The 144179-nt window shown below is 48.9% G+C and overlaps 1 protein-coding gene across 1 annotated transcript; it reads right to left on the reverse strand.

Annotated features, from left to right (window-relative positions):
• Nucleotides 1-3858: 3858 nt before the first annotated feature.
• Nucleotides 3859-109689, reverse strand: LOC141152924 (piRNA biogenesis protein EXD1-like). The gene is made up of 11 exons (XM_073637564.1): nt 109548-109689; nt 107323-107391; nt 104914-104968; nt 100196-100311; nt 91845-91903; nt 55742-55828; nt 52610-52714; nt 43184-43264; nt 37703-37846; nt 15449-15640; nt 3859-4004 (listed from the first exon to the last, which is right to left on the reverse strand). The coding sequence occupies exons 1-11, from the start codon at nt 109678-109680 to the stop codon at nt 3879-3881; spliced, it is 1167 nt and encodes a 388-aa protein (XP_073493665.1). The 5' UTR covers nt 109681-109689; the 3' UTR covers nt 3859-3878.
• Between the last annotated feature and the right edge of the window lie 34490 nt (nt 109690-144179).

The following is a 144179-nucleotide window of genomic DNA, read 5'->3' on the forward strand; positions in this document are numbered from 1 at the left end:
CTGACTTACGTTCTGATCATGTTGTGAGTCCATCCATGGAGTCCATGTATTCAAAAAAGTTTCTAGAGAGTCCGTTTTGGTAGCATCAATTCTTTCATATAGCATTATTTTATTTATTCTATCTTTAACCATATTTATTGACAAAGCTGTAGATTTCCATTGTGATGCTATATGAATTCTGGCTGTCATGGTAATAAAATGTATTAGACGAAAAGTTTTATTGGAAATTCCACTGGCTTGTCTCCGAGTAACATGACAGTAGGGCTACATTTAATGGACTTTCCCGAGACCCTCGAGACTAGAGCCTTAACCTGCATCCACCAGATATGTTTCATGTCTCCCAATATATTGCACCCTCTAAAGCAGGGGTCTCAAACACGCGGCCCTCCGGCTGCTTCTTGCGGCCCGCAGGCACAGACCTCGTAAGTATCGCGGCTCTCTCCAGCAGCCGCCATCAGCGCTTCAGTTCAGTGTAGTGCCGGGCAGAGACCGGCTCTCTGCACAGCAATACCAGTGTCACCCGCCGGCCTATCAGAGGCCAGCAGCTGACATCTGCGTCCCAACGCAGCGGTGTATGACGTCACTGCCATGCGCAGATGTCAGCTGCTGGCCTCTGATTGGCCGGTGGCTGACACTGGTATTGCTGTGCAGAGAGCCAGTCTCTGCGCGGCAATACACTGCATTACAGCGCTGATGTCGGCGGCTGCTGGAGAGAGCCGCGATTGTTACGGGGTCTGTGCCTGCGGGCCACAGGATAAGAAAGGATGCCGAGGGAACGGAGGACAGGTGAGAATCTTTTTTTTTTTCCCTCTGTCGTGTGATACAGCACAGGAGACCAGTGCTCAGTATGGGGGGGGGGGGGGGGGGCACTGTGCGCAGTATCAGGGGGACGGGGACCCTGAGCGCAGTATGGGGGGACGGGGACCCTGAGCGCAGTATGGGGGGACGGGGACCCTGAGCGCAGTATGGGGGGACGGGGACCCTGAGCGCAGTATGGTGAGGGAGGGGGACCCTCAGCACAGTATGGGGGGACGGGGACCCTGAGCACAATATGGGGGGGGGGGGGGGCGGGGACCCTGAGCGCTGTATGGGGGGGATGGGACCCTGAGCGCAGTATAGGGGGACGGGGACCCTGTGCACAGTATGGGGGGGGGGGACATGTCTGCAACATGGGGACCTGGATGGGGGACATGTCTGCAACATAAGGACCAGGATGGGGGACCATGTCTGCAATATGAAGACCATGTCTGCAATATGGGCGACCTGGATGGGGGACCATGTCTGCAATATGGGGGACCATGTCTGCAATATGGGGGACCTGGAGGGGAGACCATGTCTGCAATATGGGGGACCTGGAGGGGAGACCATGTCTGCAATATGGGGGACCTGGAGGGGAGACCATGTCTGCAATATGGGGGACCTGGAGGGGAGACCATGTCTGCAAGATGAGGACCAGTTCAAAAGGTGTATAGAAAATAAAATGGTATCACTAAAAATGTCACTTTGTCATGCAAATAATGCGGCCCCCCAAATAAAAATATTTTTCCGTGTGCGGCCCATATGCCCAGCTGAATTTGAGACCCCTGCTCTACACAGTACTTTAGAACGCTCTGTCCCTGTCCATGACATCATCCCTCACAGTAGAAGCTCCACTCCAATCACAGACCTGCTGGCAGGATGCAAAAAGAGAGAGGACGCCATAACAGAGAGGACGCCATAACAGAGAGGACGCCATAACAGAGAGGACGCCATAACAGAGAGGACGCCATAACAGAGAGGACGCCATAACAGAGAGGACGCCATAACAGAGAGGACGCCATAACAGAGAGGACGCCATAACAGAGAGGACGCCATAACAGAGAGGACGCCATAACAGAGAGGACGCCATAACAGAGAGGACGCAATAACAGAGAGGACGCAATAACAGAGAGGACGCAATAACAGAGAGGACGCCATAACAGAGAGGACGCCATAACAGAGAGGACGCAATAACAGAGAGGACGCCATAACAGAGAGGACGCCATAACAGAGAGGACGCCATAACAGAGAGGACGCCATAACAGAGAGGACGCCATAACAGAGAGGACGCCATAACAGAGAGGACGCCATAACAGAGAGGACGCCATAACAGAGAGGACGCCATAACAGAGAGGACGCCATAACAGAGAGGACGCAATAACAGAGAGGACGCAATAACAGAGAGGACGCCATAACAGAGAGGACGCCATAACAGAGAGGACGCCATAACAGAGAGGACGCCATAACAGAGAGGACGCCATAACAGAGAGGACGCAATAACAGAGAGGACGCCATAACAGAGAGGACGCCATAACAGAGAGGACGCAATAACAGAGAGGACGCAATAACAGAGAGGACGCCATAACAGAGAGGACGCCATAACAGAGAGGACGCAATAACAGAGAGGACGCAATAACAGAGAGGACGCAATAACAGAGAGGACGCAATAACAGAGAGGACGCAATAACAGAGAGGACGCAATAACAGAGAGGACGCCATAACAGAGAGGACGCCATAACAGAGAGGACGCCATAACAGAGAGGACGCCATAACAGAGAGGACGCCATAACAGAGAGGACGCCATAACAGAGAGGACGCCATAACAGAGAGGACGCCATAACAGAGAGGATGCAATAACAGAGAGGACGCCATAACAGAGAGGACGCAATAACAGAGAGGACGCCATAACAGAGAGGACGCCATAACAGAGAGGACGCCATAACAGAGAGGACGCCATAACAGAGAGGACGCAATAACAGAGAGGATGCAATAACAGAGGATTTGTTCCTGAGAAGCCAGGAGCTGGAACTACTTGAGCATGGTTCCAACCGAAGGCTAAATTGAGCCTGGAGAGTGATCTGAGGAGGTGATATGTGCAAAACGGGGCAGATGTAAAAATAGGTTATACTAGCAAAAATAAATGGAATATATAAAACCACATTGTGATACTGAGAAAAAGCATTTAAAGTGAGTCTGTCACCCCCTAAAGCCAGTTTAAACTAATCAGATGATCATGTAAGTGACCATGCCTCGATAATAATCATGCCTGATGCCTCATACCTGATTAGTTTATGTTAATTATCTAGAAAATTATCTTTAATACATCTGGAAATTTGGGTGCTCGGTGCACCTTTTGTATGGCCAAAACTTTCAGTGCAGTGTTCTTCCGGCCCTCCTCCTCCTCCTCCTCCTCCTCCTCCTCTGCTGATTGACAGCACTATCTGAACTGAAAACTCAGTCGTGCTTGTATATACTAACCTTGGGGCTGCAATCTCTTTCTTTGGGATCAGTATTCTTGGACCCAAACACACTAGATTGTGGTACCTTTTACTCTTGTCCTTGGTTTAAGGTACCAGCGCGTTCCCATGGGGAGTGGGCACAATCCATATGACTGTACAGTGGCTTTATACGAGCGGCGTATTCTCCATCATACAGCATGTAATACAGTATATACCTCAATTCTTTTTTTCAGAATTTCACATGCAAAACAAAAGGGGAGACACACACCGAGGTTAAAAAAGAGCTCCATTGGGTAACATACTATAGGTGACCTGTCTGATCATTTCCATTCTCACTAATTCATACAAGTAAATGTATAATTACCAGAAAATAAAAGAATTATCAAATTGTGGTAGACTACACATTCTTATGCAAATAAAAAAAGACAGGCAGAACTTACTTATTTTTGTGAATTTATTGTAATCAACCAACATCTGAACCATTACAAGTAGTGAGGTTGTGTCTACTGAACATTAACAAAGAACAAGCAAATTGCAACAGGCGTGGAAACGTATGAAGCAGATGCATCTTGGGGAACATGTGGGACCCCCGCCTCAAAATAGTTCCATGAATGTCGGACTTTACATTTCTTCCCTTATCAGGTGTCCTTGGGAAGTAACTTGATATAATCTCAAGGCCTTTTCTCTTCTCCTTTGCTGCAGTACACAAATCTGCTGAAGTTCTCTGGGAATCTGGCAGGAGGCGGCCTGCGGAGGAACACAACAAGAACAGATCTTAGGAGAGCTCAAGGTGGTCATGAGAAGAACCAAGGACACGCTCTCTGAATTCCATTATTTTATGCATCTCGACATAAACATCTGGTTTTCTGAAGTTCTTAAAATTAGGTATATAAAACCCCTGATGAACATCACAACAAATGATTAACATATATGACCAAAATGCAGTGCGTGAAAAATTAAGTACACCCCATGAATCAACACCTTCAGCATCAGCAACATGAAGTAATAGTTTTCTGTCTGTCACATCATTCTGGAGGAACGTGCCTACAGGATATACCGTGCCGGCCATGACAGTACTGCTAAACCCAGCCAGCGGACAGCCTTCATACAAATGAGCTGCAATATCAGACATGGCCATAGAACAAAGTTAATCCAGTATAGGTCTTGAAATGTGGACGATAGGATTCACATAGGAAACAGCAATAATTCGGCTGGGAAGTAAATGATAGTGAGGCAAATGAGAAAGTGTCAGTGAGCTCATTCTGACGGTCCAATGGGGGAGTTTCTACCTCTATTTTCTGTCTTTTTAGCACCTCAGCTGATTTAGGATTACAGACCACATCAAAGTTGAACATGCAGAGCAACAAAAGTCTGTAAAAGCCAAACAGTGCAACATGCAAAGGTGCCACTGGCGAGAGGTAAAAGTGTGATGTGAGCATGCCCTCAGCTGTAGACGGAGGACGTGATTTTACCACAAAATACAGAACCCAGGAAGACTTACTGGTTGTAACGGGTCTGGGAGGCGGAACCTCTGAGCAACTTATACAAGGGGGCGGTCCTTGTAAGGAAGCGGGTGGCGACCAGGGAAGACAGGCAGGTAGTCACAGCAGGTGACCGGGGCAGTCTCTGGGTGAACGGGCAGGAGGTCACGGCAAGTGACCGGGACAGTCTCTGGGTGAACGGGCAGGAGATCACGGCAAGTGACCGGGGCAGTCTCTGGGTGAACGGGCAGGAGATCACGGCAAGTGACCGGGACAGTCTCTGGGTAAAGGGTAGGTACGACCTGTGACGGCTGAGCCTCCAGGTAGGCTAGCAGGCAGATGGCAGATGTGTGCTCCCAGGTGAGCAGGCGAGAGTCTCTGGATAAGCAGGTGGTCACAGCACGTGACGGCGGAGCCTCCAGGTAGGCTAGCAGACAGGTAGCAGATGAGCGCTCCAGGTGAGCGGGCAAGAGTCTCTGGACTAGCAGGTGGTCACAGCACGTGACGGCGGAACCTCCAGGTAGGCTAGCAGGCGGGTAGCAGGTGGGCGCTCCCAGGTGAGCGGGCAAGCTGGTCCATAGACAGACTGACAGGTGTCGGAAGGCAGACCGTCGGACCTCAGGCTAGCAAGCAGGTAAGTGGATAACAGGCAGGAATCAGACAGCAATCTGGCAGGAAACTGGCAGGTAACTGGAAACGGGACCTGAGGGCTGAAGCAGAGTAGTGAACAGTGCAACAACATTGCTCGGGTACCTCCATTTTGGAGGAGGTGCCTTATATATGGTGAAGTCCTCCGGCCATTGGCCGGGGACTCCTTAGGACGGCGCGCGCGGCCCCTTTAAGAGGGGGGGAGCGCGCGCGCCCTAAGCACCGTGGCCGGGAAGGAGCGCGCGCTGCCAGCAGAGCGGGAGGAGGACGCCGGGCTCGGAGCGGAGAGGTGAGGGGGAACAGCGTCCCTGCCTAGCAGAGGGCAGGGACGCCGACGCTACAGTACCCCCCCTTTAGGCCCCACCTTTTTTAGGCCAGACAGAAATTTAGCAAGGATGAGAGGGGCATGGATGTTCTCCCGGGGCTCCCACGTTCTCTCTTCAGGACCAAACCCCCTCCAATCTACTAGAAAAAAGGTCTTTCCTCTTACCCTTTTTGTGGCCAGAATGTTCTCTACCTCAAACTCGTTTTCAGCGGAAACCGGAGCAGGAGGCGTACCTGTAGACTTGGAAAAAGAGTTAAGTACCACGGGTTTGAGGAGAGATACATGGAAGGAGTTAGGGATCCGCAAGTTGGCCGAGAGTTTCAATTTATAGGCCACCGGGTTGATCTGACTGATGACCTCCAGAGGACCGATGAACCGAGGCCCTAACTTATAGGAAGGAATCTTGAGCCGGACATACTTGGACGAGAGCCAGACCTTATCCCCTGGACGGAATTGAGGAGGATCCAGACGTTTTTTGTCAGCATGTCTTTTCATACGCTCGGACGACTTAAGGAGTGCGGACCGGGTACTCTCCCACAAGGAGGAAAATTTGTTAACAAGAGATTCCGCAGCCGGATTATCCACTGAGGTGGAGACGGGAAATGGGATCCGAGGATGCTGACCGAAGACTACAAAAAACGGGGATTTGGAGGAAGATTCGCTCTCGTGATTGTTGTAAGAGAATTCGGCCCATGGCAGGAGATCCACCCAGTCAGAATGGTGGGCATTAACGAAGTGCCGGAGGTAACTGGTCAGGATCTGATTGATCCGCTCCACTTGACCATTAGACTGTGGGTGGTAAGCGGAGGAGAAGTCCAGGGTGACGTCTAGCAATTTACAAGTGGCTCTCCAGAAACGTGAGGTGAACTGTACCCCACGATCCGACACGATGTGGAGGGGCAGGCCATGAAGACGGAAGATGTGGCGGATAAAGTCTTTAGCCAGCTCGGGTGCAGACGGGAGGCCTGGCAGGGGAATAAAGTGAGCCATCTTGGAAAAGCGGTCAGCGACCACCCAAATGACCGTACAACCGGCAGAGACGGGGAGATCAGTTATGAAGTCCATAGCAATATGCTGCCAGGGGGCAGCAGGCACAGGAAGCGGAAGGAGGCGACCGGCTGGCAGGTGTCTCGGGACTTTGTTGCGGGCGCAGGACACACAGGCAGAAACAAAGTCTATTACGTCCTTGTGCAGGGTAGGCCACCAGTAGTGCCGGGTAATAAGCTGGAGGGTCTTTTTCTGACCGGCGTGGCCAGCTAGTTTAGACGAATGGCCCCAGTGTAGGATCTTCTCCCGATCAGGTACTGAAACGAACGTCTTACCGGGAGGGAGACGATTTAGACTCACGGGAGCCACTTGCATTACTCTGGCGGGATCGATGATATGTTTGGGTTCTTCCTCGAGATCGGACACCAGAAAGGATCGGGACAAGGCGTCTGCTTTGATGTTTTTGTCAGCCGGGCGAAAATGAAGAACAAAATCAAAGCGAGCAAAAAACAAGGACCACCGGGCTTGGCGTGGGTTAAGTCTCTGGGCATGCTGGAGGTAAGCCAAGTTCTTGTGGTCAGTCTAGATTATTACCGGGTGAAGAGCCCCCTCGAGTAGGTAACGCCACTCCTCCAATGCCAGCTTGATGGCCAATAACTCTCGGTCTCCTATGGAATAGTTGCGCTCAGAAGAGGAGAAGAGTTTGGAGAAGAAGCCACAAGTTACCATTCTCCCGGAAGACGATTTTTGGGTAAGTACCGCTCCGGCTCCAGAGGAGGAGGCGTCAACTTCCAGGAAGAACTGCTTGTTGCCGTCCGGGCGATGCAGCACCGGGGCGGAAGAAAAGGCCTGTTTTAAGGAAAGAAAGGCCTCCTCTGCTTCGGGCGGCCACTCTCTGGGATTAGTGCCCTTACGGGTGAGCGCGGAAATTGGGGCAGTCCGGGAAGAGAAGTGCGGTATGAAGAGGCGGTAGTAGTTGGCGAAGCCCAGGAACCGCTGAATAGCCTTCAACCCCTCCGGTCGAGGCCATTTCTCGATGGCAGACAGTTTCTCTGGATCCATTCGGAGGCCGGTCTGAGAAATAATGTAGCCCAAAAACGGAAGCGAGGTCTGCTCAAAGAGGCACTTCTCATATTTAGCGAAGAGGTGATTCTGCCCGAGCCTGAGCAGGACCTGACGAACATCCCTCCGGTGAGTCTGAAGATCCGGAGAGAAGACCAAGATGTCGTCCAGGTACACCACTACGCAGGAGTAGAGAAGGTCCCGGAAGATGTCATTGACCAACTCTTGAAAGACGGCAGGAGCATTACAGAGACCAAAGGGCATTACCAGATATTCATAGTGGCCGTCCCGGGTGTTGAATGCAGTCTTCCATTCATCCCCCTGACGGATACGGACCAGGTTGTACGCCCCACAGAGAGCGGAAGGGGGTACTTATTCTTCACCGTGATCTGGTTAAGGCCTCTATAGTCTATACAGGGACGAAAAAGAAGCCTGCTCCCGCCGGGGAGGTAGATTTCCGGATGAATCCCAGGGCCAGATTCTCCTCAATATATTCGGACATCGACCGGGTCTCAGCAGCGGACAATGGGTAAATACGCCCACGAGGAGGAGTAGTACCGGGTAACAGGTCGATAGGACAGTCGTATGGTCTATGAGGGGGTAATGTCTCTGCCTCCTTTTTATTAAAGACATCAGCAAATGACCAATAAGGAATCGGAAGTCCAGGTAGATTAGTTGGGGTAGGAGAAGGACGGACGGGATGAACGGGAACCAAACAAGTCTTATGGCAGTCCTGTCCCCAACGAAGGACTTCTCCGGTCTTCCAGTCAAGCACGGGTGCATGTCTCTGGAGCCAAGGTAGGCCTAGTAAGAGGGCGTGAGAGAGTCCAGGCAGAACATGAAAAGAGATGCTCTCAGAATGCAGCATTCCCACCTGCAGAGTAATGGATTCGGTGATGAGTTGGATGGGACGTGGTAAGAGGCCCCCATCCACGGCAGCGACAGATAAGGGTACAGCCAGAGGTTTGGTGGGAATGCGGTGTTTTTCTACCAGGGACTGTGAAATAAGATTCCCGGCTGCTCCAGAGTCAAGTTGGGCTAGTTCGAAAAAACGGTTCTCCCCGCAGATAATTGAGACTGACAGCAGCAGAGATGGAGAGGATTTATTCTTGTCTAGGTCGACCTCTCTGAGCGAACCTAGACACAGGCGTTTCCCGACCTCTCCGGGCAGGTACGGATCCGGTGCTCCTTGCTGCCACAGTAGAAGCAGCTCCCCTCAGCACGGCGTAAGTCCTGACGGGTTTTGACCATCTTGGTCTGGTCGACCTGCATAGGCTCAGGAGAGTGTACCTGGGGAGAAACGGAGGGAGTGACGGGTTTCTGGAAGGTAGGAGCTAGACGTGGAAACCTCCTCTCACGGGTGACCTCTTTGGCACGCTCCTGGAACCGTAGGTCAATCCGGGTGGCAAGAGTTATTAAGTCATCGAGAGTGGTAGGAATGTCCCGACCGGCGAGTTCATCTTTAATACGGCCGGACAGACCCTCCCAGAAGACAGACACCAGAGCGTCGTTATCCCAGGCCAGCTCCGAGGCAAGGGTACGGAACCGTATGGCATATTGGCCCACGGTGAGACTTCCCTGACGGAGGCGTAGCAGAGACGATGCGGATGAGGTCTTCAGTCCGGGTTCGTCGAAGACTTTCCGGAAAGCCGTGAGAAAGGCAGGCAAGTCGGACACCAGGGGGTCTCCTCTCTCCCATAGAGGATTTAGCCAAGCCAGTGCCTCCCCCGTGAGATGGGACATGATGAAGGCTACTTTGGCCCGGTCGGAGTTAAACTGGTGGGACAGGAGTTCAAAGTGCAGGGTGCACTGGTTTATGAAGCCCCGAGCCAGAGCGGAGTCGCCTCCGAAGCGAGGAGGTGCAGAAAGCCGGGGTCCGGAGCAGGATACCATGGTATTGGTGGGCAGCGGAGCTGCCGGGTTGCGAGTCAAGACACTAGCGGTGGTTGCTGGTGGAGCAGTCAAAGTGTCCAGGCGAGAATTGACATTCCGCAGGTGACTGAGGATGGACTCCTGTTGGGACCTCTGACGGGACAGTTCATGACAAAGGTCCGAGAGCGAGGGAGCTTGGGTGCCACCGGGTTCCATGGCCCGAGCAAACTGTAACGGGTCTGGGAGGCGGAACCTCTGAGCAACTTCTACAAGGGGGCGGTCCTTGTAAGGAAGCGGGTGGCGACCACGGAAGACAGGCAGGTAGTCACAGCAGGTGACCGGGACAGTCTCTGGGTAAACGGGCAGGAGGTCACGGCAAGTGACCGGGGCAGTCTCTGGGTGAACGGGCAGGAGATCACGGCAAGTGACCGGGACAGTCTCTGGGTAAAGGGTAGGTACGACCTGTGACGGCTGAGCCTCCAGGTAGGCTAGCAGGCAGATGGCAGATGTGTGCTCCCAGGTGAGCAGGCGAGAGTCTCTGGATAAGCAGGTGGTCACAGCATGTGACGGCGGAGCCTCCAGGTAGGCTAACAGGCAGGTAGCAGATGAGCGCTCCCAGGTGAGCGGGCAAGAGTCTCTGGACTGGCAGGTGGTCACAGCACGTGACGGCGGAGCCTCCAGGTAGGCTAGCAGACAGGTAGCAGATGAGCGCTCCCAGGTGAGCGGGCAAGAGTCTCTGGACTGGCAGGTGGTCACAGCACGTGACGGCGGAACCTCCAGGTAGGCTAGCAGGCGGGTAGCAGGTGGGCGGGCAAGCTGGTCCATAGACAGACTGACAGGTGTCGGAAGGCAGACCGTCGGACCTCAGGCTAGCAAGCAGGTAAGCGGATAACAGGCAGGAATCAGACAGCAATCTGGCAGGAAACTGGCAGGTAACTGGAAACGGGACCTGAGGGCTGAAGCAGAGTAGTGAACAGTGCAACAACATTGCTCGGGCACCTCCATTTTGGAGGAGGTGCCTTATATATGGTGAAGTCCTCCGGCCATTGGCCGGGGACTCCTTAGGACGGCGCGCGCGGCCCCTTTAAGAGGGGGGGAGCGCGCGCGCGCCCTAAGCACCGTGGCCGGGAAGGAGCGCGCGCTGCCAGCAGAGCGGGAGGAGGACGCCGGGCTCGGAGAGGAGAGGTGAGGGGAACAGCGTCCCTGCCTAGCAGAGGGCAGGGACGCCGACGCTACACTGGTCCTCTTCGTTAGTGGATTTTGTTGTGTGGCACCCCAGGGGTCTGGTTGCCACAGTAATAGAAATATTATGTCTGAGAGCAAGTGGGAGGTTTCTCTGGTCAGGAGCCCTTAAGCATGCAACACCGCCCGCCCAGACCTGGGAGGGGAGGAATCTGCCCTTAAAAACTGGGTCTGGGGCGGGATTAGGGAGTGAAATCCCAGACAGAGACGCAGTCTCGTCTGGAGAGCAGACACAGGGAAAGGAAGACCTAGGAGCTCTGTAGGAGCAGCAGCGAGTGCCAGGGGCTGGAAGCCCTGGCTGAAGACAATAAGACCGGACATGGAGTCCGAGGCTGTGGGGACATCCAGGTCCAGCAGCAGAATCCAACCGGCAGGGGATTCCAGGTCCTCTGGCCATAGAAGCCCGGAGGCACGGTCACAAGCAAGGGACCAGCACCGCCATCGTGGAGCGGAGGCTAACAGAAGGCCCCAAGTCACCGGCCATACGGGTGAGCACCACACGGTATACTCAGGGACGTGGGCTACTTCTACCCGCAAACAGCAAGGTAGCCAGGAAGAGTGCAGATAGATGGGGAGGCCTACAACTCCACCTGGCCAGGGGAAGATCCTGCTTGCTCACAGACTGACCAGGCCTCTACTGCTAACCAGTACTCCCGGGAGGGTCTGCGTTATAACATCAGTAAAGACCCTGAACTGCACTGCACGGACTCGGAGTTATTCCTGCTGCGCTCGTGCACCATCACGCCCATCATCCACACTAACTGCCCTGAGGCTATACTTCTCCAGTGGGGAGTCATCCCATTCTTAGCTGCATACACACAACACCGGCCTCAGCGGTCTGCCTTGCAGCGGCGGTCCCCACTGACCGCAATCCACGGGTGGCGTAGTCGGACAATTAATCTAAAACTCTTATAGTACTACTAAGACTGCCACGGACCGGGTCGCCGCCACACGGAGACTTCAACCTCCAGCATCCCACAAAAGGCCCGGTTCCGGGTTCCCCACGCGGCCCAGGGGGCGAGTCAGTTGCACTGATTGCCATCTTCACAGAAGTTTTGAGCTACAGTTCAAGGGTAAAATCCTATATTTGCTGTTCGTTAATCTGAAAGCAAGTCTCTTGTTGTGAAGCCTCCAACGTGGCAATATACTGGAGGAAATGACAGGATAGTCTGTTAGGAGAGGTGGGTGTGAGTTGTAAGAGAAAGGTTGGGGCAATTGCTTTACCTGAATTAGTGGCAAGGGCGGGAAACCTCATATATAATAGCCTGAGAGCCTGGCAGTAGCTTAAAAGGCAGGACTGCCCCTAATACTGCAGAGGCTCCCGATCAGGTTTGCCCCCAATACTGCAGAGGCTCCCGATCAGGACTGCCCCTAATACCACAGAGGCTCCCGGGTCAGGCCTACCACTAATACTGCAGAGGCTCCCGATCAGGACTGGCCTTATTACTGCAGAGGCTCCCGATCAGGACTGCCCCCAATACTGCAGAGGCTCCCGATCAGGACTGCCCCCAATACTGCAGAGGCTCCCGATCAGGACTGCCCCCAATACTGCAGAGGCTCCCGATCAGGACTGCCCCCAATACTGCAGAGGCTCCCGATAAGGACTGCCCCTAATACTGCAGAGGCTCCCGATCAGGACTGCCACTATTACTGCAGAAGCTCCCGATCAGGACTGCCCCCAATACCGCAGAGGCTCCCAATCAGGACTGCTCCCAATACCGCAGAGGCTCCCGATCAGGACTGCCCCCAATACCGCAGAGGCTCCCGATCAGGACTGCTCCCAATACCGCAGAGGCTCCCGATCAGGACTGCCCCCAATACCGCAGAGGCTCCCGATCAGGACTGCCCCTAATACCGCAGAGGCTCCCGATCAGGACTGCCCCTAATACCGCAGAGGCTCCCGATCAGGACTGCCCCTAATACCGCAGAGGCTCCCGATCAGGACTGCCCCTATTACTGCAGAGGCTCCCGATCAGGACTGCCCCTAATACTGCAGAGGCTCCCGGGTCAGGACTGTCCCTAATACTGCAGAGGCTCCCGATCAGGACTGTCCCTAATACTGCAGAGGCTCCCGGGTCAGGATTGCCCCTAATTCTGCAGAGGCTCCCGGGTCAGGACTGTCCCTAATACTGCAGAGGCTCCTGGGTCAGGACTGTCACTAATACTGCAGAGGCTCCCGGGTCAGGACTGTCCCTAATACTGCAGAGGCTCCTGGGTCAGGACTACCACTAATACTGCAGAGGCTCCTGGGTCAGGACTGTCACTAATTCTGCAGAGGCTCCTGGGTCAGGACTGTCACTAATTCTGCAGAGGCTCCTGGGTCAGGACTGACACTAATACAGCAGAGGCTCTTGGGTCAGGACTGACACTAATACTGCAGAGGCTCTTGGGTCAGGACTGACACTAATACTGCAGAGGCTCCTGGGTCAGGACTACCACTAATACTGCAGAGGCTCCTGGGTCAGGACTGTCACTAATTCTGCAGAGGCTCCTGGGTCAGGACTGTCACTAATTCTGCAGAGGCTCCTGGGTCAGGACTGACACTAATACAGCAGAGGCTCTTGGGTCAGGACTGACACTAATACTGCAGAGTGGTCCAAATTAAATAAAAAAGTGGTCTATAGGGCGCTTTTTTTTTTTTTAGGGCTAAAAAATAAATTTAATTAGCCCTTTCCACAACGCGTTTCGATAGTAAACTATCTTCCTCAGGTTTTTCACCTCTAGTGTTCATTCGTTCAGCGCCCTATAGACCGCTTTTTTATTTAATTTGGACCACTTTCAATCCCCCTTTGGGGGTTAGCGGCAGGAGCAGCTTCTAGTTAATCATTCTTAAATCCCCCCACTATAAAATTCCCCTTTGGCTGCTCAACTCAGGACCTGCGGTTGGGGGCTGCACTCTCCTAGCTTTCAGGACCTGTGGTGATGCACATCTGATCCTGAGTCATGTGATCTGTGGGCGGACATGTGGCCTGCAATTTTGAAACCTAGAAGCGGTGAGCACGAGCGGCGGTCTGCAGCACATGGCACGTGGTGTGCCAAGCTACCTGTACCTTGCGGTGGGACGTGCCTGCTCCTCACATTTTCACACTAACACCGGAGTTGTGCAGGGGTGCACAACTCCAACAGGTGAGTGGCCTTTTGGCTATTTCCGTCACATCTACCTGTCAGGTCCTTCACATAGCGCGCTTTTTCTCCCTTTCTCTTCCACTAATACTGCAGAGGCTCCCGGGTCAGGACTGTCACTAATACTGCAGAGGCTCCCGGGTCAGGACTGTCACTAATACTGCAGAGGCTCCCGGGTCAGGACTGCCATCGATAAAGCAGAGGCTCCCGGGTCAGGACTGCCATCGATAAAGCAGAGGCTCCCGATCAGGACTGCCACAAATACCGCAGAGGCTCACAGTCAGGACTGCCATCGATACCACAGAGGCTCCCGGGTCAGGACTGTCACTAATACTGCAGAGGCTCCCGGGTCAGGACTGCCATCGATAAAGCAGAGGCTCCCGATCAGGACTGCCACAAATACCGCAGAGGCTCACAGTCAGGACTGCCACAAATACCGCAGAGGCTCACAGTCAGGACTGCCATCGATACCACAGAGGCTCCCGGGTCAGGACTGCCACTAATACTGCAGAGGCTCACAGTCAGGACTGCCACAAATACCGCAGAGGCTCACAGTCAGGACTGCCATCGGTACCACAGAGGCTCCCGGGTCAGGACTGCCACTAATACTGCAGAGGCTCACAGTCAGGACTGCCACAAATACCGCAGAGGCTCACAGTCAGGACTGCCATCGGTACCGCAGCGGCTCACAGTAAGGCAGCTGAACTTCTTGGGTCATGATATGGAGGAGAGCACTGAAGGACCAGGCTCTGGATAATGGCCTTGGCTTGGTGGAATAAGCAGGGAGTCCTGCAGCAAAAGAAACAAAACTATACCCAGAGGATGGGTACACTGGATCTGAAGATGGGAGACCAGTGGGGTACAGCCTCCTGTACTTTCCCTTTTTGATGCAGCCACAGATGCCTTTAGTTGCTGACCATCAATTGTATGGGGCTAAAGAGTTAGGTCAATTAATTAATTGTAATTAATAGAAATCATTTTGTAGATTTATATGTATGTTAATAAAACATTATTACAAAAGAATACAGGAGAAAGTCACCTGTTGGAGGAAACCTTTTTCCCCTGCAGGTCTACAGTCCCCTCATGTCTATGCGCTGGCTGGAGCCATGATCAGGCATGGTGATGATCCAGCCAAACACCGAGATCATCATCATGATTGATCATGACCTGATAAGAAACATGACTGGTCCATTCAATATAGGTACATAGAGACTGGTGAGGGTCATGGACCAGCGGCAATCTAGAGGCAGGGATCTGGAGTGGAGCAGGAGCTGTAAATTAGGCCATAAGCAGGCAAAAGCCTCCATTACTCATGTCAGACACAATACTTAGGTAAATGTAGAATTATATCATCACTCCAAATAACCTATGAAACAGAAAACATTAAGACTTTGAATTACTAATAATATCATTACCAGCTGCCATAAAACGAGTGTTAAAGTGTTCAGTACCTCTGTAGTAAGGAACATATCAGATGCTTTGTGGCAATATCCAGTAAGATAACTATCGACCAGCAGCGTATAGTCAGACAGCATGGCGTCCAGCATGGCGGAGCGCAGGGCCAGCAGGTGCACCACTTCCAGGGACAGCAGCTTCAGGGCAGCCGTTTGCAATGGACGATCACTCCAAATATTTGGGTTGTCCTGCATAGAGATATTTTCCATTCCAAAAAAAATAAAAATATGTCATTTAAGGAATTTTCACTAATGTAACATCTATTTTCCTCAATTAGACACACAGAATTGGGGGTCTGACGGCCAGGATTTGTATCAATTTCTAAAATAATGGAGTCTACACTTTATTTTCTGAAAATTCTTTGACATTCAAAAAGGTAAAGAAACAGAGTAACAATCGTATAAAGGTTCAACAAGTCCCAAGTAAGGACTGAAGAGAAAAAACGGATAGAGGAGAAGGGTATTATGGTATGATACCAAGGAACATAGGGACCAAAATACATAATTGTGCCCCGCTATCTTACATAATGGAGAGTGAGGATGAAGACGCGTTTAGTAGTTGTATGTTAGTTATTTTTTCATAGGAGTTTAGAGCCGGATGTGTAGGTGTACAAGTCATAGCACAGAAGTAGATAGTCCAACATTCAATCTCCAAACAGTTTTTCTTAAAACAGTAGTATTTAATAAAGCCATGTTAAGGAAAAGTACGTTTACACAATTAAGCAACAGGAAAACTGTTATGATCTCCAACAAGAACTAAGTAAAGATAGGGGAAAGCTGGCCCTACAGTAAGACTAAACTGAATCCCTACGATGTAGCGGGCTGCCTGTTACTAGTGAACAGACCCGCCTTCGTCCTCGGCTAGTCTGAACAAAGACCTATAGAATTAAGGGAGGGGTCCCTAAAAGAACTAAGGACTGGGACAAAAATGGGACACCTCCTAAACAGAAAATGTTGTAGAACACAAAAGACAAACGGACAAAAAGTACTAGAGGTCCCAGAGGACCAAGAACAGACAGAGAAAGGCACCGAAGCACCAGGCTAGCAAAACAGTCAAACAACACTGAAGTCCAGCACAGCCAAAAGGGCGGAGCTGGAATATAAAGGCAGATGGTCACGTGACCGCAAAACAGAAGATAGAAAAAACAAACAGGAGGGTTCTAACAGTACCCCCTCTTTTATGAGGATCCTCCGGATCCTCCAGGCTCAGGCCTACCCGGAAACCCCCTGTGGAAAGCTTTAACAAGCCTAGGAGCAGAGACATCATCCGTCCTTACCCAGGAGTTGTATTCGGGACCGAAACCCTTCCAGGAGACAAGATACTGTAATCTCCCTCTATGCCATCTAGAATTCAAGATACGAGAAATTTCATATTCGCCGTCTTCCACCACAGGAGGAACTGTGACAGTGGCGTCCCTATCAGATACGTCAGCCTTTTTCAACAAGGAAACATGAAACACAGGATTAATCTTCCAGGAAGTAGGGACATCCAACCTAACAGCAGACGGGTTAACAACCTGAAGCCCTTTAAATGGACCCACAAACTTAGGACCCAGTTTATTAGAGGGAATCCTCAACCGCAGGTTCTTCGAGGACAACCAAACCATGTCACCCACAGTAAATAAAACGTCTTTACGTTTCCTGTCAAAATACTTCTTGGACTTTGTTAGCCTCTTGAAGGTTACAACGTACATTAGTCCAAACGCTCTCCAAATCACCGGAAAAATTCTCCTCCTCCGGCACCGCCGACCCCAATTTGGAAAACGAACCAAAAGACGGATGTCTCAGAGTACAACAAAAAAAAGGAGAACACCCAGCAGAGGAGGATGTACGATTGTTAAGAGCAAATTCTGCGAGAGGCAGAAACTCCGACCACACCTCTTGATTGTCCGTCACAAAACAACGCAAAAACTGTTCAACATCCTGGTTCTTTCTTTCAGTCTATCCATTAGACTCAGGATGATAACCAGACGAAAATGACAAATGGACTCCCAACCTGTCACAAAAAGCACGCCAAAAGCGAGCCACAAACTGAGGTCCTCTATCAGAAACAATATCCGTGGGAACGCCATGGAGCTTGACAATCTCCTTAACAAACGCCTTAGCGAGTGTCTTGGCGCAGGGCAACTTAATGAATGGAACCAAATGACACATCTTACTAAAATGGTCCACGACCACCCAGATGACACTAAGACCCTCGGACACCGGAAGATCAGTAATAAAATCCATTGTGAGATGCGTCCAAGGCGCACTAGGAACCTCCAGAGGGCAAAGCAACCCCGCAGCAGGAGTATGTGAAGCCTTTGACCTAGCACACACAGTACACTGAAGCACCCACTTGATGACTTCCTTCTGCCATCCAGGCCACCAAAAACTGCGACTGATCAGTCTCTTAGTCTCCGAAATTTCCTGGATGACCTGTCAACCGAGACTCATGACACTCCACAAACAAATCTCTCCTAAAGGCTCTAGGCACGAACAACCTCCCATGGGGAGTGTTAGATGGAGCATCATCTTGAGCTTTCAGAATCTCATTCTACAAAACGGAGTCCAAAGCCGCCACCACCACTCCTTTCTGTAAAATGCTCTCCTCCTCCTCGGCACCGACCGTAGGAGAGAAGCTGCGAGATAAAGCATCGGCTTTAACATTCTTAGTACCAGCTATATAGGTAACAGAAAAATGAAACCAAGAAAAAAAAAGTGCCCACCTAGCTTGACGGGCATTCAAGCGCTTGGCAGCATCCAGATAGATCATAAGAATTTGATCTGTGAAAACCTGAATAGGAAATCTAGCGCCTTCCAAAAAATGACGCCAATGTTCAAACGTGAGTTTAATAGCCAGCAACTCCCAATTTCCAACATCATAATTCAGTTGGGTTTCCGAATTTTTTTTTCGAAAAGAAGGCACAAGGATGTACTCCACCCTTGTTCTCCTGAGACAAAACTGCTCCGACCCCCACCGATGAAGCATCGACCTCGAACAAAAAAGGCTTGGTCTCATCAGGCTGCATAAGGATAGGGGCAGAACTGAACCTCTCTTTGAGATACTCAAACGCTTCAATGTCCTCAGTAGTCCACTGGGCCGTATTCGCACCTTTCCTTGTGAGATTGGTTAGAGGTTTAACAATTACAGAAAAATTCTTAATGAATTTCCTGTAATAATTGTCAAAACCCAAAAATCTCTGTATAGATTTCAAACCAATAGGCCTAGGCCATTCCTGCACAGCCTGAACCTTCACAGGGTCCATCTCAAAGCCCTCGCTGGAGACAATGTAGCCCAAAAAATAGGAATTATTCCTACCGTTAATTACGTTTCCAGGAGTCCATCATAACGGCACGACAGGAGTTAAGTCCTCTGTTCCTCTAGGGACAGGAAACACATGAGAGGTTAAAAGCCCCCACCCCCCCCCCCCCCATCACACCCTCAGTGTTAGTACTAATCACCAAACCAGGATGGATGCAACTCTATTATATACATATACCAATGTTACATTCACATTAGTGTCAAGAGCAGGGGCGGGAAATATAGTGCCGTTATGATGGACTCCTGGAAACGTAATTAACGGTGGGAATAATTCCTATTTTACCAGTACGTCCATCATAACGGCACGACAGGAGACATACCAAATCAAAAGAAATGGAACATTTAGGGCGGAACTACTGGCTGAAGGACTTTACGGCCACAGGCTAATTGCTGACTGGACAATACATCCAATTTATAATGTTTACTAAATGTGGATATATTGGACCAGGATGCTGCCTGGCAAATTTGGCCCACTGACGCTCCAGATTTCTCCGCCCAAGAAGCGGAGATTGCCCTAGTGGAATGAGCTTTAAGGGAAATTGGTGGATCCTTCCCCTCAGAATCATACGCGAGGGCGATAGTCCTTGTCAACCACCTTGCTAGAGTCGGCTTAGAAGCTTTCTTGCCCTTATTCACACCCGAGAATTGCAGAAAAAGGTTTGAGTCTCTCCTCCAGGGGGCTGTGATTTCTATATACCGAATAATTGCCCTCCTGACGTCCAAGGTATGGAAGGATTTTTCCTTTCCATTTTTGGGAGACTGGCAGAAAGACGGCAGTATTATCTCTTGATTCAGGTTCGAACTGGACACCACCTTAGGGTGAAAGGAGGGATCCAGTTTAAGAACCAATCTGTCCTCCAGAATCTTAAGGTATGGGTCCAGAACTGAGAGGGCCTGGATCTCGCCTACCCGTTTCGCTGTAGTAACTGCCACAAGAAAGGCTGATTTCATAGAAAGCAGGTCTACTGATGTTTCTTCTAGGGGTTCAAAGGGAGACTTACAAAAAGCCCTCAACACCAGGTTCAGATCCCACGGCGGTACTAGACTCCTTATCGTGGGTTTTAAACGAGAAGTTGCTTTTATGAACCTTGATATCCATGGGTGGTCTATTAAGGAGTAGTCCAAAAAAGCACTTAGGGCCGAGATATGAACTTTTAACGTATTTGGCCTCAGACCCTTATCAAACCCCTCTTGGAGGAAATCCAGTATCGTTGGAATATTGGGGTGAGATGAATTTCCCACAGACTGATCTGCAAAGCTACAGAACTGTTTCCAAATCCTAGAATAGGTGGTTGACATTACTGGTTTCCTACAGGCTTGTAGAGTTGTAATTACTAAATGGGAAAGGCCCTTAGAGGCTAGGATCCGCCTCTCAGGTTCCATGCTGTCAATTGGAGGAATTGGATGTTCGGATGTAACAAGGGACCCTGCAATAGAAGATCTCTCCTGGCTGGGAGTCTGAATGGGAGATCCACCGCCATCCGGTGTAGCAGAGGGAACCAGCTCTTTTTGGGCCAGTAGGGCGCTATCAGAATAAGAGCTCCCCTCTCCTGTTGGATTTTCCTTAGTACTCTTGAGATGAGAGGGACTGGAGGAAAGGCGTACATCAGTTTTGTTCCCCATGATTGAGAAAGGGCATCTATTCCTTCTGGGCTGTCGGCTGGGTCCAAGGAAAAAAAGCGCTGCAGCTTCCTGTTTTTTCTTGTTGCGAACAGGTCTATGAACGGGGTGCCCCATCGTTGAATGATTTGATGAAACACATCCGGATTCAGCTCCCAATCTGAGGGACCAACTCTTGCTCGGCTGAGAAAGTCTGCTACCACATTTTCGGACCCCCTTAGATGAATAGCCGATATTGAAAGAACATTTCTCTCCGCCCAGTAGAAAATTCTTGCCGCCAAGGATTGTAACCATTTCCCTCTTGGACCTCCTTGTCGACGAAGAAAAGCGATTGTGGTGCTGTTGTCTGAGAAAATTTTTACGTGATTTCCTCTGAGCAAATGCTGACATCTTTGAAGAGTCTCCCAGACAGCCTTTAGCTCCCTGAAGTTTGACGACCTGTGTTGTATCTCTTTGGGCCAGATCCCTTGTAGATATCTGTTTCCTATGCTTGCTCCCCAGCCTTTTTGGCTGGCATCCGTATGGATTTGGATTGTAGGAAGAAGGATCCAGTCTACTGCATTTTCTAAGTTTGAAGGGTCTGTCCACCAGGAAAGGGAGTTTTTCAGCTCTCTTGACAGTCTCATTTTCTTGTCTAACCCCGATGGTCGTCTGTTCCAAACTGACAGGATCGACTTCTGTAACGGCCTTGAACGGGCCTGTGCCCATTTCACGCTCGGAATGCATGAGGTCATCAGTCCTAAGATCCGCATGGCGTATCTGATTGAGGTGGTCTTCCGTTTCTCGAAGTTGTAAATTTCCAGCTTTATTTTTTCTCTTTTCTCCTGGGGCAAGAAGGACTTTTGAAGACTGGAATCTAAGAGTACCCCTAGAAATACTTTTGTAGTACTTGGATGGAGGCTTGATTTTTCCCAATTGATGTTCCACCCCAAATATTCCAGGGTTTCGATCGTATGCTCTTGTTGACTGAGAAGAAGAGACTCTGACTCTGCCACCAACAATATATCGTCCAGGTAAGGGATGATTATAATCCCCTGTGTTCTTAAGAAGGCCGCTACTTCTGTCATAACCTTTGTGAATATTCGGGGGGCCGAGGACAGACCGAAGGGTAGGCAAGTGAATTGAAAGTGGTGTACTGTGTCCTCCTGCTCTAGAGCAAACCTTAGGTATTGCTGGTGACTTGGGTGAATTGGAACATGGTAATATGCATCCTTGAGATCTAGGGTGCACATTACTGATCCCTTCTCTATCAATGGAATGCTGGTTTTTATAGTTTCCATTTTGAACCTTTTGTATTCCACCCACTGGTTTAAGGGCTTGAGGTTTATAACAGTACGGCGTTTGCCCGAGGGTTTTAACACTGAGAAGAGGGAGGAATAATGGCCTAAACCCTGCTCTGAAGGGGGGACCTGTTTCACCACGTGTAGGGATTGAAGGACTAATATATCCTGCCATAGACTTTTGAGATCTACGGGGGAGCGAGGACGAGTGATTTGGAAACGACGAGGGGGAGCATGGGAGAAGTCTATTTTGAAACCTTCCCCTAAGGAACGTAGGATCCATTGATTTTTTGTAATGGACGCCTGTCACGGGTGTGTCGCCACGAAGATCGTCACGATTAGACAGCCTGACTTCTCGCAGCTGAGTTTTTGGTGTTTTGTGTTTTTCGGCAGTGAGGGAGTTAACTCTCTCTCTCTGTGCTAGACGAGGTCCAGCCTCGCCCAGCTGCAATCAATGCTGCTGTAGTGGGACTCCTTCAAATGCCTGCCGGTCTGTTAGGGAAGTGTCGGTGAAAGCATTTCATACAGACAAACAGAGCGGATCGTGGTATTTTGGAGTTCTGAGCTAAGTGTATTTGGTGTGGTTTTTCCCTTCCTCGCTTTATCATTTATCTCCTTTCCCGTTGGTGTTCCCTCTGTAGTAGTGGTGTAGTTTTTGTATGCAAGGTGGTTTTTGGTTTGACCCTTGTACTGGCTCGTTCGTCTTAGTACTGAGTGTTGGCATATTATTTCCTGTCCCCTATTGTTGTGATCGGGGCCCTTCTCAGGACTAGATTACAGAGGTGCAGGGATCCTCAGGAGGTAGGGGTTACGCTGGCGGCCTGGACCTCTGTACCTTTAACAGTACCTCCAGGAAGAGGGATTAGTCAGGGCCCCAGCTTAGGCCCCTGACCTCCTGTACGCAGAGTCAGTGTGACATTTTCACCGACCCACTAAGATTCTCTCCAGCTACCATGGATCCAGTAGCCAGTCTAGCTCGGCATTGCAGAGTTTGTCCATGGAGCTGGCGGACGTTAGGTCCAAGGTTTTATATCCCCAGGAGCAAGCCGGACCAGAACCTAAAGTAGCTCTCCCTGACAGGTTCACTGGGGGGCGGGACAAGTTTTTTGTTTTCCGGGAGGCATGCAAGTTGTACTTTCGGCTGCGGCCTCGGTCGTCGGGGAGTGAAGAACAAAGGGTGGGAATTGTCATCTCGCTCCTACAAGGGGACCCACAATCTTGGGCGTTCTCTCTTCACCCAGGCTCCCCGGCTCTCCAGTCAGTGGATAGGTTTTTTGCAGCTCTGGGTCTCGTATATGATGACCCGGATCGGATCTCCCTTGCTGAATCTAAGTTACGTAGGATCCAGCAGGGAGATCGTCCGGCGGAGGAATTCTGTTCGGAGTTCCGTAGGTGGGCCACGGACACCCAGTGGAATGACCCGGCTCTTAGGAGCCAGTTTTGTCAAGGTTTATCTGACAAATTAAAGGATGAGTTGGCTCAGTATGACCCTCCCGCGTCACTGGAAGCCGCTATGGCCCTTGCTATTCGCATTGACAGACGGCTTCGGGAGAGGTGCGGGGCAACTCCGCCCCCTGTGATGACTCCACCTTCTACAAGGGTTCCTTATATGGAGGGTCCCCTGGTCAGTCCAGAGGAGCCTATGCAATTAGGAGGGACATCATTTCGGGGGAGGGGACCGGTGGTGCGCCTGAAGACAGGAAGGTGTTTCTTCTGCAGGAGAAAGGGACATTTTATTGGGGGCTGTCCATCCCGTCCCTTGCAGAGTGAAGAGTCGTCGGAAAACTGTTGATCCCAGGTTGTGTGGTGGACGGCAATCTGGGAGTAGGTATTTCGTCCCTAGGTTCATCTCAGTTTCTCGCACCGGCGGAGGTGGTGGTGGGTACGAGAACTGAGAGGATATCTGTTCTTCTGGATAGTGGGGCCGGGGCTAATCTGGTGGACGCTCGGTTTGCCCGGGTTCAAGGTATGCGATTGAGTGAGTTGGCTAAACCCATCCCCATATTCTCGATCGATGCCAGGCCCCTCGGTCAGGGAAGTTTTTTGCAAGCTGTGCATAACGTAAAACTTCAAGTGGGGGCGATACATAAAGAACTGTTGTCTTGCTACGTGTTGGAGGGTCTTCCCACTCCTATAGTGTTGGGCCTTCCTTGGTTAACTAAGCATAACCCGGTTATTAATTGGCAATCTAGAGAGATAAGCCAATGGAGTAAATTCTGTAATAAAAACTGCATGAATACGGTCATCGGTGCAGTTACTCCTGGGTCTTACCTCCATTTATTGGCAGACTTTGAGGATGTATTCTCGGAGAAAGGGTGTCAGGAACTACCTCCTCATCGCGAGTATGACTGTTCTGTAAAACTGCTCCCTGAGACCAAGTTACCTAAAGCTAGGTTGTATAACCTTTCTGGTCCTGAGAGGCAGGCCATGAAGGATTATATTTCTGAAAGTCTGGCTAAGGGGCATATTAGACCTTCATCTTCACCGGTGGCCGCGGGGTTCTTCTTTGTGAAGAAGAAAGATGGAGGCCTACGCCCTTGCCTGGATTTCCGTGAACTTAATCGGATTACGGTCCGAGATCCGTATCCGCTCCCACTTATTCCCGATCTCTTTAATCAGATCGTGGGCGCCAAATGGTTCTCTAAGTTGGATCTCAGGGGGGCGTACAATCTGATTAGGATGAAGGAGGGGGATGAGTGGAAGACGGCGTTTAACACTCCGGAGGGGCATTATGAGAACCTTGTCATGCCATTCGGTCTGACTAATGCCCCGGCGGTGTTCCAACACTTTGTTAATGACATTTTTCGCCGCTTGGTGGGACAGTTTGTTGTCATATATCTGGATGAGATCTTAATTTACTCGCCGGATCTGGTGTCTCATCAGGAGCACGTTAGGCAGGTGTTACAGATCTTGCGGGATAATAAACTGTATGCCAAATGGGAAAAGTGTGTGTTCGCCGTACAGGAACTCCAGTTTTTAGGCTTCCTGGTTTCAGCGTCCGGTTTTCGTATGGACCCTGGGAAAGTGCGGGCAGTTCTTGAGTGGGATCTGCCAGAGAATCTTAAGGCACTACAACGTTTCCTGGGGTTTGCTAATTATTACCGGAAGTTCATTCGTAATTTCTCGTCCATGGTTAAATCTCTCACAGACATGACAAAAAAGGGGACGGATTTTTCTAGGTGGTCTGACAAGGCTTGTCAAGCTTTCTCCTCCTTGAAAAAATGTTTTGCCTCGGCACCCATACTCATTCAACCTGATGCGTCACAGTCATTCATTGTAGAGGTAGACGCTTCCGAGGTAGGGGTGGGAGCAGTATTGTCACAAGGTTCGTCCCCTGGTAAGTGGCATCCGTGCGCCTTTTTCTCTAAAAAATTGTCGCCCGCTGAGAGGAATTACGATGTCGGCAATAGGGAACTCTTGGCCATTAAGTTAGCTTTTGAGGAGTGGCGCCATTTTTTTTAGAGGGGGCAGTCCATCCGGTCACCGTCATCACCGATCACAAGAACCTGCTATATCTGGAGTCCGCAAAACGTCTGAATCCCAGACAAGCTAGGTGGTCATTGTTTTTTACCAGGTTTAATTTTGTCGTTACATAACGTCCTGGGTCAAAAAATGTAAAGGCGGATGCCTTATCTCGTAGTTTCCCTGGGGCCGGGAATACGGACGACCCGGTTCCTATCCTTCAGGAGGGGGTGGTGGTTTCGGCAGTATGCTCTGAGCTTGAGGAGGAGGTATTGGAGGCTCAGGGGGACGCCCCTGTTGGACCTCCAGGGAGACTGTTTGTTCCAGATCAGTTGCGACAAAAGGTGATCGAGGCACACCATAATTCAGTTTTTGCAGGACACACGGGGAGTAAAGCAACGGTGGATCTCCTCTCGCATCGGTTTTGGTGGCCTAACTTACATAGGGAGGTGGTAACTTTTGTCGCGTCCTGTGGGGTTTGTGCGTGCTCTAAGACCTCACATACCCGTCCGTCTGGGGCCCTCTTACCTTTGAAGATCCCGGAGCGTCCTTGGACTAATCTGTCTATGGACTTTATTACAGACCTCCCGCAGTCTTCGTGTAAAACGGTCATACTCGTTGTAGTGGACAGGTTCAGCAAGATGGCACATTTTATCGCTCTTCCTAGTCTTCCTAATGCTAAAACTCTTGCGCAGGTGTTCATTGGGGAGATTGTGAGGCTTCACGGGGTACCCTTCGATGTGGTGTCAGATCGGGGGTCTCAGTTTGTGTCCAAATTCTGGAAGGCATATTGTACACGGCGGGGGATGCATTTATCGTTCTCATCGGCTTTTCATCCTCAGACCAATGGTCAGACGGAACGTATGAACCAGAGCTTGGAAACATATCTCCGGTGTTTTGTGTCAGAGAATCAGGAGGACTGGGCTTCTTTCTTACCTCTGGCAGAGTTTGCTCTTAATAATAGGCGGAGCGAGTCCACTGGTAAGTCCCCGTTTTTTGGGGCATATGGTTTTCACCCCCAGTTATGTACTTTCAGTAGGGGGGGGCTCTTCGGGGGTTCCTGAGGAGGAACGATTTTCCTCATCACTCGCTTCAGTATGGAGAGGGGTGCTGAAGAATCTGAATACTATGGGGAACCGATACAAACGTATGGCTGATAGGAGGAGAGTGTCTGGTCCGGACCTTAGTGTGAACGATCGGGTATGGTTGTCTACCAGGAATATAAAACTTAAGGTTCCCTCCTGGAAACTGGGTCCCAGGTTCATCGGGCCGTACAGGATCAGTTCTATAATTAATCCGGTGGCATTCCGTCTTGACCTCCCCCCTACGTATAAAATTCACAACGTGTTCCACAGATCGTTGCTTAAGAGGTATGTGGCGCCGGTGATACCGTCACCTTTACCTCCCCCTCCAGTGGTGGTTAATGGTAACTTGGAGTTCCAGGTATCGAAGGTCATCGATTCACGCTTTAATCGCCGGTCCCTTCAGTACCTGGTTCATTGGAAGGGGTATGGTCCTGAGGAGAGGATGTGGGTTCCTGTGTCGGATATTAACGCAGACCGATTAGTTCGGGCCTTCCACACGACTCACCCGAATAAACCTGGCCCTGAGGGTCCGGAGGCCCCTCGTAGAAGGGGGGGTACTGTCACGGGTGTGTCGCCACGAAGATAGTCACGATTACACAGCCTGACTTCTCGCAGCTGAGTTTTTGGTGTTTTTCGGCAGTGAGGTAGTTAACTCTCTCTCTCTGTGCTAGACGAGGTCCAGGCTCGCCCAGCTGCAATCAATGCTGCTGTAGTGGGACTCCTTCAAATGCCTGCCGGTCTGTTAGGGAAGTGTCGGTGAAAGCATTTCATACAGACAAACAGAGCGGATCGTGGTATTTTGGAGTTCTGAGCTAAGTGTATTTGGTGTGGTTTTTCCCTTCCTCGCTTTATCATTTATCTCCTTTCCCGTTGGTGTTCCCTCTGTAGTAGTGGTGTAGTTTTTGTATGCAAGGTGGTTTTTGGTTTGACCCTTGTACTGGCTCGTTCGTCTTAGTACTGAGTGTTGGCATATTATTTCCTGTCCCCTATTGTTGTGATCGGGGTCCTTCTCAGGACTAGATTACTGAGGTGCAGGGATCCTCAGGAGGTAGGGGTTACGCTGCCGGCCTGGACCTCTGTACCTTTAACAGTACCTCCAGAAAGAGGGATTAGTCAGGGCCCCAGCTTAGGGTCAGCTTAGGCCCCTGACCTCCTGTACGCAGAGTCAGTGTGACAACGCCCACTTGTCCTGAAAGAAAAGAAGCCTGCCCCCTACTCCAATGGCATCATGGTCTAGCTGGGGCTCCAAAGGCGACCTGATCTGCTCTGTCTTTTCCTCCCTTCCTGTAAGACCATCTCCCCGTCTTACCCCTGTAATCACGTTTAGGGGATCGACGGGGTCCACGAAAGGGCCAGTATCTTTTAACCCTATCCTCGGGAAATCCTTTTTTCTTGTCGGATGCTCTTTCTAGGATCTCGTCCAACACTGGACCAAAGACCCGAGCACCCGAAAAGGGAATTGAGCACAGTTTATTCTTTGAGCCGCTATCCCCCGACCACGTTTTTAGCCATATTGCCCGTCTAGCGGTATTAGATAGTACACTACATCTAGCTGCGAATCTAACCGATTCGGCCGAGGCATCAGCCATGAATTGCGTTGCCAGCTTTAACATGGGAAGAGAGTCTGATAGCATCTCTACAGGGGAGTCCGACCTAATTTGATCTGACAGCTCGTCTAACCAAAGGCACATGGATCTTGCCACTGAAGTGGCAGCGGTATTTGATTTAATTATGGCTGCTGAGGCCGCACAACTCCTCTTGAGCATGCTCTATGCCTTCCTATCCATTGCATCCTTGAGGCAAGACGAATCCTCAAAGGGGATGGATGTTTTCTTAGCCACTTTCGCTATTGGGACATCTACTTTAGGGATTTCCTCCCAAAGTTTGATGTCCTCCGGATTGAAAGGAAGACGGGATTTAAAGTCTCTTGGCACAATGAGTCTTTTCTCCACTTCTTCCCATTCCTCCATAATCATTGATTTGAAATGCTCATTTACAGGGAACACTCCATTTCTCTGAGTTCTCAGACCTGCGAACATTTCATCTTGTCTGGAATGGGAGACCTGAGTGTCCTCCAAGTTCATAGTATGCCTGACGGACTTTAATAGTTCATCCGTATGTTTCGTAGAGAAGACATATTTCTTTCTCTCTTGTGAGGGTAACAGAGAAGCGATCCTCATCCTCGTCTACACTGTGCTCTGATGCGGAGTCTGAATATTCTCCTTCCTCAGACACCTCTTCCATCTCCCACCTAGGTCTTTTCTGGCGAGGAGAGGGTTGAACTATTTGGGGTGACGGCTGTGTACGGGAAGGCATGAGGCTCGAGACTGTACTCTGGACCTCCTCACGGATCATAGATCTTATATCCGTCAAAAAGGAAGTTTTTTCTTCCTTTAGGACCTCAGCTATACATTTTTTACACAGCCGCTTTTTATATGAGTCCTGAAGCTTCGTGTTACAGTCTACACATCGTCTTGATTTTTTGGAAGAAGATCCAGACCTCTGGGTTCCCCTCTCCTAATCCATAACAAAATATAAAAAGACACCGGAGATTTACTATAAAAACCTGTCCTAGAATATTCAGATTTTATCCAGAGAAGGGCCTAAGGCTGTACTCACACTACCCAGGGACTCTGAAGGGGCTTCTGACCGTGAAGGATTAGCTTCCATGGTGTCAGTGTGTGTGTGGCTGAGGTGTACCCTTTTATAGGGTCTTACCTGATCCAGGTGGTAGCCACGCCCCCAACGATAATCGCTATTCTTAATGCCCTGGAGGCTCACCACCGCCTCCGGGCAACTGTGCGTTCTGGGCGCCGGAAGCCCCTCTTCTCCGTGCCGGAAGGAGAAGCCCATGTGGCGTGCGTTCCACCCTGGAAAGCATGTCGGCCAAAGCGGATATCCGCTCTTCTGACTCCGCCTCCCGGCCGGAAGTCTCTCATCGCGCTCGGCGTGCGCTCCACCCTGGAACGCACGCCGGCCCCAAAGCGGATGTTCGCACTGATAACTCCGCCTTCCGTCCGGAAACCATACACCGTGCTCCTCCGTGGAGCGCACGCCAGCCTTTCAGAGCAACGCCGGTGGGATAGTGCAACATTCAGAGCCCCCTGTCCGGAGGATACAGCAGCAAGCGGCGGTTTTCTGGCTGAGGGACCCCGCAGAGGGGTATCAGCATGGAGCCTCTGGACCGAAGGAAGGGGAGAGTTCTCAGACCCCCCCAATCCCCCTGGCTCTCAGGTAACTTCTATCTTCGGAGAACCTCCCCATAGCGTCCTGTCCTGCTAGGGACAGGAAAAACACTGAGGGTGTGATGGGGGGGGGCTTTTAACCTCTCATGTGTTTCCTGTCCCTAGAGGAACAGAGGACTTAACTCCTGTCGTGCTGTTATGATGGACGTACTGGTAAAACTAATTTTCTGCACAGCGAACTCACATTTCTCCAGCTTAGAAAAAGAGTGAATTATCACCCAATAACTGCAAAACTTCACGTACACTCTGCCAATGGGACTCCAGATCTGGTGAATAATTCAAAATGTCATCCAAATACACAACCACATTCTTACCAATCAAAGGTCTCAGGAGGTCATTAATAAGGTTCTGAAAAAATGCAGGTGCATTGGTAAGACCAAAAGGCATCACCAGATTCTCAAAATGACCTACCGGAGTGTTAAAAGCAGTTTTCCATTCATCACCCTCCTTCACTCGTAACAAATTGTATGCCCCACGGAGATCAATTTTGGAGAACCACTTGGCCCCCACTAACTGGTTAAACAAGTCAGGAATTAACGGCAATGGGTAGGAATTGCGTATGGTAATCTTATTAATTTCACGAAAATCCAGACATGGACGTAAACTGCCGTTCTTTTCTTTAACAAAGAAGAATCCAACGGCCACAGGCGACTTAGAAGGTCTACATTGACCAGCAGCCAGGCTAGTCTGTATGTACTCCTCCAAGGCCTTTCTTTCAGGGATAGTCAGATTAACCCCTTAATAACATCTGACGTACTAATACGCGTCTGTGCCCTGGGACTTAAGAGCCAGACCCGTATTAGTACATCATGGCGATCGCGCCCGCACAGCCTGTGTCAGCTGATTATCACAGCTGACACCCGATACTATGTGCAGGGAGCGGTCCTGCACCGCTCCCAGCACATTAACCCCTGCGATGCTGCGATCGAAGTCGATCGCAGCATTGCGGGGGCAAGGGGAGGTGATCGCAGATACTCACCTCCTCTTCCGGCTTCCAGCGCTGTCTGCAAAGGCTTCCCGGGTGTTGCCATGACGACCTGATGTCGTCATGAAAACATCCGGGTCACCAGACAGCAGGAAGATTGTTTGGACATGCGCAGTGCATCTCCAAACAATCTTCTCCCTGTCCGGCGCTGACAGCCTGCATAGCACAGGGATGGTGCTGCATTCCTGTGCCATGCCGGCGATCAGAGAAAAAAAAGTGAAAGTCCCAGAGTGGGACAAAGTAATAAACTATATGAGCTTCCAGAAAGTGAAAAAAAAAAAATTGCAAAAATATTTAAAAAAAATAAAAAAAATAATCCACCAAAAATAAAAATATAATGTACCCATCAATAAATATTATTATAAAAAAAAACAAAAAAAAAACAATAAAAGTACACATATTTGGTATCGCCGCGTCCGGAACAACCTGACCTATAAAACTGTCCCACTAGTTAACCCCTTCAGTGAACACGGTAAAAAAAAAAAAAAAAAAACGAAGCAAAAAACAATGCTTTAATCACCATACCGCCAAACAAAAAATGGAATAACACGCGATCATAAAAGACAAATATAAATAAAAATGGTACCGCTGAAAACGTCATCTCATCCCGCAAAAAACAAGCCGCCATACAGCTCCATCATCCGAAAAATAAAAAAGATATACCTCTCAGAATAAAGCGATGCTAAAAAATATTTTTTTCTATAAAATTTCTATTATTATGTAAAAGTGCAAAACATAGAAAAACGATATAAATGTGGCACCGCTGTAAACGTACTGACCCGAAGAATAAAGCTGCCTTATCAATTTTACCACACGCGGAACAGAATAAAAAAAAAAATAAAAAAAAACAATTCCTGAATTGTTGGTTTTTGTTTATTCTGCCTCCCAAAAATCGGAATAGAAAGCGATCAAAAAATGTCACGTGCCTGAAAATGGCACCAATAACAACGTCAAGTCATCCCGCAAAAAACGAGCCGTCACATGACTGTCTGCCAAAATCTGGAAAAATTATAGCTCTCAAAATATGGCGATGCAAAAACTAGATTTTACAAACAATGCGTCTTTTAGTGTGTGACAGCTGTCAGTCATAAAAACCCCATATGATTCTGGTATTGCTGTAATCACACCGACCCGAAGAATAAATTAGTCTAATCACTTATACCGCACAAGGAACGGCGTCAAAAATAAACTCTTGGGTTAGGATTGGGCTAGGGTTAGGGCTGGGTTTGGGGCTAGGGTTGTGCTGGGGTTAGGGTTGTGCTGGGGTTAGGGTTGTGCTGGGGTTAGGGTTGTGCTGGGGTTAGGGTTGTGCTGGGGTTAGGGTTGTGCTGGGGTTAGGGCTGGGGTTAGGGCTGGGGTTAAGGCTGGGGTTAAGGCTGGGGTTAGGGCTGGGGTTAAGGCTGGGGTTAGGGCTGGGGTTAGGGCTGGGGTTAGGGCTGGGGTTAGGGCTGGGTTGGGATTTTTTTCAAAAGAAAAAAAGATGACGATATGGCGACTAGTGTTGAGCGCAAGTGCTCGCTACTTGAGTTTGCATCGGGTGCTCTGGTATGCATTGAGTATCGTGGGTATTTGAGTGACATGCTCGAGTCTCTGCCCCATATGCTTCGTGGCCAAAAAAAACTTTACGGGGATTGCCTGCCATGCACGAGCGATCCCCGCATGTTTTTTTTTGGGTGTCTAATAACCGTGAAACATGCGGAGCAGGGACTCGAGCACACGCTGTACATGGTGCATACCTGAGTACCCGATGCAAACTCAAGTAGCGAGCACTTGCGCTTAAGACTAATGACAACTTATTCAATATGATGACCTAATGTAAACAAATTCTGTGTCGTACCTCTGGGTTCAAAATGTTCACTATACACCTTAATAAAATCCTTGGGGGGTATAGTTTCCAAAATAGGGTCACTTGTGGGGGAGCTCCACTGTTTAGGCACATCACGGGCTCTCCAAAACGCGACATGGTGTCCGCTAACAAATTGTCGGCTCAAATTGTTAGCGGACACCATGTTGCGTTTGGAGAGCCCCTGTGTGCCCAATCATTAGAGCTCCCCCACAAGTGACCCCATTTTGGAAACTAGACCCCCCAAGGCACCTATCTAGATGCATAGTGAGCACTTGGAACCCCTAGGTGCTTCACAAATTGATTCATAAAAATGAAAAAGTGAAAAAAAAAACACTTTTTCATTTTTACGAATCAATTTGTGAAGCACCTGGGGGTTCCAAGTGCTCACTATGCATCTAGATAGGTGCCTTGGGGGGTCTAGTTTCCAAAATGGGGTCACTTGTGGGGGAGCTCCAATGTTTGGGCACACAGGGGCTCTCCAAACACAACATGGCGTCCGCTAATTATTCAAGCAAATTTTACAATCAAAAAGTCAAATGGCGCTCCTTCCCTTCCGAGCCCTGCCGTGCGCCCAAACAGTGTTCTTTCCCCAAATATTGGGTATCTGCGTGCCCATGGGAAATTGCACAACAAATTTTGGGGTCCATTTTTTCTTGTTACACCTGTGAAAATAAAAAAAATTGGGTCTAAAGTAACATTTTTGTGAAAAAAGTTAAATGTTCATTTTTTTCTTCCACATTCAAAAAATTCCTGTGAAGCACCTGAAGGGTTAATAAAGTTCTTGAATGTGGTTTTGAGCACCTTCAGGGGTGCGGTTTTTAGAATGGTGTCACTTTTGGGTATTTTCTGTCATAAAGACCTCTCAAAGTGACTTCAAATGTGATGTGGTCCCTAAAAAAAATGGTTTTGTAAATTTTGTTGGAAAAATGAGAAATCACTTGCCAACTTTTAACCCTTATAGCTCCCTAACAAAAAAAAATTTTGGTTCCAAAATTGTGCTGATGTAAAGTAGACATGTGGGAAATGTTATTTATTAACTCTTTTGTGTGACATATCTCTCTGATTTAAGGGCATAAAAATTCAAATTTTGAAAATTGCAAAATTTTCGCCAAATTTCCATTTTTTCACAAATAAACGCAAGTGATATCGAAGAAATTTTACCACAATCATGAAGTACAATATGTCACGAAAAAAACAGTTTCAGAATCAGGAGGATCCGTTGAAGCGTTCCAGAGTAATTACCTCATAAAGTGACAGTGGTCAGAATTGTAAAAATTGGCCTGGTCATTAACGTGCAAACCACCCTCGGGGGTTAAGGGGTTAAACAAGCGACTTTTGGGAAGAGTAGCTCCAGGAACAAACTCAATGGCGCAATCATAATCCCTATGAGGAGGTAAAACTTGCGACTCCTCCTTCGAAAAAAACCTCCAATAATCTGGAATAGGTAAAGGTAATTCCCCTTTTTCCACAGCCGCAATGCGACCATTACAACATTTATCATAGCACTTCGGACTCCAAGACTTAATCACATTAGTAGACCAGTCCAATAAAGGATTGTGCAGTTTTAACCAAGGCAATCCTAGAACAACTGGAGAGGGCAAATTATCCAAAACAACCAAGTCCAAAATTTCTTGGTGAACTCCATTGATAGTGAGGGGAAATGCAGCAGTCTTGTGAGTAATACATTTCAAAGGAGTGTTATCAATTGCAACCACAGAAATAGGTGATGACAAAGGTTTGGATTTCAATTTAAGGTTTTCCAAAAACCCTTTATCAATCACATTAAGTGTTGAACCACAATCCACAAATACCTGAAATTCAATCAAATCTCCCTGCAGAGTAGTACTCCCAGAAAGAAATACTCCTGCAGAGCGTGAACAAGCTATACGGGCGTCACTGACCTTTTTTTCTTCTTTACTTAAACGACGCTCACAATACTTAATCAAATGGTCAGCTTTACCACAATAAAGACACAATCCCTCGGCGAATCTCCGCTCTTTTTCCTGAGAGCGGAGTGACATCCCCCCAACCTCCATCGGTTCCCCACCGTCAGGGCAGATTTTCTGGGGACTAGGACCTGACATTACAGGAGTCTTTACCTCATTGAGCCTGCACCTCAGTCTCCTGTCTATAAGAACAGCTAACTGCATAGCTTCCTGCAGTCTCAGGTGCAGGGAATGCAATTAGCAAATCCTTAACCCTTTCACTCAGACCAGCAAGAAATAAACATCTCAGCGCCGAATCATTCCACTTAACTTCTGAAGTCCATCTGCTGAAGTGTGTGCAATAATTTTCAACATCATCAGACCCCTGATTCAAACGTCTAAGTTCTGATTCAGCAGATGAGATTCAATCAGGATCGTCATATAATAGCCCCATAGCAGAAAAAAATTCTTCAACAGACCTTAAACACGGATCATTAGGCTGGAGAGAAAAGGCCCACCCCTGTGGTTCATTGCGCAAAAGTGACATAAAACCAATGCGCTGTGATTCATTCCCCGAGGATCTTGGTCTCAAACTAAAATATAACAAACAAGCATTTTTAAAGGAAAAAAAATCTTGCCGTTTACCATAAAAAACATAAGGCAGTCCTACCTTGGGTTCAACAAAATGCGCTCCAGGACAGCTACTCACGTGTTGCAGAAGCTCGGCCACCTCCAGAGACAATCCCTGCAGGCGTTGAGCCAAATCCTGGATGGAAACCATACTGATCCCCGAATTTCTTTCCTTTTAGGTTTTTTTTGGGGCTGGACTTACTGTTATGATCTGCAACAAGAACTAAGGAAAGATAGGGGAAATCTGTCCCTATAGTAAGACTAAGCTGAATCCCTACGATGTAGCGGGCTGCCTGTTCCTAATGAACAGACCCGCCTTGGTCCTCGGCTAGTCTGAACGAAGACCTATAGAATTAAGGGAGGGGTCTCTAAAAGAACTAAGGACTGGGACAAAAATGGACACCTCCTAAACAGAAATTGTTGTAGAACACAAAAGACAAACTGACAAAAAGTACTAGAGGTCCCAGAGGACCAAGCAAACTGACAGAAATAGGCACCGAAGCACCAGGCTAGCAAAACAGTCAAACAACACTGAAGTCCAGCAAAGCCAGAAGGGCAGAGCTGGAATATAAAGGCAGATGGTCACGTGACCGCAAAACACAATATAGAAAAAACTAACAGGAGGGTTCTAACAAAAATCTGATAAAAAATAGCACTGTACTACGAGTTTCGAAAGGTTTTAACACCTGGTTAGCACATGCTGGTTTGAAACGCGTAGGATGACCTGTTTTATACACATATAAAGTACTAGTGCTTTAAGAACAATTCTTTTTGGAGATTGATTTGCTTTTGTGACATTACAGAGCACTAATCTGATTCCAATCCGGGATTCTTGTCTTTGTACCACTCGTGGAATAATATGTGAAGGTGTGTACGAGGTGAGCTGAACAAACAGTTTTTGGGTCGAATAAAAGTCCATAATGTTAGGTGGTAATGGGGAGAAAGGATGGGGTAGAGAAGAACGAAGCTGGGGGAGCAAGTATCTCTGGAACCAACATCACGGTCATTTAAAATAGAGAAGGGGTTAATCGGAGGTGGTTGTGACAGAGAGGATTTTGATCAAGGAAACCATGTTTGGATGAAGCAAAGGGGACTATGATTTTCTCAGCTTAAGTAGTTAAAAAGTCTATACCTCTGATGGTATGGCGGGGGCATTAGTGCCTATGGCATGGGCAGCTTATACATCACTATCGGTGCTGAGAATCATCTAGAGGTTTTAGAACAACATATGCTCCTGTCCAACATCTATTTCAGACAAGGCCTTGCATATTCCAGCAAGACAATGCTAAACCCCATACTGCATCCATCACAACAGCATGACTTCACTGAAGAGGTTGGATAATGAACCGGCCGCCTGCAGTCCAGATCTTTTACCAATGGAAAACATTTGTTGCATTATGAAATGAAAAATCTGGCAAAAACTCAGAACTGTGGAACAGTGAGAATCCTACATCAGACAAGAATGGGGCAACATTCCCCTCTCACATCTCCAGCAATTGTCTCCTCACTTCCCAGACAGTTGTAAAGAGACGAGTGGATGCTACATGATGGTGGACATGGCCTGGACCCAACTATTTTGAGATGTGTTGCAGTTATCAATTTCTAAATGAGATATTAATATGTATTATATATAAAACATGAAAATCTGTTGTATGTGCTTCATGCACCACCACTCTATCCCAAATTTGGCACTTCGTAAGGTTTTACACAAGGTTTCAGCTCACTAGGACCTAGAGTTCTCGATATAAAAGAATACAGAAGCAACCGGGTTCCAGCTCACTAGAACCTACTGTTCTCCACATATGTAAAGGAATAGAAAAGCAAATATTAATTGAAATCTTGGGGACTGTTCGGAAAACCACTAGAAAGAAAACAAAAAGTGAAGATGACAAGTTAGTTATGTCGGCTTCATACTAGTAATAAACTCTTTAACCACACACACAAGTGTTACACAAAATAGACCTGTGTGAAGTCTGGCAATTCCACCAATGCAGAGTTAGATGACCTCCTGCATATCCTGAGATTGTTCCCATGCCTGAGGTGACTGGTCTCCGGCTGTATTTTGGGAAACTCTGGCAACCGGTCTGAGAGTTTTGCAGACTCTGCTCAATTGCTTTAAAAATAGTTGGCATAACAAGCAGTCCTGTATAAGTGAGAGCGGGGCGAGGTCGCTGCCAGACGAACAATCTGCCAGCCGAACAATCTGCCAAACCATTTAAAGGGAACCTGTCATGTCTTATCTGCTATGTAACACATGTGCAGTGAAGCTGGACACGCGCGGCTCCCCGCGCTGGAAGCTTTACTGTCATACTGCGCAAGCGCCACATAACTTCAAAGCTTGCCGGGAGCAAGATTCAAATACATGGACGGCGCCAGCACTGACTGACTGCAGCGCCCGCCCATGACTGAATAGGAGGATCACACCCCTATGACTGAATGAGCAGGTAGGATATAAGTGTATAAAATGTTATACACTCATTATATTTGCACCAATTTTAATGAAAAAAGCGTGTTAGTGATGCACATTGCATCACTAACAACGCTATGGGGGCAGTTTACATAGCAGATAAGACATGACAGGTTCCCTATAATGCGCAGTACCTGGAAAATCCCTTCATAAAATAAGTAGACCCTCAGAAAAATGAATGTAGTGATGGAGCAGCAGCCCAATTACAGTCACGGATTGCCTTCAAGGCCCACTTGGCATAATGTCACACAAGCCCCGGGAGACCCAGTGCTGACATTGATGGCATATTATACAGGGTTAGGTTCTTCTCAGATATGAAGACATGGAGAAACACAATAACATTCTGGTCACAAACGTAGATATTAATATTACAAATTGTGGCTTCTTTTTAGACTCACTAACCTTCATTATTGTTTGCTTGTACTTTAAGAAAGAAACTTTTGAGGGTGACAAGTTGAGATATCGAGTCAAACATTCTTTAGATGTACTTGTGCGATTGGGAAGAAAGCCGCCCGTTTCCATTGAGAAAAGGTAGACGTCGGCTACCTAAAAAAATCATAATCGATAGATTCAGTATGGGATTTCAGTGCCGTCCTAATAAAATAAGAGGACTAAGATTGTATTAATAAAAAAATCATTTTCTAAAGTATAGACAGTGACAAGTGGTTGGGGACTGCTCCGTCCTCCAAGATTCCCTCCATATACATTCTAGCCTGCTGGAAATATATCTCACCCAGGAAAGGTAGCGGAGGGATATGGAATCTGGATATCCCAAGCCGTTGTTTTCCTCATGTTTCACTCATTTTGCATCTGTTTTTGCCGGATCACCATAGACTTGAAAGAGGGAAAGTAGATTGGAGCGGATGCAGTGGAAGTGACTGTTGTAGTCATATTAGATGGTCTTACATGAGCAGAATCATTTTTCCTTTCTTCTTTTCTGAGAAAAATCAGAAACTAACACCCTTGTCTGAACACTAGGTGTTCGTGATCCTAGCAACATACATTTTTGGTGCTGGTCAGCGACCGGCAGAGGCAGCTACATTTCGTGAATTCAGCCACCTGATCTGTCAACTCAAGGTGAGCGAGAGTAAAGGAACTGGAAAAAGAAAGACCTTCCATTTCTTTTTTTTAATTACTGTTGTGTTGGCATTTGTGAACACAACCAGTAGAAGATAAAGAATAAGGCTATGCTCACACATGCTTTTTTCAGCGTTTTTTTTCTGCAGCAGAACTGCAGCAAAACCTGATCTCTTGCCAGTACGTTGTTCAGGATTTTTCTTGCTTTTTTGCTTGTTTTTTAGTGCATTTTTTTCACTATTCTTTTGTCTCTTTTATGCATGTACATAGAGTTCAGTGAAAGAAAATCTCATTCTGGTATAGCAGTGGGGCAGGTGAATTGTTCAGGAATAGTTTACCTAAGACACTGACAGTGCATTGAGTTTGTAGGACACTATTTACTTTCACACTATGGTCTGCCATTGAGTTGCTCAGAGATTGTTCAATTTCACACCTCCCTGGGCCACAGGTATTTTTCAATCTCAAACCTAATTCAGCAATTACTTCCAATGGGTAAAAAACGCTGAAAGAAGTGACGTGCTCTATTTTGCAAAAACAAAACTAAATATCTTCATTAAGTACCTTTAAAATCAAGGGCAATACAAAGACACAATCAAAGAAAGAGCACAGACGAAGGGACAAAATTATCCACTAAATAATGAAGGGGGAGGGAGAAGACCCTAAACTCATCCCTACCTGCCCGCAGAGGCTGGCACCTTAATAAAACAATGTGGTGCCCCCTTCACTGTATCCCTACGTCACCCTAATAAGTAACTACTCTGATCCCAAACATACACGAATTAACAACACCCCATTAGTGTAAAAAGTGGATAAATTCAATAGTCACAGACATGTATCAGAGAATACTTTGTCAGCAGGCGCAGGAATATAATTATATAGTATATACCCAGGATACAGAAAGGGGAGGATAATTCACATGAATAATATCTATGCTAAGGTGATCAAAGTGCAAAGTAAATACATGCCAAAAATATATCTCAGTATGTCACACAAATGACTTGCAAGAAAGGTCAAAGTGTCTGCAGATAATAACAATATTAATGTACACATAATGGATAGCTTGTCACGTCAAGATAAATCCCACCAGGGGAATACCTAGCTTAATGGTTTCCCTATACATCCATCATCCCTAACCCCAACGCGTTTCACCCCCCTCCTCTTCAATGCTCTGTTGAAATGAATGATCACTTGTGCTATATACAGAAATGCTACAGCATCGCGGCATATAGTGAAAATCACAATCTCCTCTGAGTTTCAGTGGAGCCCCATAATGACAAGCACGGGGGTCTTCAACAGACAGGGCGCGCTGATGGGTGCATGGAATGACGCGCCCTCATACCGGCGTGTATTAAATGCCGCTGTCAGTGTTTGACAGCAGGATTTAACAGGTTAACAATTCTTAGAGGCAGATGCTGGTTGTAACACACAGCCATTACCTGCACGGCTCTCCCCGTGAGCCCGCTGCATACACCCGCTTACAATTTGCACTGTACAGGTCTGTCACCCCAGAAACACTATTTTAGCTGTTGCCTTTGATGTGCATAAAAAGTAGTTTAATATGGAAATAAAGGTGTTCGGTGCAGCCTTGGCATGCCCAAGCACTCAGATCACCATTGTGCCCTTGTATTACCATACACTGCCACTCCTGTATAGGTTGATTGACACGCCAGTCAGTGTAGCGAGCATTCGCTGTAGAGGGCTGCGCTCTCCTCCAGTAACACTGTGTGCGCTCATGCCATTCTTCTTCAGATAACGCTGCCTCTAACCAAGTGGGTGCTTTCAATCAGCATACATGGCGGCCAAGAGGAGGAATGGTGAACCGCATGCTTGGCCCTCTGAAGGGTGCACTGAACACCCTGATGGGCATATCGGACAAACTACTTTTTAAACACATCAAAGGGATTATTTATTACACCAAAAAGTACGATTTTTACATGATTTGTTTTTATAGGAGCTAAATCCCCTTTTTCACCATGTGGTCAGTTTAAATAGTGTTTCTGGGGTGACAGACTCCTTTTATACAGGACGTGTTAATAGGTTAAAAGTGGTCAGTTTTGTCCTTTTTTGATTCCTGTTGCTCCCTGGAGAATTTGGCTTTTTCTTAAATCCGCCATACAGTTCCACAGATATGGGCCTCTATATTTGGTCCTAATTCTTAGGGTTTTTACGAAGGGAGTGCCACTAACAGGGAAATGACACGACCCCAGAGGATCCCGTGAGCCCCGCCCCCAGAAAATCCCGTGAGCCGCGCCCACAGACAATCCCGCGAGCCGCGCCCAAAGACAATCCCGTGAGCCGCGCCCAGAGAACCCCGTGAGCCGCGCCCACAGACAACGCCGTGAGCCGCGCCCACAGAGAACCCCGTGAGCCGCGCCCACAGACAACGCCGTGAGCCGCGCCCACAGACAACGCCGTGAGCCGCGCCCACAGACAACGCCGTGAGCCGCGCCCACAGACAACGCCGTGAGCCGCGCCCACAGACAACGCCGTGAGCCGCGCCCACAGACAACCCCGTGAGCCGCGCCCACAGACAACCCCGTGAGCCGCGCCCACAGACAACCCCGTGAGCCGCGCCCAGACAATCCCGTGAGACGCGCCCACAGAGAACCCCGTGAGAAGCGCCCACAGAGAACCCCGTGAGAAGCGCCCACAGAGAACCCCAGTGAGCCGCGCCCACAGAGGACGCAGTGAGCCGCGCCCACAGACAATCCCGTGAGCCGCGCCCACAGACAATCCCGTGAGCCGCGCCCACAGAGGACGCAGTGAGCCGCGCCCACAGACAATCCCGTGAGCCGCGCCCACAGACAATCCCGTGAGCCGCGCCCACAGACAATCCCGTGAGCCGCGCCCACAGACAATCCCGTGAGCCGCGCCCACAGACAACCCCGTGAGCCGCGCCCACAGACAACCCCGTGAGCCGCGCCCACAGACAACCCCGTGAGCCGCGCCCACAGACAACCCCGTGAGCCGCGCCCACAGACAACCCCGTGAGCCGCGCCCACAGACAACCCCGTGAGCCGCGCCCACAGACAACCCCGTGAGCCGCGCCCACAGACAACCCCGTGAGCCGCGCCCACAGACAACCCCGTGAGCCGCGCCCACAGACAACCCCGTGAGCCGCGCCCACAGACAACCCCGTGAGCCGCGCCCACAGACAACCCCGTGAGCCGCGCCCACAGACAACCCCGTGAGCCGCGCCCACAGACAACCCCGTGAGCCGCGCCCACAGACAATCCCTATAGGATGCGCCCACAGACAATCCCGTGAGACGCGCCCACAGACAATCCCGTGAGACGCGCCCACAGACAATCCCGTGAGAAGCGCCCACAGAGAACCCCGTGAGAAGCGCCCACAGAGAACCCCGTGAGAAGCGCCCACAGAGAACCCCGTGAGAAGCGCCCACAGAGAACCCCGTGAGCCACGCCCACAGAGGACGCAGTGAGACGCGCCCACAGACAATCCCGTGAGCCGCGCCCACAGACAATCCCGTGAGCCGCGCCCACAGACAATCCCGTGAGCCGCGCCCACAGACAATCCCGTGAGCCGCGCCCACAGACAATCCCGTGAGCTGCGCCCACAGACAATCCCGTGAGCCGCGCCCACAGACAATCCCGTGAGCCGCGCCCACAGACAATCCCGTGAGCCGCGCCCACAGACAATCCCGTGAGCCGCGCCCACAGACAATCCCGTGAGACGCGCCCACAGACAATCCCGTGAGACGCGCCCTTTGGGAAAAAATAGCACTTAATAAAAAGGCCCATATCTCTGAAGCTGTATGGCGGATTAAAAAACAAACAAAAATATGAATACTCAGGGGAGCAGTGGGAGTAAAATAAAAGCAAAAACTGCCCACTTTTCACCTGGTGACAGCTTCTATTTAGACATACATTTTTAAACTTCCCTATTTTAATATTTTTTTTATTATTATGTACAGGTGCATCTCACAAAATTAGAATATCATCAAAAAGTTAATTTCAGTTCTTCAATACAAAAAGTGAAACTCCCATATTATATAGAGTCATTACACATAGAGGGATCTATTATATAGAGTCATTACACACACAGTGATCTATTATATAGAGTCATTACACACAGAGTGATCTATTATATAGAGTCATTACACACAGAGGGATCTATTATATAGAGTCATTACACACAGAGTGATCTATTTCACGTGTTTATTTCTGTTAATGTTGATGATTATGGCTTACAGCCAATGACAACACAAAAGTCATTATCTCAGTAAACTGTAAGCCATAATCCTCAACATTAACAGAAATAAACACTTGAAATAGATCACTCTGTGTGTAATGACTCTATACAATAGATCACTCTGTGTGTAATGACTCTATATAATAGATCCCTCTGTGTGTAATGACTCTATATAATAGATCACTCTGTGTGTAATGACTCTATATAATAGATCACTCTGTGTGTAATGACTCTATACAATAGATCACTCTGTGTGTAATGACTCTATATAATAGATCCCTCTGTGTGTAATGACTCTATATAATAGATCACTCTGTGTGTAATGACTCTATATAATAGATCACTCTGTGTGTAATGACTCTATATAATAGATCCCTCTGTGTGTAATGACTCTATACAATAGATCACTCTGTGTGTAATGACTCTATATAATAAAGGAGTTTCACTTTTTGTATTGAAGGACTGAAATAAATTAACTTTTTGATGATATTCTAATTTTGTGAGAAGCACCTGTAATTATAGTCATGGGAATACTACATATCCTTATTTATTATATTTATGCATTTCGCTTGTGCATTAGTATTAAAATCATACCTGTGTGTCAAAGACATTGGCGAGTACCACACTGTATTTATGGAACAAAAAATTCCCCAGCCAGCGGCAGTCATGAACAACCTAAAAACAAGAAACTATTTTTTTAATCTTCATTTGAAAAAATATTACAGAAATGATTTTTATTTGCAAGCAATCAATTCCGTTAACAGACAGAAGGTGACTATCAGCCAGGTAATTAGATAACATTATTGGGGATTTGAGTCAGATAAAGGGATATCCCAATAGAGGTCTGACATGTGGTGGTCCCACCATAAAATACAAAAATGACGTTGTCATACATACCATAAAGGCAATACATCAAGCTGCAAATACAAATCACATTTTTGGATGTATAAAAAGGAAAGCTAAAAACAAGTGATATCAATGTAATATTACTCCCTTTTTACCCCATCCTGATGGCGGACACTAGTATGTACGTCTCGTCCTCATAAATGGAGCGGGCTCAGGAGCTGAACACGCACCACATCCGACAAATGTTACTGTATCAGCAGTGACCAGAGCTAGCTCAGATTGCTGCTGTTTAACCATTTCAATTCTGCAGTCCATCCATCACTGAAAGCGGCACTTAAATGACGTGATTGCCAGAGCGTGCAACCTTTCTTCCATCAGCTCCCCGTGGTGTGAACGTGGGGTGCTGATTGTTTGTCATGCCCTGCTGAAGTCCCCCATGGCTACCATCTTGGTCCTCCTGTGAACCCTAGCCATATGAGAACATAATTTTGTTATAAAATAATAAAATAAATTGACCCATACAGCAAACAACATAAAGAGAAAAAATATATAAAAAAATTATTCAATAGCTAAACTTCCCTCAAAAATGCAATGAAAAGTGTTCCGAGTGTCATAAGCACCCAAGAATGGCATCACTCAGTAATCAAGCCCTCAAACGTTCCCACTGACAAAAAAGGTCTCAGAAAAAAAAAAATAATAATTCAGAATTTAATCAGCACTTCAAACTGTTTTTATTTGCAGAAATTTCTGCAACAACAATTCGCTTTTGTTGCAACTATAAAAACCTGAAATATTTAAAGAGGTTTTTCAGATACAAGTTTTTCATCCTGATATGCTTTCAACAAGTTAAAATAATAAAACTCATGTTACTCACATTCCCCAGGTCCAACACTGCCGTACGGCACTGCAGCCCATCGGCAAAGACTGGCGCAACAGTGGTGAGGCAGCTCAGGACCTGTGTAGGACGAGTAACGCCTGAGCTTATTATATTGGTGGAAACCGATGAAGATGAAAAACTCCTTTATTCTACATGTCAAACGTGGATTAACCTCTTCCCAACATATGACATAACAGTTTGCATTATGTCGGATTCTTAACTTTCATGCAGGCTCAGGAGATGAGCCTGGATCCTTCCTGGCAGAAGCTGGCTGTGTTATACAGTCAGCACCTGCCTCTAATAGCAGCAAATGGAGTTGCTTCGGTTAACCCCTCAAGAGGGAACCTGTCAGGTCCAAAAATACATTAACCTTCATGTTGACCCTATATCTGCAGGTTAACAGCAGGTGCCTGGCCACAGTACTGAATTTCCAGCATCCAGGAGAAAATGAACTTTACTTCAACAAATGCCTGCGGCTTTCAGTCATGTAGGTTTGCCCGGTGCACTGTCCGTCTGATATGCTCAAACTGGTGGAAGGTCCTTCTAAACTTAAACTAAAACTGTGCACACGTGGAAAGGAAATGGCAATATCCTACACGGTCATAGTATATATACAGTGGTGTGAAAAAGTGTTTGCCCCCTTCTTGATTTCATATTCTTTTGCATCTTTGTCACACTTACATGTTTCAGATCACAAAACAAATTTAAAATATTAGACAAAGATAACACAAAACGCAGTTTATAAATTAAGGTTTTTATTATTAAGGGAAAAAGAAATACAAACCTGTATGAAAAAGTAATTGCCCCTGTGGCAAAGTCACTGGTAAAGTGGTGGAGGGGAGATATGTTTCCCTGAGGCTATGGGCGTCAGTGAATTGAAACCATTATGTTTCCTCCAGCATGTTATGTGCAAGGAGGAGTTAAGTCTCCATTTCCAAAGGGCGTGTTTTTATGAGAACAACCACAGAGTGGGTGGGAGGTTGTTCTCCATATCTCCTCCCCAGGGTGTGGTCTGGGGAGGTTTAAATACTGGCCAGCTGAGGCATTCAGGGTTCAATGTCTGGAGAAGTAAGCTCCAGAAGGGAGCTTGTGTTTGGACCATGTGGAGTTGCTGAACTCTCAGCAGGTGAATCCCAGCTACTCCAAGGACTGTGTTCTATGTGTTACCATTTTTGCTTTGTTTTCCTGTTTTGCCCAGTGGGCTGTGTTTATTTTTATGGACTAAAGGTTGGTTTATGCAGCATTACAATAAATCAACCAAAGATTTAAAGAGACTGCGTACCTGTGTCTACCTCCGTGTGCAGCTGAGTGATCGATCTACCACACTCCCTAAACCTAATGCCCAATCAAGCGTTTGTGATAACTGCCAATGAGTCTTTAACAACGCTCTGGAGGAATTTTGGCTACTCTTCTTTGCAAAATTGTTGTAATTCAGCCACATTGGAGGGTTTCCGTGCATGATCCGCCTTTTTAAGGTCATGCCACATCATTTCAATCGGATTAAGGTCAGAACTTTGACTAGGCCACTCCAAAGTCTTCATTTTGTTTTTCTTAAGCCGTTCAGAGGTGAACTTGCTGGTGTGTTTTGGCTCATTGTCCTGCTGTATAGCCCAAGTGCGCTTCAGCTTGAGGTCACGAACAAATAGTTGGACATTCTCCTTCGGGATTTATTGGTAGACAGCAGAATTCATGGTTCCATTTACCACAGCAAGCCTTCCAGGTCCCGAAGCAGCAAAACAGCTTTAGACTATCACACTACCAACTTAATATTTTACTGTTGGTATGATGTTTCTTTTCTGAAATGCTGTGTTACTTATATGCCAGATGTAATTGGACATACACCTTCCAAAAAGTTCAACTTTTGTCTTGTCAGTCCACAGAGTATTCAGCTAAAAGTCTTGGAGATCATTAAGATGTTTTCTGGTGAAACGGAGACGAGCCTTTATGTTCTTTTCGCTCATGCAGTGGTTTTCATCTTGGAACTCTGCCATGCATGCCATTTTTGCCCAGTCTCTTTCTTATGGAGGAGTCATGAACACTGACCTCAACTAAAGCAAGTGAGACCTGCAGTTGTTTGGATGTTGTGGAGTCTTTTGTGACCTCTTGGATGAGTTGTCTCTGAGCTCTTGGGGTAATTTTGGTCGGCTGGCCACTCCTGGGAAGGTTCACCACTGTTCGATGTTTTCTCCATTTGTGGATAATGGCTCTCACTGTGGTTTGCTGGAGTCCCAAAGCTTTAGAAATGGCTTTATAACCTTTTCCAGACTCCTAGATCTCAATCAATCACTTTGTGTCTTATTTGTTCCTGAATTTCTTAGGATTGCAGCATGATGTCTAGCTTTTGAGGATCTTTTGGTCTACTTCACTTTGTCAGGCAGGTCCTATTTTAAGTGGTTTCTTGATTGAGAAAAGGCATGGCAGTAATCAGGCCTGTGTGTGGCTAGGGAAATTGAATTCAGCTTCCCAAAGATGTGATAAATTAACGGTGGTTTATGTTTTAAGTGGGGGGAGGGGGGAGAATCAATCACTATTTCACACAGGGCCCTGTAGGTTTGGATTTCTTTTTCCCTTAATAATAAAGACCTTCATTTGAAAACTGAATTTTGTGCTACTTGTGTTATTTTGGTATAATATTTAAATTTGTTTTATGATCTGAAACATTTAAGTAACAAACATGTAAAAGAATAAGAAATCAGGAAGGGGCAAACACTTTCTCACACCATTGTATAACATAATAACTATTATTGATTTGCAGAGTTGATCATAAAAGCCCCAAAATTATTGACACAGAATGCTGATGTGGCTCATAAAATGGCATTAGATGATGCACTGGATTCAAATAAACAGAGCAAAAAACTTAGAAGTATGGCAAGGACAAAATCTACTTTAGCACTCATATAGCTAAGATATCAAAACACATGTATACGTATACATACACTAATACCATCCACCTGAGGCAATTCAATAAACAGATAAATATTCCCATATATACAATATACACTGCTCAAAAAAATAAAGGGAGCACTCAAATAACACATCCTAGATCTGAATGAATGAAATATTCTCATTGAATACTTTGTTCTGTACAAAGTTGAATGTGCTGACAACAAAATCACACAAAAATCATCAATGGAAATCAAATTTATTAACCAATGGAGGCCTGGATTTGGAGTCACCCCCAAAATTAAAGTGGAAAAACACACTACAGGCTGATCCAACTTTGATGTAATGTCCTTAAAACAAGTCAATATGAGGCTGAGTATTGTGTGTGGCCTCCACGTGCCTGTATGACCTCCCTACAACGCCTGGGAATGCTCCTGATGAGGCTGAGTATTGTGTGTGGCCTCCACGTGCCTGTATGACCTCCCTACAATGCCTGGGCATGCTCCTGATGAGGCTCAGTATTGTGTGTGGCCTCCACGTGCCTGTATGACCTCCCTACAACGCCTGGGAATGCTCCTGATGAGGCTCAGTATTGTGTGTGGCCTCCACGTGCCTGTATGACCTCCCTACAATGCCTGGGCATGCTTCTAATGAGGTTGCGGATGATCTCCTGTGGTATCTCCTCCCAGACCTGGACTAAAGCATCCGCCAACTCCTGGACAGTCTGTGGTGCAACGTAACGTTGGTGGATGGAGCGAGACATGATGTCTCAGATGTGCTCAATCGGATTCATGTCTGGGGAACGGGCGGGCCAGTCCATAGCTTCAATGCCTTCATCTTGCAGGAACTGCTGACACACTCCAGCCACATGAGGTCTGGCATTGTCCCGCATTAGGAAGAACCCAGGGCCAAATGCACCAGCAAATGGGCTCTCAAGGGTTCTGAGGATCTCATCTCGGTACCTAATGGCAGTCAGGCTACCTCTGGCGAGCACATGGAGGGCTGTGTGGCCCTCTAAAGAAATGCCACCCCACACCATTACTGACCCACTGTCAAACTGGTCATGCTGAAGGATGTTGCAGGCAGCAGCTCGCTCTCCACGGAGTCTCCAGACTCTGTCACGTCTGTCACATGTGCTCAGTGTGAACCTGCTTTTATCTGTGAAGAGCACAGGGCGCCAGTGGCGACTTTGCCAATCCTGGTGTTCTGCGGCAAATGCCAAGCGTCCTGCACAGTGTTGGGCTGTGAGCACAACCCCATCTGTGGACGTCGGGTCCTCATACCACCCTCATGGAGTCAGTTTCTGACCGTTTGTGCAGACACATGCACATTTGTGGCCTGCTGGAGGTCATTTTGCAGGGCTCTGGCAGTGCTCCTCCTGTTTCTCCTTGCACAAAGACGGAGGTAGCGGTCCTGCTGCTGGGTTGTTGCCCTCCTACGGCCCCCTCCATGTCTCGTGGTGTACTGGCCTGTCTCCTGGTAGCGCCTCTGGACATTATGCTGACAGATACAGCAAACCTTCTTGCCACAGCTCGCATTGATGTGCCATCCTGGATGAGCTGCACTACCTGAGCAACTTCTGTGGGTTGTAGAGTCCGTCTCATGCTACCACGAGTGTAAAAGCACAACCAACATTCAAAAGTGACCAAAACATCAGCCAGAAAGCATTGGTACTGAGATGTGGTCTGTGGTCCCCACCTGCAGAACCACTCCTTTATTGAGGGTGTCTTGATAATTGCCAATAATTTCCATCTATTGTCTATTCCATTTGCACAACAGCATGTGAAATTGATTGTCAATCAGTGTTGCTTCCTAAGTGGACAGTTTGATTTCACAGAAGTTTGATTTACTTGGAGTTATATTCTGTTGTTTAAGTGTTGCCTTTATTTTTTTGAGCAGTGTATTAAATATTCATAGAAGTATAAGCAGAGAAATACCTTTGGGATATATGTCCAGGGACCCACCACACCCGATGCTCGTTTTGCACTGAAATGCTTCATCTAGGGGTGACAGGGTGCTGGTGTGATGGCTATTTAAAGTGTCAAGAGTCAATGGAATAGAGGCAATTGCCCCAATGCATCTGTTACCGTGGTACATGTGATGTGATGGTAAAGTTCATTAGTGGGTCATATGTTTAGATACAATCAATACAAGAGGAGGCAGCAAGCAGCAGCAATCCACTTGTCAAAGTAGGAAATCGATCATGTGATTGCGCAGTTACATGACTGGAACAATAAACTCGCACTGGACAACCAGCATATAAAAGATAGGCAAAGTAACGCTTCAGAATCAAAAATAAGGCAGGTATTAGAATAGGAAAAAAGAGGCCAGTCATGAGGTTTAAATGTATCAATATACATAAATAAAAAAAATAAAAAAAGGAAAAAGTGTGATTAAGAGAGGAGCCCCATAAAGAAAATAGTCGAACAAATAATAACAATGCTTAAAGATGAAAATATGAATATATACAGTACAGACCAAAAGTTTGGACACACCTTCTCATTTAAAGAAATTTCTGTATTTTCATGACTATGAAAATTGTACATTCACACTGAAGGCATCAAAACTATGAATTAACACATGTGGAATTATAGAGTTAACAAAAAAGTGTGAAACAACTGAAAATATGTCTTATATTCTAGGTTCTTCAAAGTAGCCACCTTTTGCTTTGATGACGGCTTTGCACACTCTTGGCATTCTCTTAATGAGCTTCAAGAGGTAGTCACCGGAAATGGTCTTCCAACAATCTTGAAGGAGTTCCCAGAGATGCTTAGCACTTGTTGGCCCTTTTGCCTTCACTCTGCGGTCCAGCTCACCCCAAACCATCTCAATTGGGTTCAGGTCTGGTGACTGTGGAGGCCAGGTCATCTGGCGTAGCACCCCATCACTCTTCTTCTAGGACAAATAGCCCTTACACAGCCTGGAGGTGTGTTTGGGGTCATTGTCCTGTTGAAAAATAAATGATGGTCCAACTAAAAGCAAACCGGATGGAATAGCATGCCACTGCAAGATGCTGTGGTAGCTATGCTGGTTCAGTATGCCTTCAATTTTGAATAAATCCCCAACAGTGTCACCAGCAAAGCACCCCCACACCATCACACCTCCTCCTGCATGCTTCATGGTGGGAACCAGGCATGTAGAGTCCATCCGTTCACCTTTTCTGCGTCGCACAAAGACACGGTGGTTGGAACCAAAGATCTCAAATTTGGACTCCTCAGACCAAAGCACAGATGTCCACTGGTCTAATGTCCATTCCTTGTGTTCTTTAGCCCAAACAAGTCTCTTCTGCTTGTTGCCTGTCCTTAGCAGTGGTTTCCTAGCACCTCTTTTACCATGAAGGCCTGCTGCACAAAGTCTCCTCTTAACGGTTGTTGAAGAGATGTATCTGCTGCTAGAACTCTGTGTGGCATTGACCTGGTCTCTAATCTGATTTGCTGTTAACCTGCGATTTCTGAGGCTGGTGACTCGGATAAACTTATCCTCAGAAGCAGAGGTGACTCTTGGTCTTCCTTTCCTGGGGCAGTCCTCATGTGAGACAGTTTCTTTGCAGTGCTTGATGGCTTTTGCAACTGCACTTGGGGACACTTTCAAAGTTTGCCCAATTTTTAAGGACTGACTGACCTTCATTTCTTTAAGTAATGATGGCCACTCGTTTTTCTTTACTTAGAATTTGTATTATGGCAAGAAAAAAGCAGTTAACAGTCTATTCAGTAGGACTATCAGCTGTGTATCCACCAGACTTCTGCACAACACAACTGATGACCCCAACCCCATTTATAAGGCAAGAAATCCCACTTATTAAACCTGACAGGGCACACCTGTGAAGTGAAAACCATTTCCGGTGACTACCTCTTGAAGCTCATCAAGAGAATGCCAAGAGTGTGCAAACCAGTCATCAAAGCAAAAAGGTGGCTACTTTGAAGAACCTAGAATATAAGACATATTTTCAGTTGTTTCACACTTTTTTGTTAAGTATAAAACTCCACATGTGTTAATTCATAGTTTTGATGCCTTCAGTGTGAATGTACAATTTTCATAGTCATGAAAATACAGAAAAATCTTTAAATGAGAAGGTGTGTCCAAACTTTTGATTTGTACTGTATATAAATGATAATCCACCGCTATGACATATAAATTTCAACCAAGAAGAAGCTTACACCACATGCAAATGGATAAGAGGTAATGATTGTGTAGATGGAAACAAGGGAAAAGTGGACGCACATATGACCGCGCTGATCGCATACACATTCAGTCATGGCCGAAAGTGTTGGTACCCTTCAAATTGTTCCAGAAAATGCAATAATTTTCTGGTAGAAATACTTCAATTATGCATGTTTTGTTATACAAATGTTTATTTCCTTTTCCAGAAAAACACAGAAAAAAACGCAAATTGGACATCATTTCACACAAAACCCCAAAAATGGTCTGGACAAAATTGTTGGCACCTTTCCAAAATTGTGGGTAAACAACTTTGTTTCAAGCATATGATGCTCATTCAAACTCCCATGTGGTAAGTAACAGGTGTGGGCAATATGAAAATCACACCTGAAACCAGATAAAAATGTAAGAAGTTGTCTCAATCTTTGCATTTTGTGTCTGTGTGTGTCACACTAAGCATGGAGAACAAAAAGAGGAGAAGAGAACTGTCTGAGGACTTGAGAACCATAATTGTCTAAAAATTATCAACAATCTCAAGATTACAAGTCCATCTCCAGAGATCTTGATGTTCCTTTGTCCTTGGTGCTGAACATAATCAAGAAGTTTACAACCCATGGCACTGTAGCTAATCTCCCTGGATGGCAGAGAAAAATTAATGAAAGGTTGCAATGCAGGATAGTCTGGATGGTGGATAAGGTTGTGTGTGAAATTATGTCTAATGTGCCTTTTTTTTCCAGTTTTTTTGTATTGTTCCAACACACACAAAGGAAATAAACATGTGTATAACAAAGCATGTGTAATTGCAATAATTTTCTAAGAGAAATGCTTCTTTTTCTGGAACATTTCAAATATGCCAACACTTTGGGCCATGGCTGTATATAGCATGCATAGCATAAGCATTTCCTTCCAAGGTGTACCCATCATCACCTATGTTGTCTCATTATATACAAATGCTTTTAATATTCCTGTATTTATATTTGTATAAATAAACTTATTAGATATATTTTATTCGGTCTGTGAAAAAACCTTTTTGTGTGTGTTATTTATAGTTATACGCGTTTGTCCAGTTATATGGATTGTGGCTTTAGGAGTTTCTCTAAAATTAAAATTTATAAGAAAATAGGAAGGAGCAAAGTTCTAGTAAAAGACCATCAATGGTGATTTCACTGATCAGGGAAGCAACTAAAACACAACAACTTCATTTTTATTTTATAGTTGACTTATTGATATATAAAGAGAAAGAAACAAATAAGAACCTTTAGGATGCCTTTGTCTTCAAGCACCGTTTGAAGTCCATTCTTGAAAACTTTTGGTCCCAAGAGAAGAATGTCAAAAATATAAACACGGGTTTTGGTTGCTACCTATCAAAAGAAAAACAAAAAAAGACAGTAAGTAAGTAAAAAAGCATAAATGATATCTTTGTAAATTCAGAGTTCACCTGAAAAATAACTCATAATTTACATGGAAGTTAAATTTACCTCCTAGGAACAAGCTATGTTGACACTTAAAAGGGACTCTGTCAGCAAAGAATAACTAAGTAGAGGCGCCCAGAGCACCATGGGGCGGCAAGAAGCCAGAGCTGTCAATTAAAGAAGGGGGGGTGGAGCCTGCATATTTCCCTACACATGACAGTGATTCAATTAGCCATCATGTGCCTCTGACAGCCGCGGGTGGAAAGAAGCTCTGCCTATTGCTATTAACCCCTTCCCGACGTGTGCCGTACATGTACTGCTCTACGGGAGCAGCATTCCCGCAAAGAGAAGCATATGTATGGCACAGTGATCGGGCGGGCTCACGCTGAGCGCCGCCGCGATCACATGCGGGTGTCAGCTCTGTGTGAGAGCTGACAACCCGCAGCATAAGTACCCCGACCGGCGGCGCCGCTCCCCGGTCCTCGCTAATACGATTCGCTGATTGGTCGCGACCGGAGGCTGCAACCAATCAGCGATATTGGCGCCAAATTTAAACACCGCTCTGCTGATTGCGCCCTTTCGGCCGAATACATATTCTAGAATACCCGATGCTTTAGAATCGGGCCACCATCTAGTTTTCATATATAATTTCCCTGAGGAACATTATATGACCTATATGTCTACTTAAGTTGGCTTGGCACTCTCCAGAAGGAGAAACGATTCCCCCTAGATGCTCTGTCAGATGCCTCTCTCCAAGCCAAATTAGACCTCCTGCTTTACACTGACGAAGGGCAAACAATCCGAATCACGTGTCTGCAAATGGAGTGTTCTGGTTTGGCTTCTTATCCTAAGTCATGCGGTAAGGCTAGTTACATAGGTTATCCACTACTTTTTCATTGATGATTCATCCTTGGGATAGGTCATCAATGTCTGATCGGCTGTCACCGATAGCTGATTGGCGGGAGTGCTGGGTGTCAGACCCCAACTAATCAGACATTGATGACCTAAGGCTAGGTCATTAATGAAAAAGTAGTGGACAACCTCTTTAAAGAGTCAATATTGACTCCTAGGATTGCTACATCCAATGTCTTCCTCACTAAAGATGATACTTGCATACTAAATGGGAAAACACTTGTCAGGGAAATATTTAAGTCAGGAAAATATAAACAGAATATTGACCATTCCTCCCAAAGCTCCTCTTCTATCTTACCCCTCCCCTATCCACCTTGTCTCCAGACAAGAGCTGACACTTCACGCAGCTGTATCCATGCAAACCTCAGCACAAAGCCCCAATTAACACAGTCCAGAGATGACAATCTACAGTTTCTTCCTGCAAATTATCACCCACAGCCAAAATAGCTTACACAAACAAATGCCAGCCAAGAGGAGTCATCAAGCTACTTAGAATGTGAGCCTATGGTCCCTGGCACACGCAGGGGGTAATTAGTGGCAGGATTGCAATAACTTGTCTGCAACTGGGAAGGTTTGCTTTCCCGAGCTTAAAAAAAGAGATCTCTAGTCACGTCAACTCCGATATGAAATATGGAATAACTGATTTTCCGTAATTCTGACAATAACTGGACCCATATTTTTGGTGGCAGGGACAGCTAAGAAACAAGATGCTCAGTTTTTCATAGTCGTAGGCCCCTCTGGAGAGCTGTAGAGCAAAAAACCCCAGAATAGTCTGCAACTATGCGATATGTGGTAAAATTAAGGTAAAATCAAAACGGGAAAAATGGCGTAGTATGCAAGCTTCTGCGATCAATGAGCGATGAGTTATTGCAGAAGTTAGAAATTTTTAATAAAAATGTACAGGCTGGAGACCGGCCCATATGATGTCACCACAAGGGGCGTGTGGGTAAATTTCCCCTTAGGTATAAGAGAACGCATGAACAATAGAGGAGCACTCATTGCCAGGGGATATAAGGATTATAAGCAGCGGGTCGGTATGATAATGCTCAAATCAAACTGGGGAGCCCCTCCTCCACCTATATTGAATCGTCTCCGCGATCGTATAGTGTAAGTTGTCATCTTTTATCCTGTTTATTTTATGTAACCGCTTATGTATTTTAATGTCTCCTTAATAACATCCTTGTATATATTTTTCCTAAACACTGCCTCCCTTTTGGATTAAATAAAAAATTTAATAGTTCGGTTTCTTTTGTTCTTTAATCGTTCCCTACCCCGAAGCCACATACGCTACCAAAACGCAGTCGTCTGCCCAGGCCTGCATTATATTTCAAATCTGGACGGTGGTGGCAGAGAATAATATTAATTATCGGGCTATCGTGCAGCCAGCAGCAACCGTACGGGGCGTACACACATATTCCTAGATCTGGAATTCGGAGGTGTGACGCCATACGCTTTCTGCATGCTCGCCGATGCCCAAGGAGTGAGTAGTCCGGATCGTGTGCTCGTGATTCCGGGCGAAATACTGACAGCGTGACGGCATGATGAGATATTGCATGATCTCCCCGGTGTCGTCCCTGTGTGAATTCCTGCCACACTGGGCTCATGAGATAGTTAAAGGGGTTGTCTGGTCAAAATTAATAAGTCTGCAGTTGCTCTGTGTGACTGCAGACTTACAAGTCACCCCCAACGCAGGCACTGTGCTGGTTTCGAAGCAGGGAACCTTCGGAGGGTATGTGTGCGCTATACATACTCCCGGCTAGAGCCTGTCTAGTGGATGCGGCCTTGCTCCATACACTTGTCCGGTCCTGGCTCAGAAACCGGCAAATCCCCGAAGCGCCCAGTGTGCGCTCTGGGTGGATTCATAAGTCTACAGTCACACAGAGTGACTACAGACTTATCAATTTGGACCAGACAACCCCTTTAAAGCTGCTTAGAGGACAGCAAACTGTAGTGCCCAGCGCCAGGCAGCTGCTGCCAAGTACAAGGAGAACTTATGACAGATGAACTGCTGTACTCAAAGATTAAAGTTCTGAGCCAAAACACACAAGTAACCCAATCTCTTACCTGCAGCCAACAGAGCTTTCCATGGCAAGACACATTGAGTGCAACGGCAGCTAACCCAAGTACTTTTTGATTCTGGAGATTCATGATCTGTTAAAAAGAAATGTTAATTTTTAGTGACTTTATTCAGATACAACGTATTCCACTTTAGTGAAAAGGCAAGCAATTAATCTCTAACCCCTTAACGGCGAGGCCTATATTGTACTGATGTGTCACATTTCAAGTTGCAATAACTTTGGAATGATGTTTCTTTCTAAAGTGATTTTAAGATTATTTTTTCATGACACACTAAACTTTGCCTTCATTTTAGGTTGACATGTTTTAAAGTTAATTAAAAAAAAAAAAAAAATTGGAGAAATGGTCACCTTTCAAACTTGTAGGCCCTGATTCTTTATTCTTTTTGAGACTTGCTTGGAGTAAAAATTTAAGTTTTTAGGTTTGCGCCAAATTTATCGCTTTTCACCATTTTTACGTTTGCTTTTCATTTAAGCGACAAAATGCGCTAAGTTTTCATCACACAGATATTTTCAGCTAATTCATCATTTGAGAGTTTACGAACACGTCACAAATAGTGTTGAGCATTCCGATACTGAAATATCGGGTATCGGCCGATATTCGCGGTATCGGAATTCCGATACTTAATTCCGATACTTTTAGAATATCGGATACCGGAATCGGAAGTTCCCATAATGCAATGAGCTAGTTTCATTTTATTCAGCCAATGAGGATCCTAAGAAGTGTGGGCACATCCTGTTAGGCATGTAGGCATGTTAACTAATGGCATGGCTGTGATTGGCTGCTGAAATGATGTCATAATGCACTATAAAAGCCGCCGCCATTTTCAGCTCACTCTGCTGTGAATTCAGTTAGGGATAGGACGCTGTTGTTCTGAGGGACAATTTTAGCTACCTATTTGCTCTATTCTGCTTTACCCAAGCTACTTTATAAATCGCTGTGCCTTGCAGCGCTAGTGCACAGTTCTCTGTGCTGTTCACGGCTGTCTGCAAGGTCTGTGTGTGTGAGTGCAGCTCACCCTGTAGTGTGTGCTTCAGCCACGTCTGGTTGTAGTGCGCTCAGCGTGCGTCACTGCCTCATACATTGTCCTTTTTTGCTAATTGATCATTTTTCCTGATTTCTCCTATTAGTGTGGTGGTTCCATCCGTATTCAGCTACACTGGTTCCAAACACACTATATAGGAGTAGATAGAGAAGTTTTTTTGGTCTTGCAGCGCTAGTGCACAGTGCTCTGCATCTTCACTGTTCATCGCTGTCTACAAGGTCTCTGTGTGTGAGTGCAGCTCACGCTGTGGTGTGTTCTTCAGCCACGTCTGGTTGTAGCGCACTCAGCGTGCGTCACTGCCTCATACATTGTCCTTTTTTGCTAATTGATCATTTTTCCTGATTTCTCCTATTAGTGTGGTGGTTCCATCCGTATCCAGCGAGATTAGTTCCAAACACACTATATAGGAGTAGATAGAGGAGCCTTTCTGCAGCATTGTGCCCTGCAGCCCCAGCCAGATCAGTATTAGCCTATTTTTTGTAGCCTCATCCATTGCATTGTAGGTTACCTTCCTGCATTGTAATAGCTACAAAAAGTTTGTGATACTATCGGTATTACATCTTTGGGCACATCCAGTGTCTTTTTGTGACAAAAAAAACCTAAATAAAGTTCACCAAACACTCCACTTTACAGTTGTGTAGGCCACATTAGCTCATATTAAAGTCTAGTCCACACTTTATAAAATTAGTGTTTCTTATACCTGTTAGCAGCTGTTCAGGAATAAGCACATAAAGCCCTTAGTACTTTTCTGCCTATCTTTATCAGTCTACCAAGATGAAAAAGGCAGGGAGTAAGGCATGTGGTCGTGGAGTTTCTGCAGGGAGAGGACGTGAGGATTCTGTGCCTGCAGGGAGAGGACATGGGGATTCTGTGCCTGCTGCGGGCACCAGTGACTCAGCATCCCCCAGTTTTACCAGGGAACAGTCCTTTATGCACAGCTTTGTAGGAGCTAGCCGTACCCCACTGCTGCGGGAGGACCAAATTGAAGCCGTTGTCGGATGGATGGCAGCTAACGCATCGACTTCAATTAGTTCCAGATCCTCTCAGGTCCTGAGCACTGAAGAGCACCCATCTGTCTCTTCACCACCTGCCAAATTGCCCAGGCAGTCAGAGAGCCCTGAACAGGAGCCATCTCTACTTCTGTTCTTTGAATCTCTTGGCTTGGAAAGAGGGGGCCAGCCAAGCAGAATTCGAGAATTTGAAGAAGAGGTAGTATGCAGTGATGCGCAACCGTTTTGTCTCTCTGAATCTGAAGAAGCGGGTGGGCCAGTGCCTATGGTCAGCAGCACACCTCAGTACGCATCTGATGAGACTCAGGTGCCACTTTCTGGTGCATACTGTGCTCTCGAGACTACCCAGGAGAAGCAGTTGTTTGAAGAGGGTGGTGTAGATGATGAGGTCCTTGACCCATCGTGGCGTGAGGGACAGGAAGGTGGTGGCAGCAGTTCTGAAGAAGAGATTCCCCGAACTACCCAGGAGAAGCAGTTGTTTGAAGAGGGTGGTGTAGATGATGAGGTCCTTGACCCATCGTGGCGTGAGGGACAGGAAGGTGGTGGCAGCAGTTCTGAAGAAGAGATTCCCCGAACAGCCCAAAAAGGAGGGAGAGGGAGGGGGCAGACTTGGTTGCCTGTAGCCTCCACTTCGGCACCCATTAGGAGCATGGCTCTTCCAAAATCCAAAGTGGGCGCTCCCAAGACTTGCAGTGCCTGGTCCTTTGACACAGTTGCAGATGACATTTGCTTTGTCAAATGCAAGCTGTGTAATCAGAAGGTGAAAAGAGGGAAAAGTGTCAGCAACCTCAATACCACAAATATGTGGAAACATGTGCGGACCAAGCACATGGTTGAGTTACAAAAACACACTGAAGACCTAGGCCAACCTACAGCGCCACCTACCACCTCTTCAGCTCGTGTTGTAGCCTCTTCCTCCAGCTCACACACAGCTGGTTCGGCTTCCTCACAGGATCGCCATGGAAGAACCTCTAGCACTGTTGCACAGAGACACAGTGTAATTCCACCCACAGCACCACGTTCCCTGTCATCCTCACACTCCCAGGCCAGTCTACAGCCATCGTTAGCACAGGCATGGGAGAAAAGGCGCCCATACTTGGCAAACCACCCCCAAGCACAGGCTCTGAATGCTGGCATTGCAAAACTACTGGCCCTTGAAATGCTATCATTCAGGCTGGTGGAGACTGACACGTTCCGTAACTTTATGGCATTGGCAGTCCCACAATATAAAATGCCCAGCCGCTTTTATTTCAGCAGGCAAGCCGTCCCTGCCCTGCAACAGCATGTGGAGGGAAAAATTAAACATGCGCTACAAAACGCCGTCAGTAGCAAGGTCCACCTGACCACCGATGCGTGGACCAGTAAGCATGGACAGGGACGATACCTTTCCCTCACTGCCCATTGGGTAAAATGTTGTGGAGCCGGGTACAGATCTTGAGAGTGGCGCTGTACATGTTCTGGCAACTCCAAGGATTTCAGGATTCCAGTCTGTACACTGACTCCTCCTCATACACCAGTTCCTCTGAATCAGCGCTGAGAGCCGTCACGGTCTACCTCCACATCGACCCGTGAACGGTTACCTGTTATGATGACCGATATGAGCACAGCCGTTGCCAAACTTCAACAGGCCGTATTAAAATTAATTTCTTTGGGGAATCAAAGCCACACAGCACAGGAGCTCTGGAATGCCATCAAGCAGCAGAGCGACGTGTGGTTTGTGCTAGAGAATCGCCAGGCATGGTAGTGTGTGACAATGGCCGAAATCTGGTGGCAGCTCTGGGCCTAGGCAACCTCACTCACATCCCATGTCTGGCACATGTGCTCAACTTGGTCGTGCAGAGTTTTTTGAGGGACTATCCAGATCCTGATGCACTGCTGCACAAGGTCCGCATAGAGTGCGCTCACTTGCGGCGTTCCAGCAACGCAAGATCGCGCATTGCAGCTCTGCAGTGCCGATTAAGTCTTCCGGAACATCGCATCACATGTGACCTACCCACCAGGTGGAATTCAATGTTACATATGTTGGAGAGGTTGTGTGAGCAGCAGGCAGCAGTAATGGAGTACCAGCTGCAGCAGGCGCAAACAAGTCGCAGTGCGCGCCGTTCACACTTCACCACCACTGAGTGGGCCTCTATGAAGGACATTTGCCACATTTTGCGTGCCTTCGATTATTCCACGCGGATGGCGAGTGCAGATGATGCACTAGTCAGCATGACTATCCCCCTTATCTGCCTGCTTGAAAAAACACTGCAAGCACTAAGGGACGAGGTTTTGGAAGAGGTGGAGGATGAGGAGTCACAAATGCCATCTGCTTCTGTACAGTCTGCGCAACGTGGTTCCTCACAAAGGCCTAGGCAGGGGACACTTTGTGAGGAGGATGAGGAGGAGTCAATGGAGGAGGAAGACATCTGTCCAGAGGAGGGAGGTACACAATGCTCTAGTAGTCAGTATCTAGAGAGGGTGGGGTGATGCAGAGCAGGCAGAGATTACGCCTCAAGCAGGGGACAGAGTTTCTTGGCCAGTTGGCAGTCTGCAGCACATGGTTGATTTCATGCTGCAGTGCCTGAGAAACAACCGCCGCATCGCCCACATTCTCAACATGGCTGATTATTGGGTGTCCACCCTCCTAGATCCTCGCTACCGGGACAACTTACAAAGCCTCATAACACCATTGAACCGGGAGCGTAAAATGCGAGAGTACCAAGACGCACTGGTGCATTCCATCATGTTCTCCATTCCAACCGAGAGCAGTGCTGCTAGTGCTTTACAAAGCAGCTCAGTGCGTCGAGGCAGTGGAGGAAGCTCTGCACAAAGAGGGAGCAGAAGCAGCGCCTCAGCACAAGGCAAGACCAGTATGGCCGAAATGTGGCAAAGTTTTGTGTCCCCGCCGCCACAAATGTCTACACCATCACAGACGGCTCCAGTCAGCAGGAGGCAACGTTTCCGCCAGATGGTAACAGACTACATGTCTTGCCCTCTCAGTGTACTCCCAGACGGCTCTTCTCCCTTCAAGTTTTGGGTCTCTACACTGGATACATGGCCAGAGCTTAGTCAGTATGCATTGGAGGTGCTGGCTTGCCCTGCTGCTAGTGTATTATCAGAACGCGTCTTTAGTGCCGCAGGTGGTGTACTAACAGACCGTCGCATGCGCCTATCCTCCGATAACGTTGACCGGCTTACTTTTCAGAAAATGAACAAGGCCTGGATCTCGCATGAATTTGCCAGTCCTCTTCCAGAATAAATAATTGGTTGGCAACAGTATCCAGGTCTCCTGTTGTGTTCATGTTTCTACCACCTGAACTGTAATGCCTGAGCTCCAACACCGCCAGTTGCTGATCAGAAGTGCCGTCAGCACAGTCAACACTTGTTGCCGTGTAATTGGGGGTTCAGTAACGTCAGCAGATCCCCAGCTGTGTGTCCGGCAAATTCTCCTGCTCTGTCCACATTCTCACTAATACAGATTTTAAAGTTGCTCCAATTAGACCTCTGGCTCCTCTGTTTTCAAAAATTACCCTGGGCTCCAACACCGCTAGTTGCTGCTCAGAAGTGTCGTCTGCACAGTCAACATTTGCTGCCGTGTTATTGGGGTTCAGTATCGTCAGCTGATCCCCAGCTGTCTGTCCGGCAAATTCTGCTCTGTCCACATTCACATTACTAGTTTACTACTGATTTTAAACTTGCTCCAATTAGACTTCTGGCTCCTCTGTTTTTAGTATTTACCCTGGGCTCCAACACCACCAATTGCTGATCAGAAGTGTCGTCTGCACAGTCAACATTTGCTACCGTGTTATTGGGGTTCAGTATCGTCAGCTGATCCCCAGCTGTCTGTCCGGCAAATTCTGCTCTGTCCACATTCACATTACTAGTCTACTACGGATTTTAAACTTGCTCCAATTAGGCCTCTGGCTCCACTCTGTTTTTAGTATGTACCCTGGGTTCCAGTACCGTCAGCTGGTTCTCGGCAGTGTCTTTGGCACGGGTACTCCCTCCGGCCCAGCCTGGTTCCAGCACGCCAGCTGTTTCCGGGTAGTGTCAACGTCACTTTGCCTCCAATGCGTTGTCCTGTCGTGTTGCGGTCGGGTTAGCCCCGAAGAAGACGAGGACCCCGAAGACGATGACCCTGAAGACGAGGACCCTGAAGACCACCCCGAAGAAGACGAGGACCCCGAAGACGACGACCCTGAAGACGAGGACCCTGAAGACCACCCGAAGAAGACGAGGACCTCGAAGACCAGCCCGAAGAAGACCAAGAAGAAGACCCTGAAGAAGATGACCAAGAGGACAAAGAACAAGAAGACAACCACCAAGAAACAGAAGAACAAGAGACAGAAAACCCAGAAGCAGAAGAACAAGAAGCTGTAGAACAAAAAGAGGAAGAACATCAAAGCATAAGACTAAAAATCAGAGCAAAAGATATTATCTAAATTATAAGCAGAAGAAGACTAAGCAGTGTATGGGGGTGAGTCCGTTCCTCCTCGTGGTGCCCCTGGAAAAGACCTGCTGCTGCAGGCCAAACTGAACGCGGACAAATCCTGTTGTAAATCTTTTGTGACGGGCAGAACGAAAGGTGTAATGTTCAAACTTTATAGATAACAACTACAGGAATGCCTGTCACAAATAAGAATATGATGAAGAAGAAGAATATGAAGAAGAATAATAGTTGAATAAGAAGAATATGAAGACTGTAAAAAAAAAAGAATAATACTTAGAAGGTGAAGAAGATGAAGAAGGTGAAGAAGAAGTTGATGTAAAAGATGCTGTGGATGATGAAGGAGAAAGTGTGGGAGAAGTAAAAAAGAAGGTGAAGAGCATGGAAGTAGTGAAACAAGTATCTGACAAAATATAAAAAAGCTTAACAGTCAATATTTCTATTACTCAGAACGTCTTAAAAAAAATATTAATTCCTGCTTAGAGATGAGCGGTGTTCGAATCGAACTGTTCGCCAATCTCAAATTCGAGCTGTTTTGGGCGGTGTTCGAGCCGTTCGACGAACCCGAACGATTTGAAAAAAATCCGGCTGTTCGAGGTTATGTTCGATAACTGTTTGTGCACCAAAATCGTAACTGGATTTTTTCACAGTAATGCTGATAATCAATGTTAATACACAGTTTGAAGGTACAGCGGGGCGGGGGGAGGGGCAGGGGATGGATCTCTGCAGGAATAAGGAAGATCTCCATTTTTTTTCTCTTTCCCGCATTTACAGTGGGGAGGTGCAGTCTGTCAGCCTATCAGCAGCGCACACACGGAGCAAACTGCTTTTTTTCACACAAGCAAGGGCATGGTGTCATTGGCAGTGTATGTCACATGTCCTTGCCCTATAAGATCCAGCCATTTTCCCCGTCGCCACCATTTTCTCACTGCTGCTGCTGTTAGCGCTATATTGTGTAACTGAATTGCAAGCGAATTTTCGCTTAAATAGACAATGGTTTAGGGAGTAGTGACTAGTTGTAATTCCAGCCCTTTTGAGGGCTAGGTTACATCAGTTCCTATCACTTTTTGCCACGCAGGTCTGTTTTAGTGCTGTGCAAGTGTTTTTCACAGCATTTGGCTAAATCTAGCTAAGCAAATCCTTTTGGGCCTCTTGCAGTGTGTGTTAGTCAGTGGAGTAGCCTATCTGTGTTGCAAGCTACACCACCTATGTATGTAATACAAATTTTTTACTGCACCTAGCCAAGTAAAACCGTTTGGGCCTGTAGCAGTTTGTGGTACTCATTCTATTAGGCCATCTATACCAAGCTCCACCAGCTTTCAAATTACTAATAATTTTTAGCTGCATCTTGCCTGGAAAATAATTTTGGGCATATTAGCACTGTGTGGTACTCATTCTATTAGGCCATCTATACTAAGCTCCACCAGCTTTCAAATTACTAATAATTTTTAGCTGCATCTTGCCTGGAAAATAATTTTGGGCATATTAGCAGTGTGTGCTACTCATTCTATTAGGCCATCTATACCAAGCTCCACCAGCTTTCAAATTACTAATAATTTTTAGCTGCATCTAGCCCGGAAAATAATTTTTCTTCCCAATAGTGGTAGCAATAGAAATATGGGGCGCGCGCCTGGCTAACAAAAATATACGCTTCATAACAAAAAATACCAGCCTAGCGCACTGCATTAATAAGATGGCACCATCGTCTCTCCCAGTGCTAGGCCTACTACGCCGGCTAGCATTCCTGTGCCTAAAACACAATGTATGGGTCCGCGCTAGCCACGATGCTGAGGGGTCTAAAGCTGCTGCTAACGCTTTATCACAATTCAATTGGCAGATTTTCACAGAGCTCCCCCCCCAACGCCCACCCATCGGGCAACAGTTGCCCACCCTCCCTATGGGATCTAGTGGCGAATAGGTGATGCCATTAATCAGAGCGTCAGTTGCCCCGTCTACGTGGCAAGCATACGTTAAGGCATGGGAAGAGTGGACATGACTAGTAGCAGGCAGACGGGTTGACCAATGTGAACAAGCCAGATCACAAGTCACCATAGAATTTCTCCACCAGCTAATGATGAGGGGTATATCAGGGGCGTCAGCGCAGCGGTGTCTGACCGGAGTAGCATTTCACTTCCAACTTCTGAATTGGGGAGATGTGACAAAGAAATTCATCATTAGACAATCCATAAAAGGGTGGAAAAGGGGTCAGCCAAGTCAGGAGTGTAGACGTCCCGTCCCGTGTCACTAAAACTGATTTCTCACATCATATCCCTAACACCATTAACATGACACTCACAATTTGAAGCAACACTACTGTCTACTGCATTTGCGATCGCCTTCTTCGGGGCGCTATGCATAAGCGAATTAGTCCCTCAATCCAAAATTACCACCAGTGGAGGCTTATTACAACAGGACGTAGTCATAGCCAATATTGCAATACGTCTACGCATACGCCAATCGAAAACGGTTCCAGCGGGCAGGGGCACTTGGGAACTTCTACAACCCACAAATGGTATGCTGAGTCGGGTAACAATAGTAAAAACATATATAACCATCAGATCACAAAGTAATTTATTCCTATCACACATTGATGGAACGCCATTATCAAGATACCAGTTCCAAGCTATATTTAATAAATGCATAACATCGGCAGGGAACCACCCCAAAGATTACGGGACACACTCATTCCGCATAGGCGTGGCCACGGAAGCAGCAAGAGCAGGACTGTCAGAAACGGAAGTTCAGAGGACAGGGAGATGGCGATCCACGTGTTTGGCGAGATACATAAGACCGGACTTGTTATCCTAATGTGGTTTGTTTCTTTTACAGGTGACGCTAAGCCAACAGTGTGGATGATAGGCCACTCGTATATATATAGGGCAGAAAAAAGGGAGAAAGTACGCCCAGGCGGGAGGAAATTAGAGTTTCATAACACATATTTCAACTGGAGAGGTATTAGAGGCCTGCTATGGCCACAGGTACTAATGGAGGTAATCAAGGTAGGGAGAGAGGCAAGAGGTCCGGTCATCTTAGTTATACAGGCCGGGGGAAAAGACCTAGGTCATCACAAGAGCGCATAACTAATGGCAATAATGAAACTAGACACTGAGTGCTTCAGAGAATATTTCACAAAACTAAACTATAGTATGGTCAGAGATTGTGCCGATAGCAGTATGGCAAGGTGCGCGAGACATCACGGCCATCAAACGGACAAGGCGGGTAATAAATATTTGGATGGCAAAATTTAGAAGAGACAGAGGCGGTGTAGTGATACGACACCGACAACTGGAAGGAGATAAAGCAGGCCTCATACAGCCCGAGGGTGTTCACTTAATGGATATTGGACTGGACATATTCCTGTCAGGACTCCAGGACGGAGTGGAACAAGAGTTAAGAGTGATGGATGGGGGTCAGAGTCCTGCATACGAGTACGCAGGATCCTCCGTAGCCTGGAAATAGAAAGGACATGTTGGAGAGTTACACTTGTTGGCCAACTTGCCGGTGTGGAGACCCAGGGCATGCTGCAACAAGCTGAATTATTTTAGAAATAAAATGCCTTTCTAATGGAATGAGTATAAAGAGTTAATAAAGCTGTGACCGATCCTCACCCATCCAGTTGTAAGAGTTACATTATTGTATTGTCAAGTAAAGGGGGGCGGTAGGGGGGCTGAGTGTCTGGGTTTGGTTGGGGGTCCCCACAGTCTGCCTAGGCTAGATGCATTTAAAAATTCTTATTAGATACACAGGCGGTGCAGCTTGCTTCACAGCTGGGCTACTACGACCAAAGTATTGCCTAGGCTAGATGCAGTTAAAAATTCTACGCTGACTAGCAGACACTGAAGCTTTGGAGCAGACCTCTGAGTAAACAGCTCTTCAGACTCAACCATTTGTGTTACCCCAAGCCATAGTGTATGTAGCTTCTTACAGTTGAAAGGGGGGAGCGACCAAGCCCACCTGGAATTGACGATGCCAACATCACGTAAAACACAGCAAGGGGACTCCAAAAAGAGTCTCCATTTTTTCCAAAAATTGTTCTACAGACACCACTTAAGTGGCATCAATTGCCCCAGAGTTGCTTAAAACGGTTGGTGAGGTGATTTTACCAAATCCTTAAGCTTTTAGTCTCCCTAGGATGACACAGGGGTAGAAAAGTCCTTGCGGATCCATGATTTGTTCATCTTTATGAACGTGAGTCTGTTCACATTCTCAGTGGACAGCCGCGTGCGCTTATCTGTCAGCACACCACCAGCAGCGCTGAACACACGTTCAGAGAAAATGCTGGCTGCAGGGCATGACAAGATCTCCAAGGCGTGAGTGGCGAGCTCCGGACATTTTTCCAGATTGGCATCCCAAAATGAGCAAGGGTCCAGTGACACAGTCATGGCTTCGATGTTCACTTGGAGATACTACTGTACCATCCTCTCTAGGCGTGGACTATGTGTCAGACTTCTTGTTTCCTGTGGCCTTGCAAAGGATAGTCTAAAAAAGTGGTGAAACGATTCCACAAAATTGCTGTTACCAGCAGATACTGTGTTACTGTTACGGTTTGAGTGATGAAGACTCGACAGTCCCACGGTTGGCAAGTTAGAACTGTGAGATTCAATACGTGCACCACTGGTGTTTTGTGGAAAAGCACATGTAAAATTCAGCAACAGCATCTGCTGATACTCCTGCATGCGTGAATCCCTTTTTATGGCAGGAATTATTTCGGCAAATTTACTTTTGAACCGGGGATCTAAGAGTGTGACAACCCAGTAGTCGGGATTACTTCGAATTCTGACAATCCGAGGGTCATGTTGCAGGTAGTGCAGCAAGAAGGCACTCATGTGTCTTGCGCATCCAGGAGGACCAAGTCCTTGTGTTGGTAGCGAGGTAAGAATCATGCTTCCTTCCTCTGCCCTCTCCCACCAACCTCGCACAACAGAAATGTGATCAAGGTCTCCCTCATCTGATGAGTCTTCCATGCCCATCGCCAGTTCGTCCTCCACTTCTTCCTCGGCTCCTGCACCTTCCTCAACAGTTTGGCTGCTACCATGCGCCCTGGTTAATCCCTCTCCCCCACGCTCCCATGCCTGCCGCCCTGGTGCTGCCGACCATCTGGACCTTGGAGATGTTATCCCTTCCGCATACGACTCCTCCTCTACTTCCTCCACCTCCTCTTGTCTCACCACCTGACTCTGAATTCTGTTTAACGTGTGCTCCAGCATGTAAATCACCGGAATAGTCATGCTGATAATGGCATCGTCGTCAGCACTAAACATCTTCGTCGCCATTTCAAAACTATGCAGAAGAGTGTGTGGCGCCTCTCAGGGTTCAGTCGCAACAGATATACCACAACTCTGGGTGAGATGCAGTACCTCACCCTCAGGTAAGGAAGGAGTATGGCTCAGGACCCTAACACCTGCATCCAACATATACCCGCAGTGGGGGTAGGGCGAGATTGCTCCTAAGGGAGAGCACAGTCCCAGGTCCCTAGCTGGCGGGAGAAAGCAGCTTAGGGGAACACATGACAGGGAGAGTATAAATAGGAATCCACCTTAGAAAGAGCAAGCCAGTCAGGAGGAGAAGTGACAGGAGCAGAGGCTCTGCATGAGCTCTGCTCCAGAGGCGGGCCTAGCCTGGGAGGCCCAGGACTGAAGGAGAGAAGAGAGGAGTGGGAGCAGGAAGGCTCCAGGAACCGAAGGGACCCTAGGGGTACGGGCCGTGCAGAAGGCCACCCGTATGCCCGTTGCTACCAGGAAGTAGAGGGGTCAGGCCAGATAAGGTGAACCGGTCCCTTAACTAGCGGAGAAACAGCAAGGCTCAACTAGAAACCGGAGACTGCAGCATTTCATGTACTGAAGGCCAAAGTCCACACCAGTCTCACTAAGAAGGTAGCCACATAGGACCCAGGGGACGGAACACACGTTGCCCGCCAAGGCCCGAGGATACCGGATAGAAGTGTCACTGGGTGTGAGGTGCAGGGAGAAGGCCAGAGAAAGGACACACAGAAGGGGGTCCTGCTAAGTACTCCGGAGCTATCTGGGGGTGGACTGAGCCCCTCACCGAGTACGCACAGCACGACGGGGGGAGATTGCTCTGGTACCTGTAATCTGGACTGCAACAACTGTGAGTAAAGATCTTGGGACTGCATCACACGGACTCTGTGTTCATTAATGACTCCCTGCACTACAACCACCATCATCCACCCACACTGCCCTGAATCTACACTCTTCCTGTGGGGAGTAATAATACCATTGCTGCAAAACCACCAGCTTCAGAGGACTGTTCCGCATCGGCGGCCCCTTTGGCCGCACGCCACAGGTGGCGTAGTCGGACATTATAAAACCCATATATACAAATTACCCTTGGATTGACCGCCCTGGGTCACGGACCGGGTCACCGCCACAGTGACTACAACCCCCAGCATCTACCGGCCCAGCTCCGGGTACCCCATGGCCCAGGGGGCGCGTCAACTTCATAGGTCCCGGATCTGAGACCACTCCTCCAGCGTGATTTGCCCCACCTCTGGATCTCGTTGGCCCAGGCTATACGTCAGAACGTATTGCACAAGGGCTTGTCGGTGCTGCCACAGTCGCTGCAACATGTGCAGAGTTGAATTCCACCGTGTTGGCACAATGCATTTTAGCCGGTGAAGTGGCAGGCCCAAAGACTTCTGTAGAGATGTAAGTCGCTGAGCTGCAGGATGCGAATGTGAGCACACAGTGACCGTGCCCTCTGCAGAAGGCCATCTAGTCCGGGATAGTGGGCTAAAAATTGCTGGACAACCAGGTTCAACACGTGAGCCTTACAAGGCACGCGTGTGACATTGCCCCGGCGAAGGGCCACACCCAGGTTTGCAGCATTGTCGCACACGGCCTTCCCTGGTTGCAGGTCCAGTGGAGACAACCATTCATGAAACTGGGTCTCCAGAGCTGACCACAACTCCTCAGCTGTGTGACTCACATTTCCCAGACATTTCAAAGTAAACACTGATGCCGTTGAGCCCTGCTGCCAGCATAGTAAGGAGGTGTGCAGGATTCCTTCTGCGCAGTTAGAAAGCAGGTGGCATTACCAGACAGGCTTTGGGTGCAGGTGGAGGACCGAGAGGAGGTTGAGGAGGCAGAAGCAGTGTAGGAACTTCGAGATAAAGAGGATTGACGCACAACTCGAGGGGACGGCAAGACTTGGACAGCAGCCCCTTGTCCTGCTGTCACCATAGTTACCCAGTGCCCAGTCAGCGACATGTAATGCCCCTGTCCATGCCTACTCGTCCAAGTGTCTGCGGTGAAATGCACCCTGTCACACACAGAATTTCTCAAAGAAGCGGTGATGTTGTGTGCGACATGCTGGTGTAGCGCAGGCACACCTTTCTTTGAGAAGTAGTGCTGACTGGGCATCTGGTACTGGGGCACTGCGACGGACATAAGGTCTCGAACATCCTCTGTGTCCACCAGGCGGAAAGGCAATATTTCTGTAGCTAACAGCTTGCAGATGGTGAAATTCAACCTCTTAGCTTTGTCATGGCTAGGAGGAAATGGTCTTTTACTCGTCCACATCTGAGGGACCGAGGGCTGGCTGTTGAGCTTAGACGGGGTTGAGTAGGGTGTCCCCGGCAAACTGCCGGTCTGTGAGGAAGATGCAGGCGGAAAAGTTAGGTTGCCTTGATCCAAAGGTGGTGTTCTCTATGTCGGAGAGCGCTCAACACCAGCTGGTGTGTTTCCACTTCCAAATGAAATGATGACCTGCCAATCACACTGGCTGTTGCGGGTAAAGAGGTGGCAGCTCTGCGTCCAAAAACATGTGTGACTGCTGTCCCCCCAGTCACAGAAGATGAAGAGGCCGTGGATGCACAAGATGGGGCAGACAGTGGTTGGCCTGGCCCGCTAGGCCGCATTGTAGCACAGTGAGCTTCCCACTGTAACTTATGCTTCATATCCATGTGACTGGTTCATGCATGAAGTACTCAAACTATGGATTTTTTGGCCTCTACTTAGCTTTTGGTGACAAATATTACAGAACACACGAGTTGGGTCATCCTTATCGATCTGAAAAAATGCCCAGGCTATGCAAGGCTTAGAGCCCATGCGACCTGAAGAGCCACCACGACTTGTGGTCAGAGGCAGAGTTGTGGTTGAGGATGCAGTTGTTGACGTGCTTCCAGTACTCCGTGTCTGTCCAGGAAGGCGCAACCTAACCTCGTCGTCAATAGCATCTGTGACGCCCAGCTGAGCTTGGTATCACAGATCCTAGAAGAGTGCATTGATGGAATCCTCCACAAGAGGCCCCCATAAACATTCACACATCTCCACCTTCCACCTCAGACCAGCAGAGGGAGCCCGTTAGGGATAAAAATAGGGAAGGTGGAGCTAGGCAGTTCAGTTCCTCTGAAGAGTTCCTGCAGTAGAGAAGCCTAAGAGAGGTCAATCTGCAGTGGAGCTCAGTCTAGTCTAGAGAACGCAGTTAATAGTTCAGCAGTGGAGCACGAGGCTCCTGCTAGCTAGATTCAGGGAGCCTAGTTAGAGCTTAAGGTGTGCCGACGCCATAAGATCGGTGAAGCGTGGCAAGCTGCCGTTCGTGTGAATAGCCTAGTGAGGGCCCGAGTAGGCCGAAGGCGAGTGGAGAGTTAGTACATAGGGGGCAGAGGCGCTTAACCAGCTCACCCCGAAGCATTTACCGGACAGCGGATACGAGCTTACCGGGATCTCTATGACCCAGTAAGGCATAACCGGAATCCCTGGAGAACTACAAGTCCCAGGATCGCTAAGGTGCTGATACGTAACAGAGCCAGGAGACGCTTAGGCCCCGCATACTGGAAGCGTGAACTCCAAGACAAGGCCCTACCACAAGGTCAGCCAGCGCAGGACAGAGATAAAGTTAGACCTAGCACCAGGCAGGTCAGAAACTTACTACGCAGAGGCAAGAAACATGATGCCCTACACCCGCTCATTGGGGAGGATCCCGATATGCACCCTTCACCCTACAGTGCTCCGGGATGTGTCTGAATTTCCAACAGTAAAAGGTACTGAAGTGACTACCGTGTCCGTTTCCGTTCTTACTCTGACCCAGCTGGGTCTCGCCTGTCCTGCATTACCCCGGCATACGCTGCCCTGAGGCCTAGCTCCACCTGTGGGGAGCTATACCATCGAGCTGCCTCATCACCGGCCTCAGTGGACTGCTGCAGCGCTGGTGCTTCTCCCCAGATACCACAGGTGGCATCACAAACTCATAAAATTAACAATTATCCACCCTTTTAAAGAGTGACCCCAGGGGTACGGGCCCAGGAGCCAACCACCGCGACATCCCAAAGGCCAGGCAAAGGCCCGGGTACCGAGTCATCCCCATACCCTAGTCACATCCTCCTCCACCTCCTCAGCTGACCTCATCGACTGGCTGACTGTGGGTTGACAGTAAGTGGGATCTACAACCTAGTCATCATCACCCTGTGTGTTCTCACACCCGTCGTCCTCAGAGCCAACCTCTTCCTGCCCTGACCGAAAAGTCAAGTTGTCGCTCCAATCAGGTATTTGAGTCTCATCATCGTCTTCATCATTGTCTCCACCAACAGGAGTTACAGTTTGGGAACGAGGGTCTACATTATGCTCAGAACCTTCTTCATCTGGTCCTGGATCCGACTCAAAGATTCTGGGCAACAGTGTAGATCATTTCCTCATCTGGATTAACAGAAGCTCTGGAGCAGACCTCCGTTTCCCAGGCTATAGTATGAGTAAACAGCTGTGCAGACTCAACCATCTGTGTTACCCCATACTCAGACGGACAGCTGGAGACTTGGGAGCTGTGAGGAAGCAAGTGTGATTGGGGTGACACCTCTGAGGACTGGAGTATTTGTGATGTTGAAGTTGAGGTGGAGGAGAGCCCACTTGAAATCCGTTGAAGCACCTGCTGTTTTTGTGCCTCATCTGGAATTTGTAGCGATTGGCGTGTCCGTAAGAAAGGGATAGTATCACATTGTTCACGAAAAGAAGTAGACATCTTAGTTTGGCTGGAAGATGGTCTTTCTTCTGCAGATGTTACTCCCCCCCCCCCCACCGCGGGGGGGCTCGACCCACCAGCAGACAGGCACCAGTATTGGGAGAGGGGGGCTGGCCGTCCGAATCCACCGCGGCTCTGGCACAAATCCGGCGACACGGAGGTCGCACAGGTAGGAACGGCCTGGCCGTGTCGGCTTCGCACTCCAGCGTAGTCCCTCTGCCCGCTCGCGCCCGTAACCTCAAAAGGGATGCGCAAGCGGCTTTTCTTCCCAGGGCTGTTCCCCGCCCAGCAGGAACGTGGGGGAGCTCAGGTCGGCCTTCCACTGTACTCCCTTACCTCCCTCTCTTTCCTTCTTCCGTTCTCCATCTAACCCCTCGGCTCTGTGGTGTCCACTCTCCCTCCAGCTCTCTCCTTCTCACAGGTAGACTACCGCGTGTATTCACACAATGTGGCGAATCTTTTGGGCCCAGGCATAAGAAGTTGTCGAGGTAATGGATAATATGTGCCCCCTTAGAAACGTCCATTACAACCCATTCGAGGAAGCAACTAAATGCCTCAAACAGTGAGCAGGATCTGGAGCACCCCATGGGCAAACAGCGATCTATATAGTATGCTCCTGCCCAGAAGCAGCCCAATAGGTGGACACTATTCGGAGGCACAGGTAGTAAGTAACCGGAACGCCGCATCAATGTCTATTTTGGCCATTAAGGTGACCCTTCCCAACTTCTTGATCCGCCTGATTGCCTTGTCAAAGGATGTACAGTATATACTACTGTACTTGGCTCCGCGTCGATGTTGTCGTTTACGGACCTGCCCCTTGGATATGACAAATGGTGGATTAGTCCGAATGTATTGGGTTCCGTTTTTTGGCACAACTCACAACGGGGATACCACTACATCTTGTAAGGAAAGTGTTCTGAATGGAACCGCCATTCTACCTAAAGATATTTCTTTTTTTAATTTTCTTGTCACGACATCTGGGTGTTGGTAGGCCAATTTTAGATTTTTACTCCAGCCTTTCTTGATTTTAGAAGGGCATGACATGCCTATATCTGTGTCTCCCCCTCCTTTTACTCCTCCACCTCTTTTCTTTTCGCATGACTATATGTACTTGTCACTTTTCCATGTGTTAGTTGTGTCTTCTGAGCAGTTTGTCAGCTTTTGGACACCTTTGAAGTGTTTTCTATGTGTTTTCTACGTGTTTTTGTTTGCCTGCCATTGGTTTTAACGGTGTTCGACGAACATAAGGGTGTTCGACGAACCGAACCGAACTCAAACACTACGGGGGTGGCTCAACACTATTCCTGCTATTCCATTTGATTGGGCTAAACCTCTATGCCTTTATTGTCTCCCCCACCTCCCCCAATACATTCTACATTATTCTTAGTTGTTTTCCTTCATGTAGAATTAACCTACAAGGAAAGAGGGTTTATTTTCATTCCGATATTTGTGTTCGATTGACTTGCATTGGTTTCCGGTATCGGAATCGGCGATATCCGATAATTTTTGGGTATCGGTCCGATCAAATCCGATCCGATATTTCTCGATATCTGAAGGTATCGCTCAACACTAGTCTCAAACTTTTTGCTAACTTATAATCCAGCACCATAGAGAACTACATTAATTATTTTGCATAGATGAAGAATAGTATGCAACATATTAAAGCTTACTGAAAGGGTTGTTTGGCATTTTACTCAAAAAAAAAAAAAAAAAAGGCAAATAAAAGAAAATGGCAAAAAAATAAGGATCTTAGCATTTGTAGTAAATTCATCAAACATTGCGTGCGGTTTTGAATTATTAACAGCAAAATCCCACAGCACAAAAAGACAGAAAAAAAAATTCCTTTAAAAATCGCGTATGATGAATTGGGGCCTTAATTTTTCGGCCTTAAAAACCAAGTTATATCACACAAAATGTTTGATAATTGGCATCTGCACTGACAGGAGGAGAATGTAAGAGATCTCCTTCCTCTACGTACTCTGTCGATTGCTACATTACTGGGTGACATCAGTATAGTTTTCAATGTTCTTGAAGAGATGACCTGCAGAGTTATATCGCAGAGAATAATATAATAAATGAGAGGGTTCTATGAGGAAGCAAGTGCAAATCTGGATGTTGGTAACGCGGCAGATGTGATTTATCTGGACTTTGCAAAGGCATTTGATACTGTACCACACAACAGCCTTATACTGAAGCTACAGGAGCAAGGACTTGGGGAAACTACTGTTGTGCTCAAAAGTTTACATACCCCTGCAGAATTTTTCCTTTCTTGGCCTTGTTTCAGAGAATATTAATGATAACAAAAAAACTTTTTCTCCACTCATGGTTATTGGTTGGGTGAAGCCATTTATTGTCAAACTACTGTGTTTTCTCTTTTTAAAACTTAATGACAACCAAAAACCTCCAAATGACCCTGATCAAAAGTTCACATACCCTGGTGATTTTGACCTGATAACATGCACAGAATTTGACACAAATGGGTTTGAATGACTACTAAAGGTAACATCCTCACCTGTGACCTGTTTGCTTGTAATCACTGTGAGTGCATAAAAGCTGAGTGAGTGTCTGGATTGTGAGTCATGGGGAAAGTCAACGGATCTACGGGAAAAGGTAGTTGAACTGTATAACACAGGAAAGGGATACAAAAAGATATCCAAGGAATTGATAATGCCAGTCACCAGCGTTCAAACTGTGATTAACAAATGGAAAATCAGGGGCTCTGTAAAAACCAAACTACGGTCAGGTACAGCAACAAAGATTTCGGCCACAACTACCAGGAAATTTGTTCGAGATGCAAAGAAAAACCCACAAACAACATCAGCTGAAATTCAGGACTCTCTGAAAACTAGCGGTGTGGCTGTTTCAAGATGCACAATAAGGAGGCACTTGAAGAAAAATGGGCTGCATGGTTGAGTCGCCAGAAGAAAGCCATTAATGCACAAATGCCACAAAGTATCTCGCCTACAATACACCAAACAGCACAGAGACAAGCCTCAAAACTTCTGGAACAAGGTAATTTGGAGTGATGAGACCAAAATTGAACTTTTTGGCCACAACCATAAACATTACATTTGGAGAGAGGTCAACAAGGCCTATGATGAAAGGAACACCATTCCTACAGTAAAGCACGGAAGTGGATAGCTGATGTTTTGGGGATGTGTGAGCTACAAAGGCAAGGGAAGCTTGGTAAAAGTTGAAGGAAAGATGAATGCAGAACATTATCAGAAAATACTGGAGGCAAATTTGCACTCATCAGCCCAGAAGCTGCACATGGGAAGATGTTCCAACACGTTAACGATCCAAAACACAAGGCCAAGTTGACCTGTCATTGGCTACAGCAGAAGAAAGTGAAGGTTCTGAAGTGGTCATCTCAGTCTCCTGACCTCAATAGGATTGAGCCACTCTGGGGAGATCTCAAGCGCGCAGTTCATGCTAGACAGCCCAGGAATTTACAGGAACTGGAGGCTTTTTGCCAAGAAGAATGGGCAGCTTTACCATCTAAGAAAATAAAGAACCTCATCCACAACTACCACAAAAGACTTCAAGCTGTCATTGATGTTAGAGGGGTCAATACACGGTATTAAGAACTGGGGTATGTGAACTTTTGATCAGGGTCATTTGGATGTGTTTGGTTGTCATTAAGATTTAAAAAGAGAAAACACAGTAGATTGACAATAAATGGCTTCACCCAACCAATAACCATGAGTGGAGAAAAAGGTTATTTGTTATCATTCTCTTTAACCTCTTTATTAAGGACCTTGAGGATGGGATTGAGAGTAAAGCATCAGTCTCTGCTGACGACACCAAACTATGTAGGATATTAAAATCTGTCCTTGACATTACGATATTGCAGAACGATCTGGATAAGATGTCAGAATAGGCAAACACTTGGCAGATGAGGTTTAATATAGATAAATGTAGAGTCATGCACCTAGGACGGAGTAATCCTATTGCTGCATACACATTAAATGGGAGAATACTCGGGACCACCTAACAGGAAAAGGACTTGGATATTCTGGTTACAAGTAAGCTGAGCAGCAGTACTCAATGTCAGGCAGCAGCCGCAAAAGCAAACAAGATTTTAGGGTGCATAAAAAGAGAAATAAAATCCTGCGATCCCAACATATTGTCATCTTTATAAATCACTGGTGAGGCCACTAGCACATGACTTATTCCTTCCAAGGACCAGGGGGCACTCATTACAGGTGGAAGAAAGGCGATTCCGGCAAGTAAATAGGAAAGTGTTCTTTACAGTCAGAGCAGTCAGACTGTGGAATGCCGACTACAAGAGGGAGTGATGGCCGACTTTTATACAAGGGCTGGATGATTTCCTAGATACAGATAACATTGTGGGTTATAGTTAAATTAGTGACAAATGTGCAAGGTAGTTGACAGTTGAACTTGGTGAACCTAGATCTTTTCTCAACCAATGTACCTAGACTAAACAACATTGAATTATAGACTGCAAGAATTATTTTTATAGCAGCCAAGTGCTCTATTTGAAACAGTTTAATTGGTATAAATTCAGTTCTAGGGGTGACCGGCTCCCTTTAAAAGTTAAGCAGCAATATTCATATTTTCAAAAAACCTTCAGAAACCTGATTTTTTAGGGCCCAATTCTCAAGTAGATTTGAATGGATCTACAAATTAGAAATCTCATATTAAAAGTGCATCCTTTAAAGAATTTAAAAACACAATGAAAGTTGTTTTTATTCCATTTAAAAAAGGAGGACTGTGAGCAAAACGAAGGAAACAACAGAGGTACAGAGAGATACATAAAATGCATGTACACTAATGCCAGAAGCCTCACCAACAAAATGGAGGAGTTAGAATTAATTTTGTTGGAAAATAATTATGACATGGTGGGGATATCTGAGACGTGGCTGGACGAGAGCCATGACTGGGCAGTGAATTTACAGGGCTATAGTCTGTTCAGAAATGACCGTACAAACAAGCGACGAGGGGTGGTGTTTATATGTAAAATCATCCTTAAAACCCATCTTGCGGGAGAATATATATGAATCTAATGAAAATGTAGAGTCCCTGTGGGTGGAGATAAGGGGAGGGGGAAAAAATAATAAATTACTGATAGGGGTTTGTTATAAGACTCCAAAAATAATGGAAGCAGCGGAGAAAATCCTCATAAAGCAAATAGATGAAGCAACGACTCAAGGAGAAGTCATTATTATGGGGGACTTCAACTACCCTGAAATACATTGGAGAACAGAAACCTGTAGTTCAAGCAAAGGTAATAGGTTTTTGACAACTATGAGAGACAATTACCTTTCACAATTGGTTCAGGACCCAACAAGAAGGGGGGCACTGCTAGACCTAATATTAACCAATAGGCCAGACCGCATATCAAATATACGAGTTGGGGGTCACTTGGGTAATAGTGATCACAAAATAATACATTTTCATGTATCCTTTAATAAGATGTGTAGTAGAGGGGTTACAAGGACACTAAACTTCAGCAAGGCAAATTTCCAACGGTTGAGAGATGATCTTAGTGCAATAAACTGGGACGATATCCTGAGACATAAAGCTACACAAAGCAAATGGGAGACATTTATTAACATCCTGAATAGGACCTGTGCACAATATATACCCTTTGGGAATAAACATGCTACAAATAGGAGGAAACCACTATGGCTAAATAGAGCTGTAAGGGGTGCAATAAGTGACAAAAAGAAAGCATTTAGAGAAGTAAAGCAAGTAGGTAGTGATGAGGCATTAAATAAATACAGAAAATTAAATAAATTATGTAAAAACCAAATCAAGGCAGCAAAGATTGAGGCAGAGAGACTCATTACTAGAGAAAGTAAAAATAACCCCAAAATATTATTTAACTACATAAATAGTAAGAAACTAAAAAATGATTAAGTTGGCCCCCTTAAAAATAGTCTGGGTGAAATGGTGGATGAGGATGAGGAAAAAGCCAATATGCTAAATGATTTTTTTTCAACAGTATTTACACAAGAAAATCGCATGACAGAAAACATTATTAGTGACGACAAAAATTCTCCATTAAATGTCACTTGCTTAACCCAGCAGGACGTATGGCGGCGTCTAAAAATCACTAAAGTTGACAAATCCCCGGGCCGGGATGGGATACACCGCAAGTACTGCAGGAATTAAGTAACGTCATAGATAGACCATTATTTTTAATCTTTAAAGATTCCATAATAACAGGGTCTGTACCACAGGACTGGCGTACAGCAAATGTGGTGCCAATATTCAAAAAGGGGACAAAAACTGAACTTGGAAATTATAGACCCGTAAGCTTAACCTCTACTGTGGGTAAAATCCTGGAGGGTTTCCTAAGAGATGCTATACTAGAGTATCTGAAGAAGAATAACCTCATGACCCAATATCAACATGGGTTTACGAGGGACCGTTCCTGTCAAACTAATCTGATCAGCTTTTATGGGGAGGGAAGTTCTGGACTGGACCAAGGAAATGCAGTGGATGTTGTGTATATGGACTTTTCAAAAGCTTTTGATACGGTTCCACACAAAAGGTTGATACATAGAATGAGAACAATGGGGACAGGAGAAAATATATGTATGTGGGTTAAGAACTGGCTCAGTGATAGGAAACAAAGGGTGGTTATTAATGGAAAGCACTCAGACTGGGTCTCAGTTAACAGTGTGGTACCACAGGGGTCAGTATTGGGCCCCCTTCTTTTTAACATTTATTAATGACCTTGTAGGGGGCATACAGAGTAGTATTTCAATATTTTCAGATGACACTAAACTCTGCAGGGTAATCAATACAGAGGAGGACAATTTTATATTACAGGAGGATCTATGTAAACTAGAAGCTTGGGCTGATAAATGGCAAATGAGCTTTAATGGGGATAAATGTAAGGTAATGCACTTGGGCAGAGGAAATAAAATGTATAATTATATGCTTAATTGTAAAGCACTGGGCAAAACTGTCAATGAAAAAGACCTGGGTGTATTGGTGGACGACAAGCTCACGATTAGTGGCCAGTGTCAGGCAGCTGCTACAAAGGCAATTAAAATAATGGGATGCATTAAAAGAGGCATAGATGTTCATGAGGAGAACATAATTTTTCCTCTATACAAGTCATTAGTGCGACCACACTTAGAATACTGTGTACAGTTCTGGTCTCCGGTGTATAAGAAAGACATAGCTGAACTAGAGAGGGTGCAGAGACGAGCGACAAAGGTTATTAGAGGACTGGGGGGTCTGCAATACCAAGACAGGTTATTACACTTGGGGTTATTTACTGTGGAAAAAAAGAAGGCTTAGGGGTGATCTTATTACTATGAACAAGTATATGAGGGGACAGTACAAAGACCTGTCTACTGATCTTTTTACTCTGAGGCCTGAGACGGGGACAAGGGGGCATCTTCTACGTCTGGAGGAAAGAAGGTTTAATCATAATCACAGATGTGGATTCTTTACTGTAAGAGCAGTGAGACTATGGAACTCTCTGCCGCATGATGTTGTAATGAGTGATTCACTACTAAAATTTAAGAAGGGTCTGGATGCCTTTCTTGAAAAGTATAATATTACAGGTTATATACACTGTGTTCCAAATTATTATGCAAATAATATTTTCTCAGATTTTCCCAAATTACCTATATGAATTGCAGTCATTGTAATTTTCCAGTCAAATAACTATTAGAGTACAATTGAAAGGTTTTTGTACAAACTGTCTATGATAACATCATATTTTTTAAAAAATAAAACACTCAAACTGCACTCAAAATGCATGTTCCAAATTATTATGCACAGCAGAGTTTTCAACCTTTTCATTTTAATAAAGAACAAAAAAAATGGTCATTTTTGAAATTATAAGCATTAGCAGGTTATTAGAAGCTGAAATCAAACAGTTTTCAACTCAAAACTTTATTCTAGGTGATGTTACATTTGCACATAGGACCCCTTGTTCGAAAGGAGCTTCTGAACTCTCTCGTACATTGAATTTGTCAGGTTTTGGATGGTTTCTGCTTCAATTGTTTTGCATGAGGACAGAATACCGTCCCAGAGCTGTTGCTTAGATGTGAACTGCCTCCTGCCATCATAGACACTCCTTTTGATGATGCTCCAGAGGTTCTCAATGGGGTTGAGGTCAGGGGAGCATGGGTGCCACACCATAAGTTTGTCCCCTTTTATGCCCATAGCAGCCAGAGATGCAGATGTGTTATGTGCATTCCTTGATAGGGCGTTGATCCAGGGAACTAGTCTGATTGCCGTATGTGGAGTCAGGAAGGAATTTTTTTCCCCCAATGTGGAGCTTAGTGTTTGCCACATGTTTTTTTTTGCCTTCCTCTGGATCAACATGTTAGGCTATGGGTTGAACTAGATGGACTTAATCTTCCTTCAACCTTAAAACTATAACCTAAAATTACTATGTTACAACACAATATTTATTACTCTGTGTAGTTTTTTTTTTTTTAGAAACATCCCATGTGTGGTTTGCTTTATAATACGTTTGAAGATGAATTGTCCTTGTTATGTTGCAGGGGCCATGATCGATGAGAAGTTTTTCCATCCAATCTATTCTTTATCTAATTCTTGAAATGTTATGATATCCCCATGTGTTGTTGAGTCCCCTGTGTAAACAGTGGACTGAGGGGTCTTATCGGTCTGAGAAGACCATGAGCTAAGCACTTAGGAATGTCTTTGTCTTGGTAGTGTATGTATCTTGCACTCCATTGTACCTTACTTTCAAATTGCTAAAACTAAGAATACAGACATGGAAGACTTGTTAAGCTGACCCTCTCAATACATGGACCTAGTATGCTACTTGACTCAAATTATTATTAGTATTTATTATTATAGCAGTGCCATTTATTCCATTGCGCTTTACATGTGAAAAAGGGAGTATACATAGCAAACAACAAGTACAATAATCTTAACAAAAACAAGTCGGCGACTGGTACAGGAGGAGCGAGGACCCTCCCTGGGAGGGCTCAGAGTCTACAAGGGATGGGTGAGGATACAGTAGGTGAGGGTAGAGCTGGTCGTGCAGCGGTGGTTACTGCAGGTTGTAGGCTTGTCGGAAAGAAGTGGGTCTTCAGGTTCCTTTTGAAAGTTTCCCCGGTAGGCGAGAGTCTGATGTGTTGGGGTAGAGAGTTCCAGAGTAGGGGGGATGCACGGGAGCAATCTTGTATGAGATTGTGAGAAGAGGAGATAAAAGGGGAGTAGAGAAGGAGATCTTGTGAGGATCGGAGGTTGCGTGCAGGTAAGTACCAGGAGACTAGGTCACAGATGTATGGAGGAGACAGGTTGTGGATGGCTTTGTATGCCAAGGTCAAGGTCTTGAACTTTAGTCTCTGGGTAAGCAATGGGGAGAAAGTGCAGGGATTGGCAGAGGGGAGAGGCAGGGGAATAGTGGGGGAACAGGTGGATTAGTTGGGCAGCAGAGTTTAGGATGGATTGCAGGGGTGCGAGAGTGCTAGAAGGGAGGCCACAGAGCAGGAGGTTGCAGTAGTCGAGGGGAGAGATGATGAGGGAATGGTTGAGTGAGGGCGTGTTTTTGCATATTCATGGTTGAATAATGTGCGGATCCGGGAAATATTTTTGAGTTGGAGTTGGCATGAAGTGGAAAGGGCTTGGATATGAGGTTTGAAGGAGAGATCAGAATCAAGGGTTACCCCGAGGCGCTGAGCTTGCGGAACTGGAGAGAGTGGACAGAAATGAAGGAGCAACCTGAGGACTTTCGGGCCTCTTTTTAATTAGGATTTTTTTCAGGCATCATTTGAATTTTAAGATGCCTTGAGATGCCAAAATACTAGAAAGATGCCTAAAGAGACCAAAAACAAACCCCCAAAAAAGGGGTTTTAGTTAACATTTAAATCCCAGGGGTATTTCACATTCACAGAATTCTATATTGGGTTGCATTTTTTTTCCAAAAAAATGTTATTTTAGCCCCATGTTTAAATGTTGTCAAATAGTAAGAGAAAATAAATGCACCCCACAAGTTGTTACACATCTTTATTTTTATTTTTTTTTTTAATTTCCCGTATGTGGACATACACTACTGTTAGGGTACATGACAGGGCTCAGAAAGTAAGAAGTGTGCAAAATTTACTAGAATTGTTTTTAAAGCACCATGTCAAATTTGCGTAGCCCGTGAGGTATACAAATCTCAGCCATAAAAACCATTTCTCAATTTTCGAGAATATGGGCTGTCAAAAATATTAAGAAGAGGTCACAGGAAATATTAAGAAAATATTTTCTCTCCCCCTGAAGCCCCTCTCACCACTCCCTTATCCACCATTTGTCAACGTAAAAGAAGCTGTCTCTGCATGCAAATTAGCACACACAGAAGAAGTGGCTAAGAGGCAAATGCCAGGACAAAGATAGGTTGCAAACCCAATTAACATGCAAGTGTATTTTCCAGTGACACAGACCTGCGCTAAATCTACACCTAGGTGAGAAAGAAATAGTGCTGGGCGTAAAAAGAATTCAGCAGAAATCTGCAGTCTGTCCGGCACAGACGCAAAATAGGGAATATCTAAAGTTCTATACCTCCTATAATAATTGGACACATTTTTAGTGGCAGGATCAGCCAAGGAACAATATGCATAATTTTCCATAGCAGTATGCCCCTCCGGTGAGCGGTAAGTACAAAATAACAGACCGCAGCTATGTCTTGTGTGGTCTCTAAAGAAAGGTAAATTCATAATGGAAAATTTGGCATCACTTGCAAGCTTCAGTGATCAACCAGCGAGAAGTTAATCCAGAAGTTAAGAGATTCTAATAAAAATATGAAGGCTGGAGCCCTTCAACATAAAAGACCCAGCCGAAGGTGGGTCAGCACTCATGTTGGAAGTACATATTTATGTGTAAAACGGGTCACGTTCGCTTAAAGGGCATAGGAGCGCTTCGCTCCAGCTATACTGAATCGTCTCTGCAGTCTTTATAGTAAGTTTCTTTTGTTAACTCCTATTTTGTGTAACTGTATATTCTCTACTGTATTGTCTCCATTTGTAAAACCTTTGTATATTTTTCATAAACACTGCCTCCATTTTGGATTAAATATAAAATTTAAATAGTTCTGTTCCTTTTGCTCCTGTGGACTATGAGGTTAAAATAGAATTCTTTTGTCCACAATGATCATAAGGTATATGTGTGGGAAAAAAAGGGCACAGAATTTCAGGAAAAGAACATCTTGCCAACCATTAAACATGGGGGTGGATCAATCATGGTTTGGGGTTGAGTTGCAGCTAATGGCACGGGGAACATTTCACAGGTAAAGGGTAGAATGGATTCAATTACATTTCAACAAATTCTTGATGCAAACATAACACCATCTGCAAAAAAAGCTGAAGTTGAAAAGAGGATGGCTTCTACAAATGGATAATGATCCTAAACACACGTCAAAATCCACAATAGACTACCTCAAAAGGCGCAAGCTGAAGGTTTTACAATGGCCCTCACAGTGCCCTGATCTGAACATCATTGAAAATCTGTGGCCAGGCCTCAAAAAAGCAGTGCATACAAGATGGCCCAGGAATCTCACAGAAATGGAAGAATTTTCCATGGAAGAATGTATGAAAATCCCTCAAACAAGAATTGAAAGACTCTTGTCTGGCTATAAAAAGTGTTTACCAGCTGACATACTTGCAAAAGGGGGTGCTACTAGGTACCAACCATGCAGGGTGCCCAAACTTTTGCATTGACCCATTTTCCTTTTTGCAATTATTATAATGTAAAAAATGACAACATATACAGTAGAGACCAAAAGTTTGGACACACCTTCTCATTTAAAGATTTTTCTGTATTTTCATGACTATGAAAATTGTACATTCACACTGAAGGCATCAAAACTATGAATTAACACATGTTTTTTTTCTTGCCATAATACAAATTCTAACAGTCTATTCAGTAGGACTATCAGCTGTGTATCCACCAGACTTCTGCACAACACAACTGATGACCCCAACCCCATTTATAAGGCAAGAAATCCCACTTATTAAACCTGACAGGGCACACCTGTGAAGTGAAAACCATTTCCGGTGACTACCTCTTGAAGCTCATCAAGAGAATGCCAAGAGTGTGCAAAGCAGTCATCAAAGCAAAAGGTGGCTACTTTGAAGAACCTAGAATATAAGACATATTTTCAGTTGTTTCACACTTTTTTGTTAAGTATATAATTCCACATGTGTTAATTCATAGTTTTGATGCCTTCAGTGTGAATGTACAATTTTCAAAGTCATGAAAATACAGAAAAATCTTTAAATGAGAAGGTGTGTCCAAACTTTTGGTCTGTACTGTATATATCCTTTTTCTCCTTTCTCTCTTTCCTTTCAGGGCTGAATATTATGCTTTTAATAATGTAACATAATTTCTCGTCTGAGATTAAGCCCTGATGGAGCATATGTGTTCAGAGAAAATATCCAGAAAGCTTCTTTGTTGCGGACCGCATCAGTATGACTACTGCCTCTAATATATTTCGGTATTTGTTCTATCGCGTATACACGCAGACCAATTACTGCGATTATGACATTCCACAAATTGTTTTGAGATATTAGAGATGCTCCTATCTGTGGGCTCTTCAATGTCATGAAGGTGCTCCCTGATTCTAAATTCGAGCTTACGGATAGTTGAACCAACATATTTGAGGTTACAGATTGTGCATTCTGAAACAAACTACGTGATCACTATTGCAGTTTAAGAAGCTTTTTATACTGAATTTTTCACTCTGATCGTAATTGTAAAAATGATTGGTTTTAAACGACACTGTGCAGGTTTTGCACTGAGTTTGTCCTCACTTAAAATAACCCTTTAATGACAACCATGTTTGAGATGTGGGTTTTTTGTGATGGTTTACATGCAAACTAGGTGATAATACATTTCCTAGCGTTTTTTGCTTTCCTTGGTACTATTCTCACTTCATCTTTTAAGATGTTTGTAATGACGGGATCATCTTGCAAAATGTGTAGATTGCGTCGCACTATCTGGGAAATGGACCTAAAATGCGGACTATGGGTAAGAACCAAAACTGGCAAGCTGTTTTTTTTATTTGATTTCATCCTAGTTTTATTAATGAAGTCCGTCCTATTCCTAGTGTTTGCAATCTGTTGTGCCAAGTTTAAGCTCCAATTGGGATAGTGTCGATCAGAAAGGCGCTGTCTGATAGTCCTGGAGTCTATGTCAAAGCTGGCACTGGAGCAGCAATTCCGCTTAGCGCTAATAAAGTCACCCACAGGAACAGCTTTGGTAACATGAAAATGGTGGAATGAACGAGCACCCAAAATTGTATTACCTGCTGAAGGTTTTCTGTAGGTTTTAGTTACAATTGTGCAATTATTGACACCAATAAGTTCCAAATCCAGGAATACCATTTTTTCACCATGATGACTATGTGTGTAAAATGCAAGTTAAACTGATTGTCATTAAGGTAAGAGATGAAATTTGGAATCTCTGATACCGCCCCCTCCCAGACAATGATCATATCATCTATATACCTAGCATATAGTTTTATTGAAGATGAGAATGGATTATGGACAATATACATAAAACACTCTTCACACCATGCCATAGTCAAATTGGCTACGAATGGTGAGAATTTGGCTCCCATCGCCACTCCGCTAATTTGCAAAAAGAACTTTCCATTAAACATAAAATAATTATGGCGGAGTAGAAATAAGAGCACATTTTCTATATACTCTTTAAGTTCAGGTGTGTAAGAACTGTACCTGTATAGGTGGTATTGGACAGCCATGATAGCTATGTGTTGGGGAATGCTGGTGTAAAGAGAAGAAACATCACAAGAAACCCAGGTGTATCTGTGGGACCATTTGAAATCTTGAAACATATGCAAAACATCACGAGAATCCTATAAAAACCCTGGTATTCTTTGTACCAATGATTGTAAGGCACTATCTAGCCATGCGCCCAAATGCTCATTTAATGAGCCTATTCCTGACACTATTGGTCTTACAGAAATAGGTGATAACGATTTATGTGTTTTAGGTAGCGCATGGATGATAGGAATAATGGGTGATGTTACCTCAAGGAATTCCGTTTCTTTTTTTGTCAGTATACCCAAAGAAAAACCTTCATCAATTACTTTTTTAGTTTTTTCGGCGAAAAATAAAGTAGTGGTAAGGTTCCTAAAAGCACAGTGGCCTCCATAATCCTTAAATGGAAGAAGTTTGGGACCACCAGAAGTCTTCCTAGACCTGGCTGTCCGGCGAAACTGAGCAGTCGTGGGAGAAAAGCCTTGTTGAGAGAGGTAAAGAAGAACCCCAAGATCACTGTGGCTGAGCTCCAGAGATGCAGTAGGGAGATGGGAGAAAGTTCCACAAAGTCAACTATCACTGCAGCCCTCCACCAGTCGGGACTTTATAAAACAGTGGCCACACAGAAGCCTCTCCTCAGTGCAAGACATATGAAAGCCTGCATAGAGTTTGCTCAAAAACACATGAAGGACTCCCAGACTATGAGAAATAAGATTCTCTGGTCTGATGAGACAAAGATAGAACTTTTTAGAATTTACCAAATGGCTGCAATGAAACAAAGTGAAAAATTTAAAGGGGTCTGAATACTTTCCGTACTCATTGTACATCGGTGAGAAAATACAGATAGTCATACTACACAAAAGTTATTTAACATTTACCATTTCGCTACCGTACTTTATGGCAGCATCATTTTTCAAATATATTTTATTTTGTTTTGTTAAGGTCTTAGAAGCGTTAAAAGTTTAGCAGCAATTTTTTTTTAAGAAAACTTCCAAAATCTATTTGTTTACAAACAAATTCTGTTTCAGAGTGACTTTAAGGGGCCTATATAATAGAAAACTGTCAAAAAGTGATACAATTTGAAAAACGGCACCCCTTGAAGTATTCAAAATTGCTGTCAGGAAGTTTGTTAACCCTTCAGGAGCTACACAGCAATTAACACAAAGTGAAATGAAAAATTTAATTTTTTTCCACTATTTTGTTTCAGGTCCAAATTTTGATAGGATTATAATAGGAGAAAGTGGTGACAGTTTATTACACAATTACTCCCACATGTGCCCATACCCCACACTGTTTGGGCACATGGAGAGGCTTAGAAGAAAAGGAGTACTATTTGACTTTTGATTGGAATATATAGCAGACTCCATGTTGCATTTCCAGAGCCTCTGAGGTGCCATAAACTAAAATCCTCAAATTAATCTAGGGATGTAGTGAGCATTTTTAACACAAAAATACTTTACAGAATTTGACAAAATTGGGCTGTGAAAATGAAAAGCTACGCATTTCTCACTAAAATATTGCTTTAGCCTCTAAGTTTTCATTTGTGTAATGGGTAATAGAAAAGGTAGACCTCACAATTTGTTATGCTATTTATGCCAAACGTGGCAAAACCCCTATATGTGGTTCTGCACTACTGTTTGTGCACACAGAGGGCTTGGAACGGAAGGAGCTCACTATCGCTTTTGGAATCTAGATTTTGTTGTTCTAAGCTTACAGGCACCATTTACAGAGCTCCTAAAGTGCCAAAACAGCTGAAAAAAAAACAGAAGTAACCTAATCTTGGAAATTATACATCTCTTTGAATCCATCGACAATCCCAATGATTAATTGAGCCCCACAGCAAGGATTGTGTTTGCACTAGGCACAACAGATCACGGGATTTTATTTGAGAGAATCATGTTGCTTTTTCAGACCTTTTGAACTACCTGAGATGTGGAAACGCCCTAAATTTCCCTTGTCAGATGGATCAGAGTGTGATTTTTTTTTGTGGGATGAGCGGACATTTTTATTGCCAACATTTTGGAGGTACATTAAGGTTTTTTTTTTAATCACATTTATCCTGCGCTCTACGCTGAGCACTTATGCCAGGATTTCTGCCCGAAATATCCAAAAGAAGCGATTCAGGAAAAACCCCAGACGGAGCCACTCACTAATGAGGCAGATGAAACGCTTCTCACTCCGTCTGGCCTTCGTTCTGGCAGTGTACAGTCTTTTTAGAGTTTTGTGTGGCAAGAGGATGCCTAAGAAGACTAACACCATCGGAACCGAGGCCAGATAGAGTCCGAAGTGACTTCCATATGCAGCCTCTTGTAACAACTGAAGATTGGGGTGCTGGGTGGTGGACCTTCCTTGATCTGATAGAGACCTATCCTACTGATAATTAAGATATACAGTTAGGTCCATATATATTTGGACAGAGACAACATTTTTCTAATTTTGGTTCTAGACATTACCACAATGAATTTTAAACAAAACAATTCAGATGCAGTTGAAGTTCAGACGTTCAGCTTTCATTTGAGGGTATCCACATTAAAATTGGATGAAGGGTTTAGGAGTTTCAGCTCCTTAACATGTGCCACCCTGTTTTTAAAGGGACCAAAAGTAATTGGACAATTGACTCCAAGGCTATTTCATGGACAGGTGTGGGCAATCCCTTCGTTATGTCATTCTCAATTAAGCAGATAAAAGGCCTGGAGTTGATTTGAGGTGTGGTGCTTGCATTTGGAAGGTTTTGCTGTGACGTAAACATGCGGTCAAAGGAGCTCTCCATGCAGGTGAAACAAGCCATCCTTAAGCTGCAAAAACAGAAAAAAAACATCCGAGAAATTGCTACAATATTAGGAGTGTCAAAATCTACAGTTTGGTACATCCTGAGAAAGAAAGAAAGCACTGGTGAACTCATCAATGCAAAAAGACCTGGGCGCCCACAGAAGACAACAGTGGTGGATGATCGCAGAATAATCTCCATGGTGAAGAGAAACCCCTTCACAACAGCCAACCAAGTGAACAACACTTTCCAGGAGGTAGGCGTATCAATATCCAAATCTACCATAAAGAGAAGACTGCATGAAAGTAAATACAGAGGGTTCACTGCATGGTGCAAGCCACTCATAAGCATCAAGAAGAAAAAGGCTAGACTGGACTTTGCTAAAAAACATCTAAAAAAGCCAGCACAGTTCTGGAAGAACATTCTTTGGACAGATGAAACCAAGATCAACCTCTACTAGAATGCTGGAAAGAGAAAAGTATGGCGAAGGAATGGTACAGCTCATGATCCAAAGCATACCACATCATCTGTAAAACACAGCGGAGGCAGTGTGATGGCTTGGGCATGCATGGCGGCCAGTGGCACTGGGTCACTAGTGTTTATTGATGATATAACACAGGACAGAAGCAGCCGAATGAATTCTGATGTATTCAGAGCCATACCGTGTGCTCAGATCCAGCCAAATGCAGCCAAACTGATTGGTCGTCGTTTCATACTACAGATGGACAATGACCCAAAACATAAAGCCAAAGCAACCCATGAGTTTATTAAAGCAAAAAAGTGGAATATTCTTGAATGGCCAAGTCAGTCACCTGATCTCAACCCAATTGAGCATGCATTTCACTTGTTAAAGACTAAACTTCAGACAGAAAGGCCCAAAAACAAACAGCAACTGAAAACCACCGCAGTGAAGGCCTGGCAGAGCATCAAAAAGGAGGAAACCCAGCGTCTGGTGATGTCCATGAGTTCAAGACTTCAGAAAGTCATTGCAAACAAAGGGTTTTCAACCAAGTACTAGAAATTAACATTTTATTTACAATTATTTAATCTGTCCAATTACTTTTGGTCCCTTTAAAAACAGGGTGGCACATGTTAAGGAGCTGAAACTCCTAAACCCTTCATCCAATTTTAATGTGGATACCCTCAAATGAAAGCTGAAAGTCTGAACTTCAACTGCATCTGAATTGTTTTGTTTAAAATTCATTGTGGTAATGTCTAGAACCAAAATTAGAAAAATGTTGTCTCTGTCCAAATATATATGGACCTAACTGTATATTTTGTCTGGACAACCCCAAATTTGCATGTTGTTGTCCTGAGGAAGGAGTCAGTTTTGACTTTGAAACTCGTGGACAATCAACCACTTAAATTTATCTCGTCTTCGGATCTTTTTTGGAATCAGCAGCGTAATTGAAGTCCACAATTCCTGGCTTTATAGTACAATTTATACTTATCTGTGGATGATGCCAACTATGCAATATTAGTGCCTGTGTCACACACAACCCTATCAGGTGAGCACATTGCCATTGTTCATCAACCTTATACACTTAGATAAGATAATTCTGCTTGGCTTTAGCAGTCCTTCTATTACATATACTGGCAATCATGTGATACTATATTTCCTATCCCATAAACACAAAACCAGCTAAAGGAACAGCATCTCTAACACGCTGCTTTGGCAACCTGCCTGTGGTTTCAACCATTAATAGTGATTATTTTATTTATGTAGCACTAACATATTCAGCTGCACCTTACACATCAGAGGACGTACAGACAATATCAGACATTACAGAGTAAGACATAATTCAGCAATTAAGGATTAAGGGCCCTACTCATAAGCTCACATTTGATAAGGAAATAGGCGTGAAACAAAAGGTAAAAAGTGCTTGCTTTCTATGGTCCAGTCATCAGTATAATAAATAAATTGGGGTTTTCAAATAACGATGCATGAACCAGTCACCAGACAAGTATAAGTCCAGATATAAATTGCATGGAGAGTGGGGACAGATGTTTTTTAGAAGATGCCTTAAACGGTGACACTGGGAATTAAGCAGATTGTCTAGGGTAGTGCATTCCAGAGATCTGGTGCAGCATGAGAAAATTCTTGCAGATAGAAGTGGAAGATTTGGATTATAGAGTACATTAGTCTTTGATGATTAGCAGAATGAAGGGCATGGGTAGGGTGGTACTGAAAGATAAATCTGCTGATAGCTTGTCCAATAGGGCAGTGTAGATAATAAAAAAAAAGAGGAGGGGACCTACGAATAAACGCTGAGAAACACCACATCGGTGAAACACAAACTGAGCTAGGATCAAAAGACTCAGCCAACCACCGAGTATCTCAACGTGATAAAACTGCTTCATATATGCCGATGGAGCTCCATTGAGGAGACCAAACAGTCAGGACCAGTATTTGGATCCTAGCACGGTTCGTGTGTAATGTCATACCGGCATAAGGGGAAGAGGAAGAAGAGCCAGCAAATAAAACACTGAAAGAGACGTCAGAGAGAAAGGAAGACGACCAAGAGAGCGGTATCCTCGAGACCGATAGAGAGGAGCATAGTGAATAGGAGTTGGTGAGCCACAGTGTGTAAAGAATGGAAACCGGATGGTAAAGGGTCAAGAAGAGTTATCAGAGCGATAGCAGTCTAGACAAGAGTAGACCAAGCGATCCATGCGTTTAGAGACAGGTCTGTAGCTATCATTGCACTTCTGTTGAGGGATGTTAGTTTTTTAGTAAAGCATATATGACAGCGTATTTGAAAAAGAAGGGAGAGAAACCAGATGAAAGAGAGAAGTTAAACATTACAGGTGATGCCATAATGCCATATACATATAAAGGGACTCTGATGGAATAGGGTCACTGGTGCGGGTAGTAGGGTAAGTAGCAAGGAGCCTGGTAACTTCTACTGTTACTGGTTCAAAGGTGAAAAGTGAATTAAAAGTGCAAGAGTGAAGAAGATCCATAATATTAGGGGTTTGGGAAATTACTTACTGTTGGTTATTGTTTGTTTTTTTTAAATAAGTGGCAAGATCATATTTTTATGGAACATATGATTATACACTAAGCTAACTACCTAGTTTATGGCTTTTTGAATCCACTAATAACTTCTTAAAAAAAATTACCAATATATATTTACTTACTGCTGGTCCAAACATTGGTTGGAACTGGTCTATCAGAATATAATTTAGGTCTTCGTCACCTGCAATTAAAAAAAAAAAAATACTTGCTTTTAAATATCATTTCATTAAAAGGGTTGTCCGCTTTCACCCCTTTCAACAAATAGAAAACATGTGACGCATTATGAAATATCTGATAAATAAGACCCAGTACTGAGGAGCAGCAAGATCCTACATCAGACAAGAATGGGACAACGTTCCTCTCCCAAAGCTCCAGCAATTGTCTCCTCACTTCCCAGAAATTTACAGACTGTTGTAGGAAGGGGGATGATACACAATGGTAGACATGGCCCAACTTTTTTGAGATGTGTTGCTGTCGCCAATTTCGAAATTAATTAATTTTTTCAAAAGAAATGGAAAAAATTTCAAACTTTCACCTTCTGATCTGTGTTTTATGTCCCATTGGAAATAATTTATCCTTTGGAAACATCATACGAAGAGAGAAAATCACTAGAGAACGACATCATGGTCAGAAAATGAGAAGGAACAAGGTGAAGAGGAAAAACAGGAGACCGATGGCTTGATACGGTCAAGAAAACGATGGAGAAGACCCTGGTGGACCTATTTAGGCTTGCACAAGATCGATCTTTCTACAGATGGTGCATCCACCAAGTCGCCATGGCTCGAGATTGAGGTGAAGGCCGTTAAATTCATTAAAATAAGATTTACAAACTATTGCATTCTTGTTTTTTTTTTGTAACTTTTCACACAGCATCCCAAATTTTTGGGAATTGGAGCTGGAATTGGATTCCATACTTGTCACATCAGCATGTGAGGGTGTGGGGGGGTTCGTTTGGTGACAGAGGGAGCCCTTTGCCTCTTCAAAAATCGTTATATGCTGGACTAATGGCATGCAAGGAGTTAAACAGCCTGGGCTGCACATCCCCATATCAGCTCCAGTTCCTGCTACATATCCACATTGTGCATTATGCCAAAAAAGGATCAGTGTTTGGTCAGTAGGTCCGTTTTTACCAGCAGTGATTTTCTCATTTTTCATGAACCTATAGACTTGTATGGGTAATATCGATCCGTGACTCAGATCAAAAACTGACAGGTCTCTTATTTTTTTCTAACCAGTCGGTCTGGAAAACATGGACATGTGCACAGCCCCTGTGAAAATCGGACATCTGAATGAGGCCTTAAATTGACATGCTATCCCAAACTCAAATATGCAGCCCTTGTCAATTTACCCTACAGATATTGTTAAAAATCTCACGGCCAATGCAAATACTGAAGAATCCCACGGTTCATCCACAATTGGGGTATTGGAATGTGCTCTAGGATTCACTGCGACTATTGACGGTAAAATGGTTTTCATAGGGATAAGAATGTATTTTTAGTCTTGGTGCTCTCCATGAAAAAACTGAAATCACTCGGACCAACTTTATAGTGGCATGTAAAAGTTTGTGAACAGTTAAGCAAGTTGACGATGAAATGATCTCTAAAAGCCCTGAAGTTTAAGATGACACATTTCCTTTTCTTATTGTCATTTTTTACATTTTAAAAATAACAAAAAGGAAAATGGGCCAATGCAAAAGTTTGGGCACCCTTACAGATGTGTGTGCTCAGATAACTTTGACCAAGGTTTCAGACCTTAATTAGCCTGTTAGATTTAAGACTTGTTCACGATCACCATTAGGAAAGGCCAGGTGATGCAAATGTCCCAGCTTTATAAAAACCCAGCCTCCTCTAACTTGGAGCAAAAAACAGCAGCCACAAGTTCTTCTAATCAGCTGCCTAGCACTCTGAAAATGAAAATGTTGGAGACCCACAAAGCAGGAGAAGGCTATAAGAGGATAGCAAAGTGTTTTCAAGTTGCCCTTTTCCTCATTTTGAAATGTCATTAAGAAATGGCAGTTATCAGGAACAGTGAAGGTCAAGATAAGGTCTGGAAGACAAAGCAAAATTTCAGTGAGAGCTGCTCGTAGGATTGCTAGAGAAGCAAATCAGAACCCCCGCTTGACTGCAAAAGACCTTCAGAAAGATTTAGGAAACTCTGGAGTTGTGGTACATTGTTCTACTGTTCAGATACACCTGCACAAATATGGCCTTCATGGAAGAGTCATTAGAAGAAAACCTCTCCTGTGTCCTCACCATAAAATTCAGCATCTGAAGTATTCAAAAGAAAATCTAAACAAGCCTGATACATTATCTAGGGGTGTACTGAGCATTTTTAACTTCTAGTTGTAAGAACAAAAATTTTTATTTTTTTCCACTAAAATACAGTGATACCCCATATGTGGTTGTACACTACTGTTCGAGCACACGGTGGGTATCAGATGGGAAGCAGCGCTACAGATTTTGGCTCCATTAGCCGAGCCATTGAGGAGCCAGAACAGCAGAAAAAAACCCAGGTGACCCCATATTGGAAACTCCACTTCCTAAGGAATTTATCTAGGGGTGCAATGAGTATTTTTAACCCATAGGTGCCCCACAGAATTTTATTACTGAGACATAAAAAAGGGAATTATTCTTACCGTTAATTCTGTTTCAAGAAGTCCCTCAGGACAGCACGATAGGAGGAAGCTTCCTTGACCTATGACGGGACAGGATCACAGAGAGGTTAAAAGGCCCGTCCCACCTCCACCCTCCAGTGTTTTTACCAATTACCACCGAAGGATGGATGCAAATGGTCTATAAGAGCCACTAGAAACTCATAAGAACCACTTTAACAGCTCCAGCTCAACCCAGAGCCATGGCGACCAGACGAACGAACGACCTGCGGGAAGACCGATCCCGAGCCAGCCCAAAGATAAAAATAAGGGAGGGAAATAAGGGTGCTGTCCTGAGGGACTACCTGGAAACAGAATTAACGGTAAGAATAATGCCCTTTTTCCAGTACGTCCCTCAGGACAGCACGAAAGGAGAAATACCAAATCAATAGCACCAGGGTGGGTACAGAAGCCTCCAGGGACTAAAGTCCTGGGCAGGAACCAGGCCAGATATCGAAAAGATCTGTACGATCAGAAGAAATATAGACAAGTAAAGAGATCTGCAAAGATAAATCACCATAACGAGTGTCTGATATATATGTGCAATGCAAACAGGAGCCCACGGACATCTACTCTCTAGATCTCTAGGCCTTAAGGGCTGGATATTATTGAAACTAATGACTATGCAGGCTGGCAGGTAACATCCCCTGCCATTACCAATGCTGGGCTCCTCATCAGAACCCCTGATAGAGAAGCGTAGATCAGGGTTCCCCAACTCCAGTCCTCAAGGCCCACCAACAGGTCATGTTTTCAGGATTTCCTTAGTATTACACAGGTGATAATTGCATCACCTGCACAGGCAATAATTCCATCACCTGTGCAATACTAAGGAAATCCTGAAAACATGACCTGTTGGTGGGCCTTGAGGACTGGAGTTGGGGAACCCTGGCGTAGATCACCCCCACTGTGGTGCCGATGTTAACGACACCGAGTCTGGGCTCTGAAATTAAGGACAGTGGCCTAAATAAATGCCCTTACCATTGGTTGTGCCATATATCATGTCATATTCACATCTGATTCATAATCCAGGACCTTGGTAAAACTCTGGGGACTGGTAAGAACCTCTTCCCACAAGAGAGTATCCTTTAGAAAATGCCTCTATACAAGTAACTATTCCAGAAATTTCATGTTGACGTTTGCATTATGTATAATTTTATTTATTTTAATATATCCAGGACCAGTTATCAAACTTGGGCTCGGCCTGGAGAAAATAAAGGCCTAAAAGGTCTTCTCAGTGATATTTGTACCTCCGGACTGCACCCGTGACAGGGATCCTCCTCTGTAGCTAGAGGAATGATAATCTCCCTCTGTGATGGGAAGAAACTATCTGCTGTGAGGCAGTGGGACTATAACGGGGACTTAACGGTAAGAACCCCAGATACAGATTCTTTATTGTAGGCGCCTGACTGCTGTAGCACTAGTGAGAGTACGGGGTCTTCTGCCATATCATGCTGTACTGTTGATTCACAACAAAAGTACAAAAAGAGGGTCGAGATACCCTCCTTGATAAACATAAAATATTATAGACTATGGGACTAGAATCTTTAACAGGAGGATGATCTAGGAAACTAGACCAATCGCCGTATGGGGAGTCGGGAAGGATTCTTTCCCCCAACATGATTAGCATCTATCTCGTGGGTTTCTCTACTCCCCGGAACAGTAGTATGTCATTTTATAGGATAAACTCAATAGACATGGGTGTCCTTTCCACCACAACTTCAGTACTTAAAGGCAGTAGATGAATTGAGATCCCTGTTCCAAACAAAATACTAGGCCAATCAGATCATAGTTGTTCCTCTGGCTAAGCCCAGATGCAAAGATTGAGGCAAAGGAAGCTGGATCTGGGTCCAGAAATATGAAGACTTTATAACCAGAATCGAGGCCAGAGGCAAAGTGTGAAAAGGTGGGCTGCAGACACAAGGTACGAGGCACGATGCCAGCGTCCCGGGGCATAAGCCATAGGCACAAAGCCACAGGCACAGAGGCCCTATAAAGTACAATGAGGCACTATAAGGCATACTGATGCAGAGAGGTACAATGATGTACCACAAGGCACACTGATGCACAATGATGTACCACAAGGCACTATGAGGTATGCTGAGGTACCATGAGGCACTATGCAGCGCCATGAGGCACTATGATGTACCATGAGGCACCTTGAGGCACCATGGGGTACCATGAGGCACTATGCAGCGCCATGAGGCACTATGATGTACCATGAGGCACCATGGGGTACCATGAGGCACTAAGAGGTAGAGAGGCACTAAGAGGCACAGACTAGAGCTGTGTTTGAAGGCGCTAGACAAGAGACTAGACTCCGTTTCAAGAGTAATTCATCTGAACTCCGAATAAACTGAGTAGTACACCTCAATTGTCAGACTAGTCCCACCTGAAGGAGCCACTTTAATGAGGAGCAGCTGGAGGGCAGACTTCATGGAGATAATGTGTCCTTTAGACGGATACTGGTGTGCAGACAATAGTGAAGCATGTGTTTATTCCACCATACATAGAGACAAACATGCTTGGCATAAGTCAAACTGTGAAGCCCAATAATGAGGCCCTGTGCAGCCATGACATGCGACTAACTGAAGTCAAACTTTAGCACATGGGGCTCTAAGCCCAGCTTTGGCATAAGGCATGAAGCTAGTTATCACCCAGAAGCCTAGCCCATCTACCGTACACTTACCTGTGCTGGTTCCACACCCATTAGAAGAACAGGGGGAGCTGGTAATGCCGAGAGCCCATCATGGAGGGAAGCGGCGTCACACTGGGAATGATGCACAGGCTGGCTGCTGGCTGAGGGACCTCAGCCCAGAAAGGGGTCGGCCCCGAAATGCTTGACAGAGGGAAAGGAAGGCCAAGACCCCCCAATCCCGCTGAGTCCGTAGAAGGAAGCTTCACCTTGGAGCACATGCAGCTTGATGCCGAGAGTCCTTCACTGAGGGAAGCGGTGAAGCCAGGAGGCACTGCTCTACTGACCTGGCTGAGGGACCCCCGCCCAGTGAGGCATCAGCCCGAAGCCTCTTCACAGAGGGAAGGAAGGAGATTGATCCCCCTGACCTCCCAGGTAATCTTCGCTCTGATGCGCACTCCTCTCCTGCATCTGTCCTGCAAAGGATAGGAAAAAACACTGGAGGGTGGAGGTGGGACGGGCCTTTTAACCTCTCTGTGATCCTGTCCCGTCATAGGTCAAGGAAGGACTACCTCCATGTGTGCTGTCCTGGGGGACGTACTGGAAAACATGACATTTTTGTGGCAAGAATGTAATTTTTGTATTTGCTGAAAACTTGTCAGTTTTGTACACAAGGGTAAATAAGTGAAACTGGACCACATCATTTATTAGTCAATTTCCCCCGATGGAACAGAAGCACCAGCCAGAAAACCCCATTCTTTGCTTTTTTATACATCCACGTGGAAGGGATTATCCGGGAAGGAAAAATTATCTACACCGTACACTGGAGCGGCAGCTACCAAGTGAAGGAATCTTTATGTTACCCAAAACGATGTTTAGAGTTGTGCCTAACTGCATAACTCATAAAGGCGAGTGTGAATTTTTCTTTTTCTGCTGATGGAGCTGTATAGCGGGACGATTTTATAGGTCAGGTCATTCTGGACGCGACGATCCTAAATGTTTGCACTTTTTTTGTTTAGATAATTTTTCATAAAAACCATTTTATTTATAGGTACAATATATATTTTTTAATTATTTTGTGATTTTTTTTAATGTTTTTACAATTTATTTTTACTTTTTCCTACGATGGGACTTTCACTTCTTGCAGGCTGATCGCTTGTAAAAGCATAGGGGATGCAGGAGCTTTCCTATGCTGTACAAACTGTCAGCGCTGCACTGACAGACAAACTTGCTACATCATGCTCTGAGCTTGGTGTAGCAAGTTTGCTAGCTCTGGTGACCTGGATGTCGTCATGACTATATCGGGTCGCCATAGCAACGATCGGGCCCTTCTGTGTGCGCAAAGTTGCCTAGGCGTATCCATACTTCCAAGGTTGGTAAGCACCTAAAGACCGGACATATGGATGCGTCCAAGGTCGTGAAGGGGTTACACTTGCTTAACTGTTCACAATAGCAGTAATTTTGACCAGGGGTGCCCAAACTTTTACATGCCACTGTATTCAATACAGCTGATTGTTTTCATTACAGACCAAATGTTCGTGTGAAAAGATATTGCAGCAAGCACTAGTCCCTTCCATAGTTCAGATGAGACTTGCTTATTGAAGTCTATGGCTGGTATAGGTGCTTGTCACATGAGTACGTGTAGTGCACCATGCTGGCTTACAGTCCATCGGTCACATGGCTATCCTACACTATGCAAGTAAACTATACAAGCAAAACACCTTAATCATCAATTTACAGACAGTCCGCCTAATAGTATCTACATACAGTAGAATCCAACACTATAGTATGTGGGTGACCAATGGGCTGCTAGCCAGAATGGGGCACTACAAGTACCAGTGTAACTGGCGCCTTATTTGTCTTACAAGCATGCACCTTCTCATGGATGGGAGGGGTGCAAGTGCATTTTTGATCAGTATTTCGCACCGGTGACGACGCCATTATATATAACCGAGGCCTGAAGGGACCGCTATTTTAACCATGCATGTGACCCTTTTTCAGTGAAGTGTTGTGGATTTGTTGTCACCTCATGTCACAAGGTCCTGCTCGACTTTTTTTTCTCCCACTGGCACCTGGAATTATAGCCTAAGCCATGTATACAACAGAAGTAGTGCCGCATTCACACCACTAAGCTCTGCGCTCCAAGTACAGAGCGCGATGTAGGGACTGGCCGCGGGTCTCATGATCCCAACGCGAAAGCTAAGTAGGCATACGTGAGGCTGTCAAACTCCGCGCAGGAGACCCGCGGCCAGTCCATACATCGTGATCCAGACCACAAAACATATATACATGTGAATCCAGACTTAGGCCGTCTTCACACATCCGTGTTTCCAGTACGCCTGGGATATGTTTTTTCACGGCTAGCATTCATGCCCATTGCAATCTATGCTGTTATGCACATGTCCTGGTTTTTACATAGACCTGTCCATTGTTTTTCTAGCAGCACAGATGACAAGGGTGATTACAAGTCTATGGGTCTGTGAAAAACACGTACAGCACACGGATGACACACTGATGGTGAAAACGGACACACGGATGACACACTGATGGGGAAAACGGACACACGGATGACACACTGATGGGGAAAACGGACACACGGATGACACACTGATGGGGAAAACGGACACACGGATGACACACTGATGGGGAAAACGGACACACGGATGACACACTGATGGGGAAAACGGACACACGGATGACACACTGATGGGGAAAACGGACACACGGATGACACACTGATGGGGAAAACGGACACACGGATGACACACTGATGGGGAAAACGGACACACGGATGACACACTGATGGGGAAAACGGACACACGGATGACACACTGATGGGGAAAACGGACACACGGATGACACACTGATGGGGAAAACGGACACACGGATGACACACTGATGGGGAAAACGGACACACGGATGACACACTGATGGGGAAAACGGACACACGGATGACACACTGATGGGAAACACTGATTATACTGGTACCATTTTTTCACTGACGTGTTCTGTGCGGAGGTGTTCAGGAGGCCTGATTGAAAACTCTGACGTGAATGAAATGTCTTCTTCAAAATACTGCGTAATTGTTGCTATTTACCCTTTGTAGACATTTACAGGGATTGTTCACTACTTTGATATTGATGGACTATCCTTTAGTAGTCACTCCTATATGAATCTTTAATATAACATACCTGAATAGTTTGGGATCTGTACGTCACTTTCTTTCACATTTTGAAGAGCCGAAGCCTCAACCTTTTCAGGCATTAGGGCCGGTTTAATGTCATCTTCTGATATCACGTCACCAGTGCTGAAAAATTGTATGAAAAAGGGTTACTATGTGTTGTCAAGATTATGAATACATCAAGTTTCCGTTTTATTTTTTTAATATCACAAACTTTATAAGTAAAAAAATAGAAATCTTGCAGTTTTCACACTGGCCAGTGCAGTACTTTTTACACTAACTTGCTGTTGTAGGAAACGCGCACACACACACACACACATTAGCAGCAATGAACAGACGCTTTTGAAATGAAGCATTGAATGAGCGTGTGCAAAGGTCATTGTGCAAGTAGAGCAAGGTCAGCTGTGATGAATCTTGTGTTATCAGCTGTCTATAGAGGTGCTATAACTCACTGTAATCCTGACTCGGATGATAAGGGAGGCTGCTGAAAACTCTTCCTGAAAGGACAGGAGGAATGAGTCTAACAAAGTCAATGTGAAAACTGCTAAATTACTATTTTTAGTTTTTAATAAAGATACAAGGAACACAAAAATCTAAGTTGAACAGCGGGTTATTTTGATGAGGTCTTCCCTTTAAACCCCTTCATGTCAGTTTTGGTTTCCTCCCCTTCTTCCAAGTGTCATAACTTTTCTATTTTTTTTTTCAGTCAACATAGCAGTTTGAGGGCTTGTTTTTTGCGGGACGAATTGTAGTATTGAGTGACACCATTCAATGTACCGGAAAATAGCGAAAAAATTCCAAATGCAGTGAAATTGCAGAAAAAAAAAAAAACAAGCAATTCTGAAGTTTTTTTTTTACAGCATTCATTGTATGGTAAATCTGATCTGTCAACATGATTCTCCAGGTCGGTATGGTTATGGCAATACCAAACTTCCATAGATTTTTTTCTTATATTTATTTAAGTAGTGAAAAAAATTCAGAACTGAACAGTTGATATGTGTCGCCATTTTCCGAGCCTCTAAGGCTGTGTGCCCACGTAGCATTTTTCAAGCATATATGCTGCGGAATTTCCGCAGCGTAAACGCTTGAAAAACGCATGTATATCCGCACCCCATGGTCCCCAATGGGATTCCGCAACTTCTATGCACATGCTGCGGATTTTTCCGCAGCGTTTATGCCGCGTTCAAAAATCCGCAGCATGTCATTTAATTTTGCGTTTCCGCAAGCGGAATTGCCTTAGTCCAATGCATAAAAAACGCAAGGCAATTCCACATGTGGAAAACGCGTGATAAACGCGCGAAAAATGCGCGATAAACGCGTGTGGAATTCCGCATGCGTTTTTCCGGGAGAGGACTTGCATTTATGCAGCAGAAATTTTCTGCTTCATAAAGGCAACGTGGGCACATAGCCTACAAGTTTTTTTCCCTCCATCAATGGGGTGGTGTGCAGGCTTGTTTTCTGCTTCGCGGTCTGCAGTTTTCATTTATAGCATTTTGGAGTATATACAATATTTTGATTGCTTTTTATTGTATTTTTTTCTTTTTAGAGAAGTGTCAGTGCTCTGGGTTAAAGGTCACTTTTTCAGAAGACAACATAAAAAAAAGATACCTTGAGTTTGTGTGAGAACTAGAAGAAAAATATTTGTCAAGGAAATATTTTCATTTTCGGCATTTACATGTTGACTCCTGACACAGGCACGATAAAGCAATGTGAACAGTCATGCCATGGTCCCTGGTCTGTACCCAAAAAACTGATAAAAACAGCACTAGACACAGTGACATTTCCTTCCCTCTTCACAGCTTTATTATGGATGGATCACTTTGTTCACCTTACAGTTACTTTTGAGCCTCTGTTTTATGCCAAAAACACCCTCATAGTTTTTTGCTCTACTATAGTCATAGGTATCGGTCACTCTCACTCTTCCTAGCTGCCGCTCTACTAAGGTCATATACTTCATGGTCACTCTCACTGTTCCTAGCTGCCGCTCTACTAAGGTCATAGACTTCATGGTCACTCTCACTCTTCCTAGCTGCCGCTCTACTAAGGTCATAGACTTCATGGTCACTCTCACTCTTCCTGGCTGCCGCTCTACTAAGGTCATAGACTTCATGGTCACTCTCACTCTTCCTAGCAGACGCTCTACTAAGGTCATAGACTTCATGGTCACTCTCACTCTTCCTAGCTGCCGCTCTACTAAGGTCATATACTTCATGGTCACTCTCACTCTTCCTAGCTGCAGCTCTACTAAGGTCATATACTTCATGGTCACTCTCACTCTTCCTAGCTGCCACTCTACTAAGGTCATAGACTTCATGGTCACTCTCACTCTTCCTAGCTGCCACTTTACTAAGGTCATAGACTTCATGGTCACTCTCACTCTTCCTAGCTGCCACTCTACTAAGGTCATATACTTCATGGTCACTCTCACTCTTCCTAGCTGCTACTCTATTAAGGTCATATACTTCATGGTCACTCTCACTCTTCCGCCACTCTACTAAGGTCATAAACTTCATGGTCACTCTCACTATTTCTAGTTGCTGTACTACTAAGGTCATACACTGCCGATTTTGCAATTTTTACCACCTACAAAGAATGGAGAGATCTGTAATTTTTATCGTAGGTACACTTCACCTGTGAGAGACACAATCTAAAAAAAAAAATCCAGAAAAATCACATTGTATGATTTTTAAATAATTAAATTGCATTTTATTGCATGGAGTAAGTCTTTGATCACCTACCAACCAGCAAGAAATCTGTATCTCACAGACCTGTTGGTTTATCTTTAAGAAGCCCACCTACTCTGCACTCATTACCTGTATTAATTGCATCAGTTTGAACTCGTTACCTGTATAAAAGACACCTGTCCACACACTCAATCACACTCCAACCTCTCCACCATGGACAAAACCAAAGAGCTGTCTAATGACATCAGGGACACAATAATTGTGGTCAAGCATCATGGTGAGACGGCAAGAACTGTTGGCACAATTATTAGAAAATGGAAGAAACACAAGATGACTATCAATCTTCCTCGGTCTGGGACTCCATGTAAGATCTCGCCTCATGACAGTGCCTCAGAGAACAGCCCTCATAAATGATGCATAGACATTAAGTAGCAGACACACCTCAACAGCAACTGTCCAGAGGAGACTGTGAGAAGCAGACCAATATGGTCGAATTACTGTTAAGTATCAAGAATTAAAGGACTGTAAGCAAAAAAGAGATTTGCCAAGCAACACAAGGACTGGACCTTAGATAAGTGGAAATCTGTACTGTGGTCTGAGGAGTCAAAAGTTCACAATTTTGGAACCAACCGCCATGTCTTTGTGAGACACAGAGAGGGAGAGCGGATGGTTTGATCATGCGTGGTGCTCACCGTGAAGCATGGAGGGGGAGGCATGATGGTGTGGGGGTGCTTAGCTGGTGACATTGCAGGTAATTTATTCTAAATTCAATTCACCCTTAGCCAGCATGGTTACTACAGCATTCTGCAACGACATGTCATCATATCCAGTTTACAATTAGTGGGACCATCATTTGTCATACAACAGGACAATGATCCAACACACCTCCAGGCTATGTAATGACTTTGTGACCAAGAAGGAGAGGGATGGAGGCTGCATCAGATGACACGGTCTCCACAATCACCCAACCTCAACCTAACTGACATGGTAAGATACACGAAACACTGAATGTAGCAGCACAAACAAATAACCATATTCCGACCCACAGATGATCAGGTCCACAAAGAATCATGTGCTTACTGTATGGACCAATATAGAATGGCAGACCATTCAGTAAGACATATAACAAAGGGAGAACCACCGAATCATAGGTCAAAAAGAGAGACAAAGATAATTAATCATAAAAAACCTTCATTTAGAAGTTATGGTTAGGTGGCACTACATGCACCAGCATGACCGCACTGCAGGGACAAGCATAAACACGACAAATTCATTTATGTGACTAACGCACTCCAATCCTTATGCAGGACTCAACATAAAGAGAAAATTGTAGCAGGAAAAAGAAAAAACATGTGAATGACAGGTAACCTGATTAGATGATCATAGATTGTTCACTTAAGACCCATAGCATATGATGCACATGTGATACCCAAGTAAACCACATAATAATTCAAATGACCATTCGCGTGCACCATATGTATGGATTTTAATAACTATGTCTAGGTGTTAATACCAATGTCAAGACCATGGTATCATAACCCGTACGAAAAAAAGTTTTATACCTGCATTGTTGGTCCAGCTTTGTGGGTGGCACCGTGTGGTACAGCCCCGACGCGCGTTTTGGACAAACGTCCTTCGTCAGGGGGTGACAAAGGACGATTGGGATGAGTTGGTATGGGATGAGCTGGACCACAGAGTGAAGGCAAAACAGCCAACAAGAGCTCAGCACCTCAGGGAACTCCATCACAACTGCTGGAAGCCATTGAAGGTGACCGCCTGATAAAGCTGTAGAGTTTGCCAAAAGGAGTGTAAAGCCATAATTAGAGTTAAAGGGGGTACTTAGGTTTAACACATTATGGCTTGTTTCATATGGGTTTCTTTACTCCTTGTTTTACACGCGTGTTCCTTTGCGGTTTTGCTGCCTTCAGTCTGAATCTACTATGTGTACATTCCAATAAAAGCAAACACTGCAGGAACAGTGTGTCCAAACCTTTGACTGGTACTGTATATTTTACAAAAAAGTTTATTGGGTACAGTGTTCTACCTGTCATCAACTTGTTCTGGATCAACACGATCTGAAGGGTCTTCTTCAGTTTCCACTAAAAAAAATAAAGAACACAAGCTGAAGGTACATGTCCAACAGTCCGTGGATTTTAAAATATTACATTAAAGGCTTGGTTAAAGGAAATGTTTTAATAAACTGACTGCAAACAGCATCTTAATGGGCTATTTCCATCTTCATAGTGTAAAGCTAGTAAAAACAAGCACTTTGGCAATTTACTGCATATTAAAATATTCTTCTTTTATTTGCAGCTTGTTCCTAGGAGACCGACCACCACCTCTGTCTAGCAGCAGTGGCCCAGCAGGCGCAGTACTTATAAGCTTTTCTAATGAGCTTGTAAGCACTGTTTTAAAGCTGGCCAGGATCATTGGAGCCTGCTTTTCGCTCCTAATCCTAGTCAGCATTAGTGCAGTGCTTACAAGCTACATAGCAGCGGTAGCCGGCCAATATGCTGTTGAGAAAATTGTTAATATCTCAAGAAAGGTTAAAAAATTTTTAAATTGCAAAAAAGTTTTTGCTGCGACAGACAATTCTCATCTTGAAGATTGGAATAAGCCTTTAGAATACATGAGAAAACATGAGGTCGCATGTTGCTCGTGTTACTGTGAGCAGCCTGTGAGGCCTAAAACTGCTACCACGACCTACAGGGTCTTTTGACTTGTCTCCCATTGAGCACATCTGGGATATCATTGATGGGCAATTACTAAGGAAGCTGCCAGCAGCGGATCTTGATGATTTGCCCAAGTACATTTCTCAGATGACCATTAATAACCTCACTGATACAGTCTTGGCTCTAAGTGCCGGGATTTCTCTGTGTGTTGCTCATATTAGGTACTGAATAAAATCGAGAGGTTTTGAAAATTTTGTTAACATTTTTCCATCATTTATATGCCATGAATCCTGTGATTTCCACAATTCCATAACTTTACTACTTAATATTGCCATCATTTTATACATGTCCCTTATTTTTTTAGAATACTAGAAGGTTTAAAAGCTTAGCAGTAATTTTCACATTTTCCGAGAAATTGGGTATCTGACAGTGCCCAAGGAGCCAACATGTGGGGTTTGATGTGCGTCTTGTTTGTCTGAAGAGTAAGGGCAATTTATTGAGAGCTCTGCACCAATCAGAGGTGTAGGATCATCTGTCAGCCAATCAGTGGAGAGAAGAAGGAGATGCAGTTGAAGGCGGAGGATGACAGCGGGTGGACCCCCGGCCAAGTGGGGCCCTGACCAGAGAACCTATTGTATAATAAAGCTGTTTATTTATCATAACCCGAGTGCACTTCCTGCCCGACTTTCAACTTTTACAAGCAATGTTGACATTTTTTTCAGGAAATAAGCAAAACCTTTTGAAAAAAATAAATAGTGATTTTTCAGATTTTTATTCCTTTAAAACGCCTTTACAGCCTGGGACGTATTAGTACGCACCAGGCTGTAACCCCCGGTTCAGTGAGGGCTCCGGCGATGAGCCCGCACTGAACCGGGCACGTCAGCTGATTATTACAGCTGACATGTGCCCACAACAGCCGCGGGTGGAATTGCGATCCACCAGCGGCTGTTAACTTGTTAAATGCCGCTGTCAATCTCTGACAGCGGCATTTAACATCGCAGCGCCAGGAGCGCGTCCTTAGCCCCGCCCATCGGTGACCCCGTCACGTGATCGCGGGTCACCGATGCGCGGGCATGACAACACTGGGTCTGCAGCAGACTCCAGTGGTTGTCATGTGCTGATCGCTATGAGCTCCACCTAGTGGTCAGCGCTCATAGCACAGGAACATTTCTGCTACATAGAGGTGATCTGTTCATCACCTCTATGTAGCAGAGGCGATCAGACAAGTTCTGCTTCTAGTCTCCTAGACAGTAAGAAGGGTCATCAAGTGGGGTCGTTACCAGAAGGCCTAAGTCAAGGTCACAATAAGAAAGCAAGTGGGTGGTCAGAACATGAGCATAGATCAGAAACCAAAGAATCAAAATAGCACTACAGAAGCAGAGAACAGGGAGGTAAACCAGGTCAAGGTGAACTTTATAACTGATAGTGTGGAACAAAGATACAGAAATTAAAATAGCAACACAAACCAAAGACAGAAGTTACCCTCTGAGCTCCCTGCAGTCCACAACAAGTCGCAAAGAATACACAGAACGTCTGCATTATCACTCCATGTTAAAGGCACTAATGGCCCAGGGGTGTCCAGCGACATGAGAGAAATCTGCTTCTTTCTCTGCCAGGTGGGCAAACAGGAGGGAGGGACTCTGCCTCTAGATCCCTTCTTATATATAGAATCTTATCCGTATTATCTGTCCTCTCCTCTCTCAGGAATGTAATAATCTGTCTTCACTGAATACAGATTTTACTGAGCATTGAGAAACAGGGGGGGGGAACACACACAATACCTTTCAGAATAACGTTTCCAAAAAACAGTTTGGCTCCCGGTGAAGTCTTACCAGTGCTTAAATCCTTCACTGAAATAGAACATACAACAAATTAGTCTGAAATAAATATGATTATAATGCTAATTAGAGACTTAACAGTAATTTAATTCTCCAGAATCTATGACATCACCAGAAAAAGAGGGAGAGAAAGCCCCCAATTTTCTTGCGAACGCTCATTTCACAATAATCTTGCAGTCTGAACAGGCTGACGATCACCCAATAAACAAGCAATACCCTCATTTGTCGGGTGAAATAATCTTTTGTGCTACATGAAAGATCATAGTTTTCGACAGCGCATCTTTCTGTGTAAACAGGACTTGTGCTACCGAGAACAATGGAAGCCTATGTATAGTGGTACGCATCAGAAGTGTGGTCTGCCGGTATAGACAAGCTATTAAAGGACCACCGATCACAAACAAGTTGCTGATCGTTAAATGGACCTTTAATCTTTCCAAAAAGGTATTCTTTATGACCATGCATAGCCCTCACAAAAAAGTGCTTGGATGTAAGGAAGAGTCTTCGCTGCAGCGCCAACGGCACCCCTACACTCACCAGAATTAGTGCACACTTGTGCATCACCGGACTCCAAACTGGCAGCATTGACTAGGCCTTTAAGGGGTCACTTACGACTGGACAATCCCAGCCGACTGCACAATAATTCAGTGAGGACCCAGCTGTCAATCAGCATGACATTGGTAGTCACACCCTTTCATCAAAATAAAGTGGAAGAGAAGCCGCCGCCCTGTAGGAGCCACATCAGCAGAAGCAAAGCCGCCGCCCTGTAGGCGCCACCTCAGCAGAAGAGAAGCCGCCGCCCTGTAGGCGCCACCTCAGCAGAAGAGAAGCCGCCGCCCTGTAGGCGCCACCTCAGCAGAAGAGAAGCCGCCGCCCTGTAGGCGCCACCTCAGCAGAAGAGAAGCCGCCGCCCTGTAGGCGCCACCTCAGCAGAAGAGAAGCCGCCGCCCTGTAGGCGCCACCTCAGCAGAAGAGAAGCCGCCGCCCTGTAGGCGCCACCTCAGCAGAAGAGAAGCCGCCGCCCTGTAGGCGCCACCTCAGCAGAAGAGAAGCCGCCGCCCTGTAGGCGCCACCTCAGCAGAAGAGAAGCCGCCGCCCTGTAGGCGCCACCTCAGCAGAAGAGAAGCTGCCGCCCTGTAGGCGCCACCTCAGCAGAAGAGAAGCTGCCGCCCTGTAGGCGCCACCTCAGCAGAAGAGAAGCTGCCGCCCTGTAGGCGCCACCTCAGCAGAAGAGAAGCTGCCGCCCTGTAGGCGCCACATCAGCAGAAGAGAAGCCGCCGCCCTGTAGGCGCCACCACAGCAGAAGAGAAGCCGCCGCCCTGTAGACGCCACCTAAGCGGAAGAGAAGCCACCGCAGTGTAGATCAGGGTTGTGGAGTTGGTAAGCCAAACCTACGACCCCTCAATTTCCACGACTCCGACTCCCTCATACATGGCTCATGTTTAAGTGATAAATTTACTGTAGCACAGATTCATCTCAGCTAAAAGTCTAGACCCTTAGATCAGGAATAGGACATTTCATAACTTTACCAAATTCTTATGAAAAAAATATTACCCACAAACTGCATTGAACTACTGTACCCAATTTAGTATATATTTTAGGAGTTGCTCTATTATATACCGACTCCACCAAAATGAACAAAGACTCTGACTCGACGGCCCTGCTGTAGACGTGATGTCAGAGGAAGCGGCTGAATCGCTGGCAGGAGCGTTCTGTGATGGCTCTTGGGTGGCAGAGATCGGCGCTGGGCACAGCAGGCAACTACCTGACTGTTAGTTCATTTTTTTTTTAACCACAGCGCTGGATAAAGCCCAGGGGCGGACATATCACTGCTGATACCTGTGCAGCCGCACATGGGCCCAAGATGTAAGGAGGCCACTTCTACCTCCAAAGCAAATGCAATTTTGGATTTTAAGAGCTCTTGGGCTGCAAAGGGCCCATATATTGCTCTGTCACAGGGGCCCTTTCCTGTCTGCGTCTGCCAGTGATAAACCCATCTAACTGATGCTTTACAGATTTTGTGCCAGTTTGCTCATTCAAAATGAAATATTGACCAGTTTGTTTGGTTTTTTTTTAATCCGCAATCCTTACAGAAGAAATGTGCTTAAATTATTTCTGCACATTTCAGTATAGATCCTAGAATGACTAGATACACAAGAACATTTACTCACCTTTAACTAAAATGATGGCCCGAGCCGCATCAATATGAAACAGCTCCCCCTGAAAGCATCCATGGATAGTGGTAATCTTTATACTGGTCCCAATGAACCGGCTTAGAAAGTCTGTATCCGGGACCGGGTCCATATTGAAGCCAAAACTGAATTTCCTGCAAAGTAAAGAATTCATGGTAATTAGAATTATAAGAAATAAATAAAAAATAACTATTTGGTGTAAACTCCGCAGGCAATTTTAGAAGACGGACAGTAGTGAAATGGAAAGTTTTCCTTGCGGTAGAGATAATAGATAACATTTAGAGAAGATTTTCTAAAATACAATTATGCCAAAAAACGTTTCTTTACTCCGATTCATTCATTAATATCTATTATAAACATTACGGAGAAAAAAAAAAAAAAAATACTACGAAGCCGTTCATTTAGCACACGGAGCTAAGCCGGGCTATTTTGAGCACAGTAGCATATAATAGCAAATCCTATAAGCGTGCAAATAATCCGGGGCAGACTCTGATCCCAACACAAAAAAATAAATAAATATGATTTTCCTGCGTTGTTAACAGTCACACAGCCGTGACTCTCAGCCATAAGGCCGCATCTCCACCTGGAGCATTTATCATACATTTTCTGCTTGGATTCCTCCCCAAAAATCCACATCAATTTAAAGCAAAATTCATCTTCTTGGCCTTTTGGTGAAGATTAAGTGCAGCGTCGTTCACACCAGCGGTTACACCTGGGCGGCTGTAGTAGATAGAAGCAATACACACTGGGTGCAGGCTTCGGGGTGCACGCCTGGGTGGCTTATATGGACATCCGTTCAGATGAGGTCAAATAAGTGCCCCAGGAATGGTGACCCTAGGGTGACTGATCACTCTGGGCATGAGACCCCCAATGAAGTTTCCCGGCATATCAGACACTTCTTTTTTCAATCGATCTAAGCACTGACCCTTAATCTGGGCCTTCTGGTTAAAATGGGAGAATTTTAAGGTCTGGACAGTATACAAACAAGTGACACACAGTGTAAGAGTGTCCAGCGGTAGGACTCTTTCGGGGTGTGCTTCACTTATAGGTTCCCACCTGACTGGTCTAGCAGGGAGTTTGTGGTCATCTTCAGGAGGAGAGCTGCTCTAGATCGAGGCTTTAGCTCTACTGGGATGGATGCTCAGAGCACGCATGGCTCTCCTTAAGCTTCGATGATCCCTGACCACCGCTCTTGCCTTCTGGTTGGGAGGGATGGTGTCACGGGATTACCGCAACAGAGAGAGGAGTCAGAAGCCACTCCCCTCTTATATAGATACACTCGCCTCTGGCAAGAAGTCATTGCCAGAACTAGCTTCATGGTAGTTGTAGTTTAGTTTGAGAAGGCGTTTGGTGGATTTATCTAAGACTGTTGCATGGTTTTGGTTGTGTGTTTATCCCCTCCTTCTCCTACTTTGTTCCCCCCCCCCATCCTCCACTCCCCAGTGTTTACCTCTGTTGTTTGTGTGAATACATTTGTATGTGTGGTATATTCCTTTATCTTTGTACGTATTACCTTGCTAGTCTGGTTGGTGTATTACCATACACTACTACTTCCCTCTTCCCTGAGTGGGAATAGACTGAGGGAAAATCCAGGAGCTCAAACAAGGTATGTGGCCCCAGTGTCTTCACCATCAGAAGTAATCCAGGAAACAGGGCAAGCAAGGGCGCCCCTAGTGTTAGGGACAACAACAGAGTCGTGACAGATGGGGAAAGGTATATTGGGGCCCTTCTACTTTGGGAGTGGGCTGTGACAGAAAGCATCCTAGTGCACTATTATTGTGGCACCATAACATTTTTTTGCACTTTGGTTGCAAGCATAATCTCGGGCTTTCAAACAAAAACCATACACACCATGATTCACGGTGTTATACCATTTGTATAAGGACGCAGCCAGAAGGCCGTATAAATCAGAACAGTGCTCGGACTGGCCGGCGGCTCTCCTGACCAAAGCATGAACGCTTCATGTATTTCTACGCAGCTGTCATGCTCGGGCCGGGAGAAAATGAGAGAAGCACAGCACAGGTGCGGAGACTAAGAAATTAGTTTCTCCATCTCCTCCATTGCGGATGTTGGAGAGCATCACACTGCACTCGGGTGATATCAGAGTGCAGTCTGATGTTTTAAACACAACCCATAGACTTGTATAGGTGAGTGCGATCTGATTCTCATGAGAAAATATAGAGCGGACACCTGTGTGATCGAGAAGAAGATATGCACGACGGTTAGGGGGACATATATGGTGCTTTTCTGGTTTAGCAAAATCCCTGTTCCCCACCTGCAGTTTTTTTTTGTTGTTTGCTAGTTTTACCTTCACCGAGTCCAGCACCGAGCCTCCGCTGCTGCTCCTGGTGTCTGTTACTGTCTGCATTGTTGACTTAGCATTTTTTTGCAGGGGAAACAGCTGAAGGATAAAGGCCCTGCCTCATGTTAACACGAGTCTTAATGAGGGGGCGTGCAGGAGATAGACGCTCAGACGAGTAGCCACAAATCCTACTCTTGTCAGGGACCGGAATTAGGATCTAGTCAGGAATTAGACCAGCTGTGATGTCACACCCCAGCTCTGACCATTGTGGTGCAGTTGGTTTACAGCACCACTCCAGACTTTTTATTATAAGAGCGCTGGAGTGGTGGTTCTGATCCATGTTAACCTGCCCTGAGGCCATGGTCCCACTATCAGTATTTTGTCAGTATTTTTTCTCAGGAGTGGGAGCCAAAACCAGGAGTGGGTGATAAATGCAGAATTGGTGACTTGTTTCTATTATACCTTTTCTCTGATTGCTCCTCACCTGGTTTTGGCTCTCACTCCTGAGATAAAATACTGACCGAATACTGACCAAATACTGATAGAGGGGCCGTGGCATTAGGGAACTGGCATAAGTGATCCCTCTGCAACGGACAAATTAAAAAAAAATGCCCGAGTGAAAACACCAAAATTTGCAGGATTTTTGTGGGACACAGTGGAAAGAACAGGGCACAGGCTGCGGGTGGATATGGGCTCACAGATTTACAGCAGCATTTAAGTGGTTAAACAGCGATGGCCGCCATCTGTATAATGCAGCCGGCACCGGCCACCTGTGGAGCAGACTCAGCCCCTCCATATGAACAGACCCAACTTCCAGAGGGGCCCCCCGGGCAGACTAATAACACCGTCCATTACATAAGACAATTTTTTTCCCAGGGCTGTAAAAAAAAAAAAAAAAAAGAAACCTTGAGGTTTTCGCAACTTTTTTTGAGGCTTAAGAAAGTTAAAAAGATTATTTTGGTTGCTGATTGTCTGCAGTGGTCACTTGTGTCTGGGTGATACAACCAAGTAGTGCTACCCCCCACCCCCTCACTGCATTTCTCAAACATTATTAATGAATCATAGACTACGCCTTTAAGAACCCTATATAGACCGATTATTAAGGGGTTAAAGATATGACCCTCGCAATGCCGACACTGCACCTGTCACACGAGGAGCCAAACTGTCCACACACCGGAGAAGTCTGCGGGCACCGGAGGCGCGAGGCCACTTACGACAGACGAGGGTGCAGGTTCCGTGACTGCGGGGACGAGCTTACAACAGGGCCGGCGCAGCGCTGCGGAGGCGGAGTCTGCACCCGGGGGAGGTCACGTGTAGCGCTGCAGAGGCGGAGCCTGCACCCTGGGGGAAGTCACGTGTAGCGCTGCGGAGTCGCTGCGTGCACCCGGAGTCACGTGCTGAGACTTGTTCACCTCACACTGACGTCCCTGATTGATTCACGGTGAATCAGACACAAGTCAACAGTCAGTGTGTGCAGGGCAGAGTGTGCCGACACCCCAGTCAGTGTGTGCAGGGCAGAGTGTGCCGACACCCCAGTCAGTGTGTGCAGGGCAGAGTGTGCCGACACCCCAGTCAGTGTGTGCAGGGCAGAGTGTGCCGACACCCCAGTCGGTGTGTGCAGGGCAGGGTGTGCTGACACCCCAGTCAGTGTGTGCAGGGCAGAGTGTGCCGACACCCCAGTCGGTGTGTGCAGGGCAGGGTGTGCCGACACCCCAGTCAGTGTGTGCAGGGCAGAGTGTGCCGACACCCCAGTCAGTGTGTGCAGGGCAGAGTGTGCCGACACCCCAGTCAGTGTGTGCAGGGCAGAGTGTGCTGACACCCCAGTCAGTGTGTGCAGGGCAGGGTGTGCAGACACCCCAGTCAGTGTGTGCAGGGCAGAGTGTGCCGACACCCCAGTCAGTGTGTGCAGGGCAGGGTGTGCAGACACCCAAGTCAGTGTGTGCAGGGCAGAGTGTGCCGACACCCCAGTCAGTGTGTGCAGGGCAGAGTGTGCCGACACCCCAGTCAGTGTGTGCAGGGCAGAGTGTGCCGACACCCCAGTCAGTGTGTGCAGGGCAGAGTGTGCCGACACCCCAGTCAGTGTGTGCAGGGCAGAGTGTGCAGACACCCCAGTCAGTGTGTGCAGGGCAGAGTGTGCCGACACCCCAGTCAGTGTGTGCAGGGCAGAGTGTGCCGACACCCCAGTCAGTGTGTGCAGGGCAGAGTGTGCCGACACCCCAGTCAGTGTGTGCAGGGCAGAGTGTGCCGACACCCCAGTCAGTGTGTGCAGGGCAGAGTGTGCAGACACCCCAGTCAGTGTGTGCAGGGCAGAGTGTGCCGACACCCCAGTCAGTGTGTGCAGGGCAGAGTGTGCAGACACCCCAGTCAGTGTGTGCAGGGCAGGGTGTGCAGACACCCCAGTCAGTGTGTGCAGGGCAGAGTGTGCCGACACCCCAGTCAGTGTGTGCAGGGCAGAGTGTGCAGACACCCCAGTCAGTGTGTGCAGGGCAGAGTGTGCCGACACCCCAGTCAGTGTGTGCAGGGCAGAGTGTGCCGACACCCCAGTCAGTGTGTGCAGGGCAGAGTGTGCCGACACCCCAGTCAGTGTGTGCAGGGCAGAGTGTGCAGACACCCCAGTCAGTGTGTGCAGGGCAGAGTGTGCCGACACCCCAGTCAGTGTGTGCAGGGCAGAGTGTGCAGACACCCCAGTCAGTGTGTGCAGGGCAGAGTGTGCCGACACCCCAGTCAGTGTGTGCAGGGCAGAGTGTAGAGACACCCCTGTCAGTGTGTGCAGGGCAGAGTGTGCCGACACCCCAGTCAGTGTGTGCAGGGCAGAGTGTGCAGACACCCCAGTCAGTGTGTGCAGGGCAGAGTGTGCAGACACCCCAGTCAGTGTGTGCAGGGCAGAGTGTGCAGACACCCCAGTCAGTGTGTGCAGGGCAGAGTGTGCAGACACCCCAGTCAGTGTGTGCAGGGCAGAGTGTGCAGACACCCCAGTCAGTGTGTGCAGGGCAGAGTGTGCCGACACCCCAGTCAGTGTGTGCAGGGCAGAGTGTGCAGACACCCCAGTCAGTGTGTGCAGGGCAGAGTGCGCAGACACCCCAGTCAGTGTGTGCAGGGCAGAGTGTGCCGACACCCCAGTCAGTGTGTGCAGGGCAGAGTGTGCAGACACCCCAGTCAGTGTGTGCAGGGCAGAGTGTGCTGACACCCCAGTCAGTGTGTGCAGGGCAGAGTGTGCTGACACCCCAGTCAGTGTGTGCAGGGCAGAGTGTGCTGACACCCCAGTCAGTGTGTGCAGGGCACAGTTTGCAGACACCCCAGTCAGTGTGTGCAGGGCAGAGTGTGCAGACACCCCAGTCAGTGTGTGCAGGGCAGAGTGTGCTGACACCCCAGTCAGTGTGTGCAGGGCAGAGTGTGCAGACACCCCAGTCAGTGTGTGCAGGGCAGAGTGTGCAGACACCCCAGTCAGTGTGTGCAGGGCAGAGTGTGCCGACACCCCAGTCAGTGTGTGCAGGGCAGGGTGTGCCGACACCCCAGTCAGTGTGTGCAGGGCAGGGTGTGCCGACACCCCAGTCAGTGTGTGCAGGGCAGAGTGTGCCGACACCCCAGTCAGTGTGTGCAGGGCAGAGTGTGCCGACACCCCAGTCAGTGTGTGCAGGGCAGAGTGTGCCGACACCCCAGTCAGTGTGTGCAGGGCAGAGTGTGCCGACACCCCAGTCAGTGTGTGCAGGGCAGAGTGTGCCGACACACCAGTCAGTGTGTGCAGGGCAGAGTGTGCAGACACCCCAGTCAGTGTGTGCAGGGCAGAGTGTGCCGACACCCCTGTCAGTGTGTACAGGGCACAGTGTGCCGACACCCCAGTCAATGTGTGCAGGGCAGAGTGTGCTGACACCCCAGTCAGTGTGTGCAGGGCTGAGTGTGCTGACACCCCAGTCGGTGTGTGCAGGGCAGAGTGTGCTAACACCCCAGTCAGTGTGTGCAGGGCAGAGTGTGCTGACACCCCAGTCAGTGTGTGCAGGGCAGAGTGTGCAGATACATCAGTCAGTGTGTGCAGGGCAGAGTGTGCTAACACACCAGTCAGTGTGTGCAGGGCAGAGTGTGCAGATACATCAGTCAGTGTGTGCAGGGCAGAGTGTGCCGACACCCCAGTCAGTGTGTGCAGGGCAGAGTGTGCAGACACCCCAGTCAGTGTGTGCAGGGCAGAGTGTGCCGACACCCCAGTCAGTGTGTGCAGGGCAGAGTGTGCAGACACCCCAGTCAGTGTGTGCAGGGCAGGGTGTGCAGACACCCCAGTCAGTGTGTGCAGGGCAGAGTGTGCCGACACCCCAGTCAGTGTGTGCAGGGCAGAGTGTGCAGACACCCCAGTCAGTGTGTGCAGGGCAGAGTGTGCCGACACCCCAGTCAGTGTGTGCAGGGCAGAGTGTGCCGACACCCCAGTCAGTGTGTGCAGGGCAGAGTGTGCAGACACCCCAGTCAGTGTGTGCAGGGCAGAGTGTGCCGACACCCCAGTCAGTGTGTGCAGGGCAGAGTGTGCAGACACCCCAGTCAGTGTGTGCAGGGCAGAGTGTGCCGACACCCCAGTCAGTGTGTGCAGGGCAGAGTGTAGAGACACCCCTGTCAGTGTGTGCAGGGCAGAGTGTGCCGACACCCCAGTCAGTGTGTGCAGGGCAGAGTGTGCAGACACCCCAGTCAGTGTGTGCAGGGCAGAGTGTGCAGACACCCCAGTCAGTGTGTGCAGGGCAGAGTGTGCAGACACCCCAGTCAGTGTGTGCAGGGCAGAGTGTGCAGACACCCCAGTCAGTGTGTGCAGGGCAGAGTGTGCAGACACCCCAGTCAGTGTGTGCAGGGCAGAGTGTGCCGACACCCCAGTCAGTGTGTGCAGGGCAGAGTGTGCAGACACCCCAGTCAGTGTGTGCAGGGCAGAGTGTGCAGACACCCCAGTCAGTGTGTGCAGGGCAGAGTGTGCCGACACCCCAGTCAGTGTGTGCAGGGCAGAGTGTGCAGACACCCCAGTCAGTGTGTGCAGGGCAGAGTGTGCTGACACCCCAGTCAGTGTGTGCAGGGCAGAGTGTGCTGACACCCCAGTCAGTGTGTGCAGGGCAGAGTGTGCTGACACCCCAGTCAGTGTGTGCAGGGCACAGTGTGCAGACACCCCAGTCAGTGTGTGCAGGGCAGAGTGTGCAGACACCCCAGTCAGTGTGTGCAGGGCAGAGTGTGCTGACACCCCAGTCAGTGTGTGCAGGGCAGAGTGTGCAGACACCCCAGTCAGTGTGTGCAGGGCAGAGTGTGCAGACACCCCAGTCAGTGTGTGCAGGGCAGAGTGTGCCGACACCCCAGTCAGTGTGTGCAGGGCAGGGTGTGCCGACACCCCAGTCAGTGTGTGCAGGGCAGGGTGTGCCGACACCCCAGTCAGTGTGTGCAGGGCAGAGTGTGCCGACACCCCAGTCAGTGTGTGCAGGGCAGAGTGTGCCGACACCCCAGTCAGTGTGTGCAGGGCAGAGTGTGCCGACACCCCAGTCAGTGTGTGCAGGGCAGAGTGTGCCGACACCCCAGTCAGTGTGTGCAGGGCAGAGTGTGCCGACACACCAGTCAGTGTGTGCAGGGCAGAGTGTGCAGACACCCCAGTCAGTGTGTGCAGGGCAGAGTGTGCCGACACCCCTGTCAGTGTGTACAGGGCACAGTGTGCCGACACCCCAGTCAATGTGTGCAGGGCAGAGTGTGCTGACACCCCAGTCAGTGTGTGCAGGGCTGAGTGTGCTGACACCCCAGTCGGTGTGTGCAGGGCAGAGTGTGCTGACACCCCAGTCAGTGTGTGCAGGGCAGAGTGTGCTGACACCCCAGTCAGTGTGTGCAGGGCAGAGTGTGCAGATACATCAGTCAGTGTGTGCAGGGCAGAGTGTGCTAACACACCAGTCAGTGTGTGCAGGGCAGAGTGTGCTGACACCCCAGTCAGTGTGTGCAGGGCAGAGTGTGCAGATACATCAGTCAGTGTGTGCAGAGCAGAATGTGCCGACACCCCAGTCAGTGTGTGCAGGGCAGAGTGTGCCGACACACCAGTCAGTGTGTGCAGGGCAGAGTGTGCAGATAGCTTAGTCAGTGTGTGCAGGGCAGAGAGTGCCGACACCCCAGTCAGTGTGTGCAGGGTAGAGTGTGCCGACACCCCAGTCAGTGTGTGCAGGGCAGAGTGTGCCGACACCCCAGTCAGTGTGTGCAGGGCAGAGTGTGCCGACACCCCAGTCAGTGTGTGCAGGGCAGAGTGTGCCGACACCCCAGTCAGTGTGTGCAGGGCAGAGTGTGTCGACACCCCAGTCAGTGTGTGCAGGGCAGAGTGTGCCGACACCCCAGTCAGTGTGTGCAGGGCAGAGTGTGCCGACACCCCAGTCAGTGTGTGCAGGGCAGAGTGTGCCGACACCCCAGTCAGTGTGTGCAGGGCAGAGTGTGCCGACACCCCAGTCAGTGTGTGCAGGGCAGAGTGTGCCGACACCCCAGTCAGTGTGTGCAGGGCAGAGTGTGCCGACACCCCAGTCAGTGTGTGCAGGGCAGAGTGTGCCGACACCCCAGTCAGTGTGTACAGGGCAGAGTGTGCTGACACCCCAGTCGGTGTGTGCAGGGCAGAGTGTGCTGACACTCAAGTCAGTGTGTGCATAGCTGAGTGTGCTGACACCCCAGTCAGTGTGTGCAGGGCAGAGTGTGCTGACACCCCAGTCAGTGTGTGCAGGGCAGAGTGTGCTGACACCCCAGTCAGTGTGTGCAGGGCAGAGTGTGCAGATACATCAGTCAGTGTGTGCAGGGCAGAGTGTGCTAACACACCAGTCAGTGTGTGCAGGGCAGAGTGTGCTGACACCCCAGTCAGTGTGTGCAGGGCAGAGTGTGCAGATACATCAGTCAGTGTGTGCAGGGCAGAATGTGCAGACACCCCAGTCAGTGTGTGCAGGGCAGAGTGTGCCGACACCCCAGTCAGTGTGTGCAGGGCAGGGTGTGCAGACACCCAAGTCAGTGTGTGCAGGGCAGAGTGTGCCGACACCCCAGTCAGTGTGTGCAGGGCAGAGTGTGCCGACACCCCAGTCAGTGTGTGCAGGGCAGAGTGTGCCGACACCCCAGTCAGTGTGTGCAGGGCAGAGTGTGCCGACACCCCAGTCAGTGTGTGCAGGGCAGAGTGTGCAGACACCCCAGTCAGTGTGTGCAGGGCAGAGTGTGCCGACACCCCAGTCAGTGTGTGCAGGGCAGAGTGTGCCGACACCCCAGTCAGTGTGTGCAGGGCAGAGTGTGCCGACACCCCAGTCAGTGTGTGCAGGGCAGAGTGTGCCGACACCCCAGTCAGTGTGTGCAGGGCAGAGTGTGCAGACACCCCAGTCAGTGTGTGCAGGGCAGAGTGTGCAGACACCCCAGTCAGTGTGTGCAGGGCAGAGTGTGCAGACACCCCAGTCAGTGTGTGCAGGGCAGGGTGTGCAGACACCCCAGTCAGTGTGTGCAGGGCAGAGTGTGCCGACACCCCAGTCAGTGTGTGCAGGGCAGAGTGTGCAGACACCCCAGTCAGTGTGTGCAGGGCAGAGTGTGCCGACACCCCAGTCAGTGTGTGCAGGGCAGAGTGTGCAGACACCCCAGTCAGTGTGTGCAGGGCAGAGTGTGCCGACACCCCAGTCAGTGTGTGCAGGGCAGAGTGTAGAGACACCCCTGTCAGTGTGTGCAGGGCAGAGTGTGCAGACACCCCAGTCAGTGTGTGCAGGGCAGAGTGTGCAGACACCCCAGTCAGTGTGTGCAGGGCAGAGTGTGCAGACACCCCAGTCAGTGTGTGCAGGGCAGAGTGTGCAGACACCCCAGTCAGTGTGTGCAGGGCAGAGTGTGCAGACACCCCAGTCAGTGTGTGCAGGGCAGAGTGTGCAGACACCCCAGTCAGTGTGTGCAGGGCAGAGTGTGCCGACACCCCAGTCAGTGTGTGCAGGGCAGAGTGTGCAGACACCCCAGTCAGTGTGTGCAGGGCAGAGTGTGCAGACACCCCAGTCAGTGTGTGCAGGGCAGAGTGTGCCGACACCCCAGTCAGTGTGTGCAGGGCAGAGTGTGCAGACACCCCAGTCAGTGTGTGCAGGGCAGAGTGTGCTGACACCCCAGTCAGTGTGTGCAGGGCAGAGTGTGCTGACACCCCAGTCAGTGTGTGCAGGGCAGAGTGTGCTGACACCCCAGTCAGTGTGTGCAGGGCAGAGTGTGCAGACACCCCAGTCAGTGTGTGCAGGGCAGAGTGTGCAGACACCCCAGTCAGTGTGTGCAGGGCAGAGTGTGCTGACACCCCAGTCAGTGTGTGCAGGGCAGAGTGTGCAGACACCCCAGTCAGTGTGTGCAGGGCAGAGTGTGCAGACACCCCAGTCAGTGTGTGCAGGGCAGAGTGTGCCGACACCCCAGTCAGTGTGTGCAGGGCAGGGTGTGCCGACACCCCAGTCAGTGTGTGCAGGGCAGGGTGTGCCGACACCCCAGTCAGTGTGTGCAGGGCAGAGTGTGCCGACACCCCAGTCAGTGTGTGCAGGGCAGAGTGTGCCGACACCCCAGTCAGTGTGTGCAGGGCAGAGTGTGCCGACACCCCAGTCAGTGTGTGCAGGGCAGAGTGTGCCGACACCCCAGTCAGTGTGTGCAGGGCAGAGTGTGCCGACACACCAGTCAGTGTGTGCAGGGCAGAGTGTGCAGACACCCCAGTCAGTGTGTGCAGGGCAGAGTGTGCCGACACCCCTGTCAGTGTGTACAGGGCACAGTGTGCCGACACCCCAGTCAATGTGTGCAGGGCAGAGTGTGCTGACACCCCAGTCAGTGTGTGCAGGGCTGAGTGTGCTGACACCCCAGTCGGTGTGTGCAGGGCAGAGTGTGCTGACACCCCAGTCAGTGTGTGCAGGGCAGAGTGTGCTGACACCCCAGTCAGTGTGTGCAGGGCAGAGTGTGCAGATACATCAGTCAGTGTGTGCAGGGCAGAGTGTGCTAACACACCAGTCAGTGTGTGCAGGGCAGAGTGTGCTGACACCCCAGTCAGTGTGTGCAGGGCAGAGTGTGCAGATACATCAGTCAGTGTGTGCAGAGCAGAATGTGCCGACACCCCAGTCAGTGTGTGCAGGGCAGAGTGTGCCGACACACCAGTCAGTGTGTGCAGGGCAGAGTGTGCAGATAGCTTAGTCAGTGTGTGCAGGGCAGAGAGTGCCGACACCCCAGTCAGTGTGTGCAGGGTAGAGTGTGCCGACACCCCAGTCAGTGTGTGCAGGGCAGAGTGTGCCGACACCCCAGTCAGTGTGTGCAGGGCAGAGTGTGCCGACACCCCAGTCAGTGTGTGCAGGGCAGAGTGTGCCGACACCCCAGTCAGTGTGTGCAGGGCAGAGTGTGCCGACACCCCAGTCAGTGTGTGCAGGGCAGAGTGTGCCGACACCCCAGTCAGTGTGTGCAGGGCAGAGTGTGCCGACACCCCAGTCAGTGTGTGCAGGGCAGAGTGTGCCGACACCCCAGTCAGTGTGTGCAGGGCAGAGTGTGCCGACACCCCAGTCAGTGTGTGCAGGGCAGAGTGTGCTGACACCCCAGTCGGTGTGTGCAGGGCAGAGTGTGCTGACACTCAAGTCAGTGTGTGCATAGCTGAGTGTGCTGACACCCCAGTCAGTGTGTGCAGGGCAGAGTGTGCTGACACCCCAGTCAGTGTGTGCAGGGCAGAGTGTGCTGACACCCCAGTCAGTGTGTGCAGGGCAGAGTGTGCAGATACATCAGTCAGTGTGTGCAGGGCAGAGTGTGCTAACACACCAGTCAGTGTGTGCAGGGCAGAGTGTGCTGACACCCCAGTCAGTGTGTGCAGGGCAGAGTGTGCAGATACATCAGTCAGTGTGTGCAGGGCAGAATGTGCAGACACCCCAGTCAGTGTGTGCAGGGCAGAGTGTGCCGACACACCAGTCAGTGTGTGCAGGGCAGAGTGTGCAGATAGCTTAGTCAGTGTGTGCAGGGCAGAGTGTGCTGACACCCCAGTCAGTGTGTGCGGGGCAGAGTGTGAAGATAGCTTAGTCAGCGTGTGCAGGGCTGAGTGTGCCGACACCCCAGTCAGTGTGTGCAGGGCAGAGTGTGCCGACACCCCAGTCAGTGTGTGCAGGGCAGAGTGTGCCGACACCCCAGTCAGTGTGTGCAGGGCAGAGTGTGCCGACACCCCAGTCAGTGTGTGCAGGGCAGAGTGTGCCGACACCCCTGTCAGTGTGTACAGGGCACAGTGTGCCGACACCCCAGTCAATGTGTGCAGGGCAGAGTGTGCTGACACCCCAGTCAGTGTTTGCAGGGCTGAGTGTGCTGACACCCCAGTCGGTGTGTGCAGGGCAGAGTGTGCTGACACCCCAGTCAGTGTGTGCAGGGCAGAGTGTGCTGACACCCCAGTCAGTGTGTGCAGGGCAGAGTGTGCAGATACATCAGTCAGTGTGTGCAAGGCAGAGTGTGCTAACACACCAGTCAGTGTGTGCAGGGCAGAGTGTGCTGACACCCCAGTCAGTGTGTGCAGGGCAGAGTGTGCAGATACATCAGTCAGTGTGTGCAGAGCAGAATGTGCAGACACCCCAGTCAGTGTGTGCAGGGCAGAGTGTGCCGACACACCAGTCAGTGTGTGCAGGGCAGAGTGTGCAGATAGCTTAGTCAGTGTGTGCAGGGCAGAGAGTGCCGACACCCCAGTCAGTGTGTGCAGGGCAGAGTGTGCCGACACCCCAGTCAGTGTGTGCAGGGCAGAGTGTGCCGACACCCCAGTCAGTGTGTGCAGGGCAGAGTGTGCCGACAACCCAGTCAGTGTGTGCAGGGCAGAGTGTGCCGACACCCCAGTCAGTGTGTGCAGGGCAGAGTGTGCCGACACCCCAGTCAGTGTGTGCAGGGCAGAGTGTGCAGACACCCCAGTCAGTGTGTGCAGGGCAGAGTGTGCCGACAACCCAGTCAGTGTGTGCAGGGCAGAGTGTGCCGACACCCCAGTCAGTGTGTGCAGGGCAGAGTGTGCCGACACCCCAGTCGGTGTGTGCAGGGCAGGGTGTGCTGACACCCCAGTCAGTGTGTGCAGGGCAGAGTGTGCCGACACCCCAGTCGGTGTGTGCAGGGCAGGGTGTGCTGACACCCCAGTCATTGTGTGCAGGGCAGAGTGTGCCGACACCCCAGTCAGTGTGTGCAGGGCAGAGTGTGCCGACACCCCAGTCAGTGTGTGCAGGGCAGAGTGTGCTGACGCCCCAGTCAGTGTGTGCAGGGCAGGGTGTGCAGACACCCCAGTCAGTGTGTGCAGGGCAGAGTGTGCCGACACCCCAGTCAGTGTGTGCAGGGCAGGGTGTGCAGACACCCAAGTCAGTGTGTGCAGGGCAGAGTGTGCCGACACCCCAGTCAGTGTGTGCAGGGCAGAGTGTGCAGACACCCCAGTCAGTGTGTGCAGGGCAGAGTGTGCCGACACCCCAGTCAGTGTGTGCAGGGCAGAGTGTGCCGACACCCCAGTCAGTGTGTGCAGGGCAGAGTGTGCAGACACCCCAGTCAGTGTGTGCAGGGCAGAGTGTGCCGACACCCCAGTCAGTGTGTGCAGGGCAGAGTGTGCCGACACCCCAGTCAGTGTGTGCAGGGCAGAGTGTGCCGACACCCCAGTCAGTGTGTGCAGGGCAGAGTGTGCCGACACCCCAGTCAGTGTGTGCAGGGCAGAGTGTGCAGACACCCCAGTCAGTGTGTGCAGGGCAGAGTGTGCCGACACCCCAGTCAGTGTGTGCAGGGCAGAGTGTGCAGACACCCCAGTCAGTGTGTGCAGGGCAGGGTGTGCAGACACCCCAGTCAGTGTGTGCAGGGCAGAGTGTGCCGACACCCCAGTCAGTGTGTGCAGGGCAGAGTGTGCAGACACCCCAGTCAGTGTGTGCAGGGCAGAGTGTGCCGACACCCCAGTCAGTGTGTGCAGGGCAGAGTGTGCCGACACCCCAGTCAGTGTGTGCAGGGCAGAGTGTGCAGACACCCCAGTCAGTGTGTGCAGGGCAGAGTGTGCCGACACCCCAGTCAGTGTGTGCAGGGCAGAGTGTGCCGACACCCCAGTCAGTGTGTGCAGGGCAGAGTGTGCAGACACCCCTGTCAGTGTGTGCAGGGCAGAGTGTGCCGACACCCCAGTCAGTGTGTGCAGGGCAGAGTGTGCAGACACCCCAGTCAGTGTGTGCAGGGCAGAGTGTGCCGACACCCCAGTCAGTGTGTGCAGGGCAGAGTGTGCAGACACCCCAGTCAGTGTGTGCAGGGCAGAGTGTGCAGACACCCCAGTCAGTGTGTGCAGGGCAGAGTGTGCCGACACCCCAGTCAGTGTGTGCAGGGCAGAGTGTGCAGACACCCCAGTCAGTGTGTGCAGGGCAGAGTGTGCTGACACCCCAGTCAGTGTGTGCAGGGCAGAGTGTGCTGACACCCCAGTCAGTGTGTGCAGGGCAGAGTGTGCTGACACCCCAGTCAGTGTGTGCAGGGCAGAGTGTGCAGACACCCCAGTCAGTGTGTGCAGGGCAGAGTGTGCAGACACCCCAGTCAGTGTGTGCAGGGCAGAGTGTGCTGACACCCCAGTCAGTGTGTGCAGGGCAGAGTGTGCAGACACCCCAGTCAGTGTGTGCAGGGCAGAGTGTGCAGACACCCCAGTCAGTGTGTGCAGGGCAGAGTGTGCCGACACCCCAGTCAGTGTGTGCAGGGCAGGGTGTGCCGACACCCCAGTCAGTGTGTGCAGGGCAGGGTGTGCCGACACCCCAGTCAGTGTGTGCAGGGCAGGGTGTGCCGACACCCCAGTCAGTGTGTGCAGGGCAGAGTGTGCCGACACCCCAGTCAGTGTGTGCAGGGCAGAGTGTGCCGACACCCCAGTCAGTGTGTGCAGGGCAGAGTGTGCCGACACCCCAGTCAGTGTGTGCAGGGCAGAGTGTGCCGACACCCCAGTCAGTGTGTGCAGGGCAGAGTGTGCCGACACACCAGTCAGTGTGTGCAGGGCAGAGTGTGCAGACACCCCAGTCAGTGTGTGCAGGGCAGAGTGTGCCGACACCCCTGTCAGTGTGTACAGGGCACAGTGTGCCGACACCCCAGTCAATGTGTGCAGGGCAGAGTGTGCTGACACCCCAGTCAGTGTGTGCAGGGCTGAGTGTGCTGACACCCCAGTCGGTGTGTGCAGGGCAGAGTGTGCTGACACCCCAGTCAGTGTGTGCAGGGCAGAGTGTGCTGACACCCCAGTCAGTGTGTGCAGGGCAGAGTGTGCAGATACATCAGTCAGTGTGTGCAGGGCAGAGTGTGCTAACACACCAGTCAGTGTGTGCAGGGCAGAGTGTGCTGACACCCCAGTCAGTGTGTGCAGGGCAGAGTGTGCAGATACATCAGTCAGTGTGTGCAGAGCAGAATGTGCCGACGCCCCAGTCAGTGTGTGCAGGGCAGAGTGTGCCGACACACCAGTCAGTGTGTGCAGGGCAGAGTGTGCAGATAGCTTAGTCAGTGTGTGCAGGGCAGAGAGTGCCGACACCCCAGTCAGTGTGTGCAGGGTAGAGTGTGCCGACACCCCAGTCAGTGTGTGCAGGGCAGAGTGTGCCGACACCCCAGTCAGTGTGTGCAGGGCAGAGTGTGCCGACACCCCAGTCAGTGTGTGCAGGGCAGAGTGTGCCGACACCCCAGTCAGTGTGTGCAGGGCAGAGTGTGCCGACACCCCAGTCAGTGTGTGCAGGGCAGAGTGTGCCGACACCCCAGTCAGTGTGTGCAGGGCAGAGTGTGCCGACACCCCAGTCAGTGTGTGCAGGGCAGAGTGTGCCGACACCCCAGTCAGTGTGTGCAGGGCAGAGTGTGCCGACACCCCAGTCAGTGTGTGCAGGGCAGAGTGTGCCGACACCCCAGTCAGTGTGTGCAGGGCAGAGTGTGCCGACACCCCAGTCAGTGTGTGCAGGGCAGAGTGTGCCGACACCCCAGTCAGTGTGTGCAGGGCAGAGTGTGCCGACACCCCAGTCAGTGTGTACAGGGCAGAGTGTGCTGACACCCCAGTCGGTGTGTGCAGGGCAGAGTGTGCTGACACTCAAGTCAGTGTGTGCATAGCTGAGTGTGCTGACACCCCAGTCAGTGTGTGCAGGGCAGAGTGTGCCGACACCCCAGTCAGTGTGTGCAGGGCAGAGTGTGCAGACACCCCAGTCAGTGTGTGCAGGGCAGAGTGTGCCGACACCCCAGTCAGTGTGTGCAGGGCAGAGTGTGCAGACACCCCAGTCAGTGTGTGCAGGGCAGGGTGTGCAGACACCCCAGTCAGTGTGTGCAGGGCAGAGTGTGCCGACACCCCAGTCAGTGTGTGCAGGGCAGAGTGTGCTGACACCCCAGTCAGTGTGTGCAGGGCAGAGTGTGCCGACACCCCAGTCAGTGTGTGCAGGGCAGAGTGTGCCGACACCCCAGTCAGTGTGTGCAGGGCAGAGTGTGCTGACACCCCAGTCAGTGTGTGCAGGGCAGAGTATGCAGATACATCAGTCAGTGTGTGCAGGGCAGAGTGTGCTAACACACCAGTCAGTGTGTGCAGGGCAGAGTGTGCTGACACCCCAGTCAGTGTGTGCAGGGCAGAGTGTGCAGATACATCAGTCAGTGTGTGCAGGGCAGAATGTGCAGACACCCCAGTCAGTGTGTGCAGGGCAGAGTGTGCCGACACACCAGTCAGTGTGTGCAGGGCAGAGTGTGCAGATAGCTTAGTCAGTGTGTGCAGGGCAGAGTGTGCTGACACCCCAGTCAGTGTGTGCGGGGCAGAGTGTGCAGATAGCTTAGTCAGCGTGTGCAGGGCTGAGTGTGCCGACACCCCAGTCAGTGTGTGCAGGGCAGAGTGTGCCGACACCCCAGTCAGTGTGTGCAGGGCAGAGTGTGCCGACACCCCAGTCAGTGTGTGCAGGGCAGAGTGTGCCGACACCCCAGTCAGTGTGTGCAGGGCAGAGTGTGCCGACACCCCTGTCAGTGTGTACTGGGCACAGTGTGCCGACACCCCAGTCAATGTGTGCAGGGCAGAGTGTGCTGACACCCCAGTCAGTGTGTGCAGGGCTGAGTGTGCTGACACCCCAGTCGGTGTGTGCAGGACAGAGTGTGCTGACACCCCAGTCAGTGTGTGCAGGGCAGAGTGTGCTGACACCCCAGTCAGTGTGTGCAGGGCAGAGTGTGCAGATACATCAGTCAGTGTGTGCAGGGCAGAGTGTGCTAACACACCAGTCAGTGTGTGCAGGGCAGAGTGTGCTGACACCCCAGTCAGTGTGTGCAGGGCAGAGTGTGCAGATACATCAGTCAGTGTGTGCAGAGCAGAATGTGCAGACACCCCAGTCAGTGTGTGCAGGGCAGAGTGTGCCGACACACCAGTCAGTGTGTGCAGGGCAGAGTGTGCAGATAGCTTAGTCAGTGTGTGCAGGGCAGAGAGTGCCGACACCCCAGTCAGTGTGTGCAGGGCAGAGTGTGCCGACACCCCAGTCAGTGTGTGCAGGGCAGAGTGTGCCGACACCCCAGTCAGTGTGTGCAGGGCAGAGTGTGCCGACACCCCAGTCAGTGTGTGCAGGGCAGAGTGTGCCGACACCCCAGTCAGTGTGTGCAGGGCAGAGTGTGCCGACACCCCAGTCAGTGTGTGCAGGGCAGAGTGTGCCGACACCCCAGTCAGTGTGTGCAGGGCAGAGTGTGCCGACACCCCAGTCAGTGTGTGCAAGGCAGAGTGTGCCGACACCCCAGTCAGTGTGTGCAGGGCAGAGTGTGCCGACACCCCAGTCAGTGTGTGCAGGGCAGAGTGTGCCGACACCCCAGTCAGTGTGTGCAGGGCAGAGTGTGCCGACACCCCAGTCAGTGTGTACAGGGCAGAGTGTGCTGACACCCCAGTCGGTGTGTGCAGGGCAGAGTGTGCTGACACTCAAGTCAGTGTGTGCATAGCTGAGTGTGCTGACACCCCAGTCAGTGTGTGCAGGGCAGAGTGTGCTGACACCCCAGTCAGTGTGTGCAGGGCAGAGTGTGCTGACACCCCAGTCAGTGTGTGCAGGGCAGAGTGTGCAGATACATCAGTCAGTGTGTGCAGGGCAGAGTGTGCTAACACCCCAGTCAGTGTGTGCAGGGCAGAGTGTGCAGATACATCAGTCAGTGTGTGCAGGGCAGAATGTGCAGACACCCCAGTCAGTGTGTGCAGGGCAGAGTGTGCCGACACACCAGTCAGTGTGTGCAGGGCAGAGTGTGCAGAAAGCTTAGTCAGTGTGTGCAGGGCAGAGTGTGCTGACACCCCAGTCAGTGTGTGCGGGGCAGAGTGTGCAGATAGCTTAGTCAGTGTGTGCAGGGCTGAGTGTGCCGACACCCCAGTCAGTGTGTGCAGGGCAGAGTGTGCCGACACCCCAGTCAGTGTGTGCAGGGCAGAGTGTGCCGACACCCCAGTCAGTGTGTGCAGGGCAGAGTGTGCCGACACCCCAGTCAGTGTGTGCAGGGCAGGGTGTGCCGACACCCCAGTCAGTGTGTGCAGGGCAGAGTGTGCCGACACCCCAGTCAGTGTGTGCAGGGCAGGGTGTGCCGACACCCCAGTCAGTGTGTGCAGGGCAGAGTGTGCCGACACCCCAGTCAGTGTGTGCAGGGCAGAGTGTGCCGACACCCCAGTCAGTGTGTGCAGGGCAGAGTGTGCCGACACCCCAGTCAGTGTGTGCAGGGCAGAGTGTGCCGACACCCCAGTCAGTGTGTGCAGGGCAGAGTGTGCCGACACCCCAGTCAGTGTGTGCAGGGCAGAGTGTGCCGACACCCCAGTCAGTGTGTGCAGGGCAGAGTGTGCCGACACCCCAGTCAGTGTGTGCAGGGCAGAGTGTGCCGACACCCCAGTCAGTGTGTGCAGGGCAGAGTGTGCCGACACCCCAGTCAGTGTGTGCAGGGCAGAGTGTGCCGACACCCCAGTCAGTGTGTGCAGGGCAGAGGGTGCCGACACCCCAGTCAGTGTGTGCAGGGCAGAGTGTGCCGACACCCCAGTCAGTGTGTGCAGGGCAGAGTGTGCCGACACCCCAGTCAGTGTGTGCAGGGCAGAGTGTGCCGACACCCCAGTCAGTGTGTGCAGGGCAGAGTGTGCCGACACCCCAGTCAGTGTGTGCAGGGCAGAGTGTGCCGACACCCCAGTCAGTGTGTGCCGGGCAGAGTGTGCCGACACCCCAGTCAGTGTGTGCAGGGCAGAGTGTGCTGACACCCCAGTCAATGTGTGCAGGGCAGAGTGTGCTGACTCCCCAGTCAATGTGTGCAGGGCAGAGTGTGCTGACACCCCAGTCGGTGTGTGCAGGGCAGAGTGTGCTGACACCCCAGTCGGTGTGTGCAGGGCAGAGTGTGCTGACACCCCAGTCGGTGTGTGCAGGGCAGAGTGTGCTGACACCCCAGTCGGTGTGTGCAGGGCAGAGTGTGCTGACACCCCAGTCAGTGTATGCAGGGCAGAGTGTGCAGATACATCAGTCAGTGTGTGCAGGGCAGAGTGTGCTAACACACCAGTCAGTGTGTGCAGGGCAGAGTGTGCTGACACCCCAGTCAGTGTGTGCAGGGCAGAGTGTGCAGATACATCAGTCAGTGTGTGCAGGGCAGAATGTGCTGACACCCCAGTCAGTGTGTGCAGGGCAGAGTGTGCTGACACCCCAGTCAGTGTGTGCAGGGCAGAGTGTGCAGACACCCCAGTCAGTGTGTGCAGGGCAGGGTGTGCAGACACCCCAGTCAGTGTGTGCAGGGCAGAGTGTGCCGACACCCCAGTCAGTGTGTGCAGGGCAGAGTGTGCAGACACCCCAGTCAGTGTGTGCAGGGCAGAGTGTGCCGACACCCCAGTCAGTGTGTGCAGGGCAGAGTGTGCCGACACCCCAGTCAGTGTGTGCAGGGCAGAGTGTGCAGACACCCCAGTCAGTGTGTGCAGGGCAGAGTGTGCCGACACCCCAGTCAGTGTGTGCAGGGCAGAGTGTGCAGACACCCCAGTCAGTGTGTGCAGGGCAGAGTGTGCTGACACCCCAGTCAGTGTGTGCAGGGCAGAGTGTGCAGACACCCCTGTCAGTGTGTGCAGGGCAGAGTGTGCCGACACCCCAGTCAGTGTGTGCAGGGCAGAGTGTGCAGACACCCCAGTCAGTGTGTGCAGGGCAGAGTGTGCCGACACCCCAGTCAGTGTGTGCAGGGCAGAGTGTGCAGACACCCCAGTCAGTGTGTGCAGGGCAGAGTGTGCAGACACCCCAGTCAGTGTGTGCAGGGCAGAGTGTGCCGACACCCCAGTCAGTGTGTGCAGGGCAGAGTGTGCAGACACCCCAGTCAGTGTGTGCAGGGCAGAGTGTGCTGACACCCCAGTCAGTGTGTGCAGGGCAGAGTGTGCTGACACCCCAGTCAGTGTGTGCAGGGCAGAGTGTGCTGACACCCCAGTCAGTGTGTGCAGGGCAGAGTGTGCAGACACCCCAGTCAGTGTGTGCAGGGCAGAGTGTGCAGACACCCCAGTCAGTGTGTGCAGGGCAGAGTGTGCTGACACCCCAGTCAGTGTGTGCAGGGCAGAGTGTGCAGACACCCCAGTCAGTGTGTGCAGGGCAGAGTGTGCAGACACCCCAGTCAGTGTGTGCAGGGCAGAGTGTGCCGACACCCCAGTCAGTGTGTGCAGGGCAGGGTGTGCCGACACCCCAGTCAGTGTGTGCAGGGCAGGGTGTGCCGACACCCCAGTCAGTGTGTGCAGGGCAGGGTGTGCCGACACCCCAGTCAGTGTGTGCAGGGCAGAGTGTGCCGACACCCCAGTCAGTGTGTGCAGGGCAGAGTGTGCCGACACCCCAGTCAGTGTGTGCAGGGCAGAGTGTGCCGACACCCCAGTCAGTGTGTGCAGGGCAGAGTGTGCCGACACACCAGTCAGTGTGTGCAGGGCAGAGTGTGCAGACACCCCAGTCAGTGTGTGCAGGGCAGAGTGTGCCGACACCCCTGTCAGTGTGTACAGGGCACAGTGTGCCGACACCCCAGTCAATGTGTGCAGGGCAGAGTGTGCTGACACCCCAGTCAGTGTGTGCAGGGCTGAGTGTGCTGACACCCCAGTCGGTGTGTGCAGGGCAGAGTGTGCTGACACCCCAGTCAGTGTGTGCAGGGCAGAGTGTGCTGACACCCCAGTCAGTGTGTGCAGGGCAGAGTGTGCAGATACATCAGTCAGTGTGTGCAGGGCAGAGTGTGCTAACACACCAGTCAGTGTGTGCAGGGCAGAGTGTGCTGACACCCCAGTCAGTGTGTGCAGGGCAGAGTGTGCAGATACATCAGTCAGTGTGTGCAGAGCAGAATGTGCCGACACCCCAGTCAGTGTGTGCAGGGCAGAGTGTGCCGACACACCAGTCAGTGTGTGCAGGGCAGAGTGTGCAGATAGCTTAGTCAGTGTGTGCAGGGCAGAGAGTGCCGACACCCCAGTCAGTGTGTGCAGGGTAGAGTGTGCCGACACCCCAGTCAGTGTGTGCAGGGCAGAGTGTGCCGACACCCCAGTCAGTGTGTGCAGGGCAGAGTGTGCCGACACCCCAGTCAGTGTGTGCAGGGCAGAGTGTGCCGACACCCCAGTCAGTGTGTGCAGGGCAGAGTGTGCCGACACCCCAGTCAGTGTGTGCAGGGCAGAGTGTGCCGACACCCCAGTCAGTGTGTGCAGGGCAGAGTGTGCCGACACCCCAGTCAGTGTGTGCAGGGCAGAGTGTGCCGACACCCCAGTCAGTGTGTGCAGGGCAGAGTGTGCCGACACCCCAGTCAGTGTGTGCAGGGCAGAGTGTGCCGACACCCCAGTCAGTGTGTGCAGGGCAGAGTGTGCCGACACCCCAGTCAGTGTGTACAGGGCAGAGTGTGCTGACACCCCAGTCGGTGTGTGCAGGGCAGAGTGTGCTGACACTCAAGTCAGTGTGTGCATAGCTGAGTGTGCTGACACCCCAGTCAGTGTGTGCAGGGCAGAGTGTGCTGACACCCCAGTCAGTGTGTGCAGGGCAGAGTGTGCTGACACCCCAGTCAGTGTGTGCAGGGCAGAGTGTGCAGATACATCAGTCAGTGTGTGCAGGGCAGAGTGTGCTAACACACCAGTCATTGTGTGCAGGGCAGAGTGTGCTGACACCCCAGTCAGTGTGTGCAGGGCAGAGTGTGCAGATACATCAGTCAGTGTGTGCAGGGCAGAATGTGCAGACACCCCAGTCAGTGTGTGCAGGGCAGAGTGTGCCGACACACCAGTCAGTGTGTGCAGGGCAGAGTGTGCAGATAGCTTAGTCAGTGTGTGCAGGGCAGAGTGTGCTGACACCCCAGTCAGTGTGTGCGGGGCAGAGTGTGCAGATAGCTTAGTCAGCGTGTGCAGGGCTGAGTGTGCCGACACCCCAGTCAGTGTGTGCAGGGCAGAGTGTGCCGACACCCCAGTCAGTGTGTGTAGGGCAGAGTGTGCCGACACCCCAGTCAGTGTGTGCAGGGCAGAGTGTGCCGACACCCCAGTCAGTGTGTGCAGGGCAGAGTGTGCCGACACCCCTGTCAGTGTGTACAGGGCACAGTGTGCCGACACCCCAGTCAATGTGTGCAGGGCAGAGTGTGCTGACACCCCAGTCAGTGTGTGCAGGGCTGAGTGTGCTGACACCCCAGTCGGTGTGTGCAGGGCAGAGTGTGCTGACACCCCAGTCAGTGTGTGCAGGGCAGAGTGTGCTGACACCCCAGTCAGTGTGTGCAGGGCAGAGTGTGCAGATACATCAGTCAGTGTGTGCAGGGCAGAGTGTGCTAACACACCAGTCAGTGTGTGCAGGGCAGAGTGTGCTGACACCCCAGTCAGTGTGTGCAGGGCAGAGTGTGCAGATACATCAGTCAGTGTGTGCAGAGCAGAATGTGCAGACACCCCAGTCAGTGTGTGCAGGGCAGAGTGTGCCGACACACCAGTCAGTGTGTGCAGGGCAGAGTGTGCAGATAGCTTAGTCAGTGTGTGCAGGGCAGAGAGTGCCGACACCCCAGTCAGTGTGTGCAGGGCAGAGTGTGCCGACACCCCAGTCAGTGTGTGCAGGGCAGAGTGTGCCGACACCCCAGTCAGTGTGTGCAGGGCAGAGTGTGCCGACACCCCAGTCAGTGTGTGCAGGGCAGAGTGTGCCGACACCCCAGTCAGTGTGTGCAGGGCAGAGTGTGCCGACACCCCAGTCAGTGTGTGCAGGGCAGAGTGTGCCGACACCCCAGTCAGTGTGTGCAGGGCAGAGTGTGCCGACACCCCAGTCAGTGTGTGCAAGGCAGAGTGTGCCGACACCCCAGTCAGTGTGTGCAGGGCAGAGTGTGCCGACACCCCAGTCAGTGTGTGCAGGGCAGAGTGTGCCGACACCCCAGTCAGTGTGTGCAGGGCAGAGTGTGCCGACACCCCAGTTAGTGTGTACAGGGCAGAGTGTGCTCACACCCCAGTCGGTGTGTGCAGGGCAGAGTGTGCTGACACTCAAGTCAGTGTGTGCATAGCTGAGTGTGCTGACACCCCAGTCAGTGTGTGCAGGGCAGAGTGTGCTGACACCCCAGTCAGTGTGTGCAGGGCAGAGTGTGCTGACACCCCAGTCAGTGTGTGCAGGGCAGAGTGTGCAGATACATCAGTCAGTGTGTGCAGGGCAGAGTGTGCTAACACCCCAGTCAGTGTGTGCAGGGCAGAGTGTGCAGATACATCAGTCAGTGTGTGCAGGGCAGAATGTGCAGACACCCCAGTCAGTGTGTGCAGGGCAGAGTGTGCCGACACACCAGTCAGTGTGTGCAGGGCAGAGTGTGCAGATAGCTTAGTCAGTGTGTGCAGGGCAGAGTGTGCTGACACCCCAGTCAGTGTGTGCGGGGCAGAGTGTGCAGATAGCTTAGTCAGTGTGTGCAGGGCTGAGTGTGCCGACACCCCAGTCAGTGTGTGCAGGGCAGAGTGTGCCGACACCCCAGTCAGTGTGTGCAGGGCAGAGTGTGCCGACACCCCAGTCAGTGTGTGCAGGGCAGAGTGTGCCGACACCCCAGTCAGTGTGTGCAGGGCAGGGTGTGCCGACACCCCAGTCAGTGTGTGCAGGGCAGAGTGTGCCGACACCCCAGTCAGTGTGTGCAGGGCAGGGTGTGCCGACACCCCAGTCAGTGTGTGCAGGGCAGAGTGTGCCGACACCCCAGTCAGTGTGTGCAGGGCAGAGTGTGCCGACACCCCAGTCAGTGTGTGCAGGGCAGAGTGTGCCGACACCCCAGTCAGTGTGTGCAGGGCAGAGTGTGCCGACACCCCAGTCAGTGTGTGCAGGGCAGAGTGTGCCGACACCCCAGTCAGTGTGTGCAGGGCAGAGTGTGCCGACACCCCAGTCAGTGTGTGCAGGGCAGAGTGTGCCGACACCCCAGTCAGTGTGTGCAGGGCAGAGTGTGCCGACACCCCAGTCAGTGTGTGCAGGGCAGAGTGTGCCGACACCCCAGTCAGTGTGTGCAGGGCAGAGTGTGCCGACACCCCAGTCAGTGTGTGCAGGGCAGAGGGTGCCGACACCCCAGTCAGTGTGTGCAGGGCAGAGTGTGCCGACACCCCAGTCAGTGTGTGCAGGGCAGAGTGTGCCGACACCCCAGTCAGTGTGTGCAGGGCAGAGTGTGCCGACACCCCAGTCAGTGTGTGCCGGGCAGAGTGTGCCGACACCCCAGTCAGTGTGTGCAGGGCAGAGTGTGCTGACACCCCAGTCAATGTGTGCAGGGCAGAGTGTGCTGACTCCCCAGTCGGTGTGTGCAGGGCAGAGTGTGCTGACACCCCAGTCGGTGTGTGCAGGGCAGAGTGTGCTGACACCCCAGTCGGTGTGTGCAGGGCAGAGTGTGCTGACACCCCAGTCGGTGTGTGCAGGGCAGAGTGTGCTGACACCCCAGTCAGTGTATGCAGGGCAGAGTGTGCAGATACATCAGTCAGTGTGTGCAGGGCAGAGTGTGCTAACACACCAGTCAGTGTGTGCAGGGCAGAGTGTGCTGACACCCCAGTCAGTGTGTGCAGGGCAGAGTGTGCAGACACATCAGTCAGTGTGTGCAGGGCAGAATGTGCTGACACCCCAGTCAGTGTGTGCAGGGCAGAGTGTGCTGACACCCTAGTCAGTGTGTACAGGACAGATTGTGCTGACACCCCAGTCAGTGTGTGCAGTTCAGAATGTGCTGACACCCTAGTCAGTGTGTGCAGTGCAGAGTGTGCTGACACCCCAGTCAGTGTGTGCAGGGCGGTGTGTGTAGACAGCTAAGTCAGTGTTTGCAGGGCAGAGTGTGCTATCACACCAGTCAGTGTGTGCAGGGCAGAGTGTGCTATCACACCAGTCAGTGTGTGCAGGGCAGAGTGTGCAGATAGCTTAGTCAGTGTGTGCAAGGCAGAGTGTGCTAACACCCCAGTCAGTGTGTGCAGGGCAGAGTGTGCTGACACCCCAGTCAGTGTGTGCAGGGCAGAGTGTGCTGACACCCCAGTCACTGTGTGCAGGGCAGAGTGTACTGACACCCCAGTCACTGTGTGCAGGGTAGAGTGTGCTAACACCCCAGTCACTGTGTGCAGGGCAGAGTATGCTGACACCCCAGTCAGTGTGTGCAGGGCAGAGTGTGCTGACACCCCAGTCAGTGTGTGCAGGGCAGAGTGTGCTGACACCCCAGTCAGTGTGTGCAGGGCAGAGTGTGCTGACACCCCAGTCAGTGTGTGCAGGGCAGAGTGTGCTGACACCCCACTCAGTGTGTGCAGGACAAAGTGTGCTGACACCCCAGTCAGTGTGTGCAGGACAGAGTGTGCTGACACCACAGTCAGTGTGTGCAGGACAGAGTGTGCTGACACCACAGTCAGTCTGTGCAGAGTGTGCTGACACACCAGTCAGTGTGTGCAGGGTAGAGTGTGCTGACACCCCAGTCAGTGTGTGCAGGGCACAATGTGCTGACACCCTAGTCAGTGTGTGCAGTGCAGAGTGTGCTGACACCCCAGTCAGTGTGTGCAGGGCAGTGTGTGTATACAGTTTAGTCAGTGTTTGCAGGGCAGAGTGTGCTATCACCCCAGTCAGTGTGTGCAGGGCAGAGTGTGCTGACACCCCAGTCAGTGTGTGCAGGGCAGAGTGTGCTGACACCCCAGTCAGTGTGTGCAGGGCAGAGTGTGCTGACACACCAGTCAGTGTGTGCAGGGCAGAGTGTGTTGACACCCCAGTCAGTGTGTGCAGGGCAGAGTGTGCAGATACATCAGTCAGTGTCTGCAGGACAAAGTGTGCTGACACACCAGTCAGTGTGTGCAGGGCAGAGTGTGCTGACTCACCAGTCGGTGTGTGCAGGGCAGAGTGTGCTGACAACCCAGTCAGTGTGTGCAGGGCAGAGTGTGCCGACACCCCAGTCAGTGTGTGCAGGGCAGAGTGTGCCGACACCCCAGTCAGTGTGTGCAGGGCAGAGTGTGCTGACACCACAGTCAGTGTGTGCAGGGCAGAGTGTGCTGACACCACAGTCAGTGTGTGCAGGGCTGGGTGTGCTGACACCCCAGTCGGTGTGTTCAGGGCAGAGTGTGCTGACACCCCAGTCGGTGTGTGCAGGTCAGAGTTTGCTGACACTCAAGTTGGTGTGTGCAGGGCAGAGTGTGCTGACACCCCAGTCAGTGTGTGCAGGGCAGAGTGTGCTGACACCCCAGTCAGTGTGTGCAGGGCAGAGTGTGCAGATACATCAGTCAGTGTGTCCAGGGCAGAGTGTGCAGATACATCAGTCAGTGTGTGCAGGGCAGAATGTGCTGACACCCCAGTCAGTGTGTGCAGGGCAGAGTGTGCTGACACCCTAGTCAGTGTGTGCAGGACAGATTGTGCTCACACCCCAGTCAGTGTGTGCAGTTCAGAATGTGCTGACACCCTAGTCAGTGTGTGCAGTGCAGAGTGTGCTGACACCCCAGTCAGTGTGTGCAGGGCAGTGTGTGTAGACAGCTAAGTCAGTGTGTGCAGGGCAGAGTGTGCTATCACACCAGTCAGTGTGTGCAGGGCACAGTGTGCTATCACACCAGTCAGTGTGTGCAGGGCAGAGTGTGCAGATAGCTTAGTCAGTGTGTGCAAGGCAGAGTGTGCTGACACCCCAGTCAGTGTGTGCAGGGCAGAGTGTGCTGACACCCCAGTCAGTGTGTGCAGGGCAGAGTGTGCTGACACCCCAGTCAGTGTGTGCAGGGCAGAGTGTGCTGACACCCCAGTCAGTGTGTGCAGGGCAGAGTGTACTGACACCCCAGTCACTGTGTGCAGGGCAGAGTATGCTGACACCCCAGTCAGTGTGTGCAGGGCAGTGTGTACTGACACCCCAGTCAGTGTGTGCAGGGCAGAGTGTGCTGACACCCCAGTCAGTGTGTGCAGGGCAGAGTGTGCTGACACCCCAGTCAGTGTGTGCAGGGCAGAGTGTGCTGACACCCCAGTCAGTGTGTGCAGGGCAGAGTGTGCTGACACCCCAGTCAGTTTGTGCAGGGCAGAGTGTGCTGACACCACAGTCAGTCTGTGCAGAGTGTGCTGACACACCAGTCAGTGTGTGCAGGGTAGAGTGTGCTGACACCCCAGTCAGTGTGTGCAGGGCACAATGTGCTGACACCCTAGTCAGTGTGTGCAGTGCAGAGTGTGCTGACACCCCAGTCAGTGTGTGCAGGGCAGTGTGTGTAGACAGTTTAGTCAGTGTTTGCAGGGCAGAGTGTGCTATCACACCAGTCAGTGTGTGCAGGGCAGAGTGTGCTGACACCCCAGTCAGTGTGTGCAGGGCAGAGTGTGCTGACACCCCAGTCAGTGTGTGCAGGGCAGAGTGTGCTGACACCCCAGTCAGTGTGTGCAGGGCAGAGTGTGCTGACACCCCAGTCAGTGTGTGCAGGGCAGAGTGTGTTGACACACCAGTCAGTGTGTGCAGGGCTGAGTGTGCTGATACCCCAGTCAGGGTGTGCAGGGCAGAGTGTGCTGGCACCCCAGTCAGGGTGTGCAGGGCAGAGTATGCTGACACCCCAGTCACTTTGTGCAGGGCAGAGTGTGCTGACACACCAGTCAGTGTGTGCAGGGTAGAGTGTGCTGACACCCTAGTCAGTGTGTGCAGGGCAGTGTGTGCTGACACCCCAGTCAGTGTGTGCAGGGCACAATGTGCTGACACCCTAGTCAGTGTGTGCAGTGCAGAGTGTGCTGACACCCCACTCAGTGTGTGCAGGGCAGTGTGTGTAGACAGTTTAGTCAGTGTTTGCAGGGCAGAGTGTGCTATCTCAGCAGTCAGTGTGTGCAGGGCAGAGTGTGCTATCACACCAGTCAGTGTGTGCAGGGCAGAGTGTGCAGATAGCTTAGTCAGTGTGTGCAGGACACAGTGTGCTGACACCACAGTCAGTCTGTGCAGAGTGTGCTGACACACCAGTCAGTGTGTGCAGGGTAGAGTGTGCTGACACCCCACTCAGTGTGTGCAGGGCACAATGTGCTGACACCCTAGTCAGTGTGTGCAGTGCAGAGTGTGCTGACACCCCAGTCAGTGTGTGCAGGGCAGAGTGTGCTGACACTCCAGTCAGTGTGTGCAGGGCAGAGTGTGCTGACACACCAGTCAGTGTGTGCAGGGCAGTCTGTGTATACAGTTTAGTCAGTGTTTGCAGGGCAGAGTGTGCTATCACACCAGTCAGTGTGTGCAGAGCAGAGTGTGCTGACACCCCAGTCAGTGTGTGCAGGGCAGAGTGTGCTGACACTCCAGTCAGTGTGTGCAGGGCAGAGTGTGCTGACACACCAGTCAGTGTGTGCAGGGCAGAGTGTGTTGACACCCCAGTCAGTGTGTGCAGGGCAGAGTGTGCAAATACATCAGTCAGTGTGTGCAGGACAAAGTGTGCTGACACACCAGTCAGTGTGTGCAGGGCAGAGTGTGCTGACACACCAGTCGGTGTGTGCAGGGCAGAGTGTGCTGACAACCCAGTCAGTGTGTGCAGGACAGAGTGTGCTGACACCACAGTCAGTCTGTGCAGAGTGTGCTGACACACCAGTCAGTGTGTGCAGGGTAGAGTGTGCTGACACCCCAGTCAGTGTGTGCAGGGCACAATGTGCTGACACCCTGGTCAGTGTGTGCAGTGCAGAGTGTGCTGACACCCCAGTCAGTGTGTGCAGGGCAGTGTGTGTAGACAGTTTAGTCAGTGTTTGCAGGGCAGAGTATGCTATCTCAGCAGTCAGTGTGTGCAGGGCAGAGTGTGCTATCACCCCAGTCAGTGTGTGCAGGGCAGAGTGTGCTGACACACCAGTCAGTTTGTGCAGGGCAGAGTGTGCAGATACATCAGTCAGTGTCTGCAGGACAAAGTGTGCTGACACACCAGTCAGTGTGTGCAGGTCAGAGTGTGCTGACAACCCAGTCAGTGTGTGCAGGGCAGAGTTTGCCGACACCCCAGTCAGTGTGTGCAGGGCAGAGTGTGCAGATGCATCAGTCAGTGTGTGCAGGGCAGAATGTGCTGACACCCCAGTCAGTGTGTGCAGGGCAGAGTGTGCTGACACCCCAGTCAGGGTGTGCAGGGCAGAGTGTGCTGACACCCCAGTCAGGTTGTGCAGGGCAGAGTGTGCTGACACCCCAGTCAGGGTGTGCAGGGCAGAGTGTGCTGACACCCCAGTCAGGGTGTGCAGGGCAGAGTGTGCTGACACCCCAGTCAGGGTGTGCAGGGCAGAGTGTGCTGACACCCCAGTCAGGGTGTGCAGGGCAGAGTGTGCTGACACCCCAGTCAGGGTGTGCAGGGCAGAGTGTGCTGACACCCCAGTCAGGGTGTGCAGGGCAGAGTGTGCTGACACCCCAGTCAGGGTGTGCAGGGCAGAGTGTTCTGACACCCCACTCAGGGTGTGCAGGGCAGAGTGTGCTGACACCCCAGTCAGGGTGTGCAGGGCAGAGTGTGCTGACACCCCAGTCAGGGTGTGCAGGGCAGAGTGTGCTGACACCCCACTCAGGGTGTGCAGGGCAGAGTGTGCTGACATCCCAGTCAGGGTGTGCAGGGCAGAGTGTGCTGACACCCCAGTCAGGGTGTGCAGGGCAGAGTGTGCTGACACCCCAGTCAGTGTGTGCAGGGCAGAGTGTGCTGACACCCCAGTCAGTGTGTGCAGAGCAGAGTGTGCTGACACCCCAGTCAGGGTGTGCAGGGCAGAGTGTGCTTACACTCCAGTCAGGATGTTCAGGGCAGAGTGTGCTGACACCCCAGTCAGGATGTGCAGGGCAGAGTGTGCTGACACCCCAGTCAGTGTGTGCAGGGCAGAGTGTACTGACACCCCAGTCAGTGTGTGCAGGGCAGAGTGTGCAGATACATCAGTCAGTGTGTGCAGGGTAGAGCGTGCTAACACACCACTCAGTGTTTGCAGGGCAGTGTGTGTAGACAGCTAAGTCAGTGTTTGCAGGGCAGAGTGTGCTATCACACCAGTCAGTGTGTGCAGGGCAGAGTGTGCTATCACACCAGTCAGTGTGTGCAGGGCAGAGTGTGCAGATAGCTTAGTCAGTGTGTGCAAGGCAGAGTGTGCTGACACCCCAGTCAGTGTGTGCAGGGCAGAGTGTGCTGACACCCCAGTCATTGTGTGCAGGGCAGAGTGTGCTGACACCCCAGTCAGTGTGTGCAGGGCAGTGTGTGTAGACAGTTTAGTCAGTGTTTGCAGGACAGAGTGTGCTATCTCAGCAGTCAGTGTGTGCAGGGCAGAGTGTGCTATCACACCAGTCAGTGTGTGCAGGGTAGAGTGTGCAGATAGCTTAGTCAGTGTGTGCAAGGCAGAGTGTGCAGATAGCTTAGTCAGTGTGTGCAAGGCAGAGTGTGCTGACACCCCAGTCGGTGTGAGCAGGGCAGAGTGTACTGACACTCAAGTCAGTGTGTGCATAGCAGAGTGTGCTGACACCCCAGTCTGTGTGTGCATAGCAGAGTGTGCTGACTCCCCAGTCTGTGTGTGCAGGGCAGAGTGTGCTGACACCCCAGTCAGTGTGTGCAGGGCAGAGTGTGCAGATACATCAGTCAGTGTGTGCAGGGCAGAGTGTGCTAACACACCAGTCAGTGTGTGCAGGGCAGAGTTTGCTGACACCCCAGTCAGTGAGTGCAGGGCTGAGTGTGCAGATGCATCAGTCAGTGTGTGCAGGGCATGGTGTGCTGACACCCGAATCAGTTTGTGCAGGGCAGGGTGTGCTGACACCCCAGTCAGTTTGTGCAGGGAAGGGTGTGCTGACACCACAGTCAGTTTTTGCAGGGCAGAGTGTGCTGACACCCCAGTCAGTGTGTGCAGGGTAGAGTGTGCTGACACCCCAGTCAGTGTGTGCAGGGTAGAGTGTGCAGACACCCCAGTCAGTGTGTGCAGGGTAGAGTGTGCTGACACCCCAGTCAGTGTGTGCAGGGTAGAGTGTGCTGACACCCCAGTCAGTGTGTGCAGGGTAGAGTGTGCTGACACCCCAGTCAGTGTGTGCAGGGTAGAGTGTGCTGACACCCCAGTCAGTGTGTGCAGGGTAGAGTGTGCTGACACCCCAGTCAGTGTGTGCAGGGTAGAGTGTGCTGACACCCCAGTCAGTGTGTGCAGGGCAGAGTGTGCTGACACCCCAGTCAGTGTGTGCAGGGCAGAGTGTGCTGACACCCCAGTCAGTGTGTGCAGGGCAGAGTGTGCTGACACCCCAGTCAGTGTTTGCAGGGCAGAGTGTGCTGACACCCCAGTCAGTGTGTGCAGGGCAGAGTGTGCTGACACCCCAGTCAGTGTGTGCAGGGCAGAGTGTGCTGACACCCCAGTCAGTGTGTGCAGGGCAGAGTGTGCTGACACCCCAGTCAGTGTGTGCAGGGCTGAGTGTGCTGACACCCGAATCAGTTTGTGCAGGGCAGGGTGTGCTGACACCCCAGTCAGTTTGTGCAGGGAAGGGTGTGCTGACACCACTGTCAGTGTGTGCAGGGCTGAGTGTGCAGACAGCTTAGTCAGTTTGTGCAGGGCAGGGTTTGCTGACACCCCAGTCAGTGTGTGCAGGGCAGGGCGTGCTGACACCCCAGTCAGTGTGTGCAGGGCAGGGTGTGCTGACAAACCAGTCAGTGTGTGCAGGGCAGGGTGTGCTGACAAACCAGTCAGTGCTGATACACCAGTCAGTTTGTGCAGGGTAGGGTGTGCTGACACCCCAGTCAGTGTGTGCAGGGCAGAGTGTGCTGACACCCCAGTCAGTTTGTGCAGGGCAGAGTGTGCTGACACCCCAGTCAGGGTGTGCAGGGCAGAGTGTGCTTACACTCCAGTCAGGATGTTCAGGGCAGAGTGTGCTGACACCCCAGTCAGGATGTGCAGGGCAGAGTGTGCTGATGCATCAGTCAGTGTGTGCAGGGCAGAGTGTGCTGACACCCCAGTCAGTGAGTGCAGGGCTGAGTGTGCAGATGCATCAGTCAGTGTGTGCAGGGAAGGGTGTGCTGACACCACTGTCAGTGTGTGCAGGGCTGAGTGTGCAGACAGCTTAGTCAGTTTGTGCAGGGCAGGGTTTGCTGACACCCCAGTCAGTGTGTGCAGGGCAGGGTGTGCTGACACCCCAGTCAGTGTGTGCAGGGCAGGGTGTGCTGACAAACCAGTCAGTGTGTGCAGGGCAGGGTGTGCTGACAAACCAGTCAGTGCTGATAAACCAGTCAGTTTGTGCAGGGTAGGGTGTGCTGACACCCCAGTCAGTGTGTGCAGGGCAGAGTGTGCTGACACCCCAGTCAGTTTGTGCAGGGCAGAGTGTGCTGACACCCCAGTCAGGGTGTGCAGGGCAGAGTGTGCTTACACTCCAGTCAGGATGTTCAGGGCAGAGTGTGCTGACACCCCAGTCAGGATGTGCAGGGCAGAGTGTGCAGATGCATCAGTCAGTGTGTGCAGGGCAGAGTGTGCTGACACCCCAGTCAGTGAGTGCAGGGCTGAGTGTGCAGATGCATCAGTCAGTGTGTGCAGGGCAGAATGTGCTGACACCCCAGTCAGTGTGTGCAGGGCAGAGTGTGATGACACCCCAGTCAGGGTGTGCAGGGCAGAGTGTGTTGACACCCCAGTCAGGGTCTGCAGGGCAGAGTGTGCTGACACCCCAGTCAGGGTCTGCAGGGCAGAGTGTGCTGACACCCCAGTCAGGGTCTGCAGGGCAGAGTGTGCTGACACCCCAGTCAGGGTGTGCAGGGCAGAGTGTGCTGACACCCCTGTCAGGGTGTGCAGGGCAGAGTGTGCTGACACCCCAGTCAGGGTGTGCAGGGCAGAGTGTGCTGACACCCCAGTCAGGGTGTGCAGGGCAGAGTGTGCTGACACCCCAGTCAGGGTGTGCAGGGCAGAGTGTGCTGACACCCCAGTCAGGGTGTGCAGGGCAGAGTGTGCTGACACCCCAGTCAGTGTGTGCAGGGCAGAGTATGCTGACTCCCCAGTCAGTGTGTGCAGGGCAGAGTGTGCTGACACCCCAGTCAGTGTGTGCAGGGCAGAGTGTGCTGACACCCCAGTCAGTTTGTGCAGGGCAGAGTGTGCTGACACCCCAGTCAGGGTGTGCAGGGCAGAGTGTGCTTACACTCCAGTCAGTATGTTCAGGGCAGAGTGTGCTGACACCCCAGTCAGGATGTGCAGGGCAGAGTGTGCTGACACCCCAATCAGTGTGTGCAGGGCAGAGTGTACTGACATCCCAGTCAGTGTGTGCAGGGCAGAGTGTGCAGATACATCAGTCAGTGTGTGCAGGGCAGACCGTGCTAACACACCACTCAGTGTGTGCAGGGCAGAGTGTGCTGACACCCCAGTCAGGGTGTGCAGGGCAGAGTGTGCTGACACCCCAGTCAGGGTGTGCAGGGCAGAGTGTGCTGACACCCCAGTCAGGGTGTGCAGGGCAGAGTGTGCTGACACCCCAGTCAGGGTGTGCAGGGCAGAGTGTGCTGACACCCCAGTCAGGGTGTGCAGGGCAGAGTGTGCTGACACCCCAGTCAGGGTGTGCAGGGCAGAGTGTGCTGACACCCCAGTCAGTGTGTGCAGGGCAGAGTGTGCTGACACCCCAGTCAGTTTGTGCAGGGCAGAGTGTGCTGACACCCCAGTCAGTTTGTGCAGGGCAGAGTGTGCTTACACTCCAGTCAGGATGTTCAGTGCAGAGTGTGCTGACACCCCAGTCAGGATGTGCAGGGCAGAGTGTGCAGATGCATCAGTCAGTGTGTGCAGGGCAGAGTGTGCTGACACCCTAGTCAGTGTGTGCAGGGCAGAGTGTGCTGACACCCTAGTCAGTGTGTGCAGGGCAGAGTGTGCTGACACCCTAGTCAGTGTGTGCAGGGCAGAGTGTGCTGACACCCCAGTCAGTGTGTGCAGGGCAGAATGTGCTGACACCCCAGTCAATGTGTGCAGGGCACGGTGTGCTGACACCCCAGTCACTGTGTGCAGGTCAGTGTGCTGACACCCCAGTCAGTCTGTGCAGAGTGTGCTGACACCCCAGTCAGAGTGTGCAGGGCAGAGTGTGCCAACACCCCTGTCAATGTGTGTAGGGCAGGGTGTGCCGACACCCCAGTCAGTGTGTGCAGGGCAGAC

This window comes from Phyllobates terribilis, unplaced genomic scaffold, assembly GCF_046119375.1.
Source record: "Phyllobates terribilis strain yellow unplaced genomic scaffold, ASM4611937v1 Scaffold_7__3_contigs__length_470593459, whole genome shotgun sequence".
Lineage (NCBI taxonomy): Eukaryota > Metazoa > Chordata > Amphibia > Anura > Dendrobatidae > Phyllobates > Phyllobates terribilis.

Excerpts from the sequence above, each read along its gene's own strand:
- LOC141152924 (XM_073637564.1), bottom strand. The coding sequence starts at position 109,680 with ATGGACCCGGTCCCGGATACAGACTTTCTAAGCCGGTTCATTGGGACC. Across the intron at positions 100,312-104,913 it reads CCAGAACAAGTTGATGACAG|CACTGGTGACGTGATATCAG; the intron begins GTAGAACACTGT and ends ACAATTTTTCAG. Across the intron at positions 15,641-37,702 it reads ACAAGCAAACAATAATGAAG|GACAACCCAAATATTTGGAG; the intron begins GTTAGTGAGTCT and ends ATCTCTATGCAG.